General features: G+C 32.7%; 19 protein-coding genes and 1 long non-coding RNA gene across 31 annotated transcripts; 7 read left to right on the forward strand and 13 right to left on the reverse strand.

The window, feature by feature from the left end:
* Positions 1–2,461: 2,461 nt before the first annotated feature.
* LOC101258824 (protein JASON) lies at positions 2,462–7,278 on the reverse strand. The gene is made up of 7 exons (XM_004251504.5): positions 6,883–7,278; positions 6,024–6,075; positions 5,848–5,945; positions 4,224–4,462; positions 3,043–3,841; positions 2,871–2,953; positions 2,462–2,777 (listed from the first exon to the last, which is right to left on the reverse strand). Exons 1-7 carry the CDS (start codon positions 6,985–6,987, stop codon positions 2,699–2,701), a joined length of 1,455 nt encoding a protein of 484 aa, XP_004251552.1. The 5' UTR covers positions 6,988–7,278; the 3' UTR covers positions 2,462–2,698.
* A 7,950-nt stretch (positions 7,279–15,228) lies between these two features.
* LOC101259121 (putative Myb family transcription factor At1g14600) lies at positions 15,229–19,610 on the forward strand. 2 transcript variants are annotated; one of them, XM_026028572.2, is made up of 5 exons: positions 15,229–15,440; positions 16,169–16,245; positions 17,880–17,950; positions 18,381–18,480; positions 18,755–19,055. In XM_026028572.2, exons 1-5 carry the CDS (start codon positions 15,281–15,283, stop codon positions 18,947–18,949), a joined length of 603 nt encoding a protein of 200 aa, XP_025884357.1. In that variant the 5' UTR covers positions 15,229–15,280; the 3' UTR covers positions 18,950–19,055. The 2 variants fall into 2 exon arrangements, with proteins under 2 accessions (XP_025884357.1, XP_004251553.1); XM_004251505.5 differs by lacking the exon at positions 18,755–19,055 and adding an exon at positions 19,356–19,610 and having other exon boundaries at positions 15,232–15,440.
* Positions 19,611–20,330: 720 nt separating this feature from the next.
* LOC101259405 (reticulon-like protein B8) lies at positions 20,331–24,797 on the reverse strand. Of its 2 annotated transcripts, none has more exons than XM_004251506.5 (6): positions 24,630–24,797; positions 23,202–23,403; positions 22,941–23,121; positions 21,756–21,894; positions 21,117–21,186; positions 20,331–20,718 (listed from the first exon to the last, which is right to left on the reverse strand). In XM_004251506.5, the coding sequence occupies exons 2-6, from the start codon at positions 23,383–23,385 to the stop codon at positions 20,549–20,551; spliced, it is 744 nt and encodes a 247-aa protein (XP_004251554.2). In that variant the 5' UTR covers positions 23,386–23,403; positions 24,630–24,797; the 3' UTR covers positions 20,331–20,548. The 2 variants fall into 2 exon arrangements, with proteins under 2 accessions (XP_004251554.2, XP_069148445.1); XM_069292344.1 differs by having other exon boundaries at positions 23,202–23,472; positions 24,630–24,718.
* Positions 24,798–27,523: 2,726 nt separating this feature from the next.
* LOC101249539 (polygalacturonase-like) lies at positions 27,524–29,949 on the forward strand. The gene is made up of 4 exons (XM_004253299.5): positions 27,524–27,721; positions 28,194–28,493; positions 28,592–29,107; positions 29,565–29,949. The coding sequence occupies exons 1-4, from the start codon at positions 27,593–27,595 to the stop codon at positions 29,829–29,831; spliced, it is 1,212 nt and encodes a 403-aa protein (XP_004253347.1). The 5' UTR covers positions 27,524–27,592; the 3' UTR covers positions 29,832–29,949.
* Positions 29,950–31,900: 1,951 nt separating this feature from the next.
* Positions 31,901–37,060, reverse strand: LOC138340554 (uncharacterized). Its single transcript, XM_069292364.1, has 8 exons — positions 36,940–37,060; positions 35,503–35,587; positions 35,012–35,130; positions 34,757–34,840; positions 33,919–34,065; positions 32,951–33,059; positions 32,752–32,871; positions 31,901–32,277 (listed from the first exon to the last, which is right to left on the reverse strand). Exons 1-8 carry the CDS (start codon positions 37,042–37,044, stop codon positions 32,204–32,206), a joined length of 843 nt encoding a protein of 280 aa, XP_069148465.1. The 5' UTR covers positions 37,045–37,060; the 3' UTR covers positions 31,901–32,203.
* A 1,173-nt stretch (positions 37,061–38,233) lies between these two features.
* On the reverse strand, positions 38,234–45,393 carry LOC101267507 (WD repeat-containing protein 26 homolog). 5 transcript variants are annotated; one of them, XM_069292457.1, is made up of 7 exons: positions 44,991–45,324; positions 43,780–43,823; positions 43,608–43,666; positions 41,423–42,319; positions 40,387–40,488; positions 38,980–39,609; positions 38,234–38,618 (listed from the first exon to the last, which is right to left on the reverse strand). In XM_069292457.1, the coding sequence occupies exons 4-7, from the start codon at positions 42,218–42,220 to the stop codon at positions 38,394–38,396; spliced, it is 1,755 nt and encodes a 584-aa protein (XP_069148558.1). In that variant the 5' UTR covers positions 42,221–42,319; positions 43,608–43,666; positions 43,780–43,823; positions 44,991–45,324; the 3' UTR covers positions 38,234–38,393. The 5 variants fall into 5 exon arrangements, with proteins under 5 accessions (XP_069148558.1, XP_069148559.1, XP_069148560.1 ...); XM_069292458.1 differs by having other exon boundaries at positions 43,608–43,687; positions 44,991–45,321; XM_069292459.1 differs by lacking the exon at positions 43,780–43,823 and having other exon boundaries at positions 44,991–45,321.
* Positions 45,394–46,240: 847 nt separating this feature from the next.
* On the forward strand, positions 46,241–54,304 carry LOC112940011 (uncharacterized). The gene is made up of 12 exons (XM_069292365.1): positions 46,241–46,401; positions 46,836–46,957; positions 48,858–48,940; positions 49,027–49,102; positions 49,198–49,265; positions 50,618–50,702; positions 51,075–51,193; positions 51,365–51,448; positions 52,140–52,286; positions 53,146–53,254; positions 53,334–53,453; positions 53,928–54,304. Exons 2-12 carry the CDS (start codon positions 46,870–46,872, stop codon positions 53,999–54,001), a joined length of 1,053 nt encoding a protein of 350 aa, XP_069148466.1. The 5' UTR covers positions 46,241–46,401; positions 46,836–46,869; the 3' UTR covers positions 54,002–54,304.
* A 1,951-nt stretch (positions 54,305–56,255) lies between these two features.
* Positions 56,256–58,679, reverse strand: LOC138340596 (polygalacturonase-like). Its single transcript, XM_069292475.1, has 4 exons — positions 58,484–58,679; positions 57,712–58,011; positions 57,098–57,613; positions 56,256–56,640 (listed from the first exon to the last, which is right to left on the reverse strand). The coding sequence occupies exons 1-4, from the start codon at positions 58,610–58,612 to the stop codon at positions 56,374–56,376; spliced, it is 1,212 nt and encodes a 403-aa protein (XP_069148576.1). The 5' UTR covers positions 58,613–58,679; the 3' UTR covers positions 56,256–56,373.
* A 16-nt stretch (positions 58,680–58,695) lies between these two features.
* On the forward strand, positions 58,696–62,532 carry LOC138340680 (WD repeat-containing protein 26 homolog). The gene is made up of 5 exons (XM_069292604.1): positions 58,696–58,716; positions 59,275–59,343; positions 60,278–60,379; positions 61,157–61,786; positions 62,148–62,532. Exons 1-5 carry the CDS (start codon positions 58,696–58,698, stop codon positions 62,370–62,372), a joined length of 1,047 nt encoding a protein of 348 aa, XP_069148705.1. The 3' UTR covers positions 62,373–62,532.
* A 1,733-nt stretch (positions 62,533–64,265) lies between these two features.
* LOC101259710 (DEAD-box ATP-dependent RNA helicase 53, mitochondrial) lies at positions 64,266–71,190 on the reverse strand. Its single transcript, XM_004251507.5, has 8 exons — positions 70,493–71,190; positions 69,487–69,614; positions 68,352–68,763; positions 68,162–68,260; positions 67,042–67,266; positions 66,207–66,368; positions 65,015–65,545; positions 64,266–64,688 (listed from the first exon to the last, which is right to left on the reverse strand). Exons 1-7 carry the CDS (start codon positions 70,904–70,906, stop codon positions 65,054–65,056), a joined length of 1,932 nt encoding a protein of 643 aa, XP_004251555.1. The 5' UTR covers positions 70,907–71,190; the 3' UTR covers positions 64,266–64,688; positions 65,015–65,053.
* A 968-nt stretch (positions 71,191–72,158) lies between these two features.
* ASAT1 (acylsugar acyltransferase 1) lies at positions 72,159–73,439 on the reverse strand. Its single transcript, NM_001329403.1, is given in 1 exon segment — positions 72,159–73,439. A coding segment is annotated over 1 exon segment (1,281 nt).
* A 1,976-nt stretch (positions 73,440–75,415) lies between these two features.
* On the reverse strand, positions 75,416–83,211 carry ARF6A (auxin response factor 6a). 2 transcript variants are annotated; one of them, XM_069292643.1, is made up of 14 exons: positions 82,600–83,211; positions 82,345–82,457; positions 81,428–81,526; positions 81,278–81,334; positions 81,045–81,203; positions 80,817–80,901; positions 79,980–80,070; positions 79,189–79,353; positions 78,997–79,119; positions 78,359–78,434; positions 78,067–78,214; positions 76,882–77,969; positions 76,549–76,739; positions 75,416–75,936 (listed from the first exon to the last, which is right to left on the reverse strand). In XM_069292643.1, exons 1-14 carry the CDS (start codon positions 82,640–82,642, stop codon positions 75,735–75,737), a joined length of 2,640 nt encoding a protein of 879 aa, XP_069148744.1. In that variant the 5' UTR covers positions 82,643–83,211; the 3' UTR covers positions 75,416–75,734. The 2 variants fall into 2 exon arrangements, with proteins under 2 accessions (XP_069148744.1, XP_069148743.1); XM_069292642.1 differs by having other exon boundaries at positions 82,345–82,460; positions 82,600–83,075.
* An 11,083-nt stretch (positions 83,212–94,294) lies between these two features.
* Positions 94,295–102,246, forward strand: ARF6a (auxin response factor 6a). 3 transcript variants are annotated; one of them, XM_069291804.1, is made up of 14 exons: positions 94,295–94,996; positions 95,139–95,251; positions 96,062–96,160; positions 96,254–96,310; positions 96,385–96,543; positions 96,646–96,730; positions 97,490–97,580; positions 98,207–98,371; positions 98,441–98,563; positions 99,126–99,201; positions 99,346–99,493; positions 99,592–100,679; positions 100,821–101,011; positions 101,624–102,146. In XM_069291804.1, exons 1-14 carry the CDS (start codon positions 94,954–94,956, stop codon positions 101,823–101,825), a joined length of 2,640 nt encoding a protein of 879 aa, XP_069147905.1. In that variant the 5' UTR covers positions 94,295–94,953; the 3' UTR covers positions 101,826–102,146.
* A 709-nt stretch (positions 102,247–102,955) lies between these two features.
* LOC101260207 (protein DETOXIFICATION 41) lies at positions 102,956–106,347 on the forward strand. The gene is made up of 8 exons (XM_004251999.5): positions 102,956–103,318; positions 103,437–103,981; positions 104,469–104,555; positions 104,651–104,707; positions 104,952–105,190; positions 105,458–105,576; positions 105,736–105,822; positions 105,984–106,347. Exons 1-8 carry the CDS (start codon positions 103,013–103,015, stop codon positions 106,053–106,055), a joined length of 1,512 nt encoding a protein of 503 aa, XP_004252047.2. The 5' UTR covers positions 102,956–103,012; the 3' UTR covers positions 106,056–106,347.
* A 13-nt stretch (positions 106,348–106,360) lies between these two features.
* Positions 106,361–111,710, reverse strand: LOC101260014 (polyamine oxidase 2). The gene is made up of 10 exons (XM_004251508.5): positions 111,146–111,710; positions 109,786–109,901; positions 109,590–109,678; positions 109,384–109,497; positions 109,092–109,179; positions 108,858–108,943; positions 108,653–108,755; positions 107,644–107,741; positions 107,137–107,566; positions 106,361–106,983 (listed from the first exon to the last, which is right to left on the reverse strand). Exons 1-10 carry the CDS (start codon positions 111,183–111,185, stop codon positions 106,681–106,683), a joined length of 1,467 nt encoding a protein of 488 aa, XP_004251556.1. The 5' UTR covers positions 111,186–111,710; the 3' UTR covers positions 106,361–106,680.
* Positions 111,711–112,287: 577 nt separating this feature from the next.
* On the reverse strand, positions 112,288–114,851 carry ODD (2-oxoglutarate-dependent dioxygenase). Its single transcript, NM_001247695.3, is given in 3 exon segments — positions 112,288–112,690; positions 113,378–113,699; positions 114,151–114,851. Coding segments are annotated over 3 exon segments (1,095 nt in total). The 5' UTR covers positions 114,669–114,851; the 3' UTR covers positions 112,288–112,435.
* Positions 114,852–117,403: 2,552 nt separating this feature from the next.
* Positions 117,404–120,792, forward strand: LOC109119131 (uncharacterized). Its single transcript, XR_002026349.3, has 2 exons — positions 117,404–119,698; positions 120,272–120,792. It is a non-coding gene; the product is annotated as an uncharacterized lncRNA (long non-coding RNA).
* Positions 120,793–121,717: 925 nt separating this feature from the next.
* LOC101260513 (UDP-arabinose 4-epimerase 1-like) lies at positions 121,718–127,135 on the reverse strand. 2 transcript variants are annotated; one of them, XM_019211444.3, is made up of 10 exons: positions 127,102–127,135; positions 124,710–124,837; positions 124,375–124,488; positions 124,194–124,301; positions 123,896–123,987; positions 123,534–123,675; positions 123,285–123,379; positions 122,883–123,012; positions 122,381–122,525; positions 121,718–122,294 (listed from the first exon to the last, which is right to left on the reverse strand). In XM_019211444.3, exons 1-10 carry the CDS (start codon positions 127,133–127,135, stop codon positions 122,077–122,079), a joined length of 1,206 nt encoding a protein of 401 aa, XP_019066989.3. In that variant the 3' UTR covers positions 121,718–122,076. The 2 variants fall into 2 exon arrangements, with proteins under 2 accessions (XP_019066989.3, XP_069148471.1); XM_069292370.1 differs by lacking the exon at positions 127,102–127,135 and adding an exon at positions 125,739–125,808.
* On the reverse strand, positions 126,455–133,047 carry LOC101260608 (protein PAT1 homolog 2). 2 transcript variants are annotated; one of them, XM_010315387.4, is made up of 5 exons: positions 132,518–133,047; positions 131,144–131,313; positions 130,718–130,774; positions 129,966–130,041; positions 126,455–129,317 (listed from the first exon to the last, which is right to left on the reverse strand). In XM_010315387.4, the coding sequence occupies exons 1-5, from the start codon at positions 132,576–132,578 to the stop codon at positions 127,225–127,227; spliced, it is 2,457 nt and encodes an 818-aa protein (XP_010313689.1). In that variant the 5' UTR covers positions 132,579–133,047; the 3' UTR covers positions 126,455–127,224. The 2 variants fall into 2 exon arrangements, with proteins under 2 accessions (XP_010313689.1, XP_004251557.1); XM_004251509.5 differs by having other exon boundaries at positions 131,144–131,310; positions 132,518–132,988.
* A 2,105-nt stretch (positions 133,048–135,152) lies between these two features.
* Positions 135,153–138,240, reverse strand: LOC101260901 (UDP-glycosyltransferase 82A1). Its single transcript, XM_004251510.5, is given in 4 exon segments — positions 135,153–135,595; positions 135,597–135,644; positions 135,647–136,089; positions 137,664–138,240. Coding segments are annotated over 4 exon segments (1,326 nt in total). The 5' UTR covers positions 138,130–138,240; the 3' UTR covers positions 135,153–135,226.
* Between the last annotated feature and the right edge of the window lie 3,039 nt (positions 138,241–141,279).

Consider the following 141,279-nt stretch of genomic DNA (forward strand, 5'->3'; position numbering starts at 1 on the left):
TGATTGTAACCAAGCTCATTAGCAGAAAAATCAAGCAAAGTTACAACATAAGGATGCTTAATCAACTTCATGGGAATCAAGATTTTCTCCACTGATTCTTCATGATTTCCAACAACAATAGGAACATACCCTTTTCTAATTGCTTGATCATTTTCATCAATCTCATAATCACTTCTTAATCTCACATAATTAAAAGAACATGTGAGTTTCTTAACTCTCATTAATCCTACTATTCTCATACTCACAACTCTTATGGCCATTGATGATTGGCTAATTGTAAACACAAGTTTTTGTTGTTTTTTGTTATGTTGTGTGGTTATATTCCAATATAACATAAGATCTATAATCTATTTATACCTTCTTTTTTGCATATAAAGATGTGAATATGAAATTAATCTTCTTCCTTGACTAAAACATAATTTAATTAATCAATTAAGTGACTCTAGCATCGATCGACTCCAATATTATATGTCTATATGACGACTTTTGATTGAAGTTAATAATAGTTTAATTTTGTTTTCTTTTTTCAATTGGTCTTTGAATCAACTACAATAACATAGTCAGTGTAATCTCATAAGTGGGATCTGAAAAGAATAAAGTATACGTATATCTTATCTTTATCTCATAAAGATAGAAAGATAATTTCTGAAAGACCCTCGACTCAAGTGAAGCAAATCAAAATACGAAGAAAAAAAATACGAGATTGAAGAAAGACATGTTAAATAATAAGAAAAGCAATAGAGAACACGATCTTTGAACCAACTATATCCACCTAACCTTGATAAGTTATTAATTAACTTATAAAATACAAAGCTTTTACTAATTGATAAAAAAGAGGGCGGTTTTGATGAATCATCAATATTCGATGGATTAATCACTTAATTAATATGAGAGTTTTGAAGCATTTTTAAAATTTTACAATTTCTCTTGGAATCAATTATATATATATACAACAAACCTTGATAGGTAATTAATTAACTTATAAAATTTAAAGCGTTGAATTGTTAAAAAAAAAAAGTATTGGTGAATCATCAAAATTTAATATATATATATTACATGGTATATGAATTTCTTAAACAATTACAAATCATTGAAGAAAGAATTAAGATTAAAAACTCAAATAGTTTTATTATTGCCACTCATTAAATTATGGAATTGCTCTGATTAAAAACTGTCAATTTAGATTTGAGTCGTGTAAGACCTTTTTAGAGAAAAAACTCTTTAGTCGTTAATGTTTTGTTTTTTTTAAAATCATTTTTAAGGTTTGAATTCGAAGTCACTGATAAAGGGTGTGAAAATCCTAGTCAATCCACTACATCCCTCCACGATGAAAGTCATAGTGTTTGACACTACATGAAGTACAACAACAACAATAATTAATTTAGTGTAATTACGTATATAAGATCTGAAGTCTTGAAAAAGATAAGATATAGATTTTATGAAGTACAGAGACTATCTTAATTTTTCAATCCTCTATCTTTTTTCGAATTGAAATTGATAATTTGAACGCACACCCTATTACGATAGTCTTGTAACTTCGAAAGATTATTTCAAGTCTTACAAAATAATCTTTGAAAAAACAAATAATCTCACCTGATTGGCTTTAATTATATATATTAGTTATTTGGTTAACCAATCTAAAACTCTTATTTTATTTTTCTGTCATGTGTAGGTGTCAATCATCTATAAGGAAAAAAATTAAGAGCTATATATTTAATCTTTTGGCTATAGTAACTATTCTTATAAATTTAATTTTTTGGGCAAATTGTACTAAAAGATTTATCAAGTTTTATATTTATGAAAAACTTCCATGAACTAGATATATAGTTACTATAATATTAGTAATTTGAATCATGTGACCACCTAATTTCAAAGCACTATATGGAACACAACAAGATTGATAATAATTTGTGACAACAAATTGATACGTGAAACTGAATAAATTTAAGAAATTTATTCTCATTTAGTTTTAATATTTGATCAAGCATGTTTAATGACGTAAAATATTTTCTCACTAGAATTGACACCAAACTTTAAGTTTGTATTGGTATTGCACTAAACATGCTGGATTATCATGTAATGAAATTTTGATAAGAAGCAATTTTATATGCCTTCACTATTATTATGAATTATTAATTTCTTCACTCATTTTTTAAAAAATAAAGTGAAAGGTCAAGGCTTAAGTGTCCCTTATAACTTGCCAAACAACACCAAAGATGTATCAATTGTTCATTCCAATATTTATTAAAAAAAAACTCATTTTTTTTCTTAAATTTCACATCGATTTCAAAAATTAATTATGACGAGTTCACCACCCCGCCTGCTTTAGTCTCAAATAAGGCAGAAATTGAGGTGAACAGACTGGACCGAGCCTCCTTAGTTAGTGCACCCCTGTTAGTTATTATTTATATAAAAATTACACTACCTAATTAGGCCCCTGAGGTACTAATACCAACTCCAGTATTCAAAACACGTTACATTGTATATAATGACAGTAAACATACAAATTCATTCAAAAGGTTTTAACAAGATTTCATCAGAAATGAAGCAAACATATGAAATTTGACTGCGTAAAACGGTTTAGTCTGAGAAGCAAATCAAGCTCAAAGGGAGGCAAAAATGTAGAGAAAAACCATGAATGTGTTTTCTAAATGAAACGAAACGAGACTGAATGAGAAATTTCAATCAGAGATGATGATTAGCGCACTTGGGATGTAGCAGTATATGATTCCTCAGCTTCATTAACAGCAATTGGTGGCGTCCCACTGTGTTGTATCCTGTAAATCAAATAAACAAAAGAGCACATATTAGGCATATAATCGTAGCATATATAGTGCGGGAAATATAGACATCAAAGAAACAAAGAATACCTTTGTGAACTATTAGTTTCTTCAGACAATGCCTTCTCTAGTCTCTCCTCAAATGGTGTTACGTGCCAACTAACTTTTTGATCCTAAAGAAGTCACGAAATCATCAGTGTTTATTTGTCGAAATATATAGCTGAGAGTAAGTGAAATGAGTAAAGTAGAAAGCATGGCAAACCTCTTTGTACTTGTTAGTAGAATTTGGAATCCCATTTCCATCCCACCATTTAGGAGATATACGGGAAGTTTCATCGTCGTTCCAATGAGCAGCAACTAACCCGATGATAGGTCTATCTCTAGGAGTTCTTCCATAATGAACAGGACCAAGATGCTGCTTACTCTGCACTTGATTGATTGAAGGTGGTTTTGAGTCTTTATTAGCAGCACTTTCTCCGAATCCAGACATTCCTAGTTCTGAAATACGGGTTGCCTCTTCAGGCCTTTGATCAGAATCTGTCGTGTGACTGGAAAATAATCTAGAATTGGAATCTTGAGTAGAGTAAGAATCTTCATCTGACAATTCCTTCAACTGTGAAGCATCATCCACGGGGTTTAGAACGGGATACACATATTGAGACCTGATCCGTGCAGTTTTAGCTATTCCCATACGGTCCAAGTATGCTGGAAAAACGGTTCCAGGTGTTTGCATCTCATCCGTCAGCTTTAGTGGGGTTGGATAGGGTGAGTACTTTGATGCGTGGTAGTTGCCTGATGATTCAGATTGTTCGGAGTTTTGACTGGTTTTAGATGAAATACATTTTGATGACATTGAAGACAGATCAGACTCGCTTTCAAAATGAACAGATCGGTATCTGTACTTGGCAGTTGGAGCAGTGAGTGGTGAAGCTGCTGAATCCTTGTTATCATTACGAGCCAGATTAGCTTTAACCTCAATGAATATCGGAGTGCTAGAATTCTCACTGCCATTGATGAAGCTTTTAGACAAACTTTGATCACTTTGTCCATCTGTTAAACAACTACACAAATATAACAACACATTAGATGGCCATTCATGTCTTTTACATTTGTGAAACATGAGATGTTAAATGGTTAGGAGTACATATTTAGACTGAAACACACCGGAATAAGAAAAGGTGGATCAGTATATGCAATGCGTTCTTTAGTAAATAAAAGCAATATTTCTTGCAAAATCAGAACAAGAATTCAGTTCTAGAGATGGTATGTGAATAGGAGAGCTAGAAATAGTCATTTTATACACAATGTAATGCTACATTTAGTTTTAGAGAAGAAAATGGAAGGAACTGAATACTTGCATTTTCATTTGATAAGGTTCAGTAATATCTAATAATACCATTTAATCAAACTTCTCTAGCCATGTTTTTGAGGTTAGAATTCCACCTGCTAGGCGTATGCACCAAGGAACCAGAATGCGTCTTTACTCCATCAATCTTGACAGGTGTAGACTGATCAGATAACATCGAGTTGAGCTTCTGACATGTTGTATCAGAGGGCCATGAATTGACCTTTAAAGGCTCAACTTCTTCCATTGGAGCTGACAGGTCTTTGCATTTCATTGAGAAGTTCCGAATTTCAGCAGGAGTCTCAGGTAAGGTTCCACAAGCTTTGAGAAACTTGGCCTGCAAAATTAAATTGGATAAACTATGTAAAAAGCAATTCTCAAAAATAGGAGCTGGCCACCTTAAGTTAACTTTAGAGAACTTGTAAGTTAATATCTTAAGAAAAAGACATTAGCATTCACCTCCCAAAGCCAAAGAAAGTTTTTGAGGTCCTTGTATAAATAGAAACCACTAACAATCAAAAAGAAAAACTGTGGCACAATACACAGGCATTCAACTGACTTTTATTATCGCACTCCATGTTACATTTTGTTTCTTTCAGCGGAATAATCACAAGCCATTGATTTTCTCTGTATATTTAAATTCAACTTCCCTAAGTTGACATGGTGAAGCTTAAACAACCAAGTAAGCAGGTAAGAGAAATCGTACTAAGAGCTTGTTTGGATTGGCTTTTGCATTTTGACTTACAAGCCAAAAGCCATAAGTTAGAAGTTCTAAACTATGGCTTTTGGCTTATGTTTACCATCTTAGCTTAAAACTAAGTGCTTATAAGTAAAAAAACACTTTTTTAAGTTACCTAAACATTCCAAAAGTGCTTAATAACAGTTTTGGCTTAAAAGCACTTAAAATAAGCCAATCGAAACAGGCTCTAACCTCAGTGTCAAGAAAATACGTCCAGCAGCTTAATGAATGATCCAGAGTGATAGATCAATAGACTGTAAATAAGAAATTGGACCTCGACAAACAGAAAAGACTAACATAACAAGAAGCTGAGACTATTTTAACAAAGATTAAGAGTGTAGACGTAACTCATCATCCGCTAAGATAACCCAAATGCTTACTTCTCTTTCCAGACATCTCTGCAAGTATTTCCAAGTGAACTAACATATACTACATAACTTTGACCACAGTGGATTTATGATGCTCTAAAGAGTGACAGCATATTTATTACTGAATTCTTGCTTCCCGAAGATCAATGGTGTACGTTTCAATCAAAATAGCTTTCGTGCAGGTGAAATATTACTAAACAAAAATCTTGCTTTGTAATTAGTGAAAATTATAGGGTTAAGGAAGAAATTGCTACGCCTGTTCTCATGTTTTACATGGAGCAGAGATATGAAAGTAAGTAGTAAAAGATAAATTCAGGGATATCTAAATATACAGTAATGCAGTCAACAGAGTTTCAGTTTCAATTGATGTGAAGAATTACTAAAGGAGCTATTAGTGCACTTCATCTTAAGATACAGTAAAACACAAAAGACAACCTGTACACATATTTCTTTGTTAGTCTGCTAATATATTGAGTACCTCAATAATATCCTTTTTTCTTTCTGCAGTTCGAAATTTCAAGGCATTTATTGCTTCTGTCAAACATATCCTCCTTTTTGCACATCTCAAAATTCATAAATTTGTATCAATAACCATAAAATTCCAATAAAACCAACCTGATTCCTAAGCTCATTTGTGTCCAACTGTTCCATTGGTGTATCCGGACTCTGATTCTCCACTTCTTTGCATCCCAAAGTGTTGGTCTCCTCATTTTCTGAAATCAGCATCATGAAAAAACATATGAACTTGAGTCTAACAACACTCTAATATAATTGATAAGTTGAAAAGCTACCTTCAGTAAAAAGTGAAGATAATGGACTTCTATTGCGAGACACCATAGGTTCCTGATAAGCAACAAAAACAGTCAAAATATATAGAATAAGAATAAAATGGAATTATTTGCTTCTTTCAGTAGATATTAATGCAATATTTACAAACATAAACAACGCGAGCAATCAGCAATATTTGAATCGTTAGTCGGTTACTATCTAGCAGCCCAAATTACGCCTACAAAATTAAGGAAATAACTCTAGTATCTGACTGTTTATCTATAAACTACCAGCAGATTAGTTCTTTGTACAGACTAGGAACTTATTAATCAAACTTCGCACATGATAAGTAACAGTAAGTAGCTTCTTCATCCTCCTTTCTCTTACAGATTTCATCAGCAGTAAAACATAGCTTCAAACCAATCAGCAAAAGCAAAAAAAAACAAAAAAAACTTAAACAAACAAATATTCGTTAATAAGAATAGGTAAACAGCTAATCCAAACATTACGTTGGAATCGATTAGCACAGCTACATCTTTGCTCTTTCACAGCTGATTACTACTCCTAATCGATCAAATATGAAGTAATCCGAATGTCAAATAGTTATTTTCTGAATCATTTCACATTTCCTCAAATGATTCTACTACAACTAATGCTGTACTTTTGTCACTTTTAACTTGAATCGAACAGAATCAGAACCAAAATACACACAGAAAATCAAAAAAAATGAGAAAGCCATAGCAGGAGCAGATTAAACTACCACTACTACATTTATCGCTATATTAGTAGCTTTTTCCACTTCATCAACAACTGAACAGAATCAGAACCAAATCACACACAAAAAATTCAAATTCAAAAAAAACAAATAGAGCATGAGAAAACCTTAGCAGGCGTAGATTGCGAAACGCGATTCGACTCCGAGCTAGAACCAGGTGTAGCAGGAAGCATAACATCCTTGATTTTGAAACAACCAAATAGACAAGCCATGACCTCCACAACCACCACCACCACTACCACCGCAGAGCTACAATAGTTCAACCGATCACTAGCGAATCCACCATTAACTAGTATTAATAAACAAAAAAAATTCAAAATTCATCATCAATGATTATCCGAATAATCATCTGCATTGATTGATTTATTGATTGCGATAACTGTAATTTGAAAAAATTTCTCCCAAAATCTTAGCTAAGATTTCAATTCACATTGCTTGCGATTCAATTCAATTATTGGAGAGTTTTAAGGGAGAGAGGTGAGCAGTCACTGTATATGAAAATTGGCTCTAATGGATTTTTTTTGAAATTTAAATCGGATTTTTATACGACACGTGTCCGTATGTGATTGGTATATTAAAAACACCTCTAAACTTAACGCAAGTTATTAAGCTGATCCTCGGGACTATTGACAGTCTCAAAACACCGTTCTACTTGATTAATTAAACTTAAATACACCATCGATACGACAGGCCACATGACATGTCGAATGGGGTCGAACTCTTTCAGGAGCATGTAGTTCTTAATAGAATCGAGAGAAGTGTTGATAACAGCCCTAAACTTGACGGAAATTTAGATTGAGGGTATATTTAGCGCCAGTTAGTCAAATAAAGGAGTATTTTTAAGGCTGTTTGTAGTTCGGAATACAATTGTGTCAAGTTTAGGGATGTTTTCGATACTTCTCTCTAATAATAATAACACTTTTGATCCCTTAATTATTCATAAATTTTAATATTGGTCTTTGTTATATCTGTTTCAATATTTTTGTCCTACTTTTTCTTTTAGTCGAATCCATTGGACGGCAAGTAGCTACAGTAATTCTAGCTCCAATAGTGTATATTTAAGTTGTTGAAGTTATAAGGTTTGTAGTTTTAAAAAATGATATTTATTTATTTATTGGTAATTTTTTAATTTTAATTTTTTATATGATATGTTTAAGACCACTCGATTAAATGATAGTTTAGTGTTTTCTACTTATCTTTAATTTAAGATTATAAGATTCAATTTTATTTTTTTTAAAATTCTATGTCAAATCGAAATAACACAAGCAAATTAAAATAAAGAGAGTAATATAATTCAATATGAATGAGCATTTTATATTTTCCAAATTTATAATATTTCAAAAATATAGCTAATAATACAAACTTAATATACATATATGAATGATATATACATGCCTACATGGTTATGATACAATGGTTAAAAATACATTAAAACATTGGTAGGGAGTTAAATATTGTCTATTTTTTTTAAGTAATAGTAGTATTAGTACACTCTTATTATCTTATGATTCGATTTTAATCATTTTCGTAGTATATGTTATTTCTTTTTGTTTCGATTGTTATACTATTTGTTATTACTATTACTTCTTCTATATATTTTCTTTCCTAATAATTTTGAAATATTTTACTTGAATTGATGGTCTATCACGATAATAACGTAACCTCACTATATTCACAAGATAAGAAACCTTCTCGGGACCTTTGAATTAAAGTATTTTTGTTATTGTCACAAATAATCGATCAAAAGTGGATAATTTAATTAATTAAAGATCAACTTCATAATTTGTCAATATTTAAGGGTTTAACATAAAAAATTATCTATCTTTTTAATTAAAAAAAATCGCTGGATTAAGACAGTCATTAATAATTGGTTTTGAATGTTTGTAACTGTAGATCCTCATGGCATCGAAAAAATATTTTTTAAAAATTTTCAAATTTTATGGGAGGGAAATACTCTTTAAATAATGAAAAAAGAACTAATTTTTAAAATAATTTTTATGTGAATTTAGATATACTGTTTCTCAACTTTTAAAGCAAATTAATACTAATTATAATAATATTACAAATCACACTTTTTCCAAAAAAAAAAAAAACAAAACAAAACAAACTATTGGTCAGAAGTGACTCATCCACTAATAACTTTATATAATTTAAAATTCAAATTAATTAAAACTCTAATTAAATTAAATATTAAATACTGAATTAAAAAATTAAAAATATTTGTCATGTCACATGACTAACACAATCCAAAGTAATTATCAAATTTAAAAATGGATATAGATTGATGAAGGTGCAAAGAATGTTACACATTTGATGATAAAATGTCAAAGCTTATATTAAAAATAAAATAAAATTAATAAACTTTAAAATTTCAATCTTTACCTAATTCTTTTGAGCTTCGTTCTTTACGCCAGCTGACAAATAGACTTTGGTGATACCACTTATTTAAAGAAAAATATGAAACGTACGATATTTATACTGAAGCTTTAATTAATTTAAATTTATTAATATAATTCTTAAAACAAAAATATCTCATATTATCAATCTTGCTATATTACGATTCAAACTTAAAAATTCAATCAAAAACAAAACTTTTAAAATAATTTCTTCAATGTTACGATTCATTGAGAAATAATCACTCCAAAATTATGAATATATTTTGAAAAAGACTTTATATAATGAAAAGAAGCACATGCTAGACTATATAATAAAGAATAAATAAGAGAATATTATAAACACTATTGAAGTTTGTGAACGAACATCTAAGAATTTAAATCATTATTTTTGTTAATTCTTTTAAAATGTGATATATTCCATATAGGGAAAAACAAGAATTATGTTAAATAAAGTAAATCACACATAAATTTAGATTACTTCACGTAGAAAATATTTATCTTTAAAATTTTATAATCGTCACTTATACTGAATTAATATATCTAAATAATCGGAAATATCGATCTTAAAAATTCCTCCCACTTGTTGTCTTTCTTAATGTTATTACAACTATAATTTTGACCTTTGGTTTATTAACAGCTAGATATAGAATATGCTTTAGACTTTATGGTATGGATAATTTGACTTGATGAATTTTATATAAAAGGCTGAAAATAACGCACGTTTATAATTTAATAAAAAATTGAAGTACAAATACATTGTAGTAACGTGTGATAATTTATATCCTATCATTCCTTAATATAATTCTTTTTTTTTTAAAAAAAAATAATTACATAGAGAAGAGGAAAAAATTTATAGTTCTTTTTCATGAAAAAAATAATTATATTATTTCATTCAGATAGGTGTACTCTCTCAACATATAAATCAGCAAAAACTATATATATTTATTAGTTGCTATTTATATAGCGCCTAACTGCCTATATGATTTTAATTTAGTAATATCAAGAATATCAAAATAGTATAATGAAATCGCTTAATATTTTTGCTTTCGTTAGAGTATGATCTTAAGACGATATTTTATAATTCTGATTAATTCACTTTATTGATGTATAATCCATACGTTAAGGGTTATATAACTCAATTGTATGTATGGTGAAACATTAATGACATTTTATTTGAACATCTTCTGACTATTATATCGAAATTTATCATTCTGATTAATTCACTTTATTAATGAATAATCCATACGTTAAGGATTATATAACTCAATTGTATGTATGGTGAAACATCAATGACATTTTATTTAAACATCTTCTGACTATTATATCGAAATTTATAATTCTAATTAATTCACTTTATTGATGAATAATCCATACTTTAGGGGTTATATAACTCAATTGTATGTATGGTGAAACATCAATGACATTTTATTTAAACAACTTCTAACTATTATATCAAAATGTTATTATATAAATATATATAACATGAAAACATTATTTTTATTTGAAAAAATTAATTATTATGAAGAAATTTGATTTGCATATCGTGACGTAATGACGTAATCACATATATTTCAGGATAATCAATAACCAAAGAATAAAATAAGATACTGAATAAATTTTATACATTAAAAATCACTTTTCATATATCTATATTTAATTTTGAATATTTTTAACGAAATTTTTATTCGGATAATATGATAAATAAGGTGAGTTGTCAACATCATTTTGTCTTTTTGAGATTATTCAAAGAATTATAATAATTGCCTAGTCATTTTCAGTTTGGAATGAATTATTCAAGCCCCTTAATTACACTGCCTTTTTTCCAGTCTATTTTTATCTATTTAAATTTATAAAAAAAAATATAATAAAAATATTAATATCCCAGCCGCAATTATTGTACCTAATAATTTTTTTTTCGTTATTTCTATTACTTGCATGGGATTTCTACGTAAGTTCATTCAAAAAAGGAGTTTGAAAAATTAAAAAAAGAAAAAAAGAAAGGCATATATGGTTCTATATTTTAAAGAATAAAGACACTTTCACATTCACAAGTTTTGGAAAAAATTTTTAGTTCCGTTTTATTTTACATGTCTTAATTTAATTGATATACAAATTAAAAAAGAAAAAAAAAAGCTTTTTGGTCTTATAGTAAAATATATGTTCTTGTGATAATATATATAAGATGGTAAAATTTAAAAAAAAGTTTATTAAATATAAAAAAAATATTTTCTGAAAAAGTAAAAATGATAGACATATATTAAAATAAAAAAAGTACCTAATTTTTTCCAAACATATTTTAATTGTTTTTTTTAAACCTTTTGGCATTTTACTATGACTTTCCTTATATATCAAATAGAATTCAACGGTTCATAAATATAGATTGATTAATAAAATAGATTTAATGAAATTTTCTGGAGTAAAATACAAAATTTAATATTTATGAATTTTAATTCTGATTATTTTAAGTTATTTGATTTTAAATATTAAATAATTTATAAACATTTTAATTAGATATTAAATAATATAGCATTTGAAGTTAAAATTACGAGATTATGTCGAACTCGACGCATTTATTCTAGGCTATAACTTATAGTTTCTCCCTGTTGCCAACTTTTTTGACTTATTATTTTCTATTTTGTAACCTTTATATATATATATATATATATATATATATATATATATATATATATATATATATTCCTTTTGAAAGAATTGTTCAATTCCAACGAAAAAAATATATTTGTTGATTAATTGCTATGTTGCATTTGAATACCTATATTATATAGTTTCCCCCTCTAACAATAAATCACATGCAATGTTTTATAATTTGTAACTTTATTCAACGAATTGATGTCCTAATTAAGATTTATTTATTTTGTATTTGTTTGCAAGGTCCTCTAAGGGCAAACAGCCAAAAATAAATAAATTAGAATTTATTCATTTTAATATTTTATGTTTCACCAAACCTTATTATTAATGTGGAATATTTTTTTACATTAGACTATCCTTTTATTATATGGGTATTTAAATATTTCTAATTAATTAGAATTCATAAGTAAGAAATTTGTTCATTCTTAATATGTTATTATAATTCAAATGACACGTACTGTTTATTTTGTCTCCATCAGACCTCATAGATTTTCTCGCCTCGAGCTTCACTATTTATTGAGTCTAAGTTTGCTTGTACTATGTAAACTTGTGCTATATCTGATAAGTTCTTTTCTTCGACCTGCTAATCAACCGCTCTCTGTTATAAACGTCACACAACATTTAAACTTGATATTTTTAATTAAGAGTGAAGAGATTTTTACCATCTTAATGTATAATTTGATACTAGCAAGCTCTCTCCTTCCCAAAATAAATATTATTTTAGCAAAAATTACATTTATTAAGAATTTAATGAACACCATTATGTATAATTTACTAAACCACCTTATTTAGTGTATGTCTCTAAATAGTTAAATATTACTCCTTTCGTCCGATACTGTTTGTCATGGTTTTTATTTTTAGAGTCAAACTATAAAAATATTAACTAACATTTTAAGATGCATCTTTTCATCATATTAATATGAAAAAATTGTAACTTATAGTACTTTTCATATAGTTTTTGAATATCTAATTTTTTTGTTTAAAATATTGAATTAATGTGATCTAATTTACCTTTAAAAATTAGTCAAATTAACTTTCGATAAGCGCAACATGACAAACATTTCTGGACGGATGGAGTACTATAAGAAGATGAAGTGTATATAAAGTATAGGTAGAAAAACCTAGAAAAGAATTTCTGTCTTAAATTCCTAAAATCTTGTATAGTAATAATTTTTAAAAAATTAAAATAACACTTATTTTAAAATCGAAAAAAATAGTGAACGAGAGAATAAATGTGAAACCAAGAGTAGTATTAAATGGATCCTACAAACATAGATAAATAAATATCAAGTGAACTTCTTTTTTTTTTTAATTTATTTATTTTATTTTCTATTCATATTTTTTAGAATAAATAAATAAATAAATAAATAAAGATATAATATATGTTGCTTTCATAAAATTCTAGGGTTACATTGAATTTGGTTTACTGTTGAAATTAAAATTTAAAAGTAGGCACCGCCTTTTTTTGACATGAGAATTTTGAGACTTTAGCTTGGGTTAAAAATAATAATATATATAATAGGAAGAGAAAATAAATAACACTTTTTTTCTTGGTTCAAACCTTTGACTTTCCATTTTTAAAATTTAATTAACATTTAATATATTAATATATACTCCTCAATGAAAAAATATTTTCCATTAAAGCAAAAAAATCTATCAAATATAAATTTTTTTATCTTTTTTTTATTAGATCTCACTCATGAAATTACGTCGGTACTGTTATTGTTGTTGTATCAATATAATTTTATTTATCATACTAATATGTTGTCCGTTTATTTTTTAGCAAAGTTTACTTCTTAATTCAACTTGTAATTACTATATATTGAAAAAATTAGCGATAAATAGTTCATAATTAATAGTAATTTGTTGCTTAAATATATGTGATTTTGTCACGAATTTTAACTCGTAGTGCTTCATTAATTCTATACACAAATGATATGATTACCGATGGAATAACAAAAATATTATGTTAGTTATGATCTATTTAACGAAAAATTAGTAATTCTTTTTTGAAATATATAGATGAAGTAACAAAAATATTATGTTAGCTACAATCTATTTAACGAAAAATTAGTAAATTTTGTTATGAAATATATATAGAGCAATAAAATTAGATGACACTAATTGTAGTTAGGTTTCTATATGCAATCATTTATTAATTATCGTGCCTAAACTGTACTATATATATTTAATATCGTAGTAATAATTTTTATGACTTCAAACATAAATGGCATTATGTTTTTTTTTTAAAAAAAATTAAAATTAATTAGATTATTAAAAGCATTCCTTAAATAACATATTTCAAGTTAGTATATAGTTTGGGATATATGCCAATTGTAATTATGATTTTTGTAAGATTTATTTGACTAAGTTCTTTTCGATATCAAGAAAATTATGATTGCATTATACATTTTTCCATCTTAAGAAATAAGGTATAATATTACTTATTATATATTATCACTATATAAAAGGATCTTTTGTGTATAATCCTACGTGATATCAAATGTTATCAGTTTAGGTACGTAAACCAAATAATACAATGCAAGCAAAAGTTCCTAGATTCAAAGTATTTTTTTTTGTATTATCAGCCGTGCAATTTAATTGAGTATATAAATATGTATAATAGGGTTTAAAAGGGTCATACATATAAATCATCAAGATTTGTGATGGAATGAAATAATAATCGATAAAATTTCAATAAATCATCAATTTGAACCTTTAAAAAAAAAACACTAGTAGACGAGTTTTCCCCTTTTATAATAAGATATAAAATCTGTTCAATCGAATTTTTAAAATTAATCTATTTTGAGAAGTGCTTTTGGTTAGCGGTTTCTTTTTTATTAATAATAAATTTATTTTTGAAAAAATACTTTTAAACAATAATTATTATTTAAAAAAATACTTATGATCGATATTTCAAAACAAGATATAAAATTTGTTCAATCAAACTTTTAAAATTAACCTATTTTGAAAAGTGCTTTTGGTTAGCAATTTCTATTTTTATTAATAATAAAAAATACTTTTAAACAGTAATTATTTTTTTAAAAAAATACTTATAACCGATATTTCAAAACAAATACCAAACATCATATAAGAATTTGAGAAATAGAAAAAGGGGTTACACATGCAATCCATTATAGTTTATAAATAACCTTTTGACAAAGTCACTTTACAAAAGATTATTATTATTATTATTATTATTATTATTATTATTATTATTATTATTATTATTATTATTTCCATTATAGTTTTTTTTTTTATTTCCTTTTCAATTTTTTTTTTGTTGTGAGGGAAATTCAAGATAGAAATGACAAGGAATTAGAGGATGTTTCCTAAAGTCCACACAAACCAAAAAAAGTCCATAATCTCATACCCCTCTCTTTATATAATTTGTTTATTTCCTCTTTTCTACACAACATATATAATATATTAAATTCATGTTATAATATAAGGTTTTGAGATGATGGAAATATTCTTAATGTCACAAGAAATGATGAGAAAATCCAAAAAAATGAAGGAAGTTAGAAAATACAAGAAATCATTAGCTCCACGTTTAAGATGGACTCCACAACTTCATCATCTCTTTATTCAATCTGTTCAAAATCTTGGTGGAAGAAATAGTAAGTTCTTTTTTTTTTACAAATAATAATTAGAATATAGTTTTAAAACTTTTTTCCTCTATATATTCTATAGTAATAAGCAAAGAAATTCTTGAAAAATTTTATGTGGTTTTTTCTTAATAGAAAATTAATTAATCGTGGAAAACAGATTCAGAATTTGAATTTTATGAATTAGAGAAGTTTATTGTTGTAGTAGATTATATGTTATTTGAAATATATTGATGGAAGAAATAGTAAGTATTTCTCGCAAAGAAAATAAATTCATTCTTTTTGTGTTTTTTCTCGGATTTAGAAGTAACCTAAAAATAAAAAAAGGAGGGTGGGGTTGCATGGATTGAGCAGAGACGAATTCAGAATATAACAATTATGTTTAAACTGATCGATATAATCTTATTATTATTATATGTGTATAGGTACACAAATCAACAAATTCAGAATCTAAACTTAATGATTTCAACCTAGAAATGTTTTAGCAATGAACTCATGCACTTACACGATTATGTGTTTAGAATCAAATATTTATTACTATATAAAGTGTATGTATTATCGTGTATCTGAAAATAATCGATTCAGATGAACCTATAGCATAAAAGCTTTGTCCGCTTCTCTATACATATAGTTTAAGCGAAAAAATAATAATTAGTTAGTTGAATACATAGAATTTGCTCTAAATCCGCTTCGATTTTTGATTTAGTGATTATTATTTTTTGCTTTGTATTTTTTGATAGAAGCAACACCAAAGAGAATTGTGCAAATGATGGCCATAAAGGGATTGAAGATTTCTCATGTTAAAAGTCATCTCCAGGTACTATATATCTAACTTACCCTACCTAGATATTAGTTACTAATAATAATTATCGAAATTTCTGTATTTACTCGAATGATGCTATAAAAAAATCTTCATTATAAAGTGCTTATATTTGTTTTAACAGTTATCGTTTCGATTCTTTTGAAAATTTAATTATCAGGGAGAGTACACTCTTATTTATTTTATTATATTTTAAATTTATCTCAGCACGTACCAGCTTGATTCTTTTTTTTTCCCGAAAGATTAATTCAATTTCTTATAAATCTTGTACCCTAATTAGTAACTCTAATATTCCAATTGCACAATAAATTAAATTAAATTAAAATAAATATATATCATGCCTATTGGAGCTAGGTCTATGAAGACATATAGATTGGTCCAAACATGTAATTAAATTTGTGGTAGAATTTTGCATAATATGTTTGATTTAAATAAATATACAACTAGGTTAGGTATATATCATGCTAGCCATAGAAGTTTTAAAATTATTGATTGACTACAATAAAAATAAAAAGGAAAAATGTCTGATATACCTCTCAATTTTGTCATTTGGAGCTGATATATCTCTCGTTATAAAAGAGGCTCATATATTGCCCTTACCGTTATATAAACGGCTCACATATACCCCCGCCGTTACAAAATGGCTCACATATACCTCTGCCGTTACAAAATGGCTCACATATATCTTTCATTTAACGGAAGTTAAAAAATTAGTTTTAAATTTATATTTAGTACTTCTAATTTTTTGAAATAAATTATTTAGGGGTATATATGATTCTTCTATCAAAGTTCAAGGTATATTTTAATTTTTTTCATACATAAATTATTTTTTGACTTCTTTTATTATAATTTTGTTTTGAGTTTCTTATTCTTATTTTGTTTTTTTCTTTCATTCCTTAGTTTAATTTTTTTTGTGTGTATTGTAATTTAATTTCGTATTCGAAGAAAAGAATTGGTCATCTACAATAAGTTTTACAAGAATATTAGTGAAACATAAATAAATTTGATTATCAAAATAATAATTATAAATTAGTCATTGAAACAAAAATAAGTCAAAAAAATATGTTTGACGAGGATTAAATTTACTCATATGAGATTATATTTTCAAGAAAAAAATAATAAAAATTTAGATTAATTTTTTTTTCAATTCCATTAGAGGAAAAGGGTATATATGAGCCATTTGTTTACGAGTAAGGGTATATATGAGTCACTTTCATAACAAGGGTTATATCAGCTCTAAATGACAAAGTTGAGGATATATTAGACCCTTTTCCCAAAATAAAATATTCTATCGCTAATTTATTGCTAAATATATTTTGTTGGACCCAAGACCCGGCCCGGATATTTCATAACTGTTTCATTCGAAAGGCAGGCCAGGGGGATTAACGATACTATATTGGTTTCATCGCCCCCCAGCAGATCGAATGCTACGAAGAATTTTTTTGATAGTTCATTGATGTTTTGTGCTAATTCGTTACTAAATAGGATTACAACAATTTTCTTGAACCTAGCTATGGTCTCTTATGAAATTTGTATAACTCAAATTAAAAGTTTTTTACATATTTTTGTGATTTTATAATAAGTCTAATTACTAGTTACTAATTATAATTATAATTAATTATGAAAATCAGATGTATAGAAACATGAGGGAGCATCCAAGCCTCCATGTTGTGATGCAAGATTTCAATTTGTCTTCACCAATGTAAGTACTCTTATCTGAGCTCATTTATATTGTCGGTTTCGAGTTCGAAATAATAAATATAGAGTTATCGAGGGTTATTGAAAATTAAACAACCTTTTTATCTTATACAATAAGGTTAATTGAGACAGTATATTTTAAATTCTTAAAATCGTACTTACAAAATTATACTAGATTTATTGTTGTAATTTCCATTTGATAATGTAGAGGTTATAATATAAGTCGAAAAATTATATTATACATAGAATTAAGTTATTTTTCATGTATTTATAATAGGCGTAGAATTCATTTGACTTCCTCGTATATTTACTTCTTTCTGTTTTAAATTTTGTTAACGAGAATCATGACTATCTATCAGTATTACTGAATTCGATCAAATTCGTAACTGATATTCTAACTCCGGCGTTCCGTAATCTTTATATCCTTTTTTCAGGCACGTGTCAAAAATATTAGGAGAACATGCTCAAAATAGTAGAAAACAGAAAGAATCTGGAAGCCAAAATGGTGAAAATATACATTATAATGATTTCCAGGTAAATAATTTTCTAAAATATTATTTGTTAATTTTAACAGTTTATTTATTTTATTTATCAAGTTACCTATTATTTCCTTTCTACAAATTTATATGTCACACTTTTATTTTTAATCGATCCAACAAAATATCATCATAGTCGATAATTGTTCGTAAAAATAGGATAAGTAGCCTTATAGATAATGAGAAATTTACGTAAATCTCACTAGTTTAGGAGCTAATTATTTAGATATACTTTAGTTTGCAATTTTACTGATGTCTCCAGGTACGTTCAGATACAGGTATCTCAGAAACATGTCAAATCTAGGTGTAATTTGTTCTATATACATGGTATCCAAGTGGATTCACATACATCCGGGACACATAGTAAATCTCAATCTCCACTCTCCCATTTATCTGGTATCTCATATACATACGAGTCACACCATATACATACAAAAAAATACAAATATTTAGCGTATCTAGTTTGATTCGCATGTATATGCTAGATATGTATGAAACACTCCACATGCATACAAAACATGTATCTGTATTTAGTGTAATTCATATATATCTATACAAATTTTTTTCGCGTCTCTCTCTAGTCTCGCTCATCTCTCTCCATAATTTTGTGTATCTGATAGCAAAATACAAGTATCTAAATGTAAGATACGTAAGAAACTCTTGACTAATGATAAGATACACAATACGTATTTTGAAATTATCTGTAATACTAGTATATCTGATAGTAAAGCATATTAGTATAACACCTATATATTGTTCAGTGTATATAAATTAAATCCTAACAATTATAATTACTTTATAATTAGTCATGATTTAATTGTATAAATATCTTTTACAAATGTTATGCATATTTTAATTTATTTAAATTTCCAGGAAGTAGAAGGAAGTTTAAGTAGTGGAATGACAAAGGAGGAAGAAGAAGATAATGATGGTGAAATATATGAGTATAGAGAAACTAGTACTCAAATTAACCTAGATTTAACTCTCTCTTAATCATTATTTTAATTTTTAATTAATTAATTATGTGACTATATAATTAAATAGTCCCCTAGCTAGTTGATATTTACCATTTTTCTTATGTTTATGTACATTATCATTATAATAATAGAACTAAGCATTTATAAATTATAATCGTGTTGTTCGAATCAACATGTACGTACTTTTACTGATATTGTAAGAGACTTAGCTTGCTATCTATCACCAGCATAGATTCGAGCTTTGGATAGATGGAAAGAAACCATCTAACATTTTTGCTTCTGATGAAATTTAATCATGTCCGGAATATTTAAGAGAAAAGAAACGTTGTATCAAATTGAAGAAATAATCAAACACTCAATCCTTACATTTCAATTTGTGAGAATACATATTTAGACACGAAATTTAAGAAAATAAGAAATAAGCACGGTTGAAAATTATGGTTTTAAACATCCTACGAAGTTTTCGAGGCTATGCAAACATGTCAATTGACTATACAATAAGAAGTTTACCGTTCAAATGTAAGCTCATGTCGTTCTTTTTTAAACAGACTATGATGAAATTTAATATTTTAGTCTGAATTCAATTTTACCTATGCTGATAAAACTACCATAAGCAAAAAAACTCATTTTCATCCCAAATTCCCAGTGAAACACAGCAACTTCTTCAAAAACTACCATTCATTCCTTTTTTTTTTTTGGGTCATAACCGTGGCGTCTGAGTGAGCTTGCACACGGCTTAACTAATTCCATGGGATACCAGCAATAGTTACTAGGTAACTCTATTTTCCGAGGGTGGGACAGATGAGAAGAAATCACTTGAAACCTCATAGTGATCAACTCATTTCGTCGACCACTGGACGTTCACATATACTTTCTGCAAAATTCAATTTATTTTCAAATGCCAAACTTCAATCGAAGTACCTGCAACATTTACACGACGAGATGACCTACAGTTCAATACCTCGTCGATTAATCCTAAGCATACATACAGCAATGTGTTGCCTAAGCACGAAAACGAGTTTCATATTTGATCTCTGCATACAGGCTAATGTTTTTTCTCCACGAGTTTACCTTCAGTAAATTGAAGATTTATTCAACCTTCTTTCCCCTGAAGCTGCCTCGCGGTAGTCTGCTGAGGACACCAGAATCCAGCTTCTTGTAATGGCCTTGAAGCTTATCGAGGGCACTGTAAACGAAACCATCAACTTCATCTTCATATCTTTCGTATAGCACTGGTAGAGTGTGAGCAGCGATGAAACCTTATAAACAGTCAAAATTCAAAGTATAGTCAAGACAACGTCCTTTAATAGTTGTAATGAAAACAGCAATGTAAGAGCGGAATTTTTTCTAATGGTATGATTAAACTTACTGTCTTTCTCCCTCTTCCGTAGCCTTTGTTTCATATGATATTATCAAGGATCCGCCTTATATTTCCAACACTAACTAGTACTACTTTTAAAACATCTGATCTTGTTTGTCAAAGGACTCTATATTCTACTTATCACCGTCTTAAACGTTCCAGATAACGAGTTTATATTCGTATATTAGACAGCTTCATAACAGTATGAAATTGCTATCTGGAAATGAAATCATCTCCCGGTTTGATACTGAAAGAATAAACTGTAGTACGCTATCATGAAAATGAGAGATCGCTTACCAATATACAGAACAGTCAAGAAGTTGCACCAGGTTCCGATCATACCAGCAGCCCACAAGCTCAGTATAACCTATGACAAACCCGAAGACATAAAAAAAAACGAAGAGCAAGAGATTTCAGGGAGACAGGCAACCCGCAAGAGTCTTTTATGAGGGGGGGGTGGGGGGATGTCAAACAGCTGCAAGAAAATTTAGTGATCGGAGCATAGAATTTTCGCCTAAGATATGGATCTTAGTCCAAAAATATCACTAGGGATTGTGAAAATAAGTTAGCGAGTATATTGAACAAACAATGTAGAAGACTTGGGATCTCGTAATTGAGTTTAGAAGGGAAACCTATCTCGATTAGCCTATGAAGGCAGACCTAACTCACTTTGCTTTCTATTGCCTGGTGGTCTATGATCGGAAACAGTTCATACTTATGTCACACCTCACCTAGAGAAACGATAATCAAATAAAGCTTACGACATACAAAGAAAGGCTGCAAGATTAATGCCCGCAATAAAAAAAAAAAAGGTAACTTGGAATAGGACCACATAATTCAAATTAAATACTTCATACTTTCTATCATTTTGCGGTAAGCATATCCTTTTTAATAGAATTGATGATATATATGTATGGTTAATGACTTTAAGCATACCACTACGAATTGTTTCAGATTACCGCCCAAGGCAGCATCTTGAAGGAAGCCCAAACCATGGTTTAATTCAGTGCCAATTCTCTTGGCAATATTGATGAAGAGGTCTTCAGGTAAGACAACACGAGGAACCGTAGGAGACCTGTTGCCATAGAATGTAACTGCCGTTAATTTGATTCAAGAATGTGATATAGCACACAAATTAGAACAACAAAGTACAAAAAGAGAACATTGCTTTAGAAAATATACAATCTCCACTACAGGTCAGTCTTTTACGCCAGATAAATTCCGAATTAGGTATTACCAAATGGACCATGACTGAGACCTTATGGTTCTCAACCCACCTCATTAACCACTAGGCCACACCCTAGGGTACGTTGGGAGTCACATTTAATAGTACTTGGATATAATATTTATAAAGTTCAGGGATCTATTAGGTAGAAAAATGTTAAAGTATCAGCAACTAGCTGCTAAAAAATGGACAGTCTTTGGGAGACATCATTCAACACTTATTTGTTCGCAACTTTGCATTTTGATATCCTTAAATATTCAACACTTCTGCGTGTTAGGAGAAAAATAATGCCTAGTACTTTATAGTTTATAGAAATGACTTCTTATTTTGTGATACAATGTAAGCAGACTGTATTGTCAAAGGCTTATAGCACCTGAAATATTACATAAATAACTCTGGTTATTTTCTCCCTTAAAAGGATCATCGAAGAAAAAACGAAAAAAGAACAACAAACATGGAGGAAATATCCTATATGAAAGAATGTGAATATTCAACCTAAACCTTGACCGAATGAGTTAAGTAACACGATATATTGTAGCTTTAAAATTAAAACCAAACGGAGGCCTTTATATGCAATGTGACAATGTCAGACATTATTATTACCAACAACAACATACCCAATGAAATTCCACGAAGTGCAATCTGGGGAGGGTAAAGTGTACGCAGACCTTACCCCTACCTCTACCTCGTGAAGGTAGAAAGACTATTTTCGAAAGACCCTCAGCTCAAGTGAAGCAAATCAAAGTAGTAATGAAAAGGAAAAAGTGGCAGTGAAGAAAACATGGAAACTAATAGGACATAGTGTACAACATAGACGCAAGGGACAATAACATCAACAAAATAGTGTGATTACTGAAATATAATAAGCAACAGATGGTGACAGATAATAAAGGTACCTGTTTATTACCCCAGAAGCATTTTTCAACAGAAACTGCGCGATCAGACCAAAGGACAGACCAAAGCACAGAAGTGAAAGAAAATTGTAGTTAAGCCACTCGAATAGCACCCAGATGGCAGTAGCACTGATTAAAACGCCGGCTGAAATTTTCTTGTTTCTCCACAACATGCTATCAGCCGCTACAAATCCGAGGAAATGTATTCAGTATTGGTATACAGCCACAACGAGATAAAGACGATAATGTATAAAAATACCGTACATTTGCCTCCACCTAAACAGTGGTGGATTGGTTTTTGACGTCCAAATAGCCTATTGAATTGAGCACTAACAGAGCTTTCACTTTCGTCTTGAAAAAATGACGTAGCTTTGTGTTTCAGCTCACCCTCAGAAATAGAGTCCATGATGTTGTTCAAAAGATTCTCAGCTGTTATTCCTTCCGGCATTTTGTTCTTTCTTTTTTTCTTTGGACACATACGAAGCTAAGTCAGTCATCAGAAGAATAACACACAGCACAAAGTCATTATGGAAATCTGCAAGATTCATGTAGACCAAATACTGGTAAATCATGTTGCTCGGACTCTCCAAAAATGTTGTCCCAAAATACACTACTTTTGGAGGATCTAATGCACACTTGTCAATATTTTTTGAAGAGTCCAAGCAACATCGTCAACAACCAAAGAAAATAAGCTTTTGGTAAGTAATATATCAAAGTAGTAGAATACTGAACAAGAACACAAATCATATATTAGCATTACAAAATAAAAAGGTACCTCAGAAGAAATAATGGAGAATAGGCTCATAATATTAAAGAACGGAGCAATCCGAAAGGAAACTAAGAAGTTTGCAAACATGAATACACACACACACAGCAAGAAGAGAAGCCTAAAACTCATCAGAAAATCCGTGTCTTCCAGAGAAGCAACAAGTCATACAGGATTAATCCCCAAACATAACACAGGAAATCTACTGACTGTACGAAATCACACGACTAGTCACATTCCAAAAGCACTTATCAGTTTCTATAGCTTAGCTTAGACAGCATAAATTCTTTATTTGCTATGATAAATGGTACTCCTCCATCTGAAACAGAACGCGGAAAATCTGATTTGGTATTGATATAAATATCAATAGAACCAAAAACCTCATATGTACACTAAAATTTATCAAAAGGCAACGAGATAAAGAACGACAAATTATCACTCAACCCCCAACCATGGTGTTCAAGCCAGCTTGCGCGCACCTCGACTAACAACAACAACAACAGATACCCCAAATTGGAACAAATCACCTAGTATTTCATCTCGGTTAGGATTTAAACCCGAGACCTCATGGTACTCAACCCAATTCATTAACCACTACACCACACCCTAGTTTGCAACCCCCAATCTACTTATATTGGTTCAATTTTCTTCATAACGTAAACCTTTTTCTTAGGCAATTCTCACCTAATCCTAGTTTTTCCTAGGGGACAGATCAAAAAGATCTAATCTTTCTTGACTATCCAACATAATTAACCAATTTCCATTACAAAAGTTAAAACTTTTCAAAGAATCATGATGGTACCCCACTAATTATTTTTTCCACAATTTTCTAAAACACACAAAATGTAAAGAACAAATCACAACAATGGAACCATAAAATCAAAAACCCAAAAGGGAAAAATGAAGAGTAAATGAAAAAGACTAACCTTTATCAAGAATTATAAACCCAAAGTACTCAAAACTGGAGAAACTAGCAAAGAAAATAAAAAATTGTGTCTTTTTTAATCATGAAGATATTATGTTCTTGGGTTTTTGGTCATTTTGAAATTTCTTCACCCACCCCCTCAACCCCCACCCCACATGAATTCCATGATAATTTTTTATATATACCATTTATCAAATATTTATATATAAATATATTTAGTTATTTGATTAATGTATACTTATTTAATATGGAGTCCATTAAGGTGAAGTATTCTATATAAAAACTATATACTCCAAATATTTTAATTTAGATCTTTAATTAAATTTAAAAGAATATTAGAAATTTCGACAATGGCAGAATCAAGTGATGTCAAAAGGTTCTAGGTTATTTAATACATTTGATTGGTTGATACTTCTTTAATACTATTCAAACACTTTCGATTGGTTGATACATGTTGATTTTCTGTTACGATAAGTTGATAAAACAATAATCGATTGCCTTGAATAAATTACATGATATATATATATATATATATAAACCATTTTGGTCTTCTTTTTAAAATTTGTTGTTTTTAAAATCCATAAACATAATATTAGAGATTGATTTAATAAATTTGTATAAATTTTTTATTTCAACCACATACTCACATATGTCATTTTCACAAAGGACGCAATTTTTTCTTATGTTATATTATTGAAGTGTGAATCACGTGGAATTATGAATATTGTTGTAGAAAAGGTTAAAAATACCCTTAAACTATCTGAAATAACTCATATATATCCTTAAACCATATTTTTGGCTCAAAATTATCTTTCCCGTCAAACTATTGAGTCAAAAATGCCCTTTTGATTAACGAAAATTATTAAATGTCATGTGGATGCAACGTGAATGCCACATGGTACCTCAATAGATTTCCACTGCCACATAGACTAAAAGAAAAAGGGTCAAAAGTACCCTTAAACTATCCGAAATAGCTCATATTTATTCTTAAACTATATTTCGGCTAAAAATTATCCTTGCCGTCAAACAATTGGGTCAAAAGTGACCTTCTTATTGGCGAAAGTTGTTAAATGACACGTGTGAAAATATTAAGCCAACTTTTAAGGGAATACATAGTCCATCTGTTTGCTCTGACTCTGCTTCTGCTCCCGCCGTCGTTGCTTCGTCTTCTTAATTGATTTAATTTTTTGAGTAATATCGTAACTTCAAGTTATATTTTTTTCACACGATCTTTGCATTTACGAATTTTCTTACTCAATTACTAAATCGATTTTTGTATGTATCATTTAAAATCTATAAATTTATGATTTCAGTTATATCGATTTTTTTTCAACTTGCAAATATAACTTGATTATGACCGAAAAACGAATAGAAAAATACCAAATCAAATCAAATTTATTTGAGTTCGAATTAAATCACATCATACTTTTCAAAATCAAAAATAAAATTTTCTAGTGTTAGAACTTTGAGTGTTAATTATGTTATAGTTTCCATTATTATTATATACATATATTATTTGGTATGGTTCAACACTTTTTCAATTAACTTTATCAAATAAAAATCTTCTCTAATTATTCAACATATAATTACAAAAATATATAAAAACTGTCGATTTTATTCAAAAAAAATCTAAAATTTAATTCAATACAATTCAGTTCGATCGGTTAAATCAATTTTTTATAAACCATTGACACCCCTACCTACACCCTCAAATTCTACCCCGACCATCCCAACAAGTCACAAATATATAGGTATATACAAACCACAAACCAAATATAAATACTCTAAATTTTCTTTTTTTTTTTGGTAAGATTATTATTTATATAACTTCCACAATAATGTGTTTGTAGTTTTTTTTTTAAAAAAAAATTAAGGATATTCTCGGAAAGAAATACAAAAATAAAGATGTTAGACTAAAGAAAAAATCTAGACTATCAAAATTGTCCAAACAAGAAGAAGCTCAAAGACAACTGTTACAGTCGTTAAAAAATTGGACATAAGTTTATAGACTATCGTGTCTCAAAGGAGGACAAGAAATCCAAATATATCATGAGGGGTTAACGAGATTGACTTTATGCAATATGCGCTTTGAATGCAATTTACTAGAAAATTTCAAGAAATAGTAATTTCATATTTCAAAATAATACGCGAAAAATTATTTTCTATTGTACTTTTAAACCAAGTAAAACAGGAAAGTGAAGAATCATAGTATCTTAGTTGGTTACATGAATCCTCATGCACTTCACTGGTGAACGTTCGATTTTCCACCATAGAATCCCCTCCATGTTACCCTATCCCTACCCTAATCCAGTGACAAGAGTCCAATTTTGATTAACGAGTGTCAAAACATAAAGAAGTGAAATCACTTAGAACACAGTGTAATTTTTCGACGTCAAGTATTTTTGACTCCGCCACTGCCCCTATATCTACATTTATGGCAAATCCAAGATTTTCACCAAGAAAGTTCGAAAAATCAAAAATATAGTGTGAGAGATCTGAACTTGAAATTTTTTATGATAAATCTTAAACCTATCAACCACTAAATTGACCTTTAATCTTATATTCCAAGACGTTTAAAATTTTTATAAATAAAATTTAAACATATGTTTAATATATCATATAATTTTTTACAGAAAATGTTCGAGTGAACCCCTCACTACCCTCTAAATCCGCTCCTGTCCTAGCCCTATTTTTTTTTTTTTTAAAAAAAAAAACAAGAAAATTATAAGTGGTAAAATAAATCATTAAAAAAAAAAGAAAAATTTTTTAGACCATATACAACTAATTTTCAACTTCTTCTCCGCAATTCAATCTATGGTTTAAAATAGGTAGAATGTTTCCATTGTGCCAATTTTTTTACACTATAAAAAGGCTTCAACATTCACTTTACAAAATCATAAATTGAAGTATTACTCCAAAATAATTTTAAAAAAAAGAAAAAAATTTAAAAAAAAAGAAAAAAAAATGGATATGAAAATCAAGTTTGTTTATTTTGGATTGGGTGTGTTATTTCTAGCACATTTTGGAGAATCTCAAAATGCAACTTTTGATATAACCAAATATGGTGCCACAGCCAATGCTGATATTAGTGAGGTAAGTCATGCATTTTTTTTTCCTCTCATTATTTTGTTGATTTCAACCTACTTTCATCAAAAAAAAAAAATCACTTTGTTTTTAAACGATGAATAAAATAAGTAAGTTATTACCATCGAAGGATGTGGTCATGTGGCCTAGCTACATTCAGTTGAATCTCATTCGCTTGAAAAGTATAATGCATGAATTAAGACAAAAATGATTATGAATCGTTGAATGTGAGTTACATATATAAAGACAAAATTGTCTTTAGGACATAGATTCAAGTAATATTTTTGAAATACTCCCTTTTATTAATATTTTTGACTCAGTCTCGATCGATGTCTAGCGATTATGAAATGTAAGATTAAGTTTACAATCAAATCACAAAATTTATATGTCTGAGTGTCATATGACATAATCAAATTACACAAAAGTTGATCAGGATATCTTCAAAGCTAATATTATTACAACATTATTATAATGTTTTTAGGCTGTTGGAAAAGCTTTTAAAGAGGCATGTGCATCAACAAGTCCAAGTACAATTGTGATCCCAAAAGGAACATTCCAAATGAACCAAGTGCTATTAGAAGGACCATGCAAAGGCCCTATTGAACTTCAAATTCAAGCCATTTTGAAAGCACCAACAGATCCTAATGCAATTAAAACTGGTGAATGGTTAACAGTAAACAAACTTGATTTCTTCACAATGTCTGGTGGTGGAACACTTGATGGTCAAGGTAAAGAAGCATGGGAATGCAAAAAGTCAAAAAAGTGCACCAAGCTTCCCAATGTAAGTTTCGTGTTTCTGTTCGATCAAACTTTTAAAATCTATTTTTTTCACGAGCAAACGCGTACTAACACTATTTTTGTGTTTTTATTTTGGTGTAGAATTTGAGCTTCAACTCCCTCACAAATTCCATAATCAAGGACATAACAACATTGGATAGCAAAGCATTCCATGTGAATGTTAACCAATGCAAGAACTTAACATTCACCAAATTCAACGTCAGTGCTCCGGCTGATAGCCCGAACACTGATGGAATCCACGTGGCGAGAGCAAGCTCTGTGAATATCACAGAGTCTTCTTTCTCCACGGGAGATGATTGTATCTCCATTGGCGATGAAACGGAACAACTTTACATCACTAAAGTCACTTGTGGACCTGGTCATGGTATTAGTGTTGGTTCCCTTGGTGGAAATCCTGGTGAAAAGCCAGTGGTTGGTGTTTTTGTTAAAAATTGCACTTTAGTTAGCACTGATAATGGTGTTAGGATCAAGACATGGCCTGCTTCACATCCTGGTGTTGTATCTGATATACATTTTGAAGATATCATTGTGCAAAATGTTAGCAACCCTATTGTCATTGATCAAGTTTATTGCCCAAGTGGAAAATGCAACAAAGACGTAAGTATATATCGCTCGATCTACTAGTTCAGATGATTGAGATTTTCACATTCTTTCGCATACTACATGGATACTTTTACAAAAATAACCACTTTTTGCTGCTTTTATTTAAAAACTAGCCACTTTTTTAAAAACTTAGGCCATTGGTCTAAAGTTTTCAAAATGTGTCCCAATGAATTACATTTAATCTATTGTGCATTGTTTTTCTTCTCTTAATAGATATAGTTGACCACTTTATCTAGCTAATTTGCAAAAAGATAACCACTTTTGTCTCGCCAGAGTCAATCGTTTTTCCAACATCAAATCGTTGGTCTAAAGTTCAAAAGCGGCCCTACCCACCCACTATACACATACACACACTATACCTATTATGCATACTCTTACTTACTTATACCTCTAAGTCACACGTACAACGATAACCTTTATATTCGATATTTCACGATCCTTTTTTTTGTAGTTGCCTTCACAAGTGAAGATTAGCAAGGTGTCTATCCAAAACATAAAAGGTACATCAAGAACTCAAAATGCAATCTCACTAACTTGTAGCAAAGGCTCACCATGTGAAGGTGTTGAAGTTGGAGATGTTGACATTTCATATAGTGGTAAAGAAGGGCCAGCAAAATCAAGTTGTGAAAATATTAAGCCAACTTTTAAGGGAAAACAAACTCCAGCTGTTTGTTCAGCTGGTGCTGATGCTCCTGCTCCCGCCGCCGCCGCTTCTTAAATGAATAATTAAAAAAAAATAACGATTTTGAATTAAAAAAAATCTCGATGTTTGAGATTTTTATTGTAAGTTTGATTGATTGAGTTGATGTATGAATTGAAATGTTAAATTTATCGTATGTTTACACATCCTTTTTAAAATATTATTCACTTTAGCCTTTTTAGTATCTTTTACTTCTTTATATTCTAAATCTCGACCGTTTAGATGAAAATTCCGATATTGATTATGATGATCTCATATGATGGTAAACCAAATACAGACACTGTATCTAATTTATACTACTAGAAATCAGTCGATTTTCATCGAATGAATACGTTAGATTAAAAAACACATGTTGAAGATGTTTTTTTGTTTGGACAAAATATCTGCGTTTTCCTGCTTTGGGCTGGTTTGAATTTGAAAATGTACTCATTTTTCCTGCGGGACAAACTGAATACATTGCCAACGTCTTAATGGACGCTCATGAAAAATTTGCACATTTCATTTCAGAAATTTTGAATCACAAAAATTTTATGGAATATATAGCACATAAAAATCAGCAAAATCTACGTTTACCTGCTTTGGAGCTCGTTTGAACTTGAAAATTCACTCGTTTTCCCAGTAGAACGAATTTGATACATTGCCAACGTCTTAAGGGACGTCCATGAAATTTTTTGGTCATTTCGTTTCAAAAATTTTGATCACCAAAATTCAATGGATTATAGCACACGAAAATTTAAAAAATCTGCGTTTACTTGCTTTGGACTCATTTGAACTTGAAAATGCACCCGTTATTCCTGCGGGACGAACTAGATACATTGTCAACATCTTCACAGATGTCCATGAGAAATTTTGGCCATTTCGTTTCGAGAATTCCGAATCACAAGAAGTGGTTATAACACACGAAAATCGGTTAAATCTGCGTTTACCTGCTTTTAGGCTTATTTGAATTTGAAAATGCGACAATTTTTCCTACAAGACAAATTGGATACATTGTCAATGTCTTAATGAACATCCATGAAAAAATTGGTCATTTCGTTTCACGAATTCTGAATCACAAAAAATCCATGGACTATAGTATAAGAAAATGAGTAAAATTTGTGTTTACCTTCTTTGGGGCTCGTTTGAACTAAAAAATGCGCCGTTTTTTTTGTAGGACGAACTGGATATATTGCCAACGTCGTAATGGACACCCATGAAAACTTTGAGCCATTTCGTTTCGTGAATTTCGAATCACAAAAATTTCATGGACTATAGCAAACGAAAATCCGCGAAATTTGTGTTTACCTTCTTTGGGTCTCGTTTGAACTTGAAAATACGTCTGTTTTCCCCGCGGGATGAAATTGATACATTGCCAATGTCTTAACGACATCCATGAAAAATTTCGGCCATTCTATTTCAGGATTTCTGTATCACATAAATTTCATGAACTATAGCACACGAATATCGATAAAATCTGCGTTTACGTGCTTTAGGGCTCGTTTGAACTTGAAAATCCACCTATTTTCCCTATAGGTCGAACTGGATACATTGCCAGCGTCTTAACGGACGTCCATGAAAATTTTTGGCCATTTCATTTTGGCAGTTCCGAATCACAAAAATTTCATGGACTATAGTACATGAAAATCGACAAAAACTTCATTTAACTGCTTTGGGCTTGTTTGAACTTGAAAATGCACTCGTTTTCCCTGCGGGACGAACTTGATACATTGCCAACATCGTAATGTACGTCCATGAATAATTCCCAAAAACTATTAAATTTATTTAAGAATTATAAGGTTCAACAATGTTAACTAAAGAATCTAGCAAGTAATTTATATAAGATCTGTTAAACAAATTCATAGCATTGGCGTGCTTTTGGCGTATAATCAGATACTTAAGGCGTAAGTCTTACGTAACTAAGCCCCGCACTTTTAAGTCTAGGGGCATTTTGCTATGGCCGCACCATAGATCCAGTCCTACCAGAGTTTTTTTAAAACAATGATGCCTACTATTATGTCTAGAAGCAATTTTTCTCTATTTTCAAAGTCTCTTCATTTCTTTCAGATTTGATTTTGTCTATCTAAGAACATACATTATAAATGCCCATCTGATAAAAAGATATCAATATGTTGATTTATATAACATTTTCAGTTTTCAACAACTGAGCAAAATTGACAGCAAAATGTTTCATATTCCTAGGTTTTGTTACATAAACCAATGAATAATACATTTTCTTCTCTAGAATAAACTTGGGTATTGTTCTTCTAGTGCTACAAAACCACTGGGGATAAAAACAACTTGTTCATAAACATAATGTTGATCTGCTTTGTTTGCTAAAGCTTTTGCCTAGATCACCAGTGATCTGCAATTCAGCTTTGCCTGAACATATCAGTAGTGCAATGATTCGACGTTTAGCGCACAATAGTTCTGCTGTTTTTCTTTGTAACAGATTCAAGAATCTTGTACATCCATCCATCTAGCATGCCTATTACACAAAACAAATACCATGTTCGTCAGTATGTTCGACTACATGTTGAAGATCTCTGACAGGCTTATAACAGTTGGATTTCTTCTGCAAAAAACAATTTGCGAGGGAGGGAAATGCCAGCCAAGAAAAAGACTTTAAGATGATATAAGCCAAAAGCATCAAGTGATTTGTCAATTCATAACCGGTAAGACTTCTTAGTAAGTGGTAATGAAGAGAAACTATCCCAATCCAAATCCATCATTGCGATAATATCAGCATAAAAAATGGCATTCTACTTTGAAAACAGGAAATGACATCATAACCTAGTCACTCAAAATTTCTCACACCAGACATTGCTCAACATTTTGCGTGCACCTGGGGAAATGATTTTCACTTCTTCATGGATATTCAAGTCAAGAGCAATTGGTTCAATTAAATGAGGAACATTTCGACTAGTAGTGTACAACAAATTATCAGGGAGTTACGGCAAACCTGTCAAGGCAAATGTACCACCCAAAACTGCACAGAGCCGAGTGATGAAGTGCAGAAAACTGCGACGTTCTTCTCTAATGGTCACGGTAATTGGTGACAGATCATATAAGAAGTATACAGCTGCATAAAGCGGCAAAAGACACTCAGTGAAAGATGAAATACAGCAAGAGGAAAAGGGAGAAGGAGAGCAGAGACACACCTGGCCATGTCCGTTCAAAATCATGGATGGGAGAAAAGTACTCCGTTACAGAAAATTGATTTGTTGGTAAAACTTCTTTTGATATATATCTATACTCAGTTGGAACAACCTACATGACAAAAAACAGAACGTAAAAATATGGAAGCACGAGAACACATCCAAAAGAAAAAAATCATTGTGATTCAACACTTATCTTCCCAAAAAAAATCACAAGGAAATCCAATTAAGCCAACCTGGATGCATGTTTCAACTAATGTTCCTTGTCAACACTGTTTGATCGTGTGAACCGTCACATCTAGTCTAATCTTGTTATAAAGAAGACATACCTATTTCAAATCTACAAAACACTTCCTCACATCTTCATTTTTTACCTTTATCCAAACACATAGAAATAATTATGTTGAGTGGCAGTAAAACTTGAACAAAGCCCTCTTTATTTTGTAAATTGTCCCATCTAGGAGTTTAAGTTTCTAGAGAGGAAACACTTTATTTGTTTATTTTCAGATTCGCCACCCTAAATGGTGAGGTTACTGGTCCAACGAATAAAATAGTGGAAAAGGCCACTGCTGGCCCATGGGACAAGATTTTGAAAGAAGAACAAATCTGCTATTTTTTTTTTCACACTGATGGTCAACAGTTGCAGATATTTAGCCGTGGTGAAGACTAAGATAATTAGGTCCCTACATTACAGAAAAAGAATGCAGGTTAGGACTTTAGTTCGGTTCGTATATCATACGCCACAAAATAATCCAATCAAATTACAGAAGCATGCAGCCATAAATACAAGTTTGTTCTTTCCATCACTTTAAGAAAGTTGCCCAAGTTTGTTTATTACACCACTTTAAGAAAGTTGGTCAATGCTCCTTATGTTCAAAAGGAAAAAGATAGAAAGAAAGAATGGTCAAGGCTATGTTGAAACACTCTATGCAATGTATTCATAATAAACACTAAATTAGATCTTCACAAACCTTAATGTAATATTTGAATGTGCCACTTGTTCCACGCAGAATTCGTGATGTTCCATCTAGCGGGTTGTGAATACCTGGATATTTGGGCCCAAATGATAAATCATGGATGATATGGCTTACATTGACATGAGTAGACTTTTCAAAAATCTGCATTTCCAAAGGATGAAACTAAGAGTGAGCAAATACTCTGGAAGAAGAGAAAAAGTATTACTTCAAAAGCTATTCTCTGAACGCTGCTGTAAATGCAACCTTTGAATAGAACTTCATGTACTTCAGAATATGGATTAAAATAAAAATGAAAATCAGCTTCTGCACTCAGACCAACTTAGGAACTATGGTATTGCTAATTTCTCTAAACTTGTTTCACAAACTATCTAGAAACTTACTGTACAACTTACTTACTATGGTATTGCTAATTTCTCTCTACTTTTTTTCACAAACTATCATAGATCAAAATACAAGCAAAATCAGAAAAGTAGCTTTAGAGCAATCAACCTTTTGTCATGCATAAGCTCAAAATAAGTAGCAAGTTTGATTGAATCAGAGCTTTCACTTTACTTGAACCACCAATATATTACTTGATAGAACACTGGAAGCTGACGGAAAGAACTGTCTACCTCTCCCACTATCGGGAGGGTTATTGATCTAGTTTCTTAAACAAACTCTTTTAAGCATCTTCCAACTATACCGCCCTAATTTTAAGGATCACAACTGCTTACACAATTTGACCTGATAGATATCTTACAATAGGACAGAGTTCAATGCAATAGTGCATGCTTTCCAACAGTTATATGTATTCTCATCAAATCTATAAATATAAAATATCAACAGAGCTGACCATTTGAGCAACAAAAATGTTCAACCCATGAACGGATAAATGGAAATTCCCAGCAACCCGCTGGACATCTAATACTCCATACACCTGCACGCAACAATGTAGGTATCAGTTGGTGCGACACTGCTATAGCGTATAGTTAGCCAAAGTGGCAGCATATTTTAGGCCCAAAGTGAAAAGGATACCGGGGGTGGGGGCAGGGGGAATGGAATCACAGGTATGAGAACAAACATAATACAAAGCAACCAAAACAAATACCCTGCATCCTTCCCCATCAGCCAATGCTTGCTTAACCTTCTTGATCATATTCTGAGATTCTTCATCAATGCCCTGTAGATGGATCTTGTCTGAATCTTCATGATGTTCTTTGTGCACATCTGGTAAAAATTGTTACTTAAAACCATGTTATCAATTTGTAGGAGACTAATACTCAGTTGTGTTATGCAAGCTAGATCACAAACTAATCAACTGATATATCCATACAAATGGAATTTCTCAAGTTATTTGCGCTTTGTAAGTTAAATCCATTTATCCGATTCCAGAAAGACAGGATTTTGATAAAAGTCGCTAAGGTTTAACCAAAGCTCTTTATATTTGTCAAGAAATTAACATTAACATGATCAACGGCAAAGGCCACACTAAGCAGGTTAAGGCAAAAGCATACCAGCATACAACTTGGACTTGGATAAAGAGCAGCAGAGAGTTAAACTAATGCTACTACCCAAATGCAGAAGAACCAAAAGCATTACCATGTTTATGAGCTTCACGTTCCTTCTCAACAAGGTCTGACAAATACTCAGTGCCAGTGATATGGCCATCACTGTTCAAGCGAAGCTGCAAAAACTCTCAACCTTAATTACCGAAAAAGGCATGAAAAAAGAATATGCTTGGGCATGAATCCACTATAGAGTATAGACTGAATCTGAAAATAAATGCGAATTTGTAGAGAAAGAAAATTGCAAACACTTTAAAAATGAAATAGAAGACAAATAACAAATATCTTCATAATTTGCTTCAGTGTTACAAAGCTTGCAGGGATAAATTCACTAGCCTAACAGAATGAAACTGGGAAGGTGTCGATGCCAAGGTACACCTATTCAGATTTGTAAGATTTAAGACTTCCAGAAGTTCAAGCCTGCTAATACCAAGTTAAAAAAGAATGAGAAATGTTGGGTGAATTACACTGACATTCTTAATTGCCAGATACAAAAAAGAGACCAGGTAGGGAATTATAAAAGTGTCCTACACATTGTGAGCATTGCATTTTTTATATGAACTGTTAACGGGAAATACAAGAAAAGTTAAAATGTCCATCTTTTTAACCTACATCTCTTTTGTGTTAGTTAACTTTTTCTTTTGGCTTTTAAGATACAGAGAATTTTTCTTATAGTATCAATAGCATATAAAGATCCACTTTAGAAGGTAGGATGATGATAAGTAATTTTGAAATTGTAACAGAGGATGAGGATAAGTAATTATGACAAACTAGAATTGGCATCAAAGTATCTTACCCACAATCGAAGCATGCACAAGCAATGCTGCAAGTCATAACCATCAAAACTGGAGAAATGTTATGTTTGTTAAATTTTTACTATATAGTACTGATGACTAGATTGCAAGTTTTGGATACAATAAAATCAAACTCCCCCCTCCGGCCACCACCCATCCGCACACAGACACACACACACACAAAAAGAACAAATGACTAGATAACCAGCAAATTTAGAACATTCTTAGAAGAAGACAAACAAAAACAAAAGTGAAACCCAAAAGTATAGTAAAAACAGAGCAATCCTTTTCTTCTTCCATTTCCCTGACACGCTCAAAAGATGTAGAAAAACAATTGCTATATGACAAACTAGAAATAAATGTTATGTTAACAATACTTTTGACTGGAAAGGCACCAGAACAATGGTGTTGACTGTTGTAGGTCTGATAACATTATAACAAATTGATTCATCCCATAAAACTTAGTCTAAGGCATAAAAGTTTCTTTAACTAGAATCCAACAACATTAACATTATGATCCTAGTCTCTTTTTATTTAGTAAGAAACACAATTTACTAAAACACGTAACGATCTAACCGTGTTATGTGATGTTCTGTGCCTGTAGTACAAAAGATTATCGTTTAGTTTTCAGTTCAATGAGCAGCAAAATTTGTTATTAGTCATAATAGACCAATTACCTTCCATATGTTTGTATCAAGATCTACTTCATGCTTCCCCGACATATCAATAGCATCCACACTAAGAACTACCGAAAAGAATAAATTGATCAACTGCCGAAACATTATGTAAGAAATATTCACAAATAACAAATCGGACGTCCATGAAAAATTTCGATTGTTTCAAAAATTGCGGTTCACAAAAAATCAATGAGCTATAACACATGAAAACCGGTAAAACCTGCGATTACCTACCTTGAAGCTCGTTCGAACTTGAAAATGTCCTCATTTTCTCTGTGGGATACACTGTTACATTGCTAATGTCTTCACGGGCATCCACGAAAAATTTCAGTTATTTTGTTTTTGAGAATTTCGGATCACAAAAAATTTATGGGTTATAGCTCACGAAAATCAATAAATTTTGCATTTATTTGCTTTGAAACTCTTTTAAACTTAAAAATATCTCTTTTTCCTGTGGGACGAACTAGTACATTGCTAAGGTCTTGACAAACATTGATTAAAAAATTTGGTTATTTTGTTTTAAAAAATCTGGATCACAAAAAATTCATGGACAATAGTACATGAAAATCGATAAAATCTGCATTGACCTGCTTTGAAGCTCGTTTGAATTTGAAAATGCATCTGTTTTCCCCGCGGTATGAACTATGTACATTGCTAAGGTCTTAATGCACGTCCATAAATTTTTTTGCTCATTTTATTTCAAAAATTTTTGATCACAAAAATTCATAGACTATGCGTTTATCTACTTTGGAGCTCGTATAAACTTAAAAATGTTCTCATTTTCCCCGCGGGACGAACTAGGTACATTGCGAATGTATTAACGGACGTCTATGAAAATTTTCGACCATTTCAATTCGGAAAATCTGGATACGTAAGACAAAAAATTACATGTAGGACATGTGTGTCTGTTTGTTCAACTTTATACAAGTTTAAGTGTATATTTGTGCACATCCAAAGTTGAAGAGCATAAATGTGATTTGAAGCCAAGTTAGAGGACGCATTTATGTATTATGCCGATAAAATTTTAAGCTATGAGTATAAATAAAAGAAAATCATATTGAAAGTAGATATAAGTTTCTTCGACTTGAATTGGGTTAAAACCCAAATCAATAGCAGCCCAAGCAAATAATTGATATGTACACGCAAACCTAGGGTAAAATATACGTAGATCTTACCCCTACCTTGACAGGTAGAGAGTTTGTTTACGATAGACCCTTAGCTCATGAAAAGCAAAAACACAAGAAGCAGTAACAACAGAACCCACAGGAATCAACCAAAAAGAGAGAGAGAGAGATGGAGAAGTTCAACATTTATTTCTGAACTGAAAGCAAGTTGTACATTCTTGTTTGTCTTAAAGGTTAAGCTTAATAATGTAAAGAGATTATACATCGAAAGCAACTGGTCATGGAGAGAGATCTTGTAACGACTCACTCGCTCATTCCACCTCCAAGAATTCACGTTCTGCAATGGCAGTCGCCCACACAATTACTTACAGCTCCCTCGTCATTGTGCTTCATCACGTTTGCAGGATTTAAACCCCATATGCGAATGGTCTGATCATCACTTCCTGATGCCAGCATATGAGGATTTGCTGGGTTCCAACTAACACAGTTGACAGTCCCAGAATGTCCAGCTAACTTCCGGAGGAGTTGTTGTGAACATCTGTCCCATATATATACCTGAAATATGGTATTAGATCAAGATCACTTTCTCTCCCCCGGAAATAACATTAAGAAAGTATTCTTTCCACGACAATAAAGATGTCAAAGCATTAAACAAAGGGAAAAAAAACGCAGGGCATTGTCACAGGCTGGTCTTGAACCTTATTCTTTGATTGTTGATTAAAAAGAGGGAAGGTGAAAAAAAACAAAGGAAGTTCTATCCTGGTCATGAAAACGCTGAATTTGGGGTCAAAAACCATCTGAAAAGACGCCTGTCTAATTTGATGATAGTAGAATTGTCAAATTGCTTGAATGTGCAACTAAGCATACAAATCATAACAACAAAAAGATTTGGTTTCTCAATCAACGAAAGAAGTACCTGTGAATCCTCACTTCCACTGGCGATGAAAGCTTGACGAAGTCCACCAAAGCAAGGTTTTATGATGAAGCGTTCTTGCTTATGGCCTTTATAAATGTGTACGAGTTTTATAACCCCATCTATACTCCAGAGATGGATTTCTTGATTCAACAGACTTACCAATACGTATTTACCGTCTGGGGACAATACAAATGAAGTTATTACTTCATCCTCTACAATTATTTTCTCTGTTTTTGATTCCAATCCAACTAACAGTATCACATTATTTTTACAAAGAGAGACCATCTGTTTCCCATCACTTGTTATCCCCAAATCAGCTATTTTAGTAATCCGATGGCCTTTCCAACACCGCAGCTCTTTCCCTTGAAGATCCCACATGCTAATGCTTTTGTTAGTAACACCGCAAAATATCCTTTCCCCATCTGGAGCCCATCCACACGAAATAAAACCAAGACCATTTTTCTCATAAAGACGTATACACTCACCGGAGTCTACATCCCACAGTCTAACGACCTCTTCCAGGCCACAGGTGAGAAGCTGACTATCATCAGGGCTCCATGATACAAAGCACACAGGCTCCTCATGACCAATAACTTTGTGCTTCAAGCATAACCTTCCATCCAACTTCACCTGCAGAAGGGCAAAATAATTGAGAGGTCAACATAAATCGTCAGTCAAATCTACCATTAAAATTTAGTTTTTCAGCAATAACAGCTCACTTTTCCCTTGTTCTCTGAACTACCTACCCCTGGGAAAGAGAACCAGAAAACCCATCTGTTTAGATCTTTTACCAAAATCATATACACCTATAGCAGGATTCTTTAGGTCGGAGAATGAATGTTACACAATGTTTAAATGGTATTGTAGGATAAAATATGAATAAATTGAGAATCATTTGGGAAGCAAGACTTGATCATAAAGATGTATTGGTAAAAATAGCTGAGGATATGGTTATCTCGTTAAGACTAACATGGGAAAGAACACAATCAGAAAGGAATAAGGAAAGATAGCTAGTGTGATGACGAAAAAGAAAGAAGTTGGTATTGTTAGAGTTCTAGAGCGGAAGAGGAGCTACTCTCACTAAAGGTTTATCAGTAATAGAAATGGACAAAGGACTTTCTACTGTCATACTAAAGATACATCAGTGGAATCTACAAAAAAGAAACATTTCATTTGTGGCACAGCATGGAAAAGTGAAGCAAAAATAGTGCAACTTTTTTCTGAAATTATTAGTTAAAGGATAAAGATCATGCAAGAAAATTATGGCACCGGGTGCAAAGAGAGAAGAAATTCAATGGAGAAAAGTTTAATTAAAATAAATAATAAAGGATATAACAAGCATTAGTCAAGAGGACCTTTGATAAAGCAAAAATCTGTTGAGCAATACTTAAGAGCAATTAAACTTACCTCCCATATAATTACTGAACAATCAGCAGATGACGAGGCCAAACACTTCCCGTTATGAGAGAACTCCAAAAACCAGACTTCATCTTTGTGTCCTTCTAATATCTGGTGCACGACAAACAATGAAGAAAGGATTAGAGCTCAGCGTGATCAATAAACCCCTCTCTTATTTCTTTTACTCTCAGCTTTCAATAATTGACTAAACCCCTTCATTCTCAAAAACCAAAAAAATGATCTAAGCCCTTCTACCAATCATAGTCAAATTCAATGATATTATTGTTGGAAGAAGGAAAAAAAGCCTGTGTATGAGGAATACATGCAATCAAGCTCTATACAAGGACACTACAAGAAAAACTCAAACCAAGTCGTCACATATCAAACTTTTCTGCATAATCTGCAAGGACGGGGAAATACATGGGCATACATCCTTTTTGATATCTACGGAAGATAATCAACAACCCACTTCGACAGGTCTCATTCAAATCTAGAACATCTAAACCATGAATCCAATATGAAAGAATGAAGGAAAAGAACAATAAAGTGGAATAACTGTGTAGTTCTCATCTATCGGCACTGTACACGTAGTTTACTATATGAATCTTGGACTTCACATTTTCCCTCCATTCCAGCAAAGGCAAGGAAGGAATATTACAGTATCGTAGAAGGATTATCGTTGAGTAGACAGCAATATGCCTAGACTTCTATCACAGACACAAAAGAGGTCTAGAGTAGATAAAATTTGATAAATTCTACTTATTCCTTATACACATACTTGTACTTTTGCTGAATAAAATATAGGAAAAACACAATCGACACAATGACAGCATAACCAAATATGGAATAACCAAAATTTTACACAATAGAAAGCACAAACTCAACACTTCATCAACACATCACCTCAGACATATCACTGATATATAAACTTAAACACAGATGGAATAAGTTATAAGGTGATTAATAATGCAATTGACAGACAACCAATCCTGGAATGATAATGCTTGCAGGTTAAACAAGTATCAAGACTCAAATATGATCTAACCTGCAAAGTCTGAGATGGAATCTTATCTATTCCACAATGGTGATCAGTGAGCAATGACATGTCATTGCTTAATGAGTTGTGAAGAGAACAAGATCCCAGTTGAAATTCAAGCCCCTGTTCAACCAGATGGATCAATCTTTTTTCGGGAGGCATGACTGTTGTGGGAAACAGTCCCTGCAATTCTTCTAGTAGCTTTGTCCTTAATTTTATTTTCATTATTTCTGGACCTGACTCCCCTGAGACAACCTGTTGTGAAGGTGATATAATACAGAATGAAAGATTGCGGACTCTATCGCTATTTATGCAAAGAGGTGCAATTTCAGTCCTCAATGTCTTCAAAGCATCCATGACTTTTTCTCTGTCTAACAGTTCAAAGAACTTTTGCTCCAGTATCATAAAAGATGCCAACTTCACAATTTTTTCATCCACAAGACCAATTTTATGCAATGTGGCTATACTTTCATCCCATTTCCCATCAAGGATTTGCTGCATAAATAAATTTACTAGAGAGGGGTGCAAAGGTATGCCTGACTCTTCCTCTAGTTGCGCCCCCGCCTTCTTATAGCCAAGAGAATATAACGTCTCGGTTATGATCTGAACTAATTCAACTTTCTTGACTACTCCTTTTCTACCAACAACCTCATCGTCCCCTTGAATTTCCAGAGGACAAACCATCAAGTCACTCAATGGGGAACTTACAGGATCCCTAAGAAATGTCCCGTTCGAACGATCTGCTGATTCTCTAAATGATACTTTCACACGTTTTGAGAGTGGTTCATCATCCTCTGCGCCTCCCATGAAATATATATCTCAGCCCATATATAACAGCAGATGCATAAACAGATCTGAGAGTTGAGATCACGATTTCAATACTTCAAAGGAAAAAAACACGACAACCTGCATAACACCAGGAAAGGAAAGAACATACAATTAATAAAGTTGTAAAGAGCATAACAAGAAAAAAACTTAAATAGAGGTTACTTGCTTTAACGAATAGAAGATATGAAAATGAAATAGAGAAGAAGACGGAGGCGGAGAGGTCGAGGTAGAGGAAGAGGGAGATCGGTGCGGAGAGGTAGAGGTGAAGGTAGAGGAAGAGGGAGACAGGGGCGGAGAGGGAGAGGTGAAAGACACAAACTGATCTAACAAGAGTAAAGGTTAAAAGTCTTCACATACTATTATATACTAAACATTTTTGTTGAATGCACTCTCAAGACCTAAATTAGTTAGACTCGGGTGTGGATATTCAATACTGGTGCGAATCTAAAGGTCATATTCTTCATCACATAAATTTTGGGATTGGGGAATACTAATTCGAATGTGAATATGGGTGTCCGGACAATAAATGTATACTATAACATACAAAGTATATATCTCGATTAATTAAAGCTGTGACACCGAAACTAATACATTAATTCTTTATAAACACCTAATTGTTTTTATTTGTAAAATATCTCGCATAATAGCAAAGCATTTTCATGCTTTATGCAACTATATATATATGTCATAAACCCAAAATTCGAGCCAAATACCTAATCAAACTATACTTCTCGGTCATAGATGTAGTCAAATCACCCAAGGTAAGTTTACCAAATCAAGTGTAGATCCCACACCCATGTCATGCCGACACGGGTGCCAAATCTGCCAGTTACAAATGGTATCTTATGTATCCTCGGAGAAAATTAGCGACCAGAACACCGCTGTCCGCGAGAAAAATTCCTCATTCTTCTAAGGATCTTAGAAAAACGGGGTTGTTTTAAGAGCTCCCCATCATTGCCTAACCCCACAGAAGTTTGCAACTAAGCAGTTTCACTAAATAAAATGCAAGATCAAAAAACTTTTCCTGACCCTACAAGGAGATGCGAAACTAAGGCATGTGTTTGAGAGTGTGTCTGCACACACACAAACACACAAGTTATCCTTTCATCAAACTTTGTCATCAGTGTCTCCTCCTCACTTCATATCCTCAGTAGGGCTAATTGATGCTTAAGTTACACCATACAAGATGTTAAACTATCTATCTTAAAAGAATAGTTAAAGAAAACATCCGAAGTTTATTAGCCACTGTCAACTTGTTAGGTCATTGCACAGCGACTAACAATAGTCTAGTCCGCCCATGCAAAGAATGACTTGAGGACACAAAATACACCCACAATGAGCTGGAGTAGTTAACAATATCTCTCACATTTGAAATGCAGAACTTTACACGAGTTGGCTGCACACCAGAATCAATATTCCTACATGCTGCACAACAAAAGCCATACCCTACATCATTAACAAAATTATGTTGAACAGTTTTGAGCAGAAGAAGGTCAAATGTCTTCTAAAAATGGTTGAATGCCATCTAGAAGATTAACCTGTTAGAGAGATGACATTTTCCTTCTTCTTTTCTCAATAAGACCTGCAACACGGTCAATCATGGGTAGAAATGATTTTCTTTCCTTATGCCAAGTAGGTAAAAACATGTTTTATTTATGAGAGCCAGACAGGCTTGAATTCATGAGCTCTGCTTCCTTTGATACCAAGTTGAAGTGTGTGTGCCGCCTCTTAAAAAAATGAGATCATCTAGACTGGGCTTTTGTATGTGTCTATTTATGTTTGCAACGATGATTAACAATGACAAATTTTCAATAGTTATGCTCCTCTAATTTCCAATTGCATCTAGTATCGCATGCTAAATAACTTAACTTCCACTCCACTTGAAGGTCAAAACATAATGCACACCAGCAACTACTATGGCTAGTGATCCAACTATAGAAATTTGATAAGTAACTAACCAAATAATCCAACAACAGATTTAAGTGTTACATCATCAAACTTAGTGCGATCTATGGTCAGAAAAGGCCCTCACATTGTAATGTCTAGTTCATTAAGGTAAATCAGCTGCTAGAGGCGGAACTAAGATTAGCCTCTAAATCCACTCTTGTGAGCTGCTAGGAGAAGACTTTAATTTACTATTATGCCTCAATCTGGAACTAAGTGTTCACTTCATTAAACTTAAAGCAATCTATTGTCAGAAAAGGCCAACACATTGTAGTTTCCAGTTCATTAAGGTAAATCAACTACCAGAGACAGAACCAAGATTGGAAATTTATGGGATTATACTGAGTATGTTGTTGTTATCGTCTTAGCAGAAGCTACTAGTTCACGTGAAAAGACTTTAATTGACTATTACACCCAATCCTCAACTAAAAAGGATCGGCTTTATGAATCCTCTCTATCCATTTCGCTCCCTTCAATCCCATCTCTATGACATTACTGAGTAAACGGTTTGTTCCGAGCTAATACATAAACACATTTTACTATATACAAACTCCTCAACTTCCTAATAAGCATAAACAATAGTATCTAAGTTCTTCAAAAGCATAATCATTTTAATTGATAAGCAGATTACAACAATCAATTAGTAAATAAAATAAAAAGCCAAATGACAAATAATCATTAACTTCCAATGAATAAATTCAAACATATAATAAATACTTACAGTTACACCAAACTCCCAATATCAATAAATTAAGAATCAAACAAAACACAAATAAATATATATAAAAAAATAAAAAAATATTACCACAACAGTATATCAATAGATTCGCTTGAAATCTCCAACACCCAGAAATTAATTAACGCTTCAGATCAAAATGGGTTTACAAAAACAGAAAAAAAAACTGATTTTGTAATCGATATTACCCAAAACCAATAAAAAAATATTTTAAAAAATTTACAAAAAGTTGTACTTTTCTCCCTTATTTCTCGGTATTTAGATGAGTAACCAAAATATGGATACAAAGAGGTAATATGAAGATAAAAAAAAAAAGAGAATTATGACTGACTGTTCGAAGCTTTTGTTAATGGCGGTTTCAGTTGAAGGGCATATTTTGTTGTGAAGAAAAATGGTGGAGAAGGTGACTTAATTTTATTTTTAGTATAATATATTTTTTGCTATATTTTCACATTTTTTTTCCGAAAACAAACTTTTTATCTTCATAAAAATAAAATAAAAACAATGAATATACCCTATCTTCTCAAACTTTATGTATGAAATTTCACTAAGTATATTATCTCGATAACTTATGCATATCAAAAATAAATAAAATTTTGATAGAAATGTGCAAAGAAAATAAAAATAAAAGTTAATATATCAAATTAAATATATTATTACGATAATTTATGTATATTAAAATAAATAAAATATTAATAAAAATATTCAACGAAAATAAAAAAATTTAAATTAAGTCGAAATAAAGATACTAATAATTTAATTTAATTTGATATTTTAAAAAAAGATATAACTTGATGTTAATTAAGAAGTCAAATTAAAATCAAATGAAAGAAATATTATACTTAGAGATTTATTTTCTAGATTTTACATAATATGATTTAATTTAAATTATGTTTATTTTCATTATTTTTTGTTCATTTTATATATTTCATAATTTTTATTTTTGATAATGTTATATATTTTAATATAATATCATGATTTGTTTCATATTTTATATTTTCTCAAGAGAAATATTAAATTATTATTATTTAAAATAAAAAATATATATTAAAAAGAACTTAAATAAAATTTTTTGATCAAATTCAATATTTGAATCGAATATAAAAATTAAAGTGAAATCAAGATTAAAAAAATTAAATTTATTCATTTGATTAGAGTATAGATTATTTCGAAATGCGTTATTTTTAAAATTATTTGCTAATTCATCTTGGATATCAAATGTTCGTTCGATTAAAAAAGTGTGAATAAGTTATATTGATATAAGTTATTTTATTTTGAATATGTGAAATATAATATTAAATGACTAAAAATGAACACGTAAAAATAATACGAAAAGTATTAAATACTTAAAAAAAGTAGTCAACAAAATTATTTTATTGTTAATTTCTGATTTTCCGTCGAACTTCCATTGTTTCCTCTTATGAGAAGCGCCGGAGATCGGAGTCTCGTTTTCCGGGCACATTCTCTCTCTACATTATAGGTATTTTCTCTCTCTAAAATGTAGCAGGGCATTGGGTAAAGTTAATTCATTTTTTGGCTTATGTGTAATTCGTTTCGATTTCTTATAAATGATGAATTTTAGCTTTGTTTCCTAAATTGGGTTTGATTTGAGCAAAATGAATAGTTAATTACAAGTAAATTTGGGATTTTGAATGAATTGGGATTGATTAGAGCAAAAAATGATTTAATGGATGTTTCATTTGTTAAAATTGATTGGTTAATTGATGGATAAATATGAAAGCTCGGGGAAATCGTAGTAGCTCAGTTGATTGACTATGTTCATTTTCACCTCGTTGGTGAAAGTTAGATTCCCCCATCCCAACCCCCATTTTTATAAAAATAAAATATGAAAGCCTATGAATTTCTTGTGTTTTTCAACTGTAAGATGTTCTAAATTTGATACATTTGGAACAGAATTGTCAAATCTTGGAAATAAAGGAGGAAAGAAATGGGTGTGAAGCAAGCATTAAGAGCTATTGATGCATTTCCGCGAGCTGAAGAACATTTGTTGCTGAAAACCAAGTTTGGCGCCTTTGGTATTTGATCTTAGTCCTTTTTATTTTTGTGCTTTTTCTTTTGTTTACAAAATTGGCCTGCAGTGAGTGGAATGAATAAAGATGATTCTTATAGCTAACCTTAACTAATGTGAGAATGAGGAATAGTTTATTCATTCTCACTATCCGTTCGTAATTGTTTTTAATGAGATAGGCTTGCTTCTAGAATTCATATAGCTAAAAAGGAAAGACTGGTGCACAATGCATCCCGCATTAACAGGTAAGGGTCGCATCCCAAGGGATGTGATGTAGACAGTATCAGTGGTTGGTTCCACGACTTCATATAGCTGATCCAATCAATTTGGGATTGAGGCATAATTGATCAAAAACATTAAGTCTTGAAAGGTTTCATTTACCCTTGTGAGTGGAATGAATAGAGAGGAATCTTGTAGCCAACCTTGCCTAATGTGAGAATGAGGCATAGTTGATTGATTCTCTGCATTCTTAATTGTTTTTACTGTGGTGGGCTCGTTCTAGAATTCATATAGAGGTATAAGTGATCAATTCCATGTATTCAGTCTTACTCTTCTATTCACTTTATGTGGGAACCTAGGAATCGTTTTGTATTTATTTGGATGATCATGAGCTAGTTTCTATGTGATCATCAAACTTAGGAAATGACTATAAGAGAATATTTTTAAGCCTTCGAATAAAGTAGTAACCTTTTTCTTTGTATGATTGCTGTTCAGAAATTAAATGTCTTGAAAAGTTCTATTTATCCTTGTGAGTGTTAGTTACAGTTTCACCTTTATGCTTTGGCCATCTTTGATTTCTTTCTCTTTGGTTCTTTAGTTTTTGATAATAGAATTCAGATGACATGATTTGCGACTACTCTTATTCTATAAAATATTCTCATAGCAAAACATTTGAACTTAAATCCAACACTTATTTAGTGCACTCTTGGCTCATTGTTAGAGGATGGGTTTAATTCTTAATTACACTACCATCTTCATCAAGTATAGGTGTTTTGGTTGATATTGGTTTGAAGGGGTGCATGCTTGATAGTTGTGGAGAACAGGCGAATGATGTGTTCATCAATTGTTCTCTCTATTATCTAGAGTATAGACTTGAAATCAGGCACTTTACGTTCTAATTTCTCAAATTCATTCCTCCTACTAGAAAGTAGAAACCATATGGCCTTGTCCCACAAGCACTGGGCCTTGTTCTTGCTCTACCGTCGATTTTCCTCCACAGATTCCTTGCCAGAGTATTATTAGGTGGATATGGCGTATGGAACCACTTGCTTCTGAGCAATTGGCTTGATTCCAGTACGCAATCCATTGAACATCAACTGAGGAAGCTAATCCCAAAAGAATGACAAAATCAGTTGGATATTGGAGATGTTTTAGGTAGATTTATTCATCAGATATTGGAACTCGTTTGATATGTAACTATTCATGTTCTACAGATGAGAGTATTAAATATTTTAATTACTGGCTTTTCTTAGTCACTAGATGACCATGACACTTGATTATTGTTGAATAGCAGAACTTCCAATCCTTATCTGCCACCCTCCCCAATTGTTTTTCTCATATTACCATGATGATTGGAATGTTAATAATAGAAAAAGATAGCTATTTCGCAAGTAATAGATTACGAGAATGCAACCTATTGATGGTGAATGTCATACTATTTATGTGGATGAAAAGTGAAGTTGATCTTTACTTGATTGGTGCTAAATGCTACATATTTGTGTGTTATCTGTGTTACCTAAAACCGAGCTTTACTGTGACATATCACAGGCAATTCTCTCTAACATCTTCATTGATTTAGAATTACTTTTGAATGAACATTTAGAAGATTTCTCGCTTATTTTGTGTCTGTATTTTACTTGAGTTTGATTCCTTTACTAACTTTACTCTTTCTTCTTTTTCATTACCAGTTTCCATTGTGGGGCTGCTAATTATGGTAACATTGTTCTTGCATGAACTTAGTTACTATCTTAATATATATACTGTTCATCAGGTAGTTTACATCTCTTTGATGAAATCTTCTTCAGTTAGCTTAGTCTATCTCATTTAAAGTTTGTGCTGTGAATTTCGTCTGTGCAGATGTCTGTTGACTCGAGACGTGGAGAAAATCTTCCCATTCACATAAATATGACATTTCCCTCTCTACCTTGTGATGGTAAGTCAATATTCTCTACTTGCTGTCCGATTTGTTATTTGTGAATATTTCTTACATAATGTTTCGGCAGTTGATCAATTTATTCTTTTCGGTAGTTCTTAGTGTGGATGCTATTGATATGTCGGGGAAGCATGAAGTAGATCTTGATACAAACATATGGAAGGTAATTGGTCTATTATGACTAATAACAAATTTTGCTGCTCATTGAACTGAAAACTAAACGATAATCTTTTGTACTACAGGCACAGAACATCACATAACACGGTTAGATCGTTACGTGTTTTAGTAAATTGTGTTTCTTACTAAATAAAAAGAGACTAGGATCATAATGTTAATGTTGTTGGATTCTAGTTAAAGAAACTTTTATGCCTTAGACTAAGTTTTATGGGATGAATCAATTTGTTATAATGTTATCAGACCTACAACAGTCAACACCATTGTTCTGGTGCCTTTCCAGTCAAAAGTATTGTTAACATAACATTTATTTCTAGTTTGTCATATAGCAATTGTTTTTCTACATCTTTTGAGCGTGTCAGGGAAATGGAAGAAGAAAAGGATTGCTCTGTTTTTACTATACTTTTGGGTTTCACTTTTGTTTTTGTTTGTCTTCTTCTAAGAATGTTCTAAATTTGCTGGTTATCTAGTCATTTGTTCTTTTTGTGTGTGTGTGTGTCTGTGTGCGGATGGGTGGTGGCCGGAGGGGGGAGTTTGATTTTATTGTATCCAAAACTTGCAATCTAGTCATCAGTACTATATAGTAAAAATTTAACAAACATAACATTTCTCCAGTTTTGATGGTTATGACTTGCAGCATTGCTTGTGCATGCTTCGATTGTGGGTAAGATACTTTGATGCCAATTCTAGTTTGTCATAATTACTTATCCTCATCCTCTGTTACAATTTCAAAATTACTTATCATCATCCTACCTTCTAAAGTGGATCTTTATATGCTATTGATACTATAAGAAAAATTCTCTGTATCTTAAAAGCCAAAAGAAAAAGTTAACTAACACAAAAGAGATGTAGGTTAAAAAGATGGACATTTTAACTTTTCTTGTATTTCCCGTTAACAGTTCATATAAAAAATGCAATGCTCACAATGTGTAGGACACTTTTATAATTCCCTACCTGGTCTCTTTTTTGTATCTGGCAATTAAGAATGTCAGTGTAATTCACCCAACATTTCTCATTCTTTTTTAACTTGGTATTAGCAGGCTTGAACTTCTGGAAGTCTTAAATCTTACAAATCTGAATAGGTGTACCTTGGCATCGACACCTTCCCAGTTTCATTCTGTTAGGCTAGTGAATTTATCCCTGCAAGCTTTGTAACACTGAAGCAAATTATGAAGATATTTGTTATTTGTCTTCTATTTCATTTTTAAAGTGTTTGCAATTTTCTTTCTCTACAAATTCGCATTTATTTTCAGATTCAGTCTATACTCTATAGTGGATTCATGCCCAAGCATATTCTTTTTTCATGCCTTTTTCGGTAATTAAGGTTGAGAGTTTTTGCAGCTTCGCTTGAACAGTGATGGCCATATCACTGGCACTGAGTATTTGTCAGACCTTGTTGAGAAGGAACGTGAAGCTCATAAACATGGTAATGCTTTTGGTTCTTCTGCATTTGGGTAGTAGCATTAGTTTAACTCTCTGCTGCTCTTTATCCAAGTCCAAGTTGTATGCTGGTATGCTTTTGCCTTAACCTGCTTAGTGTGGCCTTTGCCGTTGATCATGTTAATGTTAATTTCTTGACAAATATAAAGAGCTTTGGTTAAACCTTAGCGACTTTTATCAAAATCCTGTCTTTCTGGAATCGGATAAATGGATTTAACTTACAAAGCGCAAATAACTTGAGAAATTCCATTTGTATGGATATATCAGTTGATTAGTTTGTGATCTAGCTTGCATAACACAACTGAGTATTAGTCTCCTACAAATTGATAACATGGTTTTAAGTAACAATTTTTACCAGATGTGCACAAAGAACATCATGAAGATTCAGACAAGATCCATCTACAGGGCATTGATGAAGAATCTCAGAATATGATCAAGAAGGTTAAGCAAGCATTGGCTGATGGGGAAGGATGCAGGGTATTTGTTTTGGTTGCTTTGTATTATGTTTGTTCTCATACCTGTGATTCCATTCCCCCTGCCCCCACCCCCGGTATCCTTTTCACTTTGGGCCTAAAATATGCTGCCACTTTGGCTAACTATACGCTATAGCAGTGTCGCACCAACTGATACCTACATTGTTGCGTGCAGGTGTATGGAGTATTAGATGTCCAGCGGGTTGCTGGGAATTTCCATTTATCCGTTCATGGGTTGAACATTTTTGTTGCTCAAATGGTCAGCTCTGTTGATATTTTATATTTATAGATTTGATGAGAATACATATAACTGTTGGAAAGCATGCACTATTGCATTGAACTCTGTCCTATTGTAAGATATCTATCAGGTCAAATTGTGTAAGCAGTTGTGATCCTTAAAATTAGGGCGGTATAGTTGGAAGATGCTTAAAAGAGTTTGTTTAAGAAACTAGATCAATAACCCTCCCGATAGTGGGAGAGGTAGACAGTTCTTTCCGTCAGCTTCCAGTGTTCTATCAAGTAATATATTGGTGGTTCAAGTAAAGTGAAAGCTCTGATTCAATCAAACTTGCTACTTATTTTGAGCTTATGCATGACAAAAGGTTGATTGCTCTAAAGCTACTTTTCTGATTTTGCTTGTATTTTGATCTATGATAGTTTGTGAAAAAAAGTAGAGAGAAATTAGCAATACCATAGTAAGTAAGTTGTACAGTAAGTTTCTAGATAGTTTGTGAAACAAGTTTAGAGAAATTAGCAATACCATAGTTCCTAAGTTGGTCTGAGTGCAGAAGCTGATTTTCATTTTTATTTTAATCCATATTCTGAAGTACATGAAGTTCTATTCAAAGGTTGCATTTACAGCAGCGTTCAGAGAATAGCTTTTGAAGTAATACTTTTTCTCTTCTTCCAGAGTATTTGCTCACTCTTAGTTTCATCCTTTGGAAATGCAGATTTTTGAAAAGTCTACTCATGTCAATGTAAGCCATATCATCCATGATTTATCATTTGGGCCCAAATATCCAGGTATTCACAACCCGCTAGATGGAACATCACGAATTCTGCGTGGAACAAGTGGCACATTCAAATATTACATTAAGGTTTGTGAAGATCTAATTTAGTGTTTATTATGAATACATTGCATAGAGTGTTTCAACATAGCCTTGACCATTCTTTCTTTCTATCTTTTTCCTTTTGAACATAAGGAGCATTGACCAACTTTCTTAAAGTGGTGTAATAAACAAACTTGGGCAACTTTCTTAAAGTGATGGAAAGAACAAACTTGTATTTATGGCTGCATGCTTCTGTAATTTGATTGGATTATTTTGTGGCGTATGATATACGAACCGAACTAAAGTCCTAACCTGCATTCTTTTTCTGTAATGTAGGGACCTAATTATCTTAGTCTTCACCACGGCTAAATATCTGCAACTGTTGACCATCAGTGTGAAAAAAAAAATAGCAGATTTGTTCTTCTTTCAAAATCTTGTCCCATGGGCCAGCAGTGGCCTTTTCCACTATTTTATTCGTTGGACCAGTAACCTCACCATTTAGGGTGGCGAATCTGAAAATAAACAAATAAAGTGTTTCCTCTCTAGAAACTTAAACTCCTAGATGGGACAATTTACAAAATAAAGAGGGCTTTGTTCAAGTTTTACTGCCACTCAACATAATTATTTCTATGTGTTTGGATAAAGGTAAAAAATGAAGATGTGAGGAAGTGTTTTGTAGATTTGAAATAGGTATGTCTTCTTTATAACAAGATTAGACTAGATGTGACGGTTCACACGATCAAACAGTGTTGACAAGGAACATTAGTTGAAACATGCATCCAGGTTGGCTTAATTGGATTTCCTTGTGATTTTTTTTGGGAAGATAAGTGTTGAATCACAATGATTTTTTTCTTTTGGATGTGTTCTCGTGCTTCCATATTTTTACGTTCTGTTTTTTGTCATGTAGGTTGTTCCAACTGAGTATAGATATATATCAAAAGAAGTTTTACCAACAAATCAATTTTCTGTAACGGAGTACTTTTCTCCCATCCATGATTTTGAACGGACATGGCCAGGTGTGTCTCTGCTCTCCTTCTCCCTTTTCCTCTTGCTGTATTTCATCTTTCACTGAGTGTCTTTTGCCGCTTTATGCAGCTGTATACTTCTTATATGATCTGTCACCAATTACCGTGACCATTAGAGAAGAACGTCGCAGTTTTCTGCACTTCATCACTCGGCTCTGTGCAGTTTTGGGTGGTACATTTGCCTTGACAGGTTTGCCGTAACTCCCTGATAATTTGTTGTACACTACTAGTCGAAATGTTCCTCATTTAATTGAACCAATTGCTCTTGACTTGAATATCCATGAAGAAGTGAAAATCATTTCCCCAGGTGCACGCAAAATGTTGAGCAATGTCTGGTGTGAGAAATTTTGAGTGACTAGGTTATGATGTCATTTCCTGTTTTCAAAGTAGAATGCCATTTTTTATGCTGATATTATCGCAATGATGGATTTGGATTGGGATAGTTTCTCTTCATTACCACTTACTAAGAAGTCTTACCGGTTATGAATTGACAAATCACTTGATGCTTTTGGCTTATATCATCTTAAAGTCTTTTTCTTGGCTGGCATTTCCCTCCCTCGCAAATTGTTTTTTGCAGAAGAAATCCAACTGTTATAAGCCTGTCAGAGATCTTCAACATGTAGTCGAACATACTGACGAACATGGTATTTGTTTTGTGTAATAGGCATGCTAGATGGATGGATGTACAAGATTCTTGAATCTGTTACAAAGAAAAACAGCAGAACTATTGTGCGCTAAACGTCGAATCATTGCACTACTGATATGTTCAGGCAAAGCTGAATTGCAGATCACTGGTGATCTAGGCAAAAGCTTTAGCAAACAAAGCAGATCAACATTATGTTTATGAACAAGTTGTTTTTATCCCCAGTGGTTTTGTAGCACTAGAAGAACAATACCCAAGTTTATTCTAGAGAAGAAAATGTATTATTCATTGGTTTATGTAACAAAACCTAGGAATATGAAACATTTTGCTGTCAATTTTGCTCAGTTGTTGAAAACTGAAAATGTTATATAAATCAACATATTGATATCTTTTTATCAGATGGGCATTTATAATGTATGTTCTTAGATAGACAAAATCAAATCTGAAAGAAATGAAGAGACTTTGAAAATAGAGAAAAATTGCTTCTAGACATAATAGTAGGCATCATTGTTTTAAAAAAACTCTGGTAGGACTGGATCTATGGTGCGGCCATAGCAAAATGCCCCTAGACTTAAAAGTGCGGGGCTTAGTTACGTAAGACTTACGCCTTAAGTATCTGATTATACGCCAAAAGCACGCCAATGCTATGAATTTGTTTAACAGATCTTATATAAATTACTTGCTAGATTCTTTAGTTAACATTGTTGAACCTTATAATTCTTAAATAAATTTAATAGTTTTTGGGAATTATTCATGGACGTACATTACGATGTTGGCAATGTATCAAGTTCGTCCCGCAGGGAAAACGAGTGCATTTTCAAGTTCAAACAAGCCCAAAGCAGTTAAATGAAGTTTTTGTCGATTTTCATGTACTATAGTCCATGAAATTTTTGTGATTCGGAACTGCCAAAATGAAATGGCCAAAAATTTTCATGGACGTCCGTTAAGACGCTGGCAATGTATCCAGTTCGACCTATAGGGAAAATAGGTGGATTTTCAAGTTCAAACGAGCCCTAAAGCACGTAAATGCAGATTTTATCGATATTCGTGTGCTATAGTTCATGAAATTTATGTGATACAGAAATCCTGAAATAGAATGGCCGAAATTTTTCATGGATGTCGTTAAGACATTGGCAATGTATCAATTTCATCCCGCGGGGAAAACAGACGTATTTTCAAGTTCAAACGAGACCCAAAGAAGGTAAACACAAATTTCGCGGATTTTCGTTTGCTATAGTCCATGAAATTTTTGTGATTCGAAATTCACGAAACGAAATGGCTCAAAGTTTTCATGGGTGTCCATTACGACGTTGGCAATATATCCAGTTCGTCCTACAAAAAAAACGGCGCATTTTTTAGTTCAAACGAGCCCCAAAGAAGGTAAACACAAATTTTACTCATTTTCTTATACTATAGTCCATGGATTTTTTGTGATTCAGAATTCGTGAAACGAAATGACCAATTTTTTCATGGATGTTCATTAAGACATTGACAATGTATCCAATTTGTCTTGTAGGAAAAATTGTCGCATTTTCAAATTCAAATAAGCCTAAAAGCAGGTAAACGCAGATTTAACCGATTTTCGTGTGTTATAACCACTTCTTGTGATTCGGAATTCTCGAAACGAAATGGCCAAAATTTCTCATGGACATCTGTGAAGATGTTGACAATGTATCTAGTTCGTCCCGCAGGAATAACGGGTGCATTTTCAAGTTCAAATGAGTCCAAAGCAAGTAAACGCAGATTTTTTAAATTTTCGTGTGCTATAATCCATTGAATTTTGGTGATCAAAATTTTTGAAACGAAATGACTAAAAAATTTCATGGACGTCCCTTAAGACGTTGGCAATGTATCAAATTCGTTCTACTGGGAAAACGAGTGAATTTTCAAGTTCAAACGAGCTCCAAAGCAGGTAAACGTAGATTTTGCTGATTTTTATGTGCTATATATTCCATAAAATTTTTGTGATTCAAAATTTCTGAAATGAAATGTGCAAATTTTTCATGAGCGTCCATTAAGACGTTGGCAATGTATTCAGTTTGTCCCGCAGGAAAAATGAGTACATTTTCAAATTCAAACCAGCCCAAAGCAGGAAAACGCAGATATTTTGTCCAAACAAAAAAACATCTTCAACATGTGTTTTTTAATCTAACGTATTCATTCGATGAAAATCGACTGATTTCTAGTAGTATAAATTAGATACAGTGTCTGTATTTGGTTTACCATCATATGAGATCATCATAATCAATATCGGAATTTTCATCTAAACGGTCGAGATTTAGAATATAAAGAAGTAAAAGATACTAAAAAGGCTAAAGTGAATAATATTTTAAAAAGGATGTGTAAACATACGATAAATTTAACATTTCAATTCATACATCAACTCAATCAATCAAACTTACAATAAAAATCTCAAACATCGAGATTTTTTTTAATTCAAAATCGTTATTTTTTTTTAATTATTCATTTAAGAAGCGGCGGCGGCGGGAGCAGGAGCATCAGCACCAGCTGAACAAACAGCTGGAGTTTGTTTTCCCTTAAAAGTTGGCTTAATATTTTCACAACTTGATTTTGCTGGCCCTTCTTTACCACTATATGAAATGTCAACATCTCCAACTTCAACACCTTCACATGGTGAGCCTTTGCTACAAGTTAGTGAGATTGCATTTTGAGTTCTTGATGTACCTTTTATGTTTTGGATAGACACCTTGCTAATCTTCACTTGTGAAGGCAACTACAAAAAAAAGGATCGTGAAATATCGAATATAAAGGTTATCGTTGTACGTGTGACTTAGAGGTATAAGTAAGTAAGAGTATGCATAATAGGTATAGTGTGTGTATGTGTATAGTGGGTGGGTAGGGCCGCTTTTGAACTTTAGACCAACGATTTGATGTTGGAAAAACGATTGACTCTGGCGAGACAAAAGTGGTTATCTTTTTGCAAATTAGCTAGATAAAGTGGTCAACTATATCTATTAAGAGAAGAAAAACAATGCACAATAGATTAAATGTAATTCATTGGGACACATTTTGAAAACTTTAGACCAATGGCCTAAGTTTTTAAAAAAGTGGCTAGTTTTTAAATAAAAGCAGCAAAAAGTGGTTATTTTTGTAAAAGTATCCATGTAGTATGCGAAAGAATGTGAAAATCTCAATCATCTGAACTAGTAGATCGAGCGATATATACTTACGTCTTTGTTGCATTTTCCACTTGGGCAATAAACTTGATCAATGACAATAGGGTTGCTAACATTTTGCACAATGATATCTTCAAAATGTATATCAGATACAACACCAGGATGTGAAGCAGGCCATGTCTTGATCCTAACACCATTATCAGTGCTAACTAAAGTGCAATTTTTAACAAAAACACCAACCACTGGCTTTTCACCAGGATTTCCACCAAGGGAACCAACACTAATACCATGACCAGGTCCACAAGTGACTTTAGTGATGTAAAGTTGTTCCGTTTCATCGCCAATGGAGATACAATCATCTCCCGTGGAGAAAGAAGACTCTGTGATATTCACAGAGCTTGCTCTCGCCACGTGGATTCCATCAGTGTTCGGGCTATCAGCCGGAGCACTGACGTTGAATTTGGTGAATGTTAAGTTCTTGCATTGGTTAACATTCACATGGAATGCTTTGCTATCCAATGTTGTTATGTCCTTGATTATGGAATTTGTGAGGGAGTTGAAGCTCAAATTCTACACCAAAATAAAAACACAAAAATAGTGTTAGTACGCGTTTGCTCGTGAAAAAAATAGATTTTAAAAGTTTGATCGAACAGAAACACGAAACTTACATTGGGAAGCTTGGTGCACTTTTTTGACTTTTTGCATTCCCATGCTTCTTTACCTTGACCATCAAGTGTTCCACCACCAGACATTGTGAAGAAATCAAGTTTGTTTACTGTTAACCATTCACCAGTTTTAATTGCATTAGGATCTGTTGGTGCTTTCAAAATGGCTTGAATTTGAAGTTCAATAGGGCCTTTGCATGGTCCTTCTAATAGCACTTGGTTCATTTGGAATGTTCCTTTTGGGATCACAATTGTACTTGGACTTGTTGATGCACATGCCTCTTTAAAAGCTTTTCCAACAGCCTAAAAACATTATAATAATGTTGTAATAATATTAGCTTTGAAGATATCCTGATCAACTTTTGTGTAATTTGATTATGTCATATGACACTCAGACATATAAATTTTGTGATTTGATTGTAAACTTAATCTTACATTTCATAATCGCTAGACATCGATCGAGACTGAGTCAAAAATATTAATAAAAGGGAGTATTTCAAAAATATTACTTGAATCTATGTCCTAAAGACAATTTTGTCTTTATATATGTAACTCACATTCAACGATTCATAATCATTTTTGTCTTAATTCATGCATTATACTTTTCAAGCGAATGAGATTCAACTGAATGTAGCTAGGCCACATGACCACATCCTTCGATGGTAATAACTTACTTATTTTATTCATCGTTTAAAAACAAAGTGATTTTTTTTTTTTGATGAAAGTAGGTTGAAATCAACAAAATAATGAGAGGAAAAAAAAATGCATGACTTACCTCACTAATATCAGCATTGGCTGTGGCACCATATTTGGTTATATCAAAAGTTGCATTTTGAGATTCTCCAAAATGTGCTAGAAATAACACACCCAATCCAAAATAAACAAACTTGATTTTCATATCCATTTTTTTTTCTTTTTTTTTAAATTTTTTTCTTTTTTTTAAAATTATTTTGGAGTAATACTTCAATTTATGATTTTGTAAAGTGAATGTTGAAGCCTTTTTATAGTGTAAAAAAATTGGCACAATGGAAACATTCTACCTATTTTAAACCATAGATTGAATTGCGGAGAAGAAGTTGAAAATTAGTTGTATATGGTCTAAAAAATTTTTCTTTTTTTTTTAATGATTTATTTTACCACTTATAATTTTCTTGTTTTTTTTTTTAAAAAAAAAAAAAATAGGGCTAGGACAGGAGCGGATTTAGAGGGTAGTGAGGGGTTCACTCGAACATTTTCTGTAAAAAATTATATGATATATTAAACATATGTTTAAATTTTATTTATAAAAATTTTAAACGTCTTGGAATATAAGATTAAAGGTCAATTTAGTGGTTGATAGGTTTAAGATTTATCATAAAAAATTTCAAGTTCAGATCTCTCACACTATATTTTTGATTTTTCGAACTTTCTTGGTGAAAATCTTGGATTTGCCATAAATGTAGATATAGGGGCAGTGGCGGAGTCAAAAATACTTGACGTCGAAAAATTACACTGTGTTCTAAGTGATTTCACTTCTTTATGTTTTGACACTCGTTAATCAAAATTGGACTCTTGTCACTGGATTAGGGTAGGGATAGGGTAACATGGAGGGGATTCTATGGTGGAATAGATAAGATTCCATCTCAGACTTTGCAGGTTAGATCATATTTGAGTCTTGATACTTGTTTAACCTGCAAGCATTATCATTCCAGGATTGGTTGTCTGTCAATTGCATTATTAATCACCTTATAACTTATTCCATCTGTGTTTAAGTTTATATATCAGTGATATGTCTGAGGTGATGTGTTGATGAAGTGTTGAGTTTGTGCTTTCTATTGTGTAAAATTTTGGTTATTCCATATTTGGTTATGCTGTCATTGTGTCGATTGTGTTTTTCCTATATTTTATTCAGCAAAAGTACAAGTATGTGTATAAGGAATAAGTAGAATTTATCAAATTTTATCTACTCTAGACCTCTTTTGTGTCTGTGATAGAAGTCTAGGCATATTGCTGTCTACTCAACGATAATCCTTCTACGATACTGTAATATTCCTTCCTTGCCTTTGCTGGAATGGAGGGAAAATGTGAAGTCCAAGATTCATATAGTAAACTACGTGTACAGTGCCGATAGATGAGAACTACACAGTTATTCCACTTTATTGTTCTTTTCCTTCATTCTTTCATATTGGATTCATGGTTTAGATGTTCTAGATTTGAATGAGACCTGTCGAAGTGGGTTGTTGATTATCTTCCGTAGATATCAAAAAGGATGTATGCCCATGTATTTCCCCGTCCTTGCAGATTATGCAGAAAAGTTTGATATGTGACGACTTGGTTTGAGTTTTTCTTGTAGTGTCCTTGTATAGAGCTTGATTGCATGTATTCCTCATACACAGGCTTTTTTTCCTTCTTCCAACAATAATATCATTGAATTTGACTATGATTGGTAGAAGGGCTTAGATCATTTTTTTGGTTTTTGAGAATGAAGGGGTTTAGTCAATTATTGAAAGCTGAGAGTAAAAGAAATAAGAGAGGGGTTTATTGATCACGCTGAGCTCTAATCCTTTCTTCATTGTTTGTCGTGCACCAGATATTAGAAGGACACAAAGATGAAGTCTGGTTTTTGGAGTTCTCTCATAACGGGAAGTGTTTGGCCTCGTCATCTGCTGATTGTTCAGTAATTATATGGGAGGTAAGTTTAATTGCTCTTAAGTATTGCTCAACAGATTTTTGCTTTATCAAAGGTCCTCTTGACTAATGCTTGTTATATCCTTTATTATTTATTTTAATTAAACTTTTCTCCATTGAATTTCTTCTCTCTTTGCACCCGGTGCCATAATTTTCTTGCATGATCTTTATCCTTTAACTAATAATTTCAGAAAAAAGTTGCACTATTTTTGCTTCACTTTTCCATGCTGTGCCACAAATGAAATGTTTCTTTTTTGTAGATTCCACTGATGTATCTTTAGTATGACAGTAGAAAGTCCTTTGTCCATTTCTATTACTGATAAACCTTTAGTGAGAGTAGCTCCTCTTCCGCTCTAGAACTCTAACAATACCAACTTCTTTCTTTTTCGTCATCACACTAGCTATCTTTCCTTATTCCTTTCTGATTGTGTTCTTTCCCATGTTAGTCTTAACGAGATAACCATATCCTCAGCTATTTTTACCAATACATCTTTATGATCAAGTCTTGCTTCCCAAATGATTCTCAATTTATTCATATTTTATCCTACAATACCATTTAAACATTGTGTAACATTCATTCTCCGACCTAAAGAATCCTGCTATAGGTGTATATGATTTTGGTAAAAGATCTAAACAGATGGGTTTTCTGGTTCTCTTTCCCAGGGGTAGGTAGTTCAGAGAACAAGGGAAAAGTGAGCTGTTATTGCTGAAAAACTAAATTTTAATGGTAGATTTGACTGACGATTTATGTTGACCTCTCAATTATTTTGCCCTTCTGCAGGTGAAGTTGGATGGAAGGTTATGCTTGAAGCACAAAGTTATTGGTCATGAGGAGCCTGTGTGCTTTGTATCATGGAGCCCTGATGATAGTCAGCTTCTCACCTGTGGCCTGGAAGAGGTCGTTAGACTGTGGGATGTAGACTCCGGTGAGTGTATACGTCTTTATGAGAAAAATGGTCTTGGTTTTATTTCGTGTGGATGGGCTCCAGATGGGGAAAGGATATTTTGCGGTGTTACTAACAAAAGCATTAGCATGTGGGATCTTCAAGGGAAAGAGCTGCGGTGTTGGAAAGGCCATCGGATTACTAAAATAGCTGATTTGGGGATAACAAGTGATGGGAAACAGATGGTCTCTCTTTGTAAAAATAATGTGATACTGTTAGTTGGATTGGAATCAAAAACAGAGAAAATAATTGTAGAGGATGAAGTAATAACTTCATTTGTATTGTCCCCAGACGGTAAATACGTATTGGTAAGTCTGTTGAATCAAGAAATCCATCTCTGGAGTATAGATGGGGTTATAAAACTCGTACACATTTATAAAGGCCATAAGCAAGAACGCTTCATCATAAAACCTTGCTTTGGTGGACTTCGTCAAGCTTTCATCGCCAGTGGAAGTGAGGATTCACAGGTACTTCTTTCGTTGATTGAGAAACCAAATCTTTTTGTTGTTATGATTTGTATGCTTAGTTGCACATTCAAGCAATTTGACAATTCTACTATCATCAAATTAGACAGGCGTCTTTTCAGATGGTTTTTGACCCCAAATTCAGCGTTTTCATGACCAGGATAGAACTTCCTTTGTTTTTTTTCACCTTCCCTCTTTTTAATCAACAATCAAAGAATAAGGTTCAAGACCAGCCTGTGACAATGCCCTGCGTTTTTTTTCCCTTTGTTTAATGCTTTGACATCTTTATTGTCGTGGAAAGAATACTTTCTTAATGTTATTTCCGGGGGAGAGAAAGTGATCTTGATCTAATACCATATTTCAGGTATATATATGGGACAGATGTTCACAACAACTCCTCCGGAAGTTAGCTGGACATTCTGGGACTGTCAACTGTGTTAGTTGGAACCCAGCAAATCCTCATATGCTGGCATCAGGAAGTGATGATCAGACCATTCGCATATGGGGTTTAAATCCTGCAAACGTGATGAAGCACAATGACGAGGGAGCTGTAAGTAATTGTGTGGGCGACTGCCATTGCAGAACGTGAATTCTTGGAGGTGGAATGAGCGAGTGAGTCGTTACAAGATCTCTCTCCATGACCAGTTGCTTTCGATGTATAATCTCTTTACATTATTAAGCTTAACCTTTAAGACAAACAAGAATGTACAACTTGCTTTCAGTTCAGAAATAAATGTTGAACTTCTCCATCTCTCTCTCTCTCTTTTTGGTTGATTCCTGTGGGTTCTGTTGTTACTGCTTCTTGTGTTTTTGCTTTTCATGAGCTAAGGGTCTATCGTAAACAAACTCTCTACCTGTCAAGGTAGGGGTAAGATCTACGTATATTTTACCCTAGGTTTGCGTGTACATATCAATTATTTGCTTGGGCTGCTATTGATTTGGGTTTTAACCCAATTCAAGTCGAAGAAACTTATATCTACTTTCAATATGATTTTCTTTTATTTATACTCATAGCTTAAAATTTTATCGGCATAATACATAAATGCGTCCTCTAACTTGGCTTCAAATCACATTTATGCTCTTCAACTTTGGATGTGCACAAATATACACTTAAACTTGTATAAAGTTGAACAAACAGACACACATGTCCTACATGTAATTTTTTGTCTTACGTATCCAGATTTTCCGAATTGAAATGGTCGAAAATTTTCATAGACGTCCGTTAATACATTCGCAATGTACCTAGTTCGTCCCGCGGGGAAAATGAGAACATTTTTAAGTTTATACGAGCTCCAAAGTAGATAAACGCATAGTCTATGAATTTTTGTGATCAAAAATTTTTGAAATAAAATGAGCAAAAAAATTTATGGACGTGCATTAAGACCTTAGCAATGTACATAGTTCATACCGCGGGGAAAACAGATGCATTTTCAAATTCAAACGAGCTTCAAAGCAGGTCAATGCAGATTTTATCGATTTTCATGTACTATTGTCCATGAATTTTTTGTGATCCAGATTTTTTAAAACAAAATAACCAAATTTTTTAATCAATGTTTGTCAAGACCTTAGCAATGTACTAGTTCGTCCCACAGGAAAAAGAGATATTTTTAAGTTTAAAAGAGTTTCAAAGCAAATAAATGCAAAATTTATTGATTTTCGTGAGCTATAACCCATAAATTTTTTGTGATCCGAAATTCTCAAAAACAAAATAACTGAAATTTTTCGTGGATGCCCGTGAAGACATTAGCAATGTAACAGTGTATCCCACAGAGAAAATGAGGACATTTTCAAGTTCGAACGAGCTTCAAGGTAGGTAATCGCAGGTTTTACCGGTTTTCATGTGTTATAGCTCATTGATTTTTTGTGAACCGCAATTTTTGAAACAATCGAAATTTTTCATGGACGTCCGTTAAGACCTTAGCAATATACCTAGTTCATCCTTTGGGAGAAACGAGAGCATTTTCAAGTTCAAACGAGCTTTAAAACAAGTAGTCACATATTTTATTGATTTTCGTGTGCTATATAGTCCATAGATTTTTTGTATTTTCAACTTCAGACGAACTCCAAAGCAGGTAAACACGAATTTTGTCGATTCTCATATGCTCGAGTACCCAAAATTTGAGAGCATAAACATGAAATGAAGCCAAGTTAAATAGCATATTTATGTATTATTACATCATTTATAATTGTATGATTATGTCTGAAGTTTAATTTTCTGTGAATTTCCTTAATAATGTTTTAAATTATTTCAAACTATTATGTGTTTTTATAATTTGAAACTAAAAATTTTAAGATTCATGGAAGCTTACGCTCATGTCTATGTCTCGAGGCTCATGCCTCATCCTATGCCAAGTAAAAAAACGTCACGACTTGACTCGCGCCCCCACCTTTTAAAACACTGATAGACATGATATTCAGAAGAATCACTATTTACAAGTGCAAAAGAAAAACAATATACTTTCAATATAAGCCTTTTCACCTGTTTGATTCAACAAATTGAATACATCCTCATAAACTGGTTAAATAATAAGATCAAGGTCTGTTCAAAATTTATACTGAACATTACAACCACTATCACTAGCAAGTACCAATATGATCTCTTGAACATTACAACCACTATCACTAGCAAGTACCAATATGATCTCTTGCAAAAAAAATATTTATTTCAAGCATACAGCGAAGAAACATAACGCCAGCAATGGTGAGAACTTGGTAGCTATCGGTTACATATAGCGTGTAGGTACCTTTGGAGACCAAGTGGATGTTGAAGTGTTATTTTCTACTGTAACGAGTCGTAGCATCACCATCTGCAGCTGCTGCTACTCTACAGCACCTGGTAATAAACATACACACTTCACATATCGGAGTTTCATCTTCACCATCATCTATTGAGTGGCCACACCTCCTGAACCAAAACCAAAGCCATTATGTGAGAATATAATCCTTCAGTTATAACCTTAGAAGCCTCCAATAATGGAGGCAGCATGATATTCATCAGACCAGAAATATACTTTCAGACCTCTTATAACATTTCACCATAACAATCATGTTTTTTGTGGAACCAATATTTCATGTTGTGTTATATTATATGCTCAGTATAACATCATTTTTTGTATAGCAGCCAAAAAGATATCGGAAAATATGTTGTTATAGAGAGATTTGACATCATTTTTCGTATAGCAGCCAAAAAATTATCGGAAAATATGTTGTTATAGAGAGAATGAAACTTGCCTTGCAACAGAGTTAGAAATAGTTCTCCTCCAACTCTGATCACCATTCACCACTATCATTGTCATCTCCGAAGACATCAAAACGGCTTGAACGGTTGTTTCGATCATGATCTGAATCTCCGAATCTTCTAGAACGGCCTGAATCAAACTCTTCTGCAAAATTATTCGATCGATTTGAACTTTTGGAGCTTCCAAAACCACCAAAGTTGCGGAAACCACCCAAACGTTTTGAGCCTCGTGTGTCTCCTGAACCACCACCAAACTTTCCTGAGCGGCCTGAGCTAGGTCCGCTAAAGCCACCTCTTGATCTTCCTGAACCAGTTGCGCTATATCCACCTGTTCGAACAGAAGATGAAGAGACTTCTCGACCAAACTTGCTGCTCTTATTTCCATAGCCACCAGAACGGCCTCCACCAAAATCACTAGATCGACTACGCATAGTGCCTCCTCCAGAGGAACCAAAGCGGCCATCATCTTTTCCCATTTCACTATACATTTCTACTGCTCCAGCCTCTACTTTAATTGTTGGGAGCTTTTTTCAGCAAGTACATGCAAAAAGATAATTTGATGAGAACAACAATTCTGTATATCAGAGTAGCATGGCAAGAAAGAACAGGGAAAAACTGTCAGCATTATAAAGGAGAGAAGTCCGGTCACTACCAGCTAGCGAATTTTCCATATTTAAGATTTGAATTTAGGAGATCAACCATCAAGAACTATTAGATGTGAGTATCGAGGAACTGAAAAATATGTCAGCCCAAAACCCAAATGACTTTCAGTTCAAGATACGGTAACAGGCTCGTCTTCGACTTCAGCAATTCAAGAAAATTAGAAATACCAAAGATTGTCACAACTTATGCAGATTATAATACCAGAAACCAAACACGGTGTAACTAATATGGGCTTAAATTGTACGGGAATTTATATATTATTTTATATTGGATAGAAGGTGGAATATGGATTTTAAAACTGGAAACCAAACATGGTATAAAGTAATACCGATTTGCATACCAAGTTTATATTGGCTTACACCTCAAACTAAACAACACCCTAGAACCAAATCATTATATGATTACCAGACACGAGCATAGGAACATGCATCTATTGCACTCTCCTATCTCCATATGTGTGAAAATGACAACAAATCCAAGTGAGGATTAAAAAGAAAAACTGCAAGGCTTAAGCATCCTTACCTCTGTAAATCTGCATCCGGCATCATGTTCAATACCTTTTACATCCCTATGCTGTTTTGAGGAATGCATGAGAATGGCACTTCCTTTCTTACCAGCACGTCCAGTTCGACCAGATCGATGAACAAAGATCTCTGAATTATTCGGAAGTTCGTAATGTATCACCTGAGCACCAATATCTCTACTTTAACTTAAGAAAGCAAAAGAAGAAAAGCAAACTGCAATTAAAGAAGACACAAAAACTTCAAGCATAAACACATTTCTTCTCGTTCTTTTATGATAACTTCATAAAAAACATTTTTTTCTTATTGTCATTGAATAATCACCCGATTAAGAATGCAGACTAGGCCTTGTACAGCCTTTAAAGCTCACTAGACATGCAACTATTGTAATGCCATTTTAGTGCCTCTTGGTGCATATTTCTCTTACTGATAAATATTTACTTATCCTGAAAGGGGTTTGTTTGTTTCTGAAAGGGTGTTAAAAAATGACTCTGTAATTGGTGTGAAATTCGTTTCCATATACAATGCTCTCCAGATAATCCTAAAATTCCCAAGAATCTATATGGTACTGCTTATATGTTTATCATAATTTCGCTAAAATTTTGTGTCCTACACTTTCTAAGATTCCCTAAACATGTGAATCTATGTTATAGTAACTGCTACCTCAGGTGACGTATGTAGTCGTAACTATTTCTTAGTACCTAATACAGATTTATAGGCTTATCTTCCCTCCCCGGTTTTTCTTTTCATGAAGTGGAAAGAGAAGGGAAGACAAGGAACAAGAAATGCTTTAAACATGGTTAAATAATTAGGCAAATAAAGCATGAAAGACCAACCAGATCAACATTAGGTACATCAAGTCCTCGGGCAGCAACATCGGTGGCCACCAATACATTAAATTGACCTTGTCGGAAACCAGATAGAGTTCTCTCCCTCTGGCTTTGTGAGATATCTCCATGCAAAGCTTCACACCTCAAAGTTCTTTGCATTGCACCTGCCAGCCTATCAGCATCACGCTTTGTTTGAGTGAAGACAATACATTTGCCTCCTTTTGCATGCTCCTGAAGAATAAATATATGCTCAGACTTAAAAAAATTTTGGGAAAAAGAACAAGAAGTCATTTTAATCCTTATGGTGGGAGGCAACATATACGACCCTGGATCAATAGGATAGACAAGAAGTAGAACTGATAAGAGACTTAAAGCTTGTTTGGCCAAACTTCTAAATTCAACTTATTTTGGAGAGTACTTCTAGTGAGAAACAGTTTGTTTTTGACTAATCAATTTGCAAAGCACTTTTGAGCAGCAATTGGTGTTTGTCTAAGCTTTTAAAAAGTGCTTCTCTATGCGGTCGGTCGGTAGGGTGTATTAGGTAGAACAAATGTTGGTATAAAGTTTTAGTACAATGTTTGGTTGCAAATTATAGGCTTACTCCCAAGGGGGAGAGATAGTGTGCCTAAAAAGTAGGGTTATAGTGTGTTTGTGTGTTTCCATGATTTCCTTTAAGTCTAATACAAATGATATCAGTATTACTTATACACTACTTCAGTACTATTCTTGTACAAAGTAAACTATGACATTAACAATACCAGTGCAATTCTGATACTAATGCACCCTATTCAGTACTGCTTATGCAATTATGCAATGTATGCTATTTTTAACAGCACAAACCAAACAGTCGATAAGAAATAATGTCGGCATAACTAATCTTAGAATAACTTGTCTTCGAACAAAGAGACCGCTAAGTGTATTTTTTCAAAAGTGCATGTTCTACTTTTTTTAATGACAAAAGTGCATGCTCTTCAAATAAGTACTTTTGGGTAGAAGCTACTTTTTCCAGTTTCTATGAAACTGCTAAAGCTTGGCCAAACACCCTCAATTTAGGGGTGAAAAAAAGCACAGCGCATTGGGCTTGGAGAAGCTTGGCCAAACAAGCTATCAGGGTATAGATTCATACCGATATTAAGGGTCCAAGAACTGCCGGTTTCTGACGCATCTCACAAGCAATTGAATACAAAGAAATGCCATCAGCTAATTTCTGGTCAGAGTCTCCTACCTGCACACACAATTAGTCGTAATCATTGAGCATAGAAAACCTCTAGGGTACTCAACAAAAATAAGACAGTAATTTAGAATAGTGGCCTCACAAGATCAACGTGAATTGGTTTCTTCAAGAACTTCTTGGTAAGTTTCAATATCCAACTTGGCATCGTGGCTGAAAACATCATTGTCTGATGTTTCTGCCTAATATTTTCTAGAATGGTTTCAACATCCTCTGCGAACCCCACATTAAGCATCTGATCAGCTTCATCTAGAACAACAAACTGGATATCTGATAAATTTAATGACCCTCTCTTCAGCAAATCAATGATACGACCAGGTGTCCCGACAACAATGTCTGTTCCCCTGTCAAGAGTACTCATTTGGCGTGAAATGGGAACCCCACCATAAACACACAGAGTATCCAGAATAGGAGCAGACTCATAAAATTCCTTGTCCACCTGGCGCGCAAGTTCTCTAGTGGGAGCCAAGATCAATGCTAAAGGGTTTCTTCCCCGTCTGTATCGTTTAAAACAACCAAAATATTAATTCAGTTATAACAAATTTAACATTATCAACAGATAAGCAGAATCTAACAGTCATCAATAACTCGAGAAAATGACAAAAATGGTCCCTTATCTTTGGTAGTAAGTTTTAAATAGTCCTTTAGGTATCACGAGCAGTTTTTTTTTCCTTATCAGAAAAGAGAGCATTTTTTTGTCTTTGTTGGATATTAACCAAACTCTGATTGTTAAATTTTACTGAAACAATGAAAGTAGAAAATATTTAGAACTCACATTTAGAAGTATAAATTGTGTAGTCCGTTATATTTTGTCTATTTCAAGAATTTGGTGCAATTTGTATCTGGTGTAGGTTTTTATGTTGAGATTTTTGAAAGTTCGACAGAAATTTCTGCTATTTCTGGTTAGAAAAATAATTCACTGTTCTGATGAAATTTAACAATCAAAATTTGGTAAACACCGAGACCGAAGTGCTCACCGCTGCTTGTATTTAAAGGATCAAAACCCTGCATTATTACTTATAGAACTATTTTGAAACTACTACCAAAGATAAGGGACCATTTTGATCATTTTCTCTCAATAATTCTTTGTCAAGCTTAAGACAAGATGATATTTTATGTTGCTACCATATCTTTTTCTTCTTCTTCTTTTAGAAACTGAATGTTGTACCACATAGACCTATTATTAAATAAACCTCACAAAGAAAGCAGAGTGAACAAACCCCTTTTTTCTGTTGAAGCGAATGATCTTATCCATGATAGGAATGCCAAAAGCAAGTGTCTTTCCAGTTCCAGTTCTAGCTCGGCCAATCATGTCTGACCCCTGCATTGCTGGTTCCAAAACAGCTCTCTGATACAACCCAAAAGAAAAATAATCCATCTTGAATCAGAAACTTTTCATATACTTTCAGTTTTGATCAGAAACCAAAACTAAAACCAAATGAAAATATGTCTATTAGAAGAACGAAGATTTAGATCTCTCTTCCTTTATTCGGGGGAGGCCCAAAACAACATATTAATCAAAGCATCTAAGACCAAAACACAAAAAGAAAGCTCACCCCAAACAATTGACAAAATAAGTAAGAAAGGATCTTCCACACCTGACACATCTCAACGTTCTTTACAAGGGGTTGTTTGGCCATGAGAATTATTCACTTTATTTCAAAATTAGTATTTGGTTATAAGATAATCCAACTTGGAATTGGATTCCAAATTCGGAAAAGTGCTTAACAACAACAACATACCAATATAATCACACAAACTGAGGTCTAGGAAGTGCAGAGCGTATCCACGGAACTTATGAGGTCGTTTCTGATAGATACGCCGAACAAAAAGTAGTCCAAAGCAGTAGAAAAAAGTAAGATAGTAACTAAAACAACAGATAGTAACACAACAAAATAATACGATAATAGAAAATACAAGAACTAGCACATAGTAAAAGAAACTACAAGAGCAATACTACAACTATTAGTATGGTCTGATAGCAAAACAAGGCACTACAGAGAACCTCCTTCAAGCTTAAATTACTATTTTTCTTTCAAACACACAATTTATACATAAAAACAAGAGTCAATATGCTTTTCTTTTTCTCAAATGCAAATCACATATATGCAGAGAACCTCCAAGTAAGTCTAAATTACCCTTTCTATACACAAATATAGCAAAATTAGTAGCTAAAACTGCAGTCTTTTTTAAAAACAAATAAAAAATCATAACAGTTTAAAACACCTGAATTGGAAAAAGACTAGTAATCCCCCTTTGTGCCAAAGCTGAAACAATTTCCTCAGAAATCCCAAGTTTCGAAATCTCAAGCCCTTCTTCACAATCCTCTTCTAATTCCACCATCGCCATTGCCGTCGCTGTTGCAGCCTGCAAACAACAACCACCCCCATGAAATCCCTTAACACTATACCCAAATTTACCATCAACCCTGTTCATTGGTGGTGCTGATACTGTTAAAGAAGTGGTAAAGCTTTGAACTTGAGGTACTCGAAGGGCATTTCTGGGACTAAATTTGTCACTGAAGATATGAGAAATGGAATTAATGGACACCCTTTTTGATGTTAGTGAAGATGAAGACTTCCTCAGTAGAAAAAGACTGTTCATTTTGCTATATCTCAATGGACAAGGGAGAAAAGCCATTGTTTTGCTAGGGTTTTTGTTAGGGTTTATGCAGAGGAAGGAAGGAAGAATTTGAGCGAGTGTTGAAGAGATAAGGTTTTCAAGAAACACTCAAAAACCAAATCCAAGGATGAAAGTGTAAACTAAAAGGACTTTATAAGATAGGGGGAAGATTTTTTGGTGTAGTATGAGAAAATGACTAAAATACCCCTTAGGTCTAAGACTCCCGTCGTTCGATTCGCGGACTAAATTATTCGAAAGTAAGTATGGGAGCGTATGGGGTGATAAAAAATCATTATGTATATACGAGGTTAAATTCTTTTTTTTTTGTTTATATATATTGTTGATAATGAATTTCATTGGTGAAAATCCTATACTCACAGCTCCGCCACTAGTGAAGGTGCGTGGGTGGGTGGGGAGGTTGTTTAGCACACGTGTAGACTGGTTTCTCGAAACTGGTTATTTGAGTTGTTAGTGAAGAGTGATACTAATGTGCACTTCTATATAGGCGGACCCACATGGTGTCCGTCGGGTGCTCGAGCACTCATTAACTTCGTTACGGAATATATATATCTATGTAGAAATTGATATTTTCATTAACGGTATTTGTATAAAATTAACATAGAGCACTCAATGAATAAATAATTTAGTTGGCCTAATGCCTCCTGGATGGGTACTTAAAACTTTTTTATGGCCAATTATTAACGGAATGCATGACTGAGTCATTTCTAAAAATTCGATGACACGTTGGAGCTTTTTTTTCCACTTTGAAATGCTACACTTATCGTAAAGAAGGAAATAAGTTGGTAAGAAACAGAAATAAGGAAAAAGTACAAGGATGTAGTTTAAGATGAATGGAAAAGTTTGCCAAGATAGGCAAAGATCGAGTCAAATCTCTCTATAACGACAATCATCTGATTCCGATTTCATTTTTTGTAGCTATGGTCATGAAATGTTAGTATAGAGAGCGTTTGATACACAAAGAAAACATGGATGTTATTGTAAAATGTAGTAGTTATAAAGGATTACTGTTATAGAAAGGTTTGGACGAATGAAGCTAACGTCAATCGAAAGACATAAACAGAACAGAAGAAAGATCACAGATGAAGAAGCACAAAATTTCTGGCGATAGTACTTCAATAGAAATCAATCAAACAGACATACTATTCATTACAAGAACTCTTTTTGTTCTGCTTATTTTGGGATCAGAAATCACTCGTGTTGTTATCGTATTTGAGGGGTTTAAAGGTAACGCGTTTGCCTCCTTCGCGTCTTAGAATCCTAAGCATGGAGAAGCAAACTGAAGAAAATCATCATTTCTTTCTAATGCAGACAACTCTCCGTCTTGCAAGCTTGCGATCACTTCAACTCCGTCCCCATTTTGGTTATCCATCAAAATGAACATATTGATTGGAAAAGTAGAAATATCAACTTGTCTTGGCCTCCCCCATCCAAAATTTATGTCATTTGATGGGAATCTCCTTAAACTACTAAATCTATACATAGGAATATCGTTGTTTGAGGTTCGTTTGTTTAGTTCTCTAGCTATATCAGATACCTTTGAACATAGAAACTCTTCTGATTCAATGTATTTTAGCATATCTTGTATCTTCTCTTTACCTTTTCTAAGCTCACTAACTAGTCTTTCCAAATTCATCTCTTCCTTATTCGTTGCTGATACAACGAAAGGAAGAATAGCATTCCCGGTTAAGTCTGCTGGAACTAGTGCATCATTACTTGTTCCGCGTTGATCTACTGCTTGTATCAGCAACGATTGTGGTGTACTAACACATCTGTATATGAATGCAGTGATTGCTTCTACTGTCGTAGGACAGATTTGAGTTGCGGAATCAGCTGAACTAATCAAGGACTTGAGAGATTTTAAGTTGGAGGCTGAAAAATGAAACCTTTTTGATTCATTTTTGTATAAAGGAGGATCAGCAACTACTTGAAATGATGAAGAGTTTGATGGTTTAAATATTGATGATCCATTAAACAGAAGAGATAGTTTTGCTTCTGAATCGCGCGCTACCATGGACCAGTCCTTTAAGAATTTACCCAAACTGTAACCATCACTAACCTTGTGTGAAAGGCATACACCAAGCGCTACGCCACCACATTCAAAATGACAAAGCTTAGCTGCGACTAAACTGTCCGTTGATGGGAACCAAGGATCAAAAGGAAGTACTAGATTATCGATGTAAGTACGAGGGTGATCAAAGATACTAGACATTGGACAATCAATTCGGACTTGGGATAGATCGGCCCCTATGTCATTACATTCGACAAAGGAGTTGTCTCTTACTTGTCCAGCAAACGGATAGTATGACGTTAGGACTTTGGAAAGGGATTTTTCTAGAACTCGAGATATCTTCGTTGGTTCTGGCATGCTTGTCGTTGTGTTCTGTTTCGGGTAGAATATCAAAGCTGCCATATAGGAGTGAGTCCCCATTTGATCCATAAGTGAGAGCTTGTGAATTCTATGTGAAAGTGGAGTTGGTGAAGAAGGTTTAATAATCTTTCTTGAAAGTGAAACAAGTCTTGAAGCAGACATTTTTAGTTGAATGAATGAAATACAAATGGTTTTGTTTAGATGCAATGCCACTTTTAACTCATCATGTATATATACTAGTCTTGAAATTTGGCAAGCTAGAGGTATATATGGCCTAATCTATAGACGAAAAAGCGCGCTAGGTGATTAATTCCCCTCTCGTCAAGATCGACTAGGTGGATAGAGTTATCCAGTATCGGATTGAGGTGATCATATGTATCCCGTAGAATAGTCGAATAGTCGAAGTGCGTGCGTGCAAGCTGTGTCAATATAGAGTATGGTTATGTTATAATGTGAACAAAGCTATTGTTTTCTAGCAGGGTGTGTGGATGATTTCTTCTTCATCTCTATGCAAAGTCCTTTTTGTTCTTTTTTATCCATTGGTCGATATTTATTCACACTGAGTGTTTATTATTGTTATAAATATTTAAGTATAACTATACGATTAAATGATGCATGCATTAATGAAAAATGTTTTGAATTCGTTAATTTGATGTAAATATCGAGTACCGATAAATTCTTATGATAGCAAATAACTTCTTTTTTCTTGGAATTATCTAAAGCTACACTATGTATTTATTTAAGTAGGGTAGATAAAAGACAACACAAGAGGAAAGGCTTATAGGGTGTGAGGGACATGTTATACATGCTAAAATTAAATAACCTATGGTATGGAGTTTGGCTAAAAGAAAATTAAAAATAATCACTAGTCTTTTTTTATAAATGACCACACAGCAAATACCCTTTTTAACCCTAGTAAGATTACGAGAACCGTCGTCTGATCGATTGTTCTATCAGGTCTTTATGATCGATTGTTCTGACATATCCTTATGATTCAATTAAAAAGCATATAATTTATCGACTTCATAATAAGATTATCACACAATTTTATCAGTTCTTCGTCTTTCTATATATGTTTGGGCCGCGTAAAATAGAATTAATTAGCACGACAATGCATCATTATCTCAATAATGTAACAAAATAAAGAATTCTCTTATATCGTGCGATAAAGGAATTAATATCTAAAATGATCATCTAAGTAAAAAGAAAAATCTCAATGAAAAATTATTTTCATAATAAGTTACTCAACTAATTGTTTTCATTCAATTAGGCTTATATATTTTTTTTAAAAAAAATTATCAATTTTTTTTTTCTTTTTGAATAAACAGATCTTAAAATATAAAAGCATATGATACAAATTAATCAAGTGACAAAAAACTGATTCCCCGAAACAAGGGAGGGGGGCATGGTCTTATGGTTCTCCATTGTTATCTTTTGTCTCTTAAACAACAATGCAACCTTGTATGCATTGAGAGGAACAAAATGTGAATATGTTTCTACAAAATTCACTAGGGTGAACAGAACAGGTGCAACTACCAGTCTTGTTTAGCTTTGTAGATCAGAAAGAAGCTTAGGTGTGGTTTATCACTGAGTGGTGAAAAAGTTAGGTAGCAAATGAATTGTTTTGGAACGGATTTTCAAGATTTGAACTTTATGAATTCGGGATTTTGTTTTAGTGACCTCGAGTGCTAATAACCACTAGATTCAAGATTTAATATTTATACATATTTAGTGAAATATATAACAGATAAAAGGGTCAACACCAAAGCTATTGAGTTCCGTTGAACGTATAGCTTACATCGTGGATCTGCTTTGTCAGTATATAAAGCTTAAATCTCTCGATAATTTTAGTATTATTCAAAATGTTCTTTAATCGTGTAATATTAAACTAAAGAGTTGTCAAAAAAACTAAAACAACTTTCTTTATTTAAGCGAAGTGAAAAAAAAAGTAAAACAAACAAACTAAGACCAAGAGATATTATGCACTAACAAAATAAAGTTCACCAGTCTTAAAATTTGACACAACAACTTGCAAGTGATAAGTAATCAGTCTATTCTTAAATACAATAGGTAGAAAAGACATTGCTTCAGCTAGTAACACTATTGTACAGTTGTCTCTTGAAGTTGTTCCACAGGAATAACAACAATACAACATTAAATAATTACATTGAAAATTATCTGGTTTACAAGGTTTAAATGAGATTTGACCTCATTTTTTTTTAGGTAGAAGAAATGCATGACAAAAAATAACATTTTGATAGAACAAGGTACAAAGAATTGCTGATACCAGCAACTACATGGTACATTTACCTTAGGGGTCACTTGGTTGTTCTTGTTCATTAGTAGTTTATGTTGCTCAAACTCGTCAAAATTGCCAACGAGTGTGTCTTATCCTCCAAAAGTAGTGTACGATCCAACACGGGTGCAATAACATTTTGAGTGTCCAAGCAACATAAATTAGTACTCAAGTGATCCCAGGGGGATCCCATTCATAATATTACACGAATGGTTCCGGTTCATGAAATCATCGCAGCCATTGCCATTGCTAGTGATCCTCTGCGTTTTGCCAGCACTTGGTAGGTCGAGGCCCTGTTTGCCCATCTGCTGCACTTCAAGTGGAGAGAGTATCTTGATGTACCAAACACTGTTCACAAACTCACTGCAGCAAGATAGATAGTAGTTTAAAATGTAATAACTAGAATGTTTAACAAATACGCAATGGCATCAACAGAGTAACGGTTCAAAAATAAATCTACATTGTCAGTGTATCTAGTAAAATAAGCATACTTGAAAATGTGCAAGTGGGAAATATGATGATATAAAATGATAAGAGTTGACATCTTCAAGTAACTGAGCAATGCAATCGGTTGTGTATTAAGTGGAAACTACAATCAGTTTTCACTTGACCAAAAGCTGCTCATAATGTGTAAAGAGGAGCAGAAACTAATAATCGTGGAAGTTCAGAAGTGTAAACTAAAGAGGAAGCGACTACAAGTCTCTCCGTTGACGAAGTTACTGGATATGTCACCAGTCTATGTAGCTTTTTCCTCCAAGTGGTTTTAGAGGTGGTCCAATTCAAACTGTTTTTCATAGGCTGTATGAAACATCAGAAGACTATCCCAAGAACCTCACATATCGAACTATTGGGCAAGGACAATAGTTTGACTGAAGTGGAATCTACATAGAACCACCCTCCCCCTCTCCAACGCACCCAAAAAATGTTAATGGTGGGAGCAAGCCTGCCAGAGAAAACAAGTGGTTGGGTACTTACTGCCAGGGGTCATCACCAAGGAGGAGAACATCATTCTCACGGTCAACGAATACAAGCTGCCAGCCTGATCTCTCAGGATCCTCCAACAGGCCTTCAAGGCCAAACATGCGAGCAAGCTCACTTCGCAGCTCATTATAGCTGCTAAATTTGGAGATATCCAGTGATCGTCCAAAGGACTCTGATTTGTAAACCTGCCAGAACCAATAAACATGAATCAAGACATTATTGGCAAATATTCCCAACTTTTAGACAATTTTTTTAATATAAAAAGATGTGCCATAAAATCATCAGTAATAAAAGATCCCATATTTTTTCTGGCAAATTTACACTCACCTTAACAAAGGTTTCTGTAAGTGAGTTTGCTTGATCCACATTTTCTGAGGACTGCAAGACACCTGATTCATCTACACAACTTGATGTCGTCATGTCTGAATTAACGGGATACTCGCTACCCACTGTACTTGTGAAGGTAGAGGTAGCATAAGGCACAGGTAAAGATCCGTTCTCCGGACTGTTACCCTTCAGGTTTGACATACCGTTAACTCCAAATAGCGCATTGTTTTGGCTAACTGCTACAGCTTGATAATCCAAAACTTGTCTGCCAGGATTTGGTGAAAACAAAGTGGAAAAATCTGAGACCTTAGTATTAGGCACTGTAATAACTTCAGCCTGTGTCACCATGTATGGAGCTTGTGAAGGGATCTGAGATTCTAGAGCAATTCGCTTTGATGATGAGGAAGGAGACACTAGGGAGTTGGTCTCAGACATGTTCAGGGAAGTGGATGCTCCATTATGGGAAAATGAGCTCAGGAGACTTTGCATGGTGGAACTGTTGTTAGATGTATTAATATGATGACCAACTAAATCAGAAAATGTTTGTTGAGAACCCGTTGAACCTAGGACCTGTAAATGAGAAAGCTGTGACTGAGTAGCTGAACACAATTGAGCCTTGGTTTGCTGCTGATCTTGACGCTGTACTTGATGGGGTTCCTGAAGTTGTTGATCATGATACAATTGCTGGCGCTGCAACTGTTGCTGCTGAGTATTATAAGATTGGTGGCACTGCAATTGCTGCTGCAGCATCTGTGCCTGAGATATTAGTTGGTTCTCCGGGAGGCCTTGGAGGAAAGTATGTTGCAAATTGGATGGATGCAAAAGCTGGCTCTGAATCGAAGATGCTGAAGTACTAGGGATATGTTGGAACTGCATAAGTGGCTGATTTGCAAGCTTAGAAGAATCTAATGCTGCCATTGCTTGCAAAATGTCAGGCTGCAAACCTAGCATAGAAGCATCGAACCTTGGCTGCATGAATGGAGTAACACCAAATCCCTGGAAATTAAGTGATTGTATCCCCTGATCACCCATGCCACCATGCAGCCATGGAAGCTGAGAATTCATAGTCATATCACCATTTGATAGACCTAAATGGATGAGAAGATAGTGAAGAGTTAAAATTACAACTGAATCAAATTGATGATTACAGATATCCCCGGTAAGAACAGCAAAAATATATCAGACCAGGAAATGAAGGCAGTCCAGGTGGCCATGGCCGCTTCAACCTAAGGGAGAAAGGAGATGGATACATTGGAAATGTTGTCAGAGGTTCAATTTCCCACAGTGAAACTCTAGGCTGCCTCTCCCCTGCAGTTGATTCATCCCATCCAACCTGCATATTAAGAGGATCGAAGATGAAATTCTAAACCAAAATGGACATCATGCACATGAGAAATCCTCAAGTATTAAAAGGATTTAAGCAGCCATAGTTTCAATGTATTATTTAGTACTAAATGACCACCTGCTATGAACTAACCTTTACAGACTGCCAATGAGAATTTGGCCAACGAACAGGATCTAGATCACCGATGCCAGTAATTGTGCCCATATACCTGAGACCAAAGATATTCACATAATTAAACTATTTGTATCAATTAGAGAGAAAAGGGGATGACAAACAGAAAAGAGAGTTATCTTCTTCTCTTGTGAAATTATCACGAACTGTGGCAAAAGTAGAAGGCAGAAAAACTGAATATAAACAACTCTAATTCTTTCCTTTTCTGATAAAAAACATAAACAACTCTGGAACTCGGATCATCCTAGATTGAAACTAATTTAACATAGCATATCCATTTCTTCCAAACAGGATTAGTAACCACAACGTTTTTTGAAGAGGAGAAATTTAGACAGCAGCTCCATCCAAAATTATGCTCTCCTACTCTCCTAACATTTCCCTTATTTTAACAAGAACATTTTTAGACGAAATTGGCTATAATTTTCAAAGATGCCTTGAAATACTTTCACACCAATAACTATTGAGAAATTGGTACTAGCCCCTGGCCCACCCCCTCCCATTTCAATGTAATGTCCCTCCTTATCAATAAAAGATTTGATTCTCCAACTGACCTTGTAATTTGGAATGCTTGCAAAAAAATTCTAGGAGATTATACCTACCTACGGATGCTTGATTCTTCTGTTTCAAATAGCATTCGGAACCTCATGCCAACAGAAACTCGCGTATGATACACTGCTTTAGCATACTTGGCGAGAGGTATGACAAATTCTGATGGACAAGCCCTGAAATTGCAAAGATAAAATGTCAATGTGAACTTAAGTCCATTAGTAAACTAGAAATGCAGCCTTTACCTTGGATTGAAAAATATTGTAAACCGGCTATTTGTTGCAGCTGCATGAGCTGCAGCAGCTAGAAGACCAATGTGCATGCTATCACTTGACAATACCGAGGAAGGTAAAACAGTTTGCGGACGATTGGCACGTCGTATCCCCAAAAGTAATTGATTATTTTCATTCCTGATGGGAGATGACAGAATTTAGCCAGATTAAATTACAATAATAACAATATATCCAGTGTAATTCCACAAGTGGGGTCTGCACAAACCTTACCCCTACATTGTGAAGGTAGAAAAAATTGATCTAAAAAATTGAGAGGGTGAAACAAGAGAGTTTATTGATTGCAAAATGAAGCAAGAAGTACATCAGCACCCATCACCCAATATAGGAAGCATGCTGATAGGTAAAAATTGTTAAACAGTCCTAATCTTCATGAACTTAAAATATTATACTTGGCTGTAAAATATCCGAGCAGTAAATATTTAACTTTCTCAAGTATACAACACAAACGTGGAGATTTCAAATGTTTGCGCATTATATCAGGGAAGGAAAGACCATAGGCAAATGTAACAGACCCCACAGAACCACCTGCTCAATGTGCACCTTTTCAGGAAAGACAAATAATAACAAGTTTATTCAATCGGCAGCCTCATTGGATATACAAGACGAGCAACAGAACAGTCACTATCATATCCGCAGCTCAGATAAATACAATTTATGAACACATATACACATCAACTGTGAGTCTTAAATGGTTTACAGAAACTTCTAAAGAAACTGCAATAGCTAGGATAATATTTATCTACCAGATAAAGATAACTGAGTCGCCTGCAACAAGTCTCTTCGCACTTACAAACACACTCCATCCTGTCGTCAGGAGATGCCTCTTTGGTTGGCCTAAGTACGAGGAATTACATCATTAGTGTCCAATTTCATAAATCATAGCACTGCAATTAGAAATTGTCAACACTAGAATCCAGAACCTCTTGCCTAACAATAAAAGGCTAATAACTAGGAAAAAAATCAGATTGCATCCATAATGAATCCACGTCAGAGGAAAGAGACAACAGAACCTAAGTCAAAACAATCATACATTACTGCACTAGGTTCTTCATATAATTTAAGAGATAAACATAAATTCTCAATATGCAACTTTTTCTTTGTGTCATTTTCAGTGCTTTAGAAGCTAAATGAAAAGGGTGAAGCTTCTTGGTAAGGTTAACAGAGTTTTAACCACCAGTACAACATATTATATAGTCACTAGCTCACTCTGCAGAAGGTCCATTCGGCCAGGGAACTGAGTCACTCATCCATTGGTGTAGTCATCGCATTTATCACAGTAAGATCAGTTTTACAGCTGGGAATTGGCATTCAGAATTTGTTTTTGTTTTTTTGAATGGTAACACAAGGTATTCAGAATTAGTTTTTAGAAAGAATCCGAGGTCAGTAAGTATATTGGTTGCATCATAAACTTCCCTCCACAATGTAGTAAATTCAAACTTTATACAATAATGCAGGTATATAAAATCCCTAAGAACTTCCAAGATAGTCAATTTAAATCAAGGTACTAACCACCATGACAACATTGTAACAAAGCCTTCCACTGTAATACTACTCTATCAACTCTCTGAAAAGAAACTCACCGCGAAATATATGCCGGAACTTCCATTCATTTCCATGAAGATCTTTACCAATCAACTCTTGCACAGGAGGCTGTTGCGAGTAATCCTACAAAAGAAAGATAAAACTTAAGTCAGTCAAACACCCACAAGCAGGATAACTAAAAACCAATGCTCATGAAACACCTCAAGTAACCTCAAGTAAAAAGAAAAAGGGAAAAAATGCTGATGAGTGCAACTGATGGGACCTACCAGAGGAGGGAAAACTTTTTCTGCAGCACGTCGAGGGACAGAGAATCCACCATGGGTACTGGTATCGCTTGCAGTCAATGTTTTGCAGAAATAATTACTTGGTTGTTTACTTGGGGTCCCAAGTTCAGCTGGTAGAAGGCACACATCTTTTTGCTCTTGCTATGGAGAAATAGTCAATTAACACTTACAAATAATTTTGAAACAAAACGAATGAATTGATAAATGTAACATACTGGAGTTAGTGGCTGCAGAGTCATTTGAGCATATACTTCATCAGTCTCAACATCTGCCTGTAATTTAGAAATTCTTCAATCTCTACCCACCGATAACACTCCAAAACATATGATTGTCACAACAAAGACAATGAATAGGGTAAAACTTACATCCATGGTCACATTGTGTAGCTGACAAATAAGTTGAGGTGGTAATCCAGGATAGCTAGGGATATGACCATTTAATTCCTTGTTTGTGGATGCCGCAACCTGTAAGACTTTCATAAAGATTAAGGTGCCAACCACTAGTCTACAAGCTACACAAACTAAAAAACCAGTACCAAGTATTTCAACCAACGTCATTTCACCAATAAATAAGAGAAGTTGTAGGAATCCAATGGATCATTCTATTCTTTGTTGCATCGAAAACTAGCCAAACAACATCTTAATTCCAAATAATGCACACTTATATCAAGAGCAAGATCAAATCTAGGAAACAGCTAGATGAAAGAATCTCACAAATTAATAAAACAGAACTGTATCAACAACTTAATAATGTTTTTATCCATAACATAGCTCGGCTCTGTTTGCCAAGATGTATAATGCCACTGGAATTACTTGGTTCTCCAGATTTAGAAAGAAAGATTTATGTCCTACACCTACTTCCGACACGTATGGGCATCACCCTAACAAAAATACACAAGCACAACATTCCTGGAAATGCAAACATAGTTAACCCCTTCAACTACAAGCTCAAAGACCCCAGAAGGCATAACAGACAGACATCAAAATTACAAAATAGCAGCATACCTCATGAGGCACAAGTTAAATCTTATAGGTTATTTATACCCATAGCTCACCATTAAATGAAAGGAAAAAAAAGAAGTTTACAGTTCAAATGGAGCATCACCATGAAGAACCAGAACATAAGAATTTACTACCAACCATGTCAAAGACCTATGCTTTAATTAACTTTATGAGTTTATGGCATAAACTAATTTCTACCGCGGGGAATTTTAGTAGATCAGTTGGTTCCATTTTCCATTCCTCCATCCCCATTTCATAAAAATATAAGTTCTACTACTAACCTGCTCACTATGCCCTTGAGGAAAATACACAACTCTGGTTCCTACATGTGGAAGAGAGACCAGTGGCCCTGCACAAGCATGCCACAGCTCTGAATTCAGGCTTTTCTTCTCCCCTGCTGCCATAATCAAACATCAAAAAATGTTCACTCCCAAGTTAAAAAAATAAAATTACTCACCATACATTACAACAATACTTCAGTTCAAGCTCAATAAACAAAAAATGACAAAAATTAACAAGGCAGAAACAAAACACACCTTCCTCAGGCTGAGAATTGAAGCCAGAAGTAGATACCTTCATTCCCTCAAATCAACAAACTCACAAAAAAGTTGAAAAGGAAAAGCCCCAACTATATATAAAAGAGCTAAAAGAAAGCTAAAGATGAAAACTTTAGCACTAGTCTGCCACCCCCCACCCCCACCCCACCCCCCACCCTAAACAAAAACCAAGAAGCAGGCAAACATATTTCTTATCCAACCCCACTTCCACAACTAAACACCACCAATGTCAGCTCCTTCATACTTGTCCTAGATCACTGAAAAAAAATCAAGAAAACACCCTTTTCTCCAAAGAAACTACAGAACCAACTAATTACATCAAAACTAAAACAGATCTTCAAATTCCCAAGTAAAATCTTGAAACCCTAAAGGAAAAAAGCACAGTAAATCAAGCAGCTTTTTAGGTACAGATCTTTCTTTCTCTTTTTTTTTCAGTGAGACTCTGTTCAAGTATTCAAAGCAGTAAAGAAAGAAAGAGGGTCCCTCAAAAGATTTGAAGGAAGATTATAGAAAGTGATAGATTGCTGAACTGTTAGCTCAATCTAGGGAAACTACTGGTTTAGTCTTTACTAGTAATAGTACTACTTGTATAATTTATTGTTCCTACTCTATTGTAGTATTAATATATAATACTATATTATATAATTCTTCCCCCGTATTTATGGCACTACACAACACTATAGCCTTTGTAGGCTGTTTGTAGCTATAAGCTTTTAGGTATGTGTCACAATGTGACAGAAAAAAAGTTCCCTTGGAAGTTTTTGAGGTATCAAAGTGTGGAAAGAAGACTATGTCAGTGAGTCTCCCTTTCATACTATTGCTTTCTCCATTTCCCATTTGATACTATTTATCTTATATGTCTAAGTATCAAATATCGAATCATTAAATATATATAATTTTAGAATAAGATTATAATTTAATAAAAAAATTTATTGGTGGATAGTAAAAATCATGTTGACGGAGCTGATTGATGTTATAGTGACTGACGTGTGATGGTAACAGTTAATAGTATTGATGGTGGTTGGAAGGTGGAGTTGGCTATTGCTAGTATTTGGTGGTGGTGTTTGAAATATGTGTAGTGATTGATGATAGTTAGTGCGTGTTAATTATGACAGTGGAGATGTTTAGTGTTGTAGTGATTGATATGATAGTAATGACGGTGATTGTGATGGTGAAATGGATCGGTGTTAGAAGTTGATATAGTGTTGTGATTGTGATGGTGAAATGGATTGGTGTTAGAAATTGATATAGTGTTAGAATAAATGATGTACGAAGAATGTGTGACAGATAACAGTGATGTTGGTGGTAGTTGGTGTGGTGTTAATTGTGAGTAAGGTGATAGTTAGTAGTACTTAGTAGGGATTGGTTGCAACAGTGAGTGTGTTTGATAAATGTAGTGACACTCATAGTGGTGGCCATGAATATAATTATAACGATGAAGGTGATAAATATTTAGTGACTGTGACGGTAATAATTGGATATGGTAAAGGGCTGTTAAAGTGATTGTGATGACAAATATAGCTGATAGTGGTGATTTATATTGGCCACATCAATTGTTATTGTGATAAGCAGAGGTGGCAGTTCGAGGGTGCTCAAGTCATAGGAAAATTATGTTGTATATATATGTTAAATTCTATATTTAAAGAATATACACTTAATAGTTGGACACCCTTGACAAAAGTTATGTCTTTGGCACAATGGTAATGAGTGTTTATTGAATGAAGGAGCTTCAGGTTTGAACCCGAAATATCACAATTTTTTTAAAAATATTGACAGCTACATACCATTATTCTTGGATACCCTTAATAAAATTTCTGACTCTGCCACTAAGAAGTGGTTATTGGTGATGGTCGGTGGTTGTGGACAAATAGATGGTGAAAATTATTCACACAAAATACATCTTAATGATATCGAAAAAAGACCTAGAATACCCTCAAACTATTGGAAATACTACAAAACTACCATTCATCTATCTATTAACTCCCAAACGTCTTTGTCATCCACTTATTGACTCCTAAATTTCCTTGTCATTCACATTTGAGTCAAATATTGACCACTTTTATAACTGATTATAATTTAAATAATTTTTTTATATAAATGGTGACCATCTATTGATTACAATATAATTACTTAAATTAATTTACAAATCCATCCATCACCAGATCAAAATTAACTAAAATCGACCCAAATTAACTACATCCATTGATTAAAACAAATACTCATTTCATTCTCAACATTTCACTTCTTTTTCAGACCTATCTCCCAAATATATTTGTCTACGATCTCAAAAAACACTACTTAAAGATACTCATATATCACCATACATATGTATATTCAGGTAGTATTTTTCGAGATCATATGCTACTATATTGGGGAAGAAGGTCGGAAGACAAAGTAAAATATTGGAAATAAAGTGTGTATTTGTTTTAATCAGCGGGTAACATAATTGGCGATGGTACAGTTAATTTGGGTCTGGTGTAGTTAATATGGGTCAAGTACAATTAGTAATGGGTGGGTTAATAAATCAATTTAAATAATTAATTGTAATCAATAGATGATCGTCACATATTTTTAAAAGTTATTTAAATGGTAATTCGTTATAAAAAGTGATCAATATTGAACCTAAATATGGATGACAAGGGTACTTGAGAGACAGTAGGTGGATAACAATGGTATTTGGTAGCCAATAGGCGAATGAATAGTAGTTGTATACCATTTCCGATAATTTAAGGATATTTTAAGCTTATTTAGATATTTTCCATTCTAAAGCGTAACTGAGAATGAGGTTCATTTTTACTTATAACAGATTTATATAGTTTGATTCTTTTACAACAAATATATTGAACAAATATAATAATAAGGTTTTATGTTAAAGTTGACTTTAGGCTACGGATCTTAATTAGACACTCATATACATCTCATTTGCCCCTTTCTAAAGGTCTCTCATCTTTTTTGTTCATTTGGTGATTCGAATACATAACCTCTTAGAATTGGAGGCAAGAGATTCTCCGCCCAACTTCCTCTTATTCACCAATATACATTTATCGAATATCTGTCTAATCCTAGATTCATGTTATAAAATTTTATATTTAAATAAAATATTTTTTAATAAAAATAATTATATATATATACAAGACTCTCGAACCAAAATCTCTCATTAAAAAAAATCCTATCATTTCACCGTAATCTTTATTAATATACGAAATTATGAATAAAAAATGAATTTTGGTATCAACTAGGTTATATAACTTGGATACATGAATGTTAGCACATGAGGAGCTAACGAGGAAAATGACTTGAATCTAATTTAGTGTTGCATGACTGCACTCAAAAAGAATAATATTTTTTCAATCCTTGATAGTTTGGACCAATAATGTAGAAGCATGTTTTAAATGTATTTTTATTGTTTTAAGAAAAATACTTTTTACACATAAATTAATTTATTATCTGTAAAATTATATTGAGTATATTATTGTTAATGTTATTGTAAAATTCTTTTGCAACTATAAGTTGTAAGAAAATGTGAATATTCATGTATTATTCCTTGTTGGTCTTAAAAAATGCAGAAAACTAACTTAAGCCGAAAGATAATTATCGATTCATATATATTTATTCATAAAAGAAAATAATTTTGAATTTTACATATTACATTAAGGGATCAAGAAAATAATGAAGTTTGTTAGTATTACATTGAGGGATTAGAAAGGAGGAAGGGAAATAATGAGAATTAAACTCACAATAATTGTGTGGGAGATTTCAATTAATACAACTAAACAATAACATATTTTTAAATTTATCTTATCAGGTATTTATATAAAGTTACACTAAATCAACATAAGTGATTTAACAAGGTAATAATTTTGTATATGTTATTGTATTTAATTGAAAAAGATATATGTGTAAACACATAATATATATTTATTAATTTGATATAAACACAATGAGAAAATTCTATTCGATCAAAGGTGGACCTGCACCTATAAGTGAAAGCGCACATGCACGCGTTAATTTCGAAAAAAATTATGTATATATACATATTATCTTGAAAAATTGACAAAAACTAATATATTGCGTGTATATTTAGTGTATATATATAAAATAGTGCAACTATTCTATTATATATGTGTTTATAGTATACATTATAAGTATACATATAAATAATAAAATGTAATCAATCTATTGTATAATTATATCAAAATTAAATAGATAACATTACACTTTATTGATAATTGACTCAAACTTTCGAATTTATAAATGATGATTAAAGAAGTATTCCGGTATTTTTGGCCCACCAAACCAAAACCCGACCCATTAAGCCCAATACACTTGTCTCATGGGTCACAATCCGATATAATTTCATTCAAATTACAAGGAAAACTTACATAAATATACAATGTGATAATATTTTTTAATACTATAAATATATCATAATAAAAAAATATTTATCATTTATAGCAATAACATTTTTTTTATTTAATCACTTTTAATTTATTTATAATACAAGTTTAATGCATATTACAAAGAACAGTTTATTATTCACATATAATACAAGTTTTAATGATGGATAATACATTTATCACACATTTTAATACACTTATAATACGATAATTTTTTACCAAACAAACATAATATATTTCAAAAACAATTATAATTCAAATATAGTGCATACATAGTTCACTTTACAAATTTATCACAATATTGCTATAAATGGTAATAAACAAAAAGTATCGCTAAAACCAGCAATTATTTTTGAAAATGTATTAATTTATGTAATTTTTCCAAATTACAACGAAGTCCGGGACCAAAGGCCCATTAGTGAAAAATATTATAGGATAAATGACAGAAATCCCACATTTAAGTTCTCTTATTACCATTATCCCTTATTAGTTTTTACAAATTTCTAAAATCCCCTGTTTTTCACAAATCAAATTAATGTATTTCGCGTATCAAATTAATGTATTATGTAAAAAATGTACATCAGATTAGTGTATCATGTATAAAATGTAATGTATCTTACTTAACAATTAATGTATCTCGCGCATAAGATTAGTGTATCAGCGCTTATATTATTGTATCATTTGAGGGATTTTTGTCATTATAAACTTATAAGGGACAAATGATAATTTTGCTTTAAAAGTATGTGATTTCTGTCTTTTGTCCAATATTCTATGCATCTATCGATTTTCTATCATTCAAATGGAAAAATAACTTAAATACACAACTATAATTTTTATATTCTCTAATTTTTCCTACTTTTTTTAAATATTACATAATTCCTTTTTTTTTAGATACATTACACTCTCTCTCCTATAATACACATTTACCAATTTTAATGCCTATTTTTTCTCCATTAAAACACTCAACCTCTTAAATTAGTTTTTGAATTTTAAATTTTATCCATTTAAACACTCAACCTTTTAATCAGCTTTTTGATTTTGAATTGTTAAATTTAATTAATTTTAAATAAAAGATCAAATTTTGAAATTTTGAATTTCAAAATTCAAAAAATCAGGAAGCAGGATAACTTCCATATCTTTCTACCGTTTTGTTCTTACTTCCATATCTTTTGCTTACACACCAAAAACATAAGAACCAGTGCCTCTTGCCTTAGAAGAAGTTAAGTTGATAAAAACAAGTAGACAATCTTCATCTCATCCCAATCCTCAAAGAGTTAAAGTTTGTTAGGCCTACATTGTCTCGGGTTAGTATTTTGGTACTTAAAACTGTTGTTGAAATTAGTAAAAATTTTAAGGAATCTAGTGTGCTTGCCGATACATTTGAATAAGTGTGTATGGTGTTTTAGATGGTGAATTGATATATGAATTTGTTGTGTATCATAATATTTTATATGTATAATGAAATTTTAAAAATTGTTATAATGTATCATTCAATAAGTTTAGTAAATGGTTCATCAACTGTGCTTGATGATACATATAGAATCAGTGTGTACAGTGTTTAGTCAATTCACTGATACATATAGTAGATATGTATCACATGTTTTGCATATAGTATGAATTTCTGAAAACTGATATCATGTATCAGTAAGATATTAGTTGTTTAGTTGATGTACTGATACATGTTTTGAAAATTGTCATAATGTATCATTCACTAAGTTTAATAAATACGTCATCAACTGTACTTAATGATACATATAGAATCAGTGTGTATATTGTTTAGTCGATGTTTCTGATACATGTATTAGATACGAAATTGGATCTCCAACAACGATTCCGTCGATTTTGTAACTTTCATTCTGCAATTCGTTCACCCAAATTCCGGAATGTCTCATCAAAATCGAAGTATTCATCTTGAAAAATCCACTATAACAACAATAAAATTACTGTAGTTCGAAATTTAACAGATTGTTCAAAAAAATTGTTTTCAAAATAGATGATATAATCTTTGTTTTTCAAAATTTGAAATTAATATCCAATTAAGTGCTGATTTTATGTTGATTAATGATATGTTACCGTAAATTTCGCTGTTTTATTAACAACATTAACTGTACCATTTTTTCCCCTTTTTTTCTCAACAGTTTAAAATTACCATGTATCATTTACCATGTATCACTAGAGTCTAAAGTATCACGGCTCAACAAATTTAAGGGATTTTTTGTAAATACTAAATTTGTCGGGACAGAATGAAATTATTCAATTACACTATGGGATTCCTTAAATTTTACTACTTATAATATATACTATAAACACACATATATAATATAATAGTTGCACTATTCTATATATACACATTAAATATATACACAATATACTAGTTTTTATCAATTTTTCAAGATAAATATGTATATATATATATATATATATGATTTTTTCGAAATTAACGCATGCATGTGCGGTTTCACTTATAGGTGCAGGTCCACCTTTGATCGAATAGTAATTTTCTCATGGTGTTTATATCAAATTAATAAATATATATTATGTGTTTACACGTATATCTTTTTCAATTAATTACAACAACATATACAAATTATTACCTTGTTAAATCACTTATGCTGATTTAGTGCAACTTTATATAAATACCTGATACAGATAAATTTAAAAATATGTTATTGTCTAGTTGTATTAATTGAAATCAACCACACAATTATTGTGAGTTTAATTCTCATTATTCCCCTTCCTCCTTTCTAATCCCTCAATGTAATACTAACAAACTTCATTATTTTCTTGATCCCTTAATGTAATATGTAAAATTCAAAATTAGTTTTTTTTTATGAATTTATATATATGAATCGATAATCATCTTATAGTTTTCTGCATTTTTTAAGACCAACAAGGAATAATACATGAATATTCACATTTTCTTATAACTTATAGTTGCAAAAGAATTTTACAATAACATTAACAATAATATACTCAATATAATTTTACAGATAATAAATTAATTTATGTATAAAAAATATTTTTCTTAAAAGAGTAAAAATATATTTAAAACATGCTTCTACATTATTGGTCCAAACTAACAAGGATTAAAAAAATATTATTCTTTTTGAGTGCACACATGCAACACTAGGGCCCGTTTGGCCATAAATTTTCCAAATAATATTTGGGAAAAATTTGGCAAATAATGTTTGTCCATACAATTTGTCATTATTTGACAAATATTTTTGGCAAATATCCCAAATTTCCAAATACTAGTTTTTTCTAGTATTTGGGTCAAATCTCATTATTTGGGATATTTTAAAAATTAAAATTTTACCCCAATCTTTTATCTTTTACAAAAACACCCTCTCTAGTAGTTGTTTGCGTTGTATTACATCATTTTTTACGTGAACACCAAAATAGTGATGAAATATGTAGTGAATATTAAATAATGATATGATTGTTGATGAAAATTATTAAAAATTGGCTTTAGGTAACAAAGTCATGTACTTTGTCTACTTCACGATGTATGAAATAATTCTTGTTGCACTCACTCCAAATTACCACATTGCTTTAGTGTCATGGACATTATTTGTTATTGTTGTAACGAACATTCATTGACTTATAATACAAACTTTTAGTTAATTTTGATAGTTTTTAAAACTTGTGTGTATAAATCATATTTTTCTAAAAAGGTGAAATATATTTCCCAAATTTTATGGCCAAACACATGGTGAAATTTCACCCAAATTTTCACTCAAATAATATTTGCCAAGAATATTTGGAAATCTATGGCCAAACGCTAGCTAAGTTAGATTCAAGTCATTTTCCTCCTTAGCTCCTCATGTGCTAACATTCATGTATCTAAGTTATATAACCTAGTTGATACCAAAATTCATTTTTTATTCATAATTTCGTATATTAATAAAGATTACGGTGAAATGATAGGATTTTTTTTTAATTTTTAATGAGAGATTTTGGTTCGAGAGTCTTGTATATATATAATTATTTTTATTAAAAAGTGTTTTATTTAAATATAAAATTTTATAACATAAATCTAAGATTAGACAGATATTCGATAAATGTATATTGGTGAATAAGAGGAAGTTGGGCGGAGTATCTCTTGCCTCCAATTCTAAGAGATTATGTATTCGAATCACCAAATGAGCAAAAAAGATAGAAACCTTAGAAAGGGACAAATGAGATGTATCTGAGTGGCTAATTAAGATCGGTAGCCTAAAGTCAATTTTAACAGAAAACCTTATCATTATTTTTGTTCAATATATTTGTTTTAAAAGAATTAAACTATATAAATCTGTTATAAGTAAAAAATAAACCTCATTCTCAGTTACGCTTTAGAATGAAAAATATCTAAATAAGCTTAAAATATTTTTAAACTATAGAAAATGGTATACAACTACTATTTATTCACTTATTGACTCTCAAATACCCTTGTTATCCACCTACTATCGCTCAAATACTCTTGTCATCCACATTTAGGTTCAATATTGAACACTTTTATAACGGATTATTATTTAAATAACTTTTAAAAATATGTGACGATCATCTATTGATTACAATCAATTATTTAAATTGATTTATTAACCCACCCATTACTAATTGTACTTGACCCATATTAACTACACCCGACCCAAATTAACTGTACCATCGTCAATTATGTTACCCGCCGATTAAAACAAATACACACTTTATTTTCAATATTTTACTTTGTCTTCCGACCTTCTTCCCCAATATAGTAGCATATGATCTCGAAAAATACTACCTGAATACACATATGTATGGTGATATATGAGTATCTTTAGGTAGAGTTTTTTTGAGATCGTAGACACATATATTTGGGAGATAGGTCTGGAAAAGAAGCGAAATGTTGAGAATGAAATGAGTATTTGTTTTAATCAATGGATGTAGTTAATTTGGGTCGATTTTAGTTAATTTTGATCAGGTAAATCAGTAATGGATGGATTTGTAAATTAATTTAAATAATTATATTGTAATCAATAGATGGTTTTAAAAAAAAATTATTTAAATTATAATCAATTATAAAAGTGGTCAATATTTGACTCAAATGTGGATGACAAGGAAATTTAGGAGTCAATAAGTGGATGACAAAGACGTTTGGGAGTTAATAGATAGATGAATGGTAGTTTTGTAGTATTTCCAATAGTTTGAGGGTATTCTAGGTCTTTTTTCGATATCATTAAGATGTATTTTGTGTGAATAATTTTCACCATCTATTTGTCCACAACCACCGACCATCACCAATAACCACTTCTTAGTGGCAGAGTCAGAAATTTTATTAAGGGTATCCAAGAATAATGGTATGTAGCTGTCAATATTTTTTAAAAAATTGTGATATTTCGGGTTCAAACCTGAAACTCCTTCATTCAATAAACACTCATTACCATTGTGCCAAAAACATAACTTTTGTCAAGGATGTCCAACTATTAATGTATATTCTTTAAATATATACAACATAATTTTCCTACGACTTGAGCACCCTCGGACTGCCACCTCTGCTTATCACAATAACAATTGTTGTGGCCAATATAAATCGCCACTATCAACTACATTTGTCATCACAACCACTTTAACGGCCCTTTACCATAGCCAATTATTTACGCCACTCTGTTAATCACTAAACATTTATCACCTTCATCGTTATAATTATATTCATAGTCATCACTATGAGTGTCACCACCTCTATCAAACACACTCACTGTTGCAACCAATCTCTACTAAGTACTACTAACTATCACCTTACTCACAATTAACACCACACCAACTACCACCAACATCACTGTTATCCGTCACACATTTTTCGCACATCATTTCTTCTAACACTATATCAACTTCTAACACCGATCCATTTCACCATCACAATTATCGTTATTACTATCATATCAGTCACCACAACACCAAACATCTCCACCATCATAACTATCATCAATCACTACACATATTTCAAACACCACCACCAAATACCAGCAATAGCCAACTCCACCTTCTAATCACCATCAATACTATTAACTGTTACCATCACACGTCAGTCACTATAACATCAATCACCTCCGTCAATATGATTGTTACTATCCACCAATAATTTTTTTTATTAAATTATAATCTTATTCTAAAATTATATATATTCAATGATTCGATATTTGATATTTAGAGATAACAGATAAATAGCATCAAATGGGAAATGGAGAAAGCAATAGTATGAAAGGGAGACTCACTAACAGAGTCTTCTTTCCACACTTTGATACCTCAAAAACTTCCAAGGGAACTTTTTTTCTCTGTCACATTGTGACACATACCTAAAGCTTATAGCTACAAACGGCCTACAAAGGCTATAGTGTTGTGTAGTGCCATAAATACAGGGGAAGAATTATATAAACGTTCCCTGCTTTTCATTCTGTTCTTTTTTTTCAAATACTATTGCAGTTTCCTGGTTATATTTGATCTCTTCTTCCTTTCCTTGATTTTGGTCTTTTTTTATTCTTCTTTCTATGCATCCTTTGAGGGTTAAAATCAATCTTTCTTCGTTTATGTTGGCTATTCTTGAATTAAACCTGAGCCTCATGACCCTTTCGTGCATGGGTCCATAACTTCTCATTTTGCTTGGAATTTGATTTGCTATCAAAACAATAGGTACATTTCTTGTTTTGTTAAGAACCTCTCCGTACTTGGCGTCTAGCCTGCACTCCTGTCCATCTAGTACCCTTAGCATTGTATTGTTAAAAAGGTTTGCGTTCTCCGAATATATGGTTTCTCTCATGCCACTTTCTCGTTCGTGGTTATGTAATTCGTCAAATCATAGTAGTCATCGGCTCCTGCAAAGTCGTTCATTCTGACACAAGTTATGACAACTCTCGCTCGGCCAGTCGTCGGAATGTGTACGAGATACCATAAGGGCCCAATATCTCAATAGCACCTTTGTCTAAAGCTTCGAAGGAGACTTCATATCCGAAACGCAGGAACGATCTGACTAGAAAGTCATTCAAAACTTGATCGAAAAACCAGCGTTTATTGAAGAAGCTATAGAGTCGATTACTTCTTATGTTTTGCAAACAAGATCATACTTTACGTAGTAAACATGCAAATTAAAATAGATTTCTCAATATTAGAATCTAGATGATTAATATTAATTATTCAACAAATTTGATTGATTGATACGAGTTGATTTTCTGTTACGGTAAATTGATGAAACAATAGCCAGGCCAATGACTGCTTCTGCGTCCGCCCCCTATATATTTGATACCTTCTCCTACAATGAAACTAATAACCCCAACCCCGTTAGTCATCCCATCAATTACTCGTCGATCAACTAAATGAGTAAATTCATATATTAATACTACAATAAAGTAGGAATAATAAATTATACAAGTAGTACTATTACTAGTAAAGACTAAAACAGTAGTTTCCCTAGATTGAGCTAACAGTTCAGCAATCTATCACTTTCTATAATCTTCCTGCAAATCTTTTGAGGAACCCTCTTTCTTTCTTTACTGCTTTGAATACTTGAACAGAGTCTCACTGAAAAAAAAAAAGAGAAAGAAAGATCTGTACCAAAAAAGCTGCTTGATTTACTGTGCTTTTTTCCTTTAGGGTTTCAAGATTTTACTTGGGAATTTGAAGATCTGTTTTAGTTTTGATGTAATTAGTTGGTTCTGTAGTTTCTTTGGAGAAAAGGGTGTTTTCTTGATTTTTTTTCAGTGATCTAGGACAAGTATGAAGGAGCTGACATTGGTGGTGTTTAGTTGTGGAAGTGGGGTTGGATAAGAAATATGTTTGCCTGCTTCTTGGTTTTTGTTTAGGGTGGGGGGTGGGGGGTGGCAGACTAGTGCTAAAGTTTTCATCTTTAGCTTTCTTTTAGCTCTTTTATATATATTTGGGGCTTTTCCTTTTTAACTTTTTTTGAGTTTGTTGATTTGAGGGAATGAAGGTATCTACTTCTGGCTTCAATTCTCAGCCTGAGGAAGGTGTGTTTTGTTTCTGCCTTGTTAATATTTTTCATTTTTTGTTTATTGAGCTTGAATTGAAGTATTTTTGTAATGTATGGTGAGTAATTTTAATTTTTTAACTTGGGAGTGAACATTTTTTGATGTTTGATTATGGCAGCAGGGGAGAAGAAAAGCCTGAATTCAGAGCTGTGGCATGCTTGTGCAGGGCCACTGGTCTCTCTTCCACATGTAGGAACCAGAGTTGTGTATTTTCCTCAAGGGCATAGTGAGCAGGTTAGTAGTGGAACTTATATTTTTATGAAATGGGGATAGAGGAAGGGAAGATAGAACCAACTGATCTACTAAGATTCCCCGCGGCAGAAATTGTTTATGCCATAAACTCATAAAGTTAATTAAAGCATAGGTCTTTGACATGGTTGGTAGTAAATTCTTATGTTCTGGTTCTTCATGGTGATTCTCCATTTGAACTTAAAACTTCTTTTTTTTTTCCTTTCATTTAATGGTGAGCTATGGGTATAAATAACCTTTAAATTTAACCTGTGCCTCATGAGGTATGCTGCTATTTTGTAATTTTGATGTCTGTCAGTCATGCCTTCTGGAGTCTTTGAGCTTGTAGTTGAAGGGGTTAACTATGTTTACACTTCCAGGTATGTTGTGCTTATGTATTTTTGTTGCCCATACGTGTCGGAAGTAGGAGTAGGACATAAATCTTTCTTTCTAAATCTGGAGAACCAAGTAATTCCAGTGACATTATTCATCTTGGCGAACAGAGCCGAGCTATGTTATGGATAAAAACATTATTAAGTTGTTGATACAGTTCTGTTTTATTAATTTGTGAGATTCTTTCATCTAGCTGTTTCCTAGATTTGATCTTGCTCTTGATACAAGTGTGCATTATTTGGAATTAAGATGTTGTTTGGCTAGTTTTCGATGCAACAAAGAATAGAATGATCCATTGGATTCCTACAACTTCTCTTATTTATTGGTGAAATGACGTTGGTTGAAATACTTGGTACTGGTTTTTTAGTTTGTGTAGCTTGTAGACTAGTGGTTGGCACCTTAATCTTTATGAAAGTCTTACAGGTTGCGGCATCCACAAACAAGGAAATAAATGGTCATATCCCTAGCTATCCTGGATTACCACCTCAACTTATTTGTCAGCTACACAATGTGACCATGGATGTAAGTTAGACCCTATTCGTTGTCTTTGTTGTGACAATCATATGTTTTGGAGTGTCATCGGTGGGTAGAGATTGAAGAATTTCTAAATTACAGGCAGATGTTGAGACTGATGAAGTATATGCTCAAATGACTCTGCAGCCACTAACTCCAGTATGTTACATTTATCAATTCATTCGTTTTGTTTCAAAATTATTTGTAAGTGCTAATTGACTATTTCTCCATAGCAAGAGCAAAAAGATGTGTGCCTTCTACCAGCTGAACTTGGGACCCTAAGTAAACAACCAAGTAATTATTTCTGCAAAACATTGACTGCAAGCGATACCAGTACCCATGGTGGATTCTCTGTCCCTCGACGTGCTGCAGAAAAAGTTTTCCCTCCTCTTGTAGGTCCCATCAGTTGCACTCATCAGCATTTTTTCCCTTTTTCTTTTTACTTGAGGTTACTTGAGGTGTTGACTGACTTAAGTTTTATCTTTCTTTTGTAGGATTACTCGCAACAGCCTCCTGTGCAAGAGTTGATTGGTAAAGATCTTCATGGAAATGAATGGAAGTTCCGGCATATATTTCGCGGTTAGTTTCTTTTCAGAGAGTTGATAGAGTAGTATTTCAGTAGAAGGCTTTGTTACAATGTTGTCATGGTGGTTGGTACCTTGATTTAAATTGACTATCTTGGAAGTTCTTAGGGATTTTATATACCTGCATTATTGTATGAAGTTTGAATTTACTACATTGTGGAGGGAAGTTTATGATGCAACCAATATACTTACTGACCTCCGATTCTTTCTAAAAACTAATTCTGAATACCTTATGTTACCATTCAAAAAAACAAAAACAAATTCTGAATGCCAATTCCCAGCTGTAAAAACTGATCTTACTGTGATAAATGCGATGACTACACCAATGGATGAGTGACTCAGTTCCCTGGCCGAATAGACCTTCTGCAGAGTGAGCTAGTGACTATATAATATGTTGTACTGGTGGTTAAAACTCTGTTAACCTTTTATTTTTTAGAACCAAGAAGCTTCACCCTTTTCATTTAGCTTCTAAAGCACTGAAAATGACACAAAGAAAAAGTTGCATATTGAGAATTTATGTTTATCTCTTAAATTATATGAAGAACCTAGTGCAGTAATGTATGATTGTTTTGACTTAGGTTCTGTTGTCTCTTTCCTCTGACGTGGATTCATTATGGATGCAATCTGATTTTTTTCCTAGTTATTAGCCTTTTATTGTTAGGCAAGAGGTTCTGGATTCTAGTGTTGACAATTTCTAATTGCAGTGCTATGATTTATGAAATTGGACACTAATGATGTAATTCCTCGTACTTAGGCCAACCAAAGAGGCATCTCCTGACGACAGGATGGAGTGTGTTTGTAAGTGCGAAGAGACTTGTTGCAGGCGACTCAGTTATCTTTATCTGGTAGATAAATATTATCCTAGCTATTGCAGTTTCTTTAGAAGTTTCTGTAAACCATTTAAGACTCACAGTTGATGTGTATATGTGTTCATAAATTGTATTTATCTGAGCTGCGGATATGATAGTGACTGTTCTGTTGCTCGTCTTGTATATCCAATGAGGCTGCCGATTGAATAAACTTGTTATTATTTGTCTTTCCTGAAAAGGTGCACATTGAGCAGGTGGTTCTGTGGGGTCTGTTACATTTGCCTATGGTCTTTCCTTCCCTGATATAATGCGCAAACATTTGAAATCTCCACGTTTGTGTTGTATACTTGAGAAAGTTAAATATTTACTGCTCGGATATTTTACAGCCAAGTATAATATTTTAAGTTCATGAAGATTAGGACTGTTTAACAATTTTTACCTATCAGCATGCTTCCTATATTGGGTGATGGGTGCTGATGTACTTCTTGCTTCATTTTGCAATCAATAAACTCTCTTGTTTCACCCTCTCAATTTTTTAGATCAATTTTTTCTACCTTCACAATGTAGGGGTAAGGTTTGTGCAGACCCCACTTGTGGAATTACACTGGATATATTGTTATTATTGTAATTTAATCTGGCTAAATTCTGTCATCTCCCATCAGGAATGAAAATAATCAATTACTTTTGGGGATACGACGTGCCAATCGTCCGCAAACTGTTTTACCTTCCTCGGTATTGTCAAGTGATAGCATGCACATTGGTCTTCTAGCTGCTGCAGCTCATGCAGCTGCAACAAATAGCCGGTTTACAATATTTTTCAATCCAAGGTAAAGGCTGCATTTCTAGTTTACTAATGGACTTAAGTTCACATTGACATTTTATCTTTGCAATTTCAGGGCTTGTCCATCAGAATTTGTCATACCTCTCGCCAAGTATGCTAAAGCAGTGTATCATACGCGAGTTTCTGTTGGCATGAGGTTCCGAATGCTATTTGAAACAGAAGAATCAAGCATCCGTAGGTAGGTATAATCTCCTAGAATTTTTTTGCAAGCATTCCAAATTACAAGGTCAGTTGGAGAATCAAATCTTTTATTGATAAGGAGGGACATTACATTGAAATGGGAGGGGGTGGGCCAGGGGCTAGTACCAATTTCTCAATAGTTATTGGTGTGAAAGTATTTCAAGGCATCTTTGAAAATTATAGCCAATTTCGTCTAAAAATGTTCTTGTTAAAATAAGGGAAATGTTAGGAGAGTAGGAGAGCATAATTTTGGATGGAGCTGCTGTCTAAATTTCTCCTCTTCAAAAAACGTTGTGGTTACTAATCCTGTTTGGAAGAAATGGATATGCTATGTTAAATTAGTTTCAATCTAGGATGATCCGAGTTCCAGAGTTGTTTATGTTTTTTATCAGAAAAGGAAAGAATTAGAGTTGTTTATATTCAGTTTTTCTGCCTTCTACTTTTGCCACAGTTCGTGATAATTTCACAAGAGAAGAAGATAACTCTCTTTTCTGTTTGTCATCCCCTTTTCTCTCTAATTGATACAAATAGTTTAATTATGTGAATATCTTTGGTCTCAGGTATATGGGCACAATTACTGGCATCGGTGATCTAGATCCTGTTCGTTGGCCAAATTCTCATTGGCAGTCTGTAAAGGTTAGTTCATAGCAGGTGGTCATTTAGTACTAAATAATACATTGAAACTATGGCTGCTTAAATCCTTTTAATACTTGAGGATTTCTCATGTGCATGATGTCCATTTTGGTTTAGAATTTCATCTTCGATCCTCTTAATATGCAGGTTGGATGGGATGAATCAACTGCAGGGGAGAGGCAGCCTAGAGTTTCACTGTGGGAAATTGAACCTCTGACAACATTTCCAATGTATCCATCTCCTTTCTCCCTTAGGTTGAAGCGGCCATGGCCACCTGGACTGCCTTCATTTCCTGGTCTGATATATTTTTTGCTGTTCTTACCGGGGATATCTGTAATCATCAATTTGATTCAGTTGTAATTTTAACTCTTCACTATCTTCTCATCCATTTAGGTCTATCAAATGGTGATATGACTATGAATTCTCAGCTTCCATGGCTGCATGGTGGCATGGGTGATCAGGGGATACAATCACTTAATTTCCAGGGATTTGGTGTTACTCCATTCATGCAGCCAAGGTTCGATGCTTCTATGCTAGGTTTGCAGCCTGACATTTTGCAAGCAATGGCAGCATTAGATTCTTCTAAGCTTGCAAATCAGCCACTTATGCAGTTCCAACATATCCCTAGTACTTCAGCATCTTCGATTCAGAGCCAGCTTTTGCATCCATCCAATTTGCAACATACTTTCCTCCAAGGCCTCCCGGAGAACCAACTAATATCTCAGGCACAGATGCTGCAGCAGCAATTGCAGTGCCACCAATCTTATAATACTCAGCAGCAACAGTTGCAGCGCCAGCGATTGTATCATGATCAACAACTACAGGAACCCCATCAAGTACAGCGTCAAGATCAGCAGCAAACCAAGGCTCAATTGTGTTCAGCTACTCAGTCACAGCTTTCTCATTTACAGGTCCTAGGTTCAACGGGTTCTCAACAAACATTTTCTGATTTAGTTGGTAATCATATTAATACATCTAACAACAGTTCCACCATGCAAAGTCTCCTGAGCTCATTTTCCCGTAATGGAGCATCCACTTCCCTGAACATGCCTGAGACCAACTCTCTAGTGTCTCCTTCCTCATCATCAAAGCGAATTGCTCTAGAATCTCAGATCCCTTCACAAGCTCCATACATGGTGACACAGGCTGAAGTTTTGACGGTGCCTAATACTAAGGTCTCAGATTTTTCCACTTTGTTTTCACCAAATCCTGGCAGACAAGTTTTGGATTATCAAGCTGTAGCAGTTAGCCAAAACAATGCGCTATTTGGAGTTAATGGTATGTCAAACCTGAAGGGTAACAGTCCGGAGAACGGATCTTTACCTGTGCCTTATGCTACCTCTACCTTCACAAGTACAGTGGGTGGCGAGTATCCCGTTAATTCAGACATGACGACATCAAGTTGTGTAGATGAATCAGGTGTCTTGCAGTCCTCAGAAAATGTGGATCAAGCAAACTCACTTACAGAAACCTTTGTTAAGGTGAGTGTAAATTTGCCAGAAAAAATATGGTATCTTTTATTACTGATGATTTTATGGCACATCTTTTTATATTAAAAAAATTGTCTAAAATTGGGAATATTTGCCAATAATGTCTTGATTCATGTTTATTGGTTCTGGCAGGTTTACAAATCAGAGTCCTTTGGACGATCACTGGATATCTCCAAATTTAGCAGCTATAATGAGCTGCGAAGTGAGCTTGCTCGCATGTTTGGCCTTGAAGGCCTGTTGGAGGATCCTGAGAGATCAGGCTGGCAGCTTGTATTCGTTGACCGTGAGAATGATGTTCTCCTCCTTGGTGATGACCCCTGGCAGTAAGTACCCAACCACTTGTTTTCTCTGGCAGGCTTGCTCCCACCATTAACATTTTTTGGGTGCGTTGGAGAGGGGGAGGGTGGTTCTATGTAGATTCCACTTCAGTCAAACTATTGTCCTTGCCCAATAGTTCGAAATGTGAGGTTCTTGGGATAGTCTTCTGATGTTTCATACAGCCTATGAAAAACAGTTTGAATTGGACCACCTCTAAAACCACTTGGAGGAAAAAGCTACATAGACTGGTGACATATCCAGTAACTTCGTCAACGGAGAGACTTGTAGTCGCTTCCTCTTTAGTTTACACTTCTGAACTTCCACGATTATTAGTTTCTGCTCCTCTTTACACATTATGAGCAGCTTTTGGTCAAGTGAAAACTGATTGTAGTTTCCACTTAATACACAACCGATTGCATTGCTCAGTTACTTGAAGATGTCAACTCTTATCATTTTATATCATCATATTTCCCACTTACACATTTTCAAGTATGCTTATTTTACTAGATACACTGACAATGTAGATTTATTTTTGAACCGTTACTCTGTTGATGCCATTGCGTATTTGTTAAACATTCTAGTTATTACATTTTAAACTACTATCTATCTTGCTGCAGTGAGTTTGTGAACAGTGTTTGGTACATCAAGATACTCTCTCCACTTGAAGTGCAGCAGATGGGCAAACAGGGCCTCGACCTACCAAGTGCTGGCAAAACGCAGAGGATCACTAGCAATGGCAATGGCTGCGATGATTCCATGAACCGGAACCATTCGTTTAATATTATGAATGGGATCCCCCTGGGGTCACTTGAGTACTAATTTATGTTGCTTGGACACTCTCAAAATGTTATTGCACCCGTGTTGGATCGTACACTACTTTTGGAGGATAAGACACACTCGTTGGCAATTTTGACGAGTTTGAGCAACATAAACTACTAATGAACAAGAACAACCAAGTGATCCCTAAGGTAAATGTACCATGTAGTTGCTGGTATCAGCAATTCTTTGTACCTTGTTCTATCAAAATATTATTTTTTGTCATGCATTTCTTCTACCTAAAAAAAAATGAGGTCAAATCTCATTTAAACCTTGTAAACCAGATAATTTTCAATGTAATTATTTAATGTTGTATTGTTGTTATTCCTGTGGAACAACTTCATGTGACAACTGTACAAATAGTGTTACTAGCTGAAGCAATGTCTTTTCTACCTATTGTATTTAAGAATAGACAGATTACTTATCACTTACAAGTTGTTGTGCTCAAATTTTAAGACTGGTGAACTTTATTTTGTTAGTGCATAATATCTCTTGGTCTTAGTTTGTTTGTCTTACTTTTTTTTTTCACTCCGCTTAAATAAAGAAAGTCGTTTTAGTTTTTTTGACAACTCTTTAGTTTAAGATTACACGATTAAAGAACTTTTTGTATAATACTAAAATTGTCGAGAGATTTAAGCTTTATATACTGACAAGTTATTTGTACTAAAATAAACTAGTATTGCATAAAACTCTAAGCCAAATACTACAAATTAGGTGGAAAACCAGCCAATGTACTAAAATAAACTAGTATTGCATAAAACTCTAAGCCAAATACTAAAAATTAGGTGGAAAACCAGCCAAGGAGCAGATCCATAATGTAAGCTATACGTTCAACGGAACTCAATAGCTTTAGTGTTGACCCTTTTATTTGTTATAAATTTCACTAAATATGTATAAATATTAAATCTTGAATCTAGTAGTTATTAGCACTTGAGGTCACTAAAACAAAATCCCGAATTCATAAAGTTCAAATCTTGAAAATCCGTTCCAAAACAATTCATTTGCTACCTAACTTTTTCACCACTCAGTGATAAACCACACCTAAGCTTCTTACTGATCTACAAAGCTAAACAAGACTGGTAGTTGCACCTGTTCTGTTCACCCTAGTGAATTTTGTACAAACATATTCACATTTTGTTCCTCTCAATGCATATAAGGTTGCATTGTTGTTTAAGAGACAAAAGATAACAATGGAGAACCAACATCCATTGCTACCTAGTATACTTCACTCAACAGTTAAGTTATCAGACATGTCATCAGGCGAAATCGAAGAGTTCTTGGGGCACAAAAATGTGTCTTTCAAGGTGTATCTGAAGTTGTTTGCTTGGGAATCAAGGCTACTTTGGCTTCTTTCTGGAGCTGTTATTACAGTCTTGATTTTTAACTATATGCTTGGCTTTGTCACACTTGTGTTTGTTGGACATTTAGGTTCATTGGAGTTAGCTGGTGCTTCCATTGCTAGTGTTGGAATTCAAGGCCTTGCTTATGGTGTTATGGTATGAATTTAAGTTATATATACTAACAGTGTAACGGTTTTTTTTTTTTTTTTAAGTGTTGGAATTCATATAAGTATCGATGATGCACTCGTTATTTCAAATCTTTTCTTGACAACAGTTGGGGATGGCAAGTGCTGTTGAGACAGTTTGTGGCCAAGCATATGGAGCAAAAAGATATGAAGTTATGGGAGTGATATGCCAAAGAGCAATTTTACTTAACCTTGGAGCAGCTTTTATCCTCTCATTTCCTTACTGGTTTTCAGGGCCATTGCTTAAAGCAATAGGACAATCAGAGACCATATCTGAGCAAGGGGAAATATTCGCGCGCGGATTGATCCTTCAGCTATATGGATTAGCTATAAGTTGTCCAATGCAGAGGTTTCTGCAGGCTCAGAACATTGTTAACCCGTTGGCTTATATCGCGGTTTCTGTGTTCATTGTGCATGTTGTGATCACTTGGCTTGTGGTTGATGTCTTGGAATATGGTTTATTCGGAGCTGCGATGGCACAGAGCTTCTCGTGGTGGCTGTTGGTCATCGCGCAAGGTGTTTACGTCGTTTTTAGTCCCCTGTGCAAAGAAACTTGGACTGGTTTCTCTATGAATGCTTTCAATAGCATTTGGCCTTACTTCAAGCTAACTGTTGCCTCAGCTGTCATGTTATGGTAAATGGTTCACATCTTACAAACTCTCTTGGCCCGGCCCATTTTCCCTAACCAGCCCGTCCCACCTTATGCATTAACCAATGTCCAAAAGAGGCCCAAACAGGATCCAGCCCGGGACTACTTAGTGATCCATGAAAGCCCAGCCCGGTCACCCGCCACTATCAACAACTATACACTTGCATTTGCCAGAACCCCCTTCCCTCTAAACTAAACCTAACAAGGGTCAGGGTCGACCCACAATCCGGCCCATTTAACCATTTTCGACATACCTGGCCCCACAAACCTCATGCATTAACCTATTTAATCCCTCTATACAAAGGACTGGCCATTTTTGCATATGTGATCTGTTAACTAGACCAGGCCCGAGACCATCTAGTGTCACATAGCCCGTCCCGGTACCAAACAGCAGCCTGGCCCGTCTAGTTAAAAACTAAAAAAATACTATCAAGTAATAATTTTTGATTTTTTTCTTTGTTGTGAAATGTAGCTTGGAGATATGGTACTTCCAAGGCCTAGTGCTTGTATCAGGGCTACTTCCCTATGCTACAATCTCACTTGACTCCATCTCTGTTTGGTAATGTAAACAAACATAAAAAAAACAAAACAAAAAAAAAACTCCTTTCTTTCTCTGTTACCATAGATGCTCACAACTTTTAGTGACAATAACAGCATGAATTACTGGAACTGGGATATGCAATTTATGTTGGGACTAGCAGCAGCAGCCAGGTATAATATACATCACACATCCTACATTCTTGATAACCGATCGGAGTATGTATAATACATATGTATATCGGTTTAGGAAAAAGTAAACAGTAAATCCTACTAGCTATTCGTGTAAACATTACATAACATATTGATTGTGGTGTCTATCAGAAACAACCTCTTTACCAGTCTACCTGCATACATCCTACCCTTCTTAGACCTCCTCATTGTTGTTAACGTATTGATTAATTTCACGTACCTGCAGTGTTCGAGTTAGTAATGAGCTTGGAGCAGGACATCCGAGGGTAGCTAAAATGTCGATAATTGTAGTGAACATGACGAGCATCATGTTCAGTACAATTATCTGCATTATTGTGCTGATATTCAGAGTTGGATTAAGTAAACTCTTTACAAGTGACTCTGAAGTCATTGAAGCTGTTTCTCATTTGACTCCATTACTTGCCATTTCTGTTTGGTTGAATGGCATTCAGCCTATTCTCTCTGGTAAACAAGTCCCTAACATGTTGGCTTTTCGTACAACTGTTACGTTACAGAGTTTTAAGTTCTATGCACTGACACCGAAAAGAAAATACTACTTAAATGACAGTTACATAACAACGCCGTTTGGTTCAACTTAGCCATTATACTGCAATATTGTTATAAAAGATGATTGTGATATAAAAGTTTGTCTGTATACTACACAAAATATTTACAGAATCGTTTATCGAAATTCTTAAGTTTTTCTTGAACCTAATTTCTTGCAATGTTTAGGTGTGGCTGTTGGAAGTGGATGGCAAGCTGTGGTGGCATATGTCAATCTAGCTACTTACTATTGTATTGGTCTACCAATTGGATGTATTCTTGGCTTCAAAACAAGTTTGCAAGCAGCAGTATGTTTTTTTTTCTATCCTCTTTTAACATAATCGGATATCTAGAAGCACAAGTTGATCTGAACACCATAATTATCAAAAACACAAAAAGAAAACTACGACTCAATTTCAAACAAGTCGGAGGCCAACATGCATAGAAAATGAGTTTTTTTTTGACAGGGAATATGGTGGGGGATGATTGTTGGAGTTGTCCTACAAACAGTCAGCTTGTTTATTTTAACAGCCAGAACAAACTGGAATACTGAGGTAATTCAGTAGTAAAAAACATTTATAGATATTTAGTGATTCTCTTCACATATATACTCAGGATCTGAACAAGCTACTGAGTTTCTGTAAGTCCATATGTTAGTACTCTAGATTCGCCTCTACTTGTAACATACTTACAACTCTCAACTTGAATATTGTAGGTCGCGAAAGCAGCTGATCGTTTGAAGGAAGCTGGAAATAGAGAAGATGAAGATCCTGTAGACAGGCCTTGAAGAGAGTAACGAAATAATACTATAATCGAAGTTCAAGAAACAACAGATAATTACAGAAATCGAACAACAAGAAACTACTAGTATGAAAGGATAAGTGAGATAACTCTTGACTACCTTCTAACCATAATCCTTGTACTTCCCCAGATACCTATCTATGAAAATTTCTTCAAAAAGGCAAAAGAATAGCAAGTATTTGGTAGTTAAAAGGACACTAGAAGATCAACAAAGCATACAGCTATATGTTTGTGTTGAGAAATGATTCAGTAATGCATCTGCCAAAATAAAAAGAAAACGAATACTCATGATTACGCGAAAATAAGGTGATCTATGAGATAATTTTTCTTAAACACAACAATTCGCGGAGGTATTATGAACCAGTATCACCACATGCTGCAATTCACAGCTTTGTATTTTACAAGAAAAATGCCCTCCACTGCTAAATTTACCTGGAAATGCTAAATCTTCGACCAGGAATGGCTATCCACCCAGTTTTAGCTGCTGCTGAAAACACATTTAGAAACCTTGTGGTTTCAACGATTCTTTGCTAAGCAGCAAGCCAAACTGTGATGGCTCAATCCCATGTATCGACTAAATTAAAATGTTTCTGTGTAAAGAAACCTAAGAGTTACATTCTGGATATCAAAATGGGAATAAGTGTTTCCTCATCCATGGCTGGCTGGAAAATATCCAACTCTCCATGTCGCTCCAGGACACGCATCCTGCAGTCCTCGGCAGCCAGCAATCCGGTTGAATATGCACCATGTACAGAACCTGGGTAATCAGCACTCGTTGCCTCCCCAGCAAAGAATAGGTTATCTACAGGTATTCTAAGCTTTTCATATAGATCATGGGGCTTCCCAACAGTATCATAACTATATGATCCCAGTGAGTTTATATCTGTACCCCAGTGAGAAACAAGATACTGAATCTGCATCAGGACCAGGAGAAAAAGATAAAAAAGAGTTAGATATCGTAATTATCATGAAAACACAGAAGGAAATTTCCAGAGCAACTCAATAAAGTAAAAACCAAGAGACATGGGAGCAAGAACTGGAACCAAAAAAAGGAAGTGTAGCATTACAGGAGCAGTTGCATTGGGAAGAATCCTCTTAAGTTGAGTAAATGCAAAATTAGCAGCAGCTTCATCAGACAGTTCTCCAATGTCACGGGCCAGTTGCCCAGCAGGCATATAAACAAGGACAGAATGGCCAGTGGCTTTGTGAAGATTAAGAAAGTAACTGCACTCATATGAGCTTTCTGCAACTACTCCCAAGAACTCAACATTTGGCCAGAACACGTCTTGAAAGTGCAGAATAATCTTGTTCTCAATTCCTACACCAAGTTCTTTAATGGCAGCCTCTTTCCACTCAGGTAATCTAGGTTCAAACTTGATACAATTTGATTTCAGAACACCAAGAGGAACAGCAATAATGGCAGCATCGGCTACAAAAGTACTCCCATCCTCAACTGTTACCTTCACACCATTATAACGTCTAACAATTTCTGTAACCCTGAAGAATGATTCCAAAAATAAATGAGGGAGTGTCCCTTGTTTCGGGGGATGAGATGTCAGGAAGGTATTCCTTACCTGTGACCTAAGCGAATGTCAAGCCCTTTTGCTAGTGTGTTGATGACAGGCTTATATCCCCGAACCATAAGACCATGCCCACCAGGAAGCAATTCTTCCTGTATAGCACAAACACAAATCTTAAGGAGAAACTTCAAACAACATTTCCAAGGTCAATAAACTGCACTAACTCTAGTTGATATTTTTCCTGTCACACTTTACTTATAGGAAAGCAATTATTACAATCACACATATTTTATACAAGGGCATTTACAGAGCTTCGAACATCTTAGATGATCATTTTGATAAACGTATTAGCCTATTAGGAGATCTAGACTTCCCTGAGCTGATGTAATCCCTTCACATATTCACACCGGCTACAAGTAAAACTCAAATGTTAAATAAACAATCAATAGATTGTCTTTTGGCCTATTTTATGTGACGTAATTTGCTTAGGCATAGAGCTTACTAAAGTAACTTGACTTATTGTATTAGTAAAAATAGAAGAAAATACTATAGTAGTTGATAAGTTAGTGTTAAACGGAAACATCATACCACTGTTTAACTTAGTTCGAATCCATGAAAGAAGTGAGACTTGTATGGAACAGTACTATAAACATGAGCCAGACATCTTAAACATCCCAACATGACGAGTTTGTGGGATTGAAGGAGTATCTGGAATGAAAGCTTCTGAAAAAAGATAACACTGGCTAAAGGCATAAAACTGATGGCATAATTCTTCAGAACTAGTAACCAAGTGTCCTTCATTGTCAAGAGTTTTTTTTTTTTCTCATTCCCAAGATATCTTTACTTACTACGTAATTAGAGCTATGCTAGACAAATGACACATCCCATTTGGTAACAGGAAAGACAGAATGAGATTCTCTTTTTGAACAAGCTGTTCTTTCAGGTGTATACTATGGTGAGACCTAGAAACAGTCCAAATGTCTCTGGAAGACAATAGTCAAAGAGAATATAAGCATTCTCCAACAAGTAAGCAATGAAGAAAAAGAGTCAAAAGGAAATTAACCTGGTCCCAACACTTGAGTGATATGGTATCTGCATCCGCAGCAAACCAGCCTTCCATTCTGCATAGGTACCACTGCAACACCTTATGACCAAGGCCGTTCAACCTGTATTTACAGTTACTCAGTGAAAAATTATTCTCTTTTTTCCTCTTTAATTGATTTGGGAAGAGGTGATCAATGTTCTGGAAAAACAGAAGTAAGTAGGACCTTAAATCAGGTCTCCTTTCAAAAACCATTGATATAGCACAACCGATAGACATGTCTTCACTGTTTTCTTTCCTAATTAGATCAGTCTGCAGCCAAAGCAAGTCAGCTTATAGTCAGAAAATGTTCAAAATACTAGATACTATAAAATACAGATCCTTTCCTTACAGAAAGAATTAGATATTTCACAAAAATGGTTCACAGAGATTTAAGGTGGATAGAGAAAGGAAAACATGCCTCCTTCAAAATGCTCTCAAAAGTCTCGCCAACCTTTGAGACTAAGTCCTGGGGAACTTGATTACCCTCCATGTCAAAAAGTCCATAACTGGAGAATCAAAAGACAAGCCAGTTAGTTTTCTTAAATGCTTAGAAAGGTCACTTCAGAGAACTAGCAATCTCTAATTTTTCCAGATTTCCACATAATGACATGCAGAAGCATATAAACTTGATATGTAGAATTTTATGCATTAATGTGATGCATTTTTAGAAAGTGGACATATGATAGGTAAGGACAACTTTGAATATTAACCTTTCCAGATCATGGTCATACAAAACTGAATTGTCACCACTTGTACGATAGAGAGGCAGTCCTAGTTTTCCAATTAGAGGTGCCAAAGGATTCTCATTGCCGACGCCGTGCAACCTAAACCAGTTAAAACTTCAATATCCATTGGAAGCAAAAATGCATCTGTTTACTGTATAATAAACAAATTCCAAAAAGCAAAAATTCGCTACCATGATGCACCCAAGTCAACAGGAAAACCAAAAGAATAATCAGTGTGAACTCGGCCTCCAATTCTATCTCGTGATTCTAGCACAACCACCTGCAAGAAAATATCAACTAGATGAAATATATCCACCGTAACCATTACAGCAAGTAAAAAGTTATAAGATAGTCATATTTCTACTAATACATATTTCCAGGGCATACCTGAAATGATGCATCATAAAGTGTCCGAGCAGCTGCAAGGCCTGCAAATCCACCTCCTATTACAATGACAGATGGTGAAGCCGCATTCCTCCGTCTAACATTTGAGAAGCAAGGAGCTAGGGAGAAAACAGCTCACTTTAGTAAAGTTTTTTCACTTGAAAGAAATGATAAGCATCCATAATGTTAGACACAGAAATGTACATGATCATGTCTGAAGTGATCATATAGACAGCCAAATCGCTAGGTGAATTTTTTTTGTATTAGTATAGGCAATATACAAAATGGCCTAAACTTTACCTTGCTCAAAAAAAAACAAAAAACAAAATGGCCCAATGGGTTTTATTAGGTTGCTCTATTTTTCTTCATGTGCTTCTGATTCCAAACACATGAAAGTACTGTAATTATCATTTATCGGGTGTCTTGTCCCTAGATCTAATTATAATCAAGGACTCATTTGTACTAAATTAGCAAACTTGGCATCTTCGATAAGCAGGATAGCTCGTTATTCTAGAAACAAAAAGGGATAAAACACCTACTAAATGGAGGCTAACCAGTAAAAAGTTTAATTCATATGTTACCACTTACCAGCATACACAATCTATTAGTAACCCATTATTATGTTAGAAATAAACAATGAAAAATATGCAGTGTCAAACTGACAGAAACCCATCATATTCTGTATAAGTTAAAAACTTCAAAGCGATTTTTATAATACCAAATTGCTGTTTGCTGACATGTTCCAAAAATTCTACTAATAACATGTTATTGATATAGAGGATGAAAACAGGTAACATCACTGACAGTTGAAAAAGCATATTCCTTGCAAGTTGAAAACTTTAAAAGTCTCTCTTTTTAATACAGGAACAAAATAAACCAAATGTCTCCATTCTGATGCTGCAGTACACACATTTTATATGAACAACATAAAAATCAAACAGCAAACATCTTAATTCAGCTCAAATAAATTCAAATTTAATCGATCATACAAACTAACAGATGACATTACTTGTGCGACTATACAGTGTATGTTGTAGTTGTTGTTCTTGTGTAGCGTAGTCCGAAAGGTAGGTACAAAGATTGCCTACATACTATCCTCCACAGTCCCTGAGACTACACTCAATATGTTATTTTGTTGTATTTCATAGCCTTGTAACACACTACCCTTCCCATACCCAACTAGCGGGACTACACTCCATACTTGACCCGAAACACTATCATCCTCAGACCCGACTTGTCAAGCTACATTGGGTATGTTATCAGTAACCGGGTAACCGGGTCACAGGTCAAAATTGGTTAAAACCGTTAAGCCAAAGCTATATTTGCAGAGAAGATCAAAAATTAAAACTTTACGAAAACAAACCTCTCTGCACCTGACGATTACTCTTGTTTTGAGAATCCATAGCTAAATTGCGATAATCCACAATCAACCCAATAAAAAAAATCGAAATCGATGAAATTAACTAAATAGTAATCGTTAATAATCTTAATCTTAACAACAATCTCAGTATCAATGACTTAATACTGCAATTATCAGAATCAGAAAATGCAAAAATCCGAGGTGAAAAATGAAGAATAAATATCAAAAAACAAGTTATAAACAGATTTGAAATTGAAGAAAAACCCAGCTTGATCAATACACACATGCGTATTCCAAATCAACCCAGATGAACAAAAAGTGCAAAAATAGTCCAAAAAAATCGAAAAAAATTTTGAAAAAATTCTCTCTCCTGATCAGAATCGAACGAAATTCGTTTCTGCGAATTCCGAATGAACAGATTGTTAGATCGGAGAGAGAATAAATTGAGAATTGAAAAAAAAAATATGAAGAAAGATGAGCTTTTATGGAGTTTTTGGTTATGGAGGAGAATTGGTTTAAAATACGTGTGGAGAAGAGGAAAGGAATAGGAATATTCCAGCAATTAATTAATTGTTTTTTTAAAAAAAAATCGAGTTTATAAAATTACATAGATATTTCGACTTTGAATCTTGAGAAAATGTTAGTAAAAGAACATTTTAACCGTTATAAATAAAGAAAAAAGATCAAATTTAACTTTACGAGATAATTGTAATATCAATATACTTTTATATAAATAAATATATAATATTTTCTCCGTCTCTATTTACTTGTTCAATTTCTTTTTTACGAATTTAAGGATCCATATAACTAAAGTTAGCTATATATTCTATGATAAATGTTTAAAAGTTTATTTTGTTTAAGTTAAGTGGAGTTATTTTATTAAAAAAATTAGAAATTTTTTTAAAAGTGACATTTGGAGTTTTCTTTATAATTGTAGAGGGACCATGGGATATTTTCTTAGTAGTATTTCACTCATTAATTAATAGAAAGAAAATATAATCCGTTCAAAGCGTGTTTAGAAGAAAGTAATAATAATATAAATAAGTAATTCTCGGAAAACTTTAATATTGCATTTTTTTATTTCTCTCATTATTATCATACGTTGAAAATAATATTAAAATTATAAAATTGCAATAAATACGTAATAAATAATCTCACATTCTTATTTCTTATATCAAACAAAAACAAATACAAAAGTACAAATGCAACATCTTTTTATTCTTAAGGTAGATAATCTTTTTTTTTTTTGGTTAAACAAAAAAAAACATTATTTTTACTCCAACATATCAAAATTCATATTATTTTGTAGTGAGACAAATTAGAATTGCCATCAAGTCCTTTTTTATTAGAATATTCAAAGAAGTCCTTCATTGTTGTTGATCTATACTTTGGAGGATTATCTTTTGATAATAATTCCTCAATTGGTCCATAAATTCTAGAAGTTGAAAATGGCCCTGTGCTGAAGAAACTTGCTATTGATATTCTTGGACCAATTGTATTTGCCAATACTCTGTGAACTACGCTCTTATATTTGTCATTCGATATAAGCTGAAAAGTCAAAAATGAGATAAAACATTATAAGTTTATAATAACTTACTCATTAAAAGAGATATTTATATTTATTCTAAAAATTTCATCGATGATCACTCAATTTTTGGTTCATTATACCGAAATTACTACGAAAAAAATAACATAATTAAGTCTATAGGTCAAACAACATTCGGTAACGTCGAGAAAATGCTAAATAAGTTATCCTAGATAGTCGTCCACCCAACTAATTTAACTCAAAATAGTCGGTCGATATATAATATATAGACATACTGCATAAATATGTCCTCATTTCACATTTATGCCCTTCAACTTTGGGAGTGCACAAGTAGACACTTAAACTTGTATAAAATTAAACAAAATAGACACAAACGTCCTACATGACACCTAACATGAAAATTTGTGTCTTACGTGGTGTTCTACGTGTATTGTGACACGTAGGACTCGTGTGTCTATTTGTTCAACTTTATACAAGTTTAAGTGCTTACTTGTGCACACTCAAAGTTGGAGGGCATAAATATAAAATAAGGTTAAGTTGAAGGGTGTATTTATGTATAATCTATATATAATATGTGTATTACCATGTATAATGAGTGTTACCTTACGTATACTGACTAGAAAAAATATACGTTATATCTATCTGGCTATTCGTGTAAAGATCCAATACGAGTAAAAAGAACACTTTACCTGAAGAATGTCACCAATATTGACAACTAAAGCTCCATGAGTAGGAGGAACATCAACCCATTGATTCTTGTGAAGAACTTGAAGTCCACCAATATCATCTTGCAAAAGCACTGTGAAAAAATCATTATCAGCATGTCTACTTGTGCCAATTGCAATTTCTGGTTGTGGACATTTAGGGTAGTAATTGCACAAAATGCCTAGTCCCTCAGCACATCCCATTTCTTTGAGATGGTTTGGTTTTAAACCAAGTCCTTCTGAAAATAATTCAAGCAATGTGTATCCCAAATTCATCACATAATTTGAGTACTCAATTGTGATTTCCCTACAACAATGAAAAAAGTAGTTGTTAAATTTGAAGTTCTACTACCAAATCTCTGTATAAACATGTCGTTTGTCTAGATGTTATTTGACTGGTATAATGAAATGATATCAAGAAAATGTATAATATAATGTAACACCATAACATGAAAATCAATTTAATGAAATATTATTATAATACATTTTTAATTAATAATAATATAAATAATACTAATGGCTGTAACGTATTGTTCATTATATAATTGACATGACATATTAGACATGTTATGAGAAGGCAATGGTTGTTAAATAAAAGCACTAAAGTACTAATGATTGACTTATTTTTTAATTTATCATTATGGTCAATGTTTTTTTTTTCAAGAAAAAGGTATATTAGTAGCATTCATGGTACCTAATAGTATAATATATTTTTTTGATTGTCGGTATATATAAGTTAAATTTCATAGAAAAAGTACCTGCATGTCTCGGGGATTTCCTCGGGAGTAGCAGGATTAGGAGCCATGACAGAGTAAAGTGAGTCTCTCCAATTTGCTGCAAGAGATTTCTCACTAAATAGATCAAAATTGCAATTGTACATAACTTTCCTTGCAATATCTCGACTATAGTATGGCTTTTTAACGTCGATATCTTGATCGTGAAAACGTCGTGCCCCACGCAACATTTCGTCTAGGACGGGGACGGGGATACCATGATTGATAACTTGAAAGAAACCCCATGTCTCTGATGCTTCTTGAATTTGTTTCACTATCTCTTTGTTGTTAATGCTGATGTTTTGGAGGTCTATTAAAGGGAAAATGAAATGTGTATTTTTGGGATTTGTGGTTTTATTTTCTAAGGCCTCTGGATGAATGAATATTTGAGGTACTTTAGTAATTCCACTATCAATAAGTCCTTTGACACCTGCTTTTGTGTCATCAAAGGCTTTTAGTTCACTTGTTTTGTCATAGCTTTGTTGTGTGTTGGAGGTTGTCATCAGTATTGAAATCTGCTTTTTAGAAGAGCAAAAACAAATAAATCTGTTGATTGAGATCACAGAGAACTCAAACTTAAACTTTCGAACCGATCCTTAAGAGAGAACAAACAAGTACTTCAATTAAAGATGTCTAAAAAAGGTAATAAAAAGATAAGAAACACAAATTTTTGTAATGGTAAAGATAGATTTAGATTTTAGTTTAGTATCAACATAATATAGTGACAATTTTTCTTGGAGACCAAGTATGGTCCTTTTTATTTAAAAAAATAAGCATAATATAATATATGAGGGACCATGGGTTTGGTGGTGTGCTTGGACATCAAGTATATATGGTCCTAGTCAAAAGTTCTTGTTTTTAATAATATTAATTTAGTGTACGTGTTTTGCATGTGTATCAATATATTGCTTAATTAATATTTTAAAAAATGTATTAATTATGACATAATTAAATGTAACACTAATATTAGTTTGATGGGGATTGACATGACGCAACATGATCACTTGAATCAATTTCTTGTTGGGAAAACTTTATTTCTTAGCCATGTGGCTAGCTCGTTGTTGGCCAAGAGCATAGGGGTGTTTGAGACTCTTAGTTGGCAAAAGGAACGGTTCATTAGAATGAGGTTGGTTGAGGAAACTGATACTCTACTCGTGAAACAATGTCTAGAAGAAAATTTGGTGAATTACTCTTATTTTGATTCTTTAATTTTTTATTATAAAACTCTTATCAAGGGTTACATTTTCACTCTTTGTCGTCTGTTGAGAAATCAGCGAATCAGGTTACTCATTATCTTACTAGACCATCTGTTTATGTGTCTGGTTCTATGAAGTGAGATACTAGTCCTCCGTTTCTTATTATTAATTTACCTGTTTTCGATTGAAATAATACATAAGAGTATAATTTAATCCAGTATTTTTTTTCTTCCGTTTTTTTATTTTTATTTTAAATGTTTGCTTTGTTGAACAAAAGCTATAAATTGTGGAAGAAAATATAATAACCACAAAAAAAGAAAAGGAAAAAAAAATGGAAAGAGACCTAAAGTCAACAAATAAAATTATCAGACTAAATAAAAAGTTTCAACAAATATACTTTACTCCTTATACTAATTGCAAAGTACAAATGTGATATTATTTCCGTAAGAGATAAATCACAATTTATTTATTATTATTTTTATTTAAATATATTTAAAAACATTATTTTAATTTCATATTTAAATTCCATAGTGAAACAAATTAGAATTATTATCAGATCCTTTTTTGCTAAAATATTTAAAAAAAGTCTTTTAATGTTGTTGCTCGATATTTTAAAGGATTATCTTTTGACAATAACTCCTCAATTGGTCCATAAATTCTAGAAGATTCCACTAGCCCTGTGCTGAAGAAACTTGCTACTGATATTTTTGGACCAATTTTATTAGCCAAAACTTTATAATCTACGCTTTTATAATTGTTATTTAATATAAGCTGAAAAATAAAAAATCGAACGATACTTAATAAGTTAATAATAACTTACAATAACTTATCCAAAGGTGATTTTTATATCAATGCTATAAATTCCATCAATGATCAGTTAGAAAGAAGGGAGGTGAGCGAGAAATACAAACATTCGAAAACATAAAAAAGAAATAGAAAACTGTTAAATTTGATTGTGAAAAACACAATAGGATGTCACACATGTATAAATTTGTAACATATATATAGTCATGTCAACAATTCACCTTACATTATTTGTGTGACACCACTTTAAATTATCCATGATACATAAAAGATCATTTTTTCCATTTCAAAAATTAATATTATAAGTTTAACATAATAAAATAGAAATTAAATAAACGCAAATTAAAAATAAGACAGTTCAATATACATAACATTCTATGTTTTAAAAAAACCTAATAGGAACACACCCTTAATTAAAGAAGTGTTATGTAAGTTATATTGTTTGGATGACTCTTCAAAAAAAATTATCGCATTTATATTAGATTCTCAAAATTAAGATGCACTATTTTTGAGGATTTGTCATGCATTTGGTAACATAATAAACGTAAAACATCATGTATGATATAAAATATTATGTAGGATTTTACGTAGGACGTGTGTATTTATTTGTGGAGTTTTATACAAATTTAATCGAAGTATGAGAAAGATGAAGTGGACACCACAGTTTTTTTAGAAAAAACATTTCACTATAATGGTGTAATTTTCTTCAGGACCGACTTTTATATGTATATTAATTAATTATATAGCTACTGACATAAAAGATGATCTTTAGTAACAATTAATTAACAACAATAATTGCTATTAAATATGTTTTTTAGTGGTAATTAACAGTTTAACACTAATTATAAATGTCTCTAAAACCTATAGCGATATTGAATTTAATGACAATTAACTAATGCTCCTTGTTAATGTACATATATATTTTATTGCCACTAAAAATTGTTCTCGTTGTTGTGAGTCTATATAACAATATCGCGCTATAACAATCAATAAAATACATGTTGGTGGTGAGAGGTGACACGTATATATCCTGTGAAATTAGTCGAGTGTGCGAAAGCTAAATAAAACACCATGGCTATCAAAGCAAAAAAACCAAAAATATTTCACTATAACAATTTAATTTTCTTCGGAAGGTGACATACATTTCGTAAAACTAATCAACATGCACAAAAATTGACTCAAACACCACGATTATAAATTAAAAAAAGAATTAATTCACTATTATAACATGAGCCTAAGTTTCTTTGGAATCAACTTTCACATGTATATAAAAATTATATAGCCTCTATAACAATATTATCTCGTTATAACAATAAAAAAAATATTCAGACAAACGATGTTACCCGCATGTCTCAGGTAATTCCTTAGGCTTAGCTGGATTAGGAGTCATGATAGAGTATAAAGTGAGTCTCTCCAATCTGCTGCAAAAGATTTCTCACTAAACAACTCAAAATTACAATTGTACATGACCTTTCTCGTAACATCTCGACTACAGTATGGTTTTTTAACGTTGATATCTTGCTCGTGAAAACGTCGTGTTCCACGTAACATTTCGTCTAGGACGAAAAATTGGAATACCATGATTGATCACTTGGAAAAAAACCCCATGTCTCTGATGCTTCTTGAATTTGTTTCACTATTTCTTTGTTGTTTTGAAGGTCTATTAAAGGGAAAAATGAAATTTGATTTTTTGGGATTTTTTTCTAAGGAATTATGTAAATGGATGAATATTTGGGGTAGTTTAGTAATTCCACAATCAATATTTGGGGTAGTTTGGTAATTTACTAAATTTGTCATATTTTTGTTGTGTGTTATTGGAGGTTTCCATCTAGTTTTCGAAGATAGTGCGGTGAGGTGACTGAGATTTTTCCGTTTTAAATAGAATAGAAATTTTAATTTCAAATTTTTTAATCTTTATATAGATCTAAAACAAATATATATTTTAATATATCTATATATAATTGAGATTTTTTTTAATTTTAAGTAGATCTCAAATTTTGATTAGTTTGAATATATGGTAAAGTACAACGTGTGAAGGACCATGGAATTGCTAGAATTTCTTAATTTTTGTTTTATAATATATAGTTGAAATTAATTAATAAGCATATCTTATTTTTAGTCATGATTTTCCTATAACTTTGTTTAATTCCTTAATTAATTAATTAATGATAAAAAAAAAAACTCGTCGCGGAAATATTTTTATTTTTTAAAAGATTTATTACATTTTAATTATCAATTATTTTATTTTTTAATCTGAATTATCACTATCTAAATATTAAAACATATCTAGTTAGTTGAGTAGATAATAATTTAAAGGATTCCAGATGGAAAAAAATAATAATAACTAATAGTTGGCATCCATAGTCATCAAGTTTCGATAGATCTTGAATTCGTAATTGATAATTTCGATAAATATGTTTTAATATATAGAAGAATACAATTTACCTTAAATATAAGCTAACAATAAATATGATTAACACTGCAGTACTTAATTGTACGATATGTTATGTAAATTATATTATTTATATTTTATTCATATTTAATTTTGTTTTATCTTGTCAATATTTGGGAATTAATTGATATAATGTTAGGAGAACTATAATTATAGAAAAGGAATTTAACTGTTATCTTTATTTATCTAAATTATTTCTTGAGTGAATATCGAATATCACATATCTATTATTAATATCAATAACTTCGATTTAATTTAATCCTATGATCAACTAGGCAATAAATCAAAGCATGTCACAAATATATGGATCTCCAATATATAGTAATATACATCCCATAAAATCTGCCTTAAAAGAAGATTTTTTTAAAATAATGATATTTATTATAATTCTGAATATTTGATAATTACATTGTTGACTTTTTTCTATATAAATATAATTGGGTGATCAATAATATTAGGAAAATGATTTTTGGAGTAGAATAGGGATATTTAAAACAATTCACATGATATTTGTGGTAGTGCTATAATCTAAGTAATTAGTATATTTGAATACTTATGTAATTATTATTGTATTTATAATCTTATATACAATATATACCATTATATTTCTATATCTATATATATACACATAAAAAACAATGTCATTATAAGGGTAAAACTAAATGCTTAAAATTAAAGAATTTTCTAAAAAAAAGTCATTTTTTAGAACATAATTTTTTTAAAAAAAGTTATATAAAATGAAACAATATTTTTTCTTATTTTTGATGATATTTTTTAGAGCCATTGATTCATATAAATGGTTACCCTTTAATTAAGGGACTATGTTCTAAGAGAAACTCACAAAGTATAACCAACTTCTTTTTATATTTATGTCTTAAACATTTTTTTTTCATTAATTCCTGTTATTTTATATTCATTAATTTATATATATTCTTTACTTTTTAAACTGAAATTGATATATATTTGTAGATTATTAGAGTTAAAAAAAAATAAAAAGATGGCACAAATGGTAAAACCAGCTGATCAAAAGTTCTCACAACATGATCAAAACATGGAAGATGGACATATAAATAAAATACAAGTAAGATTCCCATTATCGATTTACTCAGATCTCTCTTATAAAATTACACTGAATCCATTAATGTTATTTATATTGTTAAATTTTATTTTTTTTACTTTGAAGATTTATTTTCATAATTAAGAAGAAAGATCTAGAATATAAATATTATGGATTTTAAATCTTACAATAACTAATTCAAATTGCATTCTAACTTTAAAATTTATAGTGAGTTTCTTAATGTAAATATAAGGAAAAATGCACAAGTATCCTCTCAATCTATGCCTGAAACTTCAGAGACACACTTATACTATACTAAGGTCTTATTACTCCCTAAACTTATTTTATAAGCAATTTTCTATCCTTTTTGGGCATACGTGGCACTATCTTGAGGAAAAAAGCCAACCAGCATTGGTCCCACAAAATAGTGTCACGTAGGCCAAAAAAAAGATAGAAAATTATAAATAAATAAGTTTAGTAGGATAATAGATTTCTTGTGCCATGTCTATAAATTCATGATATTTAAATCGCACGATATACGATGTAATAACTTTTACCGTTACGTCGAAGCTAATACTAATTATTATTATATGATAGGATGGTCAAATAAATCATGATCAGCTATGTGATTACCTACATGATCAACAGCTGCAGCCCCAAGATGGAGCACAACTTGAAGGCAAAATTGTTGCACTTACTTTGTCACCTAGACATGCCCAAAACCAAGCCATGCACAAGTGATATATCATTTTATTATAAATAAAATCGGTCGATTTTTCATATGATCGATCAATTAAGTAGTAATTATTATCTCAAAAAGCCAAAACATATATATATATATATATATATTATTTGTTTTAATTTTCTTTGAAAAATGACTTTTTGAGATAATATAATGACTATGAGTTGATCAGTGACCATTTGAGAAAAATCAGAACTCGAAATAAAAAAATCGAGAAAGTTGAAAAGGTGAAAATATTATTTTTCACCATATAGGTATTTAGGGTAATTAGTATGCTTACTGCAATGGCGTACGCAAGATTTCGCGAAGCAGTGTTTGTCTATTGTCACAATTTGTATGTGATTTTAAGGTATTTATTTTATATCTTTTTAAAATATATATATATATATATATATATATATATATTAGCTAAATATTCTTTTCAGTTGGTATATTGTGTATCCATATTAATTTTCTTAAAGAAATTATTTATATGTATGTACGAGGTAAATTTTGACGATGCAATATGTTGAAAAAGTGTTATTTGGTATTTTTAAAATTAAAACTCGAGATTATTATTTAAAAATAGAAGGATCTTTTCAATTTTGCCAAATAATGTGATAGACTCTCTATGTAATTATTTGGTATTCTCCATAATTTTTTCAGCTCTCTGTTAATATAAAAAATATTTTTAAGTATTCCGTATTTGAAATTTACTTTGACGACTAAGTTTAGATTCGTTTTGAATAGATTCACCAAAATATAAAGACGGAGCTAAAGGTTTATCTGAATCCTCTACGTCGAGAAATTATACTTTATATAAGAAGTTCATATTTTTTTTCTTGTATAAATTATAGATATCGAATCTCCTTCGTATATTTACTTCCTTATATTTTGAGCTTCTCTGGTGAAAATTTTAACTTCGTGATTGATTGAAAGAGGGCAACACATTTCTTGCCAAGAGGCTCTCCATTTTAAATCCAAATCTTTTATTTTAACAAATAGATACACACATCTTATGTGGTATTCTACGTGATAATAGCTTTCTACGTGGCATTTTATATGTATTATGCCACGTAAGATTCGTGCGTCTACTTATTCAATTTTGTACAAGTTTAAGTCTATCTACTTGTGCAACCCAGAGTTGGAGCATATAAATATGAAATGAGATCAAGTTAATTAAAGAGCACATTTATTTATTACGCCCAATTAATATTACTTTAGTTTTATATATGTCTACTTGTTCAACTTTATACAAGTTTAAACGTATTTATCCTGTGCACACCCAAAATTAAAAAATATAAATATAAAATGAGATCAAATTACAAAACTATCCTTTTTCATTTATGATTACTTAAAGGACGTACAGAAGAAAAAATGAACAACTAATATGAAATGTAAGGAATACATCTTATGACAATCAACAAGATTTTGCAGTTATAAACCTAGCAAACTATCAACTATGATAACATTGTTGACAACACAAAATGAATTTCCAATGCCATTGCACCTCCCATAGGCGTTGGCGGAGCCAGGTTATCGCGAGGGGTATATATATATATGGTTAAGAATGTCCTGACGAATATCCTGGCTCCGTCACTGAGTATGCTAGAGGTATAATGTTATCTATTCAAAACTTAAAAAAGAAATTCATGAGTTCAAATCTTTAACTTATCTACTTTTAGTTGTAACCATTTCTATGTGCCTTTTGCCATCTCCATGCTATTGCTAAGCTCTCTTCAAGCGTGTATCTCGCGATCCAATTCAATTCGTGTCTAATTTTAGAAGGATCACTGTATACTTCAGCATAATCTCCAGGACGTCGAGTGAGGTATTCAACCTTTATGTTAACTCCTGTAGCTCTTTTACAAGCTTCGACGAATTGCTTCACTGAACTGCCTGTAGTAGTAACAACAAGCATCATACAAATGTGAAGTGATTCTTTTTCTTCAACTTAGAAACAGAGAAAGCAAAGGAAAGCAAACCTCTTCCTGTTCCGACGTTGTAGATACCAACTTTACTAGGTCTTGCGTGCTCTAACGCTTTAACATGAGCATCGATTAGGTCAGTCACATCGATGTAGTCTCGTATACATGTTCCATCAGGTGTGCTGTAATCTACTCCTCTTATCTGTAGTTAATTCACAGTATAAATGAAAAGAATACATTGGTACATATTAAGCTAAGGTATGTTGCTCGGACTTTCTGAAAATGTTGTCACGCCTATGTCAGATCCTTAAAAAATGCACTACTACTTTCGAAGGATCCGACATGCACCCCAGCCAGCATTTTGGTGCACTCGTAGATTCGTGATATGCATTTGACAATGTAATGAATTTTTTGCACTATCAATGTATTTTAATCGACTGTAGCAGGTAACCTGTCTTATTTTCCAGGTTATTTACTCGTTATTATCTTAGGGGAGACTTGATAGTGAAGAAAATCGTCAGTGTAGCGTGTGGAAGTTAAACTCGTAGTATATTCTAACCTTCAGCCCTGGAATTATTCCCCTGGCTGCATCAAAACAGGCACCAGATATTCGTCCTTGCTCACGCAATTCAGGTCGAGGAGCTTCTCCTAGCTTTCCTTCAGGGTCTGATCCAATTACATTGAAATACCTGAATTATTTGATTCGAGAATCGTAAGAAATTGGAAACCAAACAAACTTCTTTTCTAGAATACGACGTTTAAGCTATGTGCACTGACAGTATATATATAGCTTTCTTAAAATAGCAACGAATAACAGTAAGGTAAACCTTTATATCAAGTCTTTGAGAAACAGACTGAGAATCTGTTATAACAAGTTAAATTGTATCAATAGTGTGAAAATTCTATACTGTCAGTATATATAACTTAAATCCCGCAGCAAAATATTTATAGCACAAATTACCTTAATATCATGACAGCAATATCAGAAGTTTTTGAGAAGTCCAGTATGATATCTTCAGCCATTTTCTTAGCTTTTCCATTTGGATTTATCGGTGCCTGATTGTTCGAAAGTTAAGTCAGTACACCGGAAAAACTAGAATGGTTCCAAGTTAACACCAAAGGAAGTGTTCTTAACAGACACATAAACTACTATATCGAGAATCAATTTAGCGTAAATTGCTTAATGAGTAACTGTAATGCAGTTACTAACTTGCGGGGTTTCTTCTGTAATAGGCATTTTCTCGGGCTCTCCATACGTAGCACAGGTACTCGAATAGATTAGTGTCTTTACACCATATGTTGCCATTGCCTTAACTAGTAGCAATGTATTCGATGTGATGTTGTGATAATACCTGCAAAATACTCGAGAATATTATTCTTGAAATGAAATATACGTTGCTCAGACTCTCCAGAAACCGTGTTAGATCCTCAAAAAGTGCACCTGTTGACATTTTTGAAGAGTCCGAGCTACGGTGAATGAAATCATTATTTTTGGTGGAAGTATAAAATGCATCAAACTGAACGATTTTATACAGTCGATATGAGTTATAGCTGCGGAATTTTGGTGAGTACCTGAGAGGCTCTTGTGTACTTTCACCAACATATGCAACAGCTGCAAAATGCATCACAGCATCGAATGCATTTCGTTTAAATATCTTGTTAACCTGAGTTACTGGTTAAGGACGAAAACGCCAGCCTATATTTAATTGTGAATCAGTAACTCAATCGAGCTATGGTTGCTCAACGAAAGGTTTAGACCATAAACTTCAAATCCTGACTCCGCCTCTGAATTAGATCAGTAAAAGAGGGATGATGTGAAGTGATCAAGATATATAAACGCGGAAAGATCAAAAGAAAACGTTATGGATACAGCTACTGCATCTCCTAAATCTGCATAAATAAACTGAAGTCGTCCTGGCTCAGGAAACAATTCTTGAAGAACTTTTACAGCGCCCATGTTTCCACGCGAAAGGTTGTCCTGTTCAAAAGAATCCCGAGATTATTATGCACAATTCAAAACTTGATTCGTGAAGGAGGAATAAGTAACTTACCACTATAGTTACGCGGTATGAATCCTTTAGGAGTCGAACAGTAGCATGAGAACCTATAAAGCCAGCTCCTCCAGTAACTAAGACATGAGTTACACCAGGTTCGCGCTGAGCAAACTGAAAATTTCAAATGAAAAAACGACTATTAGACTCATCGCAATCATTATCAAAACGAAAAAAGGTAAAACATTTGGATAAGAAAAAACTGTATGCTTGAACTAGGCCTGCTTCCGCAAAATATAGTTTTGATATCACTAAGTAAATAGAAGTGCGTTAACGTTCCCTCTATCAGCTTAAGCTTTTAGATGAGATGACTATATGTTTAAACGACATCTAACCTTCATGAAACTACTAAAACCAGGTGATGTTCTGAATATAAGAAAACAAATTGCAGTAATGCCAGCAGCCAAGAGCAGTTTTCTAGTAATATTGTTCCTTCTCTTGGACACCACCAATAAATCCATGCCTGAAAAACGAAAAAACGCGTAAAAGCCTTTAGCATTCCTCGAATATTTTTTCGGGAAAAAGGACAAATATACCCCTAAACAATCGTAAATGGTATACAGATACCCTTCGTCATACTTTTGAGACATTCGTGCTCCTGCCATTCAAAAACTAGAGCATATATGCTCTTCACTCTAACCAAAGACTAAATAGAAACACATGGCGCAATCTTATCCGTTGATAAATCGATGGATAAAATTGTGACACGTGTATGTCTGTTAGTATAAAGAGTATATATGATCTAGTTTTGGACGGCAGGGGCAACAATATCCTGAAAGTATGTATATCTGTTAGTATAAAGGGTATATATGATCTAGTTTTGGACGGCAGGGGCAACAATGTCCTGAAAGTATGACGGAGGGTATTTACATACCATTTACGATAGTTCGAGGGTATATCTGTCCTTTTTCCCTATTTTTTTCACTTCAAACTTCATGATTTTTAGCTGAGAAATTGAAGTGATTCATCTTATATCCATTTGAATCAAACTATAAATGATAGTTCTTCCACATTACACTAATACTTATTCTGACTCGATATTTATATCAAACTAAGCAAATTAACCTTACGGTTAAAAATTAAAGCGGGAATGAATGTATATATGAAAAACACTTATATTGCATTTATTCATCTGGTGTAAACATAGAGTATGAGTAAGTTTTACGTAGTACTACCTTTATCATATTTTACACGATACACTTTGATCGGACATGCATTTTAAGAAAGAACGAACAAACCTTCGAAATTTATGATCTAAAACAAACTAGAGGTAATTGTAGGGACATAGTAAAATGAGAAATCTAAAGCTAAATTATTCTAAATACATAATATAACTTCAATAGGGAACAAAGAATATTAATTACCAGAAAGAAATGATAATAATAAACAAGAGAAGTGATTGAACAAAATTTATAAATATAAATTAAAGAAAACAAGAAGAAAAAAAGAGAAATGATGATGAATAAATGGTGCAAAAATAGATCTAAAGCCTCAAAATAAGGGAATATTAGTTATTTTACAACATTGAATTATCATAATGGAGTCCTGGTCTTCTGGGAATTGAATTGTTGTATGACTATTATCTTTATTACAGTTGACATAAAATGAGGGCATGTACAATTAACTCCTTTTTTAAAAAAATAAGTCTTACAATTATTTTATTTTTTTTTAAAAAAAGTAAAAATGGTGAAAGTCACAAGAGAATATAAAATGAAAGACTCACTCCTTTCTTACACATTTCAACTTTAAATACTCTTATTACCATTATCCCCGGTTAGTTTTACAAATCTTCAAAATTTTTCATTTTCACGCATCAGATTAACGTATCTTACACATCAGATTAATGTATCTCGCGTATCAGATTAATATATCACGTATAAAATGTAATGTATATTACATAACAATTAATATATCTCGAACAAAAAATTAATGTTGCAGCGCTTATATTATTGTATCAATTTGAGAAATTTCTATAATTATTAACTAATAGTATGCGATTTATGTCCTTTGCCCCCTAACTTGAAGTAATAGTAATATATGATATATGATAAATTGCTAAGTAGCAAAAAAAACACTGCTCTAACATACATAAACTATCGATTTCGATTGGCTGGGAAAAATCCAGCACTTAACAAGACATGCTAACACTGGTAAAAGCTATAATGTTCAGTGGCATATACCTGAACCATTGACAGGGGATGACAAAGTTCAAATCAACTTGGTAAACAATAAAGGGAAATGTTACAGTAAAATAATAGTCATGAACAAGAGCATGTAATTACTGTTACAGTTATCATCCATGTTAAAAGTTTCAAGTCTAGCAAATGTATCCTCCTATCAAACCTGCAGAGTTGAACCATTGAGTCCTATGAGCCAACGTTCACTTCAGGTGAACGAACACCTTCTTCCCCGATAAAGAGAGGGGAGATAGCCAAGTAGGAAATGGCCTGTACATCCTATCTTTCCAGCTTTACTCCAAGTTTACAGAAGAGCATTGAAAAATAAGCTCTTTGGATGAGAAGCACTAAAAGGAGCGACCAATAACCCCATCGCTTTCTAACATTATACACAGTTACGTAAGATGAGACTTGTACGAGGAAGAACAAAAAAGATGAAGAAAAGTTGAAAGGGAAGGAAGGAGAAGGAAAAGGCAGGGAGAAAGGAAAAAGAAACACAAGTTAGAAGAGGAAGAAGGAGCTTTATGCATTAAAATGAAGCCCCACATACCCTTGCTTCTAGCCTTCAACATTTCTACTGGCATGGAGGTAAAGCACGACGTTGTGTTCTGAAAAAAGCAGCCAGATGGTGATCTTGAGAACTATAGGCAGTTGTGGCATCTTAGCATCTCCACTAACAGCTTACAGATTCAGGATTTATTTGTCCACTGCTTACACCATGAGCATTGAATCCAGTTACAGGCATGGACCTCTGAGCAAAATTCAACAACAGCTTCCTCTGGTGTTCATTCGTGTGTGGGAGACTAGCACGTAAGAGTTCGACTGGCATTTCTCTGCTTACAGCTCTTGCAGCTTCTGAACCAATCAGTTCTGTGTTTGACTGGGCTGGTGACATGAGCGATTGCATTATAGAGTCATACTTACTCAAACAATACTTAGTAAGTAAACCAAAGAAGGCATCAAAAGATGCCTGCCAAAGGGCAGGGTTAGGCATGCTCAAGCCGCTAACAGTCTGAGGATCAGTCAAGAGATGAGTTGCCCTTTCAAGAACAGATTTAAGAATAACAGAGGCTCCATCTCCAGCAGGGCTTCCAAGAGGGCGAAGAGGTGGCTGCTCTGAGGAACAAACAACAGCAGCTAGACAAGCACTAAGCAAATTAAGGTCCATGCGACTTGTACATGCAGAGACAGTTTTTGCAAGTGCAGTGACAGTCTCAGCAGCTTCTAGATCAGGTGGAAAGCCGCCAAACAAAAACCTTAAATGGCGAAAAATTGCCATGCAAACTATTCTTACAAGTTCACTGCCAGGTACAAGAAGCTGAAGATACCTTGAAATGAGTTTCCGGCCTTTTGGAAGAGACACCAACCATAAGAACACAATGTCATCTTTAGGGGTCAGCCCAACTGAACTGCCACTTTTTCCAAGCGGATCAACAAGCTGAAGTGAGGCAGCCATGCCTTCCAACAGAATCTGCCGCTTCCGCTTCAGCTGAACACCACCATCTTGCGGCTGACTAAAATGAAGTAGCCTATTGATGTCATCAACCTCAAGGAGAAGATAAAAACCATCCTCTACTGTAATTCTAGCAGCAAACATTGGTTCCTGCTCCAAAGATTTCTCAGATATCTTCTGATCACCACTGCCATTACATACAAATCCTGGTGGATCATACTCAAGAAGAGGACGAGGCCTGCGGATGAAAGAAAATGAAATTTGCCCCTTAGCATCAACATGGAGGTGAGGCTGTGAGTCTGTACTGTTGCGTGATCGTGAAGGTTGCTCCTTGTTTGGACAAAAACGATGTTTTGACCTCGACTCAGCTGCTTTCTTTGCAAGGCGAGCTTGGTAATAATAGTCGTCCGCATATGGATCATTGCAATGTGTTGCAGGATGCTGCATTTTCAGGATGCTCTCTATTTCATCACCAGTCATGTACTTAGATCTGAACTTGGGAACATTATTCTCACTTTTTTGGCTACTGCCTTCAGAGCTTAGTTTAGAAAAGCGCACATTCTGTCTACCTTTATGTGATGACTTAGATTTTGAATCTCTAAAATCATCCAATCCATGCTTACCCAGGTGGGCAGGAGAAGGAAAGGAATTAAACTGGGAAGGCAGTGCAGAAAAATGAGCTAAAGATGGTTGAACTGAATGATGCAATCTTTGCTGCTGCAGTTGCTGGGAAGAGATTAACAGAGGAGATAACAAACCATTCCGAGGAAATTGATGTGGAGATAAACTATTTAATAGTCTAGAATGATCCCCATGGCTGAGACTCGCATGACTAGTCCAGTGATTTTGTAGACGGGTATCGAGAGAAAGACTGGGAAGTGTCCATTGTGGCATGTTTCCACCATAATGAAGCCCATGAGACAAGCCTGGTAAATGGATATTAGAATTTGACAAAGTAGAGAGATTGGCATTTGAATAGTGAGAGTGAGGTCCAGCAGCAAGAGATGGCATGCTTTGATGATGTGATAAACTGTATGGTGAGGCTTGTAGAGATCTGCCAGCCGGAGGAGGGAGAGAAGTGAAAGATGACTTCGCCACTAAAATGGGTTCGCTTGAGAAGCGCTGAAGTTGTTGTGGTTGCTCAGGATTTGAGGATGTTCTATACAACGGTTTTGACTCTGACAGATGCAGAGGAGATAAATGAGACTGAGAAGACCATCTTTTGCTATCCTGGTAACATTCAGTGTCAGACAAATGCTGATCAAAACAATCAGGAAAATCAGTTTCCTTTGCCCATTCAGCTGCCAATGAACCTGCAAACAATTTCGGTCAATCAAAGAGAGCTACATGGGAACTCATCATTAGAATGACAATCATTAACAATAGATCTAATCTGGCATATATGTTACAAAGGCAATCCAATTTTTCCTAGATAGTCTCACAGTTTTCCTTTTATAAAGACGAAAGATGATAAGGAGATGATTTCAGCATAAGTCAATAACTTTTTGTATTCCCACTTAATTCTCAACACAACCATTTGATAAACAACAACGCAGAGACATAAACACATGTTACACACACATGCAGAGAAAAGGAGTACAAATGTGTAGAAGTCCCAAACTTAGATCCTATTACATTTTGTTGTATACAAGTCGCCAATGTAAAGTAATATGCAAGACGAACAAATAAATACATAATCAAGACAAGAAAAAAAGACTTTGCAGATAACAAAGAAAGAGAAACTTAATGATATTTCAGAAATTTACAGAACTTGGACTAGTGGCCAAATATGCAGGAGAGAAGATACTGTTTAAGGGAATATAATTTCTATTACAAAGTAGCATCAGATACAATTAACAAGAAAATAGTGAATTTCATACAGATATCCCAAGAGATTTTTTTTCAATATAAAATAGTAATATCAGATATTGACTCAAAGATGAAACCACATTTGCACTTACTTTCCCTCGAAAACGATCCTGATCCACGATCACCAATAATTCCTGGATGCCTAGGTCCTGCGACATTTCTGTTCAACTGGAGAAAAGAAAAAAAAATACATAAGCTTTAAAAAATAATATGTTAGGTCGCACCATTGAGACCATTATAGCATACTTGACTTCGTAATGTGCAGAAAAGATCGTAAGGTAAATCGAACACGCGTGCCATGCAAAATCGGGATCTTCAAATTTTAAGATATTTTAAGATATTAATGATCAAGTACATTTGAGACAGCCTTTCCTTTTAGTGCCATTCAGAGTACTAGAAGACTATGTAAATCAGAAAAAGAAAATTATTAGTTCCAAGTACATATGCATAAAAAGCTCTGTTTCTCTTCACCTACGCCTCAAGTTCAATATTTTGCAACAATCAATCATTATCCCCTTCAAAGACAGGAAACTAGTCAGATTGATAGCACAGAATCGCTTCACATTTCTATAGAGAAGATTCTACAATAAAATTCAAAAGCCACAATTACAACACCCTTACTAGTTACTAGTAAGTTGTTTGACTTGCAAGCAAGTTATTCGGGATAAAATAATCCCAGGTTTTTATCCTTATTGCTGATACCAAACGACCCCTTAGAGATCTCAACAAACAACATATGAGCAAATTAACCGGATTTCTACTCAGAATCAAGAACAGATAAAAGAAAATAGCATAAACAGGTATTATAATGAACAGCGCTTAAGAAGGTACACTGTGATCAAACCTTTGAAAATGTAGTTGCCAGATCATCTATGTCAGATAAAGACCCCAAAGCTGATCCCTGAAAATAAAGCAGTATATTAGTATAGGCAGCAAAAGAGGTATAACTACAAAGAAAAGTACAACACGTCAACAGTTTATTTTTGAGAAGGAATACGTCAACAGTTTATGAAAGTAATAAAAAATACAGCATGCTCAAACCACTAAAGGCACAAATTCAGGGATCAGACATAAGCTAAATGCAACTTAATGAGAGTGATATCAAACTCCTGAGCAAGAAGAGAACTAGAGAAGAAAGTGGGTCAAATAAAGATTAAAAAACGAATGTCGTTGTCCAATAGTGGCATGACCGCACTTCTCATCAAAAATCAAACCGTCATTAGGCAAACATTTCATTTCAAATCCAAAAAAGAGTAACAAAAGAACGTACCTCATCTTTTTCAAACAAATGGTACTCATGTGTATCGACATCACCAAATCCACCATCCACCGCGGGAACACAATTGTTTCCTTCTTCCTCTAGACCACCCAATTCAACTTCCTCTCCTATATCTCGACCAAAAAATGCATATTGTGATGCATCGAAGAGAGCATTATCTGCTAAACCAAAGGGAAAAAGTCAAAATTTATACACCCTTTCCACATCAAAAAACAAGCACGGATTTTCTTTCAAATGTAACACAGGAAACTGTAAAGAAAATTGACCATGAACCGAACTCAAACCCTAAAACCTAGCTAGCTCAAGAGTTGAGGATTGCTCAAACCATCCTTTCACCGAATGATGTGGGACTCTTCAACCGAAACACGGATAGAATCAAACAGTATAAGATCATCAAGACAGAAAGAAAAACAAGCGAACAACAATAGCAGCTATGCCTTAACCTCAAACTAATCAGGCTGCTATAAAGATCTTCTATATGCATTCCTCTCAATCTAACAAATTTCAACCAAAGAAAACGCAAAATTGAAAAATGAACTAGTTGAGACGCTATCTGAATCCTCTATATATATTCCATAAATTCTGACTCATCTAAAAAAAACCCACTTATGAAATGAAATAGTTGAATCATCTATATCCATCCCGTAGAGCATCATGCCTGAAAAGAAAAACAAGAGGATAAAAATAGCAACGCCTTAGTCTCAAACTAATCCATTTGCTATATGAATCTTCTTTATTCATTCAGCTCATTCTCCACTAAATTCAACCAAAAGACACACAATTTAAGGATGAACTAGTTAGGTCTCTTTATGAATCTCCTCTATATCTATACCCATTTTAAACTCCCACTTTCCACTTAAGAAACGAACTAGCTGAAACCCATATAATACAAACAGTAACTCAAAATAAAATCCAAGCAGAGCCAAATCGGTTACTCTTCCCTATATGAATCTCCTATTTACATTCAGCTCATTCCCCACAAACTTCAAGAATGCAGTTGGATCTCTATATAAATCCTCTATATAAGTTTCCTCTTATCTTATCCCATTTAACAAACAAAAGCCTCACTTAATAAATGAACTAGCTGAAACCCAGATAGGAATAAAACAGTAACTCAAACAAAATTCAAGCAAAAGCATAATCAACCCCCAAAAATAACAACAAAAAAAAAATAGCAACTTTGCCTTAATCTCAAGCTAATCAATTAGCTAAACAAATCTCATAAATAAACTTCAACCCAATTTAAACAAAAAAAAAATAAACACAATTCAAGAATAAAACTTGGGTCACATCTAAAAAAAAACACAGCTGAATCATCTATTGAAAAAAACCCATTAAAGAATGGAAAAAATGCAGTGAGCTGACCTGAGATGGAGCTGGAAGAGTTAGACAAGTCCATGAAATCTTTGCAATCGGATCTCTCCATAACAATTTAACAAAAATCACACAAAATAAATTGAAAAAAAAATTACAACAAACGTAACCATATGTTCACCGACCCAGATAAGGAGAAAGATTGAATCTTTCACCGAATCAAAGAGAAAAAAACCCTCAAATTTGCTAAAAATGAAAGAAAAAAGCAGAGGTTTTTAGGGGTTTCGAAGAAATACGGAGAGAAAAGACATAGCGTGAATATGCACATTACGTGTTTGGTTAAATGCGTGTGTGAAAGTAAAGGGAAGAAAGAGACTGGAGACTTCCTCTTTGTTTCAATCGCGGTGCATCGGTGAGATTATTTTTATCCTTAATTAAAGCTAAAGTTTTCGAATTTTAGTTTCGTGTGTATAGAGAAAATTCGATATGTTCAAGAGCGTCACACCTATTAATGAGTTTCACATTGTGCCGTTTGTAACTTTATCAGTATTTCAATGTGATTATCAAATAAAAGGTGTGATGATTAATCACATAAAATCTCGTTATTTATCTCATCTTTCGTATCAAACGAGTCATAATAACAATCATTTTTAATATATCGTGCAATATTAATTTATCGTGAAATTCGTAATTTAGTGTTTTTACTAATTTATAATTTTTAAACTTATTTTGACTTGTATTGTTTTAATTTTTTTACAAAATACGTAAATAAACTTAAAAAATATATACTTATTAAACAATTTGAAAATAAGAATTATATTTCAACTTTTGTAAAAGCTCAAGTTACTTCAATTCCAAATAAAAAGATATTAAGGGCTAATTAATTTCTCAATCTTTAGCTCGAAGATAACTTAGTTAATTATAATTGTATAAGTATATGATATGTAAGCAAGATAAATAACTTCGTAAATTAATAACAAATATATATATTATATCATATAAGAAATATAGATAATAGTAACACAAATAATGGATTAATATATATTTATTTTTTTTATCTACGTGATCTTGCAGATATCAAAATATAACTTTTATGATTAAAAAGATTATCTTTATTAATTATTTTTTAATACTTTAGTAATCATTAAAATAATAAACTTTGAAAAAAAGGGCTTAAAGAGATTGGTGGTGGAAATCGATTGATTGTGTCCTTTCATTTTTAGTATTCAACTTGGAATTAGAGATTTTCGTCTATTATGGTCCGAATTCAATGGATCTTAATTTTATATACGTTATATAATGATAATAATAATATATTTTCATTATCTCGTGAAGATAGAGAGATTGTTTCTGAAAGACTATCGGCTTAAGTGTATCAAACTCGAGTAGATGAAGAAAGCATAGTCATTAATAAGAAAAGCAGTGTAAAGTCTACACGAAAAGAATAATAACACACAAATAACAAGAACGTAACTACAAGGGTATGACTAGTTTTACGATTACTATCCTTCTACCTTAATACGCGACAACCATTCCTACCTATCTAGAACTTTGTCATCGGTAATATGAAGTTGCGCATATCCTATTTAATCACCACTACCCTATTTTTTTCGACTTATCTCTACCCCTTCGAGTGTCCTCTACAACCAGCTATTCACTAAAGCGTTAATTCACACACCTCCTTTATACATATCTAAATCATCTTAATCTTGCTTCTCTCATCTTATCCGTCACCTTCGCATATATATTATGTTTAATATTTAATGAAGGTATATGTGGATAAGCTGGTCAGACACCAACTTAATTTCTAAAGACAAAAAGTTTGGTGCCAATTGCTTTCTTAATTTATTACTACTATGGTTTTTTTTTTCTACGGTCATTTGGTGGTTGATTAGAAGAAATATAATATGTGTATTATACTATACATAAGTAATATTCTATTTGATAATTAACTAGAATTATGTATAAAATTAATATGATATTTTATTAAGTTGTGTATGAATTTATATATAATTTTATACGAAATTAAAAAAAAATAATATAAACAATTAAATTTTATAGAACTAATTTAGATATTATCAATATAAAATAAGATATAATATTTTTTATAACTAATTTATATATTATTAATTTACGTAACTCTAATCAACGGATGAAACGAATTATAAATTCCTCTATTGCTACTTGCTCACGTACATCACGGAAAAATCAGAGAGCAATCTTTGGGGTCAGATGAGAAGCACATGATACATTAATTATATAACTATATATTATCAAAAATCATAGGAAACTTTTTTTTTTTTTGTAATTAATAATGGGCAAATTAAATAATGTTAATTGCATATAGATGAGGGAGTAAATTAATATATGTTAGCTAGTTGACTTTGTTCATTTTTAAAAAAAAATTTCTTAATATGGAGCTTGGCTAATTGAAATTTATGTATTATCGAGAGGGCTTATTTATAGGGTCGATTGCGCTTCCAACATGAGTTTTTTTTTACTATATCCAATTTGATTATTTTATTTGTTTGTGTTCAATGTTCAATGAAATGAAGGGAAGTCATAACATAATTGGTAAAGTCATTGTTATATGTTCAAAAGGTTACGAGTTTGATATTTGAAAATAATTTCTTGCAAAAAATACAAGGTAATATTGTATATATAATAGACTCTTGTGATATAATACTTTTTCAAACATTGTGAATGTGTATCAATCATGTATAAATGAAGCATATATTACATTGTTTTGGTATAAAATTTTCACATCCTAACACTAGAAAGGAATGTTGTCAAGTTATCCATAGCTTTACAACTAGCCACTTTCCCCATTGTCATCTCATTTAGCCTATCAATTCTCTCACTCATTCCATCATCCTCCATGACCTTTCTCAATCCTCTTTCCAAATCTTTCACTCCAAAACTGTCAATCCTGACCCCAATTCGCCATTTCTTAACAATATAAAAGCAGTTTACAAACTGATCACCCGCGATCGGGTAACACATCAGTCGTTTCTTAGACTGTATAGCTTCCATCGTCGAGTTCCATCCACAGTGCGTCAGATAACACCCTACGCCTTCATGTTGTAGCACATCCATTTGTGGTGCCCATGACACAATTTTCCCTTGCTTTGAAATCCTCTCCAAATAGCCCTTTTGTAAACCTTGTCTCCATAATGGGCCTAACACCCAAATGAAAGGCCTTTTTGTTGCTTCAAGTGCCAATGCCAAACTATTCACTTTTGCTTCACCAATTGGACTCACCCAACTCCCAAAAGAGATATACAATACTGAATGAACAACTTGTTTATCTAGCCAATTCATGCAACTTAAATCCTCCTCCCAAAAACTTGAACTCTTGATTGTTACATGAGTGTTCAAAGGCCCAATTGGGAGTATTTGTGTGCTAAAATTTGTTGTATTTTGGTCTTTATTATTGTGACATTCTTCTTGAAAAGTGTTTATTAATAACCACTTTAGGGTTTTTGTTCTCTCCATTGTTCTTGTCCAAAACTTGAATCTTGAAATTCTTGCACTTTGATTTCCAATAAGCCATGGTAAATCTTGTGGTCTAATTGTAGGTTGACCAAATAAGTTGCATATTGGATCATTGTGTAATGGACTACCTGTGACATTGTCAATTATAATTAGTCATATAGAATGTTATAAAATATAAACCATACACAATTTTTATTATGAAAAAAAGGGTTCAATTTGGACCTTGTAACGTCTGGATTCGATTAATTCTGTTGTATATGTTCAAATACTTAATAATAAGAACAAGTCATCTTATATTTTTCCTTGACAACATAGTTACACAGTGTAAAATGAGCGGTTTATAGATTAATTTTACATGTTTATTCGAAGATTTTTTAAAAAAATTCATTCTTCGGTGCGCTTTTGATTATTATTTTAAAATTATTCTTAATTAAGAATAATTGAAATAATGGTTATTATTGGTGATATTGCATGTGAACATTAACACATATATCCTTTAATCATGCATGCCAATTTCCAAGTTGAATAAATAAAAAAAAAAGATTAAAAATAGAAACTTTATGAAATAAGTTAATTCTTCAATAAAAATAAATAAAAACATCATTTGATCATGAAAATTCTTATGGTTGACTTTAATATGACATCATGTTAGAATAAGATAGTTGACCTTGATTTAATTACTTTAATTAATTGCTCATTAATCAAATTGTGTTTTTTATTAGATTTAAACAAATAATCAATTGACACATATATAAATCAGCTTCTTGGATTCATAAATTATCTGACTACATATTTCTGTTACAAGTTACTTGCATTAAAGGGCTAAATATATTACTCAATCAAAATATTAATATAGTACTCCTGCTTGATTCAGATTAATGACAAAATTTATTTAGATACTCGAATAATTATTTAATTCAATGAATATTCGAAAATATGATAAAATGTTCTTATACTATTATTTTAAGTTTGGGGGAAAATATTGTGTACGTTCTTCAGCACACGTCTATTAGCATCTCCTTTAATCATACTCATTATACATCAATCGCAATTAAAACAAGTCTGAGGTTTATAACTTATTGGAGCTAATGGTTAATGCATATAATTTTTTTAAAAAATGATACATTTGAAATGGTTAACTTATTTATGTAATGAGCGATACACAAAAAATATTTTTAAATTTGAATAAAAAATATCTAGTAAAAATAGTTTATTAAACTATGCAAGTCATAATATACAGTATAGTATATTAATTATTATTAAATAATCTGATTGTGTTTTTAAGAAATTACAATGATCAAGAAAAATAAAGAAGGATCAATTAAAGAAATAATAATATTTGAATAGATTATTGATTGTGATAGGATGAAATTTCATTTTGTTTTATTAGATGCATTGAGTTTTACGTCGATTAATATTAATTAGTCGATGCTCTAAAGCAGGAATTAATTACTGAGTAAAAAAAATGATTAAAAAAATAAAATTATGTCTACAAAGATCAAACGGAGTTTGTGATAGGAAAAATATGATCTCTTAAAATTTAACCTACAGGTTTCAAGTTTGAGTTGAAAAAGTTCCTTGGAGGAAGCGCTTCTTCTTTTAACAGGTTTTACACGACATTACTCCTAATTAATACGTGAAAACGCGAATATCAGATATCGTGTGAAACAAAACTCGAAAAAAAAAAAAGTATGAACATTACCTGTTTCAGAGATGATTCCATCATGTAACATTTCTGGAATTGAATTAATCAATTTATAAGTAGCTAGCATGGCTGGCCAAAATCCAGCAACATGAACACCACACTTATTAGCAATTTCAATAGCCCATGAAGCAAGCAAATCAACAATCAAACACACAATTCCATCTTCTTGTTGATCTCGAATTATATTTTCGAGCTGACATGGCATGTAATTTTCCATAGACTTTTCTATCGCGAAAAAATCGCGACCTGAAGAAGTTGTTAGTCCATCTTGATCTAGTCCATCTGAAATAGACATGATGGAAATATTCACATCTTTAGAGTCAATTTTTATGAAATTTGGAATTATAACTATTGGATTAATGCCATGATTAACTAGCAATGAAGCTAATTTAAGCATTGGTGTTACATGACCTTGTGCTGGATATGGAATTAGAAATACTTTGGACTTTTTTTTGCATTTCATGGTTTTTTTTTTCTCTCTAAGTTTTTTTTTTTTTTTTGGTTTATAATAACTCTTATAAGGGATTCACTATGCTATTCATAATATATAGTTTTTTTTGGGGGTGTGTGTATTTTATATTTGGGTAGGGTGGGGGGTTTAGACAAAGTGGTAGAGTAGGGGTGGAGGGAGGGAGTTAAATTAATATTTTTATCGAAAAATTATATCGTGCAAATTGGATTAGGATAATATCTTTTAGTTATATAAAAATTGTTGAATTCTACTCGACGATGTAACTATTTTTTATTTGATTGAAGTTTATGAGTTTGAGATATAGAAAAAGAAAGTTATTTGATTCTTGATAAATAAATCATTACTTATACTGTAGAAATCTATTTTTACAAAATTCGTAAATAAAATTTTATCTCTATATCTAATTATAATATTTTAAATAAATTTCTAATTCCGTCACTTCGGATTACTTTGCTTTTGCAAGTGGCTTACGCAATTGGATTTCTATTTGCATGTGGCAACTTGCTTACAAAAAAGGAAATTAAAGCTTAAACAAACATTAGAGAATTAATTAATTATTGATTAATGTGAATGATTATAGAAAAAGGTTACTATTAGGCACAATAGCACTAAAAGGTTATTAATGATATTAATTACTCTTACCGTCCACTAATATTTTGTTCATTATACTAAAAAATAGATGTCCATCAAAATTTGTCTACTTTATGAAATTCATAAATTATTTTACAGTTAGTTTATAATTTTATTTTTATTATTAATTATAGTCATTTCCCTATTTTGCTTTTTTAAAGACATTATATTTATTATATTCAAAAAGTGATTTAATAAAATTATCCTTCTATTTATAGTTTCTTAAGAGGTGTGTCAAGTCAATATTGGACAACTATTGTTGGACAAAAGAAGTAGTTATGATTCTTAATCAGAGATATCGAGTTCGAACCCGGCATATGGAGAAAATCCTTTTGAGAGTGTCATCTCTAAATGGGCCCTGTCTTGCGCGATTCGAATTTAATCGCGATTTCAATGATGAGCCAAAAAAACTAACTAATAATGACATGTTTGGCTAAATTTCCCACGAGTTAAAAGTGTTTATTTTATTTGATGTGTACGTTTATTAGTTTTTTTTTTCTATATGAATAGTTACAAAAGTCATTTTCCAGATTTTGAAAAGACTTTTTTTTAAAGCACTTTTGAAAGTTTGATCAAATATCAAATTAATGATTAATATTAATAAAAATATTATTCAAATTAATTATGTAAATATAAATTATTATCCTCCAAAAATACTTCTGATGAAAATATATCAATTCTTTTTTTAAAAAAATAGCCAAACTATAGCTTGGTTGGTGCATGAAAAGTTTCAATCTATTGAGTGTAACATACTTCTATCAAAGCAACAAATAAAAAAGGGCTGGTCCGTCAAAAGTACAGTTTTTTTTATCAAAAAAAAGAAAAAAAACGTGAATTATTTGACGATTTAATTTATATACCTATATTCAAAAGGAGATTAAAGTTTTTCTTTTCAATAATGATAGTGTTTTGCTAAAATAAAAATAGTATTTTGATCAACTAGCTTATATTAACTATTCTATCTAATATCTATTATACTTTATTAACTTAGAAATCGAATAAATATGCATAAAAAAATTGTTACCATACTATGTTGAAAGTAAATAAATTAGAAATGTAGTTTTTGTACATTCTTTAAAAAAAAATAATTAATCCACTTATTATTGTTACCGTCATTGAATTAATTCCTTTCAATATAAAATGAAAAAAATATTCTAAATTGTGTTGATATAAATTATCAAATTTTACCGAACTCAAATAACAAAAGCAAGTTACACGATATTTACTTTCCCTTTGAAAACAACATATAAATGAGGAGAGAAAAATTATATAGTATGATACTTTTTTTTTTTTTAGAAAAAATATTTCAAATATTTCAAATATTTTATTTTTTCATTATTTTTCATTCACGCCTTATTTAAACCCCGATAAAGTATAACTAAAAATGAAATAAAAAATTACACCAAAGAACTTTAGACCACATAATTTAAATCAAAAGGTAATCAAAGTTCAAAAGAGCTTCTTCTTTGTTTCATTGGTGATTTATGCATTCCACTTGCAAGAGCACATTTATATTATTTTAGGAACGTGTGAATGTTGTGATTATACATACATATAGATAGATTTACGTTATTCAGATTTATTAAAAATATTATCATAATTATATTAAATTCTGTAAAGATATACTATTTGTGAAAGATTCAATTCACACGTATAATTTCGACAAAATTTTTATTTCAACTCATAAGTATATAAAAAAAAGTCAAAAATATCATTAAATTATTTAAAAATAGGTCATTTGTGTATCGTCTTTCGCTAAAAAGTTCTTCGTCATTGTAAGTTAGCAAAAAGTCCTTCAACTATTCAAATAGTTTAAAAATATTCTTCTTTCTAACGATATGTTTCAAAACAAAAGAAAATTAATCAATTTTCTGCTTGAATATACTCTTTGAAATTGAGCAATTATGCAAACTTATTTAATCTTAAATTTAATTATATCCTCATTTAAATAATTTTTAATTATAAAAATATTCAACGTGTTACATTCTTCTAAAAATAAATAAAAAGAATTAGAGAGAATTTTATCAACTCGATCTTACCTTTCTAAAATTGCGCGAAGTGGCCCTCCAAAATGAAGAAATTATATATATATTTTTTAATTTCATACCTATTCAATCATCACTTATTTTAGAACGAAGAAATTATTGCTCCACTTAAGATATATAAATTAACCACATGTTTAATTAGTTTCTGAGTCCACATAATTATATTGCTAAAGCTATATGTCGGCTGAAAGAAACATTTTAATTTAGGCAGCACACAAAATATTAGGAAAAAAAATAATTTCGTCGACTATTTACACTCATTCAATTATATACAAATAAATATTTATATAAAAATTTTTGTCAGCGATAGCGATAGTAATTTATATCTACTTCTATAATATGATTAATGGTTCATCATTTTAAATCAAATACTTTTTTTCTCATTAAATTCACAAAAATTAATAGAAAAAATAAATTTTATATGATACATTCTGTCTAAAATAGTAACGCTTTAATAAATTTGAAT

This window comes from Solanum lycopersicum, chromosome 12 (assembly GCF_036512215.1).
Source record: "Solanum lycopersicum chromosome 12, SLM_r2.1".
Lineage (NCBI taxonomy): Eukaryota > Viridiplantae > Streptophyta > Magnoliopsida > Solanales > Solanaceae > Solanum > Solanum lycopersicum.

Bases quoted from the DNA above. Each gene is read 5' to 3' on its own strand.
- LOC101249539 (XM_004253299.5), top strand. From the start codon at position 27,593: ATGGATATGAAAATCAAGTTTGTTTATTTTGGATTGGGTGTGTTATTT. The intron at 27,722-28,193 runs GTAAGTCATGCA...TAATGTTTTTAG, and splicing joins CCAATGCTGATATTAGTGAG to GCTGTTGGAAAAGCTTTTAA. The intron at 28,494-28,591 runs GTAAGTTTCGTG...ATTTTGGTGTAG, and splicing joins AGTGCACCAAGCTTCCCAAT to AATTTGAGCTTCAACTCCCT.
- LOC101267507 (XM_069292456.1), bottom strand. From the start codon at position 42,220: ATGGGAGGCGCAGAGGATGATGAACCACTCTCAAAACGTGTGAAAGTA. The intron at 39,610-40,386 runs GTAAGTTTAATT...GCCCTTCTGCAG, and splicing joins GTTCAGTAATTATATGGGAG to GTGAAGTTGGATGGAAGGTT. The intron at 38,619-38,979 runs GTACTTCTTTCG...ACCATATTTCAG, and splicing joins GTGGAAGTGAGGATTCACAG to GTATATATATGGGACAGATG.
- ARF6A (XM_069292642.1), bottom strand. From the start codon at position 82,642: ATGAAGGTATCTACTTCTGGCTTCAATTCTCAGCCTGAGGAAG. The intron at 81,527-82,344 runs GTTAGTAGTAGA...AAAGTCTTACAG, and splicing joins CTCAAGGGCATAGTGAGCAG to GTTGCGGCATCCACAAACAA. The intron at 78,435-78,996 runs GTAGGTATAATC...CTTTGGTCTCAG, and splicing joins GAAGAATCAAGCATCCGTAG to GTATATGGGCACAATTACTG.
- LOC101259121 (XM_026028572.2), top strand. From the start codon at position 15,281: ATGATGGAAATATTCTTAATGTCACAAGAAATGATGAGAAAATCCAAA. The intron at 15,441-16,168 runs GTAAGTTCTTTT...ATTTTTTGATAG, and splicing joins AAATCTTGGTGGAAGAAATA to AAGCAACACCAAAGAGAATT. The intron at 16,246-17,879 runs GTACTATATATC...TATGAAAATCAG, and splicing joins ATGTTAAAAGTCATCTCCAG to ATGTATAGAAACATGAGGGA.
- LOC138340596 (XM_069292475.1), bottom strand. From the start codon at position 58,612: ATGGATATGAAAATCAAGTTTGTTTATTTTGGATTGGGTGTGTTATTT. The intron at 58,012-58,483 runs GTAAGTCATGCA...TAATGTTTTTAG, and splicing joins CCAATGCTGATATTAGTGAG to GCTGTTGGAAAAGCTTTTAA. The intron at 56,641-57,097 runs GTAAGTATATAT...TTTTTTTTGTAG, and splicing joins GTGGAAAATGCAACAAAGAC to TTGCCTTCACAAGTGAAGAT.
- LOC101260207 (XM_004251999.5), top strand. From the start codon at position 103,013: ATGGAGAACCAACATCCATTGCTACCTAGTATACTTCACTCAACAGTT. The intron at 103,319-103,436 runs GTATGAATTTAA...TCTTGACAACAG, and splicing joins GCCTTGCTTATGGTGTTATG to TTGGGGATGGCAAGTGCTGT. The intron at 105,191-105,457 runs GTAAACAAGTCC...TGCAATGTTTAG, and splicing joins CATTCAGCCTATTCTCTCTG to GTGTGGCTGTTGGAAGTGGA.
- ARF6a (XM_069291803.1), top strand. From the start codon at position 94,954: ATGAAGGTATCTACTTCTGGCTTCAATTCTCAGCCTGAGGAAG. The intron at 94,997-95,135 runs GTGTGTTTTGTT...TGATTATGGCAG, and splicing joins CAATTCTCAGCCTGAGGAAG to CAGGGGAGAAGAAAAGCCTG. The intron at 96,731-97,489 runs GTTAGTTTCTTT...CCTCGTACTTAG, and splicing joins GTTCCGGCATATATTTCGCG to GCCAACCAAAGAGGCATCTC.
- LOC101259405 (XM_069292344.1), bottom strand. From the start codon at position 23,415: ATGTGTCCAAAGAAAAAAAGAAAGAACAAAATGCCGGAAGGAATAACA. The intron at 23,122-23,201 runs GTACGGTATTTT...TCGGATTTGTAG, and splicing joins CTGTTTAGGTGGAGGCAAAT to CGGCTGATAGCATGTTGTGG. The intron at 21,895-22,940 runs GTACCTTTATTA...CTATGGCAACAG, and splicing joins GCTTCTGGGGTAATAAACAG to GTCTCCTACGGTTCCTCGTG.
- LOC101260014 (XM_004251508.5), bottom strand. From the start codon at position 111,185: ATGGATTCTCAAAACAAGAGTAATCGTCAGGTGCAGAGAG. The intron at 109,679-109,785 runs GTATGCCCTGGA...ATTTTCTTGCAG, and splicing joins TTTATGATGCATCATTTCAG to GTGGTTGTGCTAGAATCACG. The intron at 108,944-109,091 runs GCATGTTTTCCT...CTTTGGCTGCAG, and splicing joins TTGAGAGCATTTTGAAGGAG to ACTGATCTAATTAGGAAAGA.
- LOC138340554 (XM_069292364.1), bottom strand. From the start codon at position 37,044: ATGTTTCGGCAGTTGATCAATTTATTCTTTTCGGTAGTTCTTAGTGTG. The intron at 35,588-36,939 runs GTAATTGGTCTA...GAGTTTTTGCAG, and splicing joins TTGATACAAACATATGGAAG to CTTCGCTTGAACAGTGATGG. The intron at 32,278-32,751 runs GTTTGCCGTAAC...TTTGTGTAATAG, and splicing joins TGGTACATTTGCCTTGACAG to GCATGCTAGATGGATGGATG.
- LOC138340680 (XM_069292604.1), top strand. From the start codon at position 58,696: ATGTTGAAGCCTTTTTATAGT. The intron at 58,717-59,274 runs GTAAAAAAATTG...TCACTGGATTAG, and splicing joins TGTTGAAGCCTTTTTATAGT to GGTAGGGATAGGGTAACATG. The intron at 60,380-61,156 runs GTAAGTTTAATT...GCCCTTCTGCAG, and splicing joins GTTCAGTAATTATATGGGAG to GTGAAGTTGGATGGAAGGTT.
- LOC112940011 (XM_069292365.1), top strand. From the start codon at position 46,870: ATGGGTGTGAAGCAAGCATTAAGAGCTATTGATGCATTTCCGCGAGCT. The intron at 46,958-48,857 runs GTATTTGATCTT...TTTCATTACCAG, and splicing joins AACCAAGTTTGGCGCCTTTG to TTTCCATTGTGGGGCTGCTA. The intron at 51,194-51,364 runs GTATTTGTTTTG...TGTTGCGTGCAG, and splicing joins CTGATGGGGAAGGATGCAGG to GTGTATGGAGTATTAGATGT.
- LOC101258824 (XM_004251504.5), bottom strand. From the start codon at position 6,987: ATGGCTTGTCTATTTGGTTGTTTCAAAATCAAGGATGTTATGCTTCCT. The intron at 6,076-6,882 runs GTTTTCTCATGC...GTTGCTTATCAG, and splicing joins CGCAATCTACGCCTGCTAAG to GAACCTATGGTGTCTCGCAA. The intron at 5,946-6,023 runs GTAGCTTTTCAA...TGCTGATTTCAG, and splicing joins ATCTTCACTTTTTACTGAAG to AAAATGAGGAGACCAACACT.
- LOC101260513 (XM_019211444.3), bottom strand. From the start codon at position 127,135: ATGCCAGTAGAAATGTTGAAGGCTAGAAGCAAGG. The intron at 123,988-124,193 runs GTATCCATAACG...CCAGTAACTCAG, and splicing joins ATTTAGGAGATGCAGTAGCT to GTTAACAAGATATTTAAACG. The intron at 122,526-122,882 runs GTTAGAATATAC...AATTAACTACAG, and splicing joins GAATAATTCCAGGGCTGAAG to ATAAGAGGAGTAGATTACAG.
- LOC101260608 (XM_010315387.4), bottom strand. From the start codon at position 132,578: ATGGAGAGATCCGATTGCAAAGATTTCATGGACTTGTCTAACTCTTCC. The intron at 131,314-132,517 runs GTCAGCTCACTG...CCTTTGGTTTAG, and splicing joins CTCTTCCAGCTCCATCTCAG to CAGATAATGCTCTCTTCGAT. The intron at 129,318-129,965 runs GTAAGTGCAAAT...AATTGTTTGCAG, and splicing joins AGGATCGTTTTCGAGGGAAA to GTTCATTGGCAGCTGAATGG.
- LOC101259710 (XM_004251507.5), bottom strand. From the start codon at position 70,906: ATGGCTTTTCTCCCTTGTCCATTGAGATATAGCAAAATGAACAGTCTT. The intron at 68,764-69,486 runs GTTTGTTCACTC...TAAACGATACAG, and splicing joins CGCTTCAACAGAAAAAAGGG to ACGGGGAAGAAACCCTTTAG. The intron at 66,369-67,041 runs GTTGGTCTTTCA...ATTGGTGCTCAG, and splicing joins ATGTACCTAATGTTGATCTG to GTGATACATTACGAACTTCC.